General features: G+C 37.1%; 10 protein-coding genes and 1 long non-coding RNA gene across 28 annotated transcripts; 6 read left to right on the top strand and 5 right to left on the bottom strand.

Annotated features, from left to right (window-relative positions):
• The first annotated feature begins 5,396 nt into the window (after window positions 1–5,396).
• On the top strand, window positions 5,397–15,915 carry SUVR2 (SET-domain containing protein lysine methyltransferase family protein). Of its 6 annotated transcripts, none has more exons than XM_022301806.2 (11): window positions 5,397–5,525; window positions 5,770–5,860; window positions 7,574–7,928; window positions 8,017–8,049; window positions 8,140–8,581; window positions 9,353–10,605; window positions 10,976–11,241; window positions 12,607–12,673; window positions 12,782–12,832; window positions 14,907–15,003; window positions 15,586–15,915. In XM_022301806.2, exons 3-11 carry the CDS (start codon window positions 7,746–7,748, stop codon window positions 15,600–15,602), a joined length of 2,409 nt encoding a protein of 802 aa, XP_022157498.1. In that variant the 5' UTR covers window positions 5,397–5,525; window positions 5,770–5,860; window positions 7,574–7,745; the 3' UTR covers window positions 15,603–15,915. The 6 variants fall into 6 exon arrangements, with proteins under 6 accessions (XP_022157498.1, XP_022157500.1, XP_022157499.1 ...); XM_022301807.2 differs by having other exon boundaries at window positions 5,423–5,860; window positions 7,574–7,630; window positions 7,716–7,928; XM_088117120.1 differs by adding an exon at window positions 7,372–7,466 and having other exon boundaries at window positions 5,423–5,860.
• Window positions 15,916–17,956: 2,041 nt separating this feature from the next.
• Window positions 17,957–20,919, top strand: LOC111024203 (large ribosomal subunit protein uL14x/uL14z/uL14y). Of its 2 annotated transcripts, XM_022301839.2 has the most exons (5): window positions 17,957–18,114; window positions 18,212–18,496; window positions 18,850–18,909; window positions 19,722–19,763; window positions 20,567–20,919. In XM_022301839.2, exons 1-5 carry the CDS (start codon window positions 18,102–18,104, stop codon window positions 20,647–20,649), a joined length of 483 nt encoding a protein of 160 aa, XP_022157531.1. In that variant the 5' UTR covers window positions 17,957–18,101; the 3' UTR covers window positions 20,650–20,919. The 2 variants fall into 2 exon arrangements, with proteins under 2 accessions (XP_022157531.1, XP_022157532.1); XM_022301840.2 differs by lacking the exon at window positions 18,850–18,909 and having other exon boundaries at window positions 17,958–18,114.
• A 688-nt stretch (window positions 20,920–21,607) lies between these two features.
• CESA4 (cellulose synthase A4) lies at window positions 21,608–26,490 on the top strand. Its single transcript, XM_022301834.2, has 12 exons — window positions 21,608–21,754; window positions 21,848–22,043; window positions 22,137–22,252; window positions 22,745–22,814; window positions 22,919–23,075; window positions 23,173–23,785; window positions 23,849–23,986; window positions 24,098–24,223; window positions 24,330–24,542; window positions 24,649–25,161; window positions 25,278–25,628; window positions 25,723–26,490. The coding sequence occupies exons 1-12, from the start codon at window positions 21,698–21,700 to the stop codon at window positions 26,302–26,304; spliced, it is 3,132 nt and encodes a 1,043-aa protein (XP_022157526.1). The 5' UTR covers window positions 21,608–21,697; the 3' UTR covers window positions 26,305–26,490.
• On the bottom strand, window positions 22,597–23,215 carry LOC148208804 (uncharacterized). The gene is made up of 2 exons (XR_015787106.1): window positions 23,074–23,215; window positions 22,597–22,963 (listed from the first exon to the last, which is right to left on the bottom strand). It is a non-coding gene; the product is annotated as an uncharacterized LOC148208804 (long non-coding RNA).
• A 292-nt stretch (window positions 26,491–26,782) lies between the features above and the next one.
• LOC111024204 (uncharacterized) lies at window positions 26,783–28,667 on the bottom strand. 2 transcript variants are annotated; one of them, XM_022301843.2, is made up of 4 exons: window positions 28,332–28,667; window positions 28,199–28,236; window positions 27,101–27,878; window positions 26,783–27,015 (listed from the first exon to the last, which is right to left on the bottom strand). In XM_022301843.2, the coding sequence occupies exons 1-4, from the start codon at window positions 28,422–28,424 to the stop codon at window positions 26,932–26,934; spliced, it is 993 nt and encodes a 330-aa protein (XP_022157535.1). In that variant the 5' UTR covers window positions 28,425–28,667; the 3' UTR covers window positions 26,783–26,931. The 2 variants fall into 2 exon arrangements, with proteins under 2 accessions (XP_022157535.1, XP_022157534.1); XM_022301842.2 differs by having other exon boundaries at window positions 27,101–27,884; window positions 28,332–28,665.
• Window positions 28,668–31,248: 2,581 nt separating this feature from the next.
• On the top strand, window positions 31,249–44,412 carry LOC111024197 (ATP citrate lyase (ACL) family protein). 2 transcript variants are annotated; one of them, XM_022301832.2, is made up of 12 exons: window positions 31,250–31,500; window positions 31,688–31,798; window positions 32,024–32,135; window positions 32,416–32,480; window positions 33,553–33,630; window positions 33,814–33,888; window positions 34,006–34,158; window positions 34,258–34,392; window positions 37,041–37,205; window positions 38,500–38,622; window positions 43,973–44,044; window positions 44,167–44,412. In XM_022301832.2, exons 1-12 carry the CDS (start codon window positions 31,399–31,401, stop codon window positions 44,239–44,241), a joined length of 1,266 nt encoding a protein of 421 aa, XP_022157524.1. In that variant the 5' UTR covers window positions 31,250–31,398; the 3' UTR covers window positions 44,242–44,412. The 2 variants fall into 2 exon arrangements, with proteins under 2 accessions (XP_022157525.1, XP_022157524.1); XM_022301833.2 differs by lacking the exon at window positions 44,167–44,412 and having other exon boundaries at window positions 31,249–31,500; window positions 43,916–44,044.
• Window positions 44,413–46,674: 2,262 nt separating this feature from the next.
• On the bottom strand, window positions 46,675–51,953 carry LOC111024196 (glutathione gamma-glutamylcysteinyltransferase 3). Of its 2 annotated transcripts, none has more exons than XM_022301830.2 (8): window positions 51,783–51,953; window positions 51,524–51,680; window positions 50,687–50,925; window positions 50,239–50,402; window positions 50,102–50,153; window positions 47,721–47,948; window positions 47,032–47,532; window positions 46,675–46,955 (listed from the first exon to the last, which is right to left on the bottom strand). In XM_022301830.2, the coding sequence occupies exons 1-8, from the start codon at window positions 51,855–51,857 to the stop codon at window positions 46,905–46,907; spliced, it is 1,467 nt and encodes a 488-aa protein (XP_022157522.1). In that variant the 5' UTR covers window positions 51,858–51,953; the 3' UTR covers window positions 46,675–46,904. The 2 variants fall into 2 exon arrangements, with proteins under 2 accessions (XP_022157522.1, XP_022157523.1); XM_022301831.2 differs by having other exon boundaries at window positions 51,524–51,697; window positions 51,783–51,940.
• A 2,783-nt stretch (window positions 51,954–54,736) lies between these two features.
• On the top strand, window positions 54,737–56,922 carry LOC111024179 (uncharacterized). Its single transcript, XM_022301792.2, has 4 exons — window positions 54,737–54,922; window positions 55,028–55,132; window positions 55,990–56,111; window positions 56,432–56,922. Exons 1-4 carry the CDS (start codon window positions 54,804–54,806, stop codon window positions 56,671–56,673), a joined length of 588 nt encoding a protein of 195 aa, XP_022157484.1. The 5' UTR covers window positions 54,737–54,803; the 3' UTR covers window positions 56,674–56,922.
• A 3,488-nt stretch (window positions 56,923–60,410) lies between these two features.
• LOC111024177 (isomultiflorenol synthase) lies at window positions 60,411–69,146 on the bottom strand. Its single transcript, XM_022301789.2, has 17 exons — window positions 68,996–69,146; window positions 68,388–68,603; window positions 64,350–64,535; window positions 64,157–64,246; window positions 63,872–64,060; window positions 63,714–63,798; window positions 63,449–63,615; window positions 62,978–63,169; window positions 62,639–62,872; window positions 62,406–62,528; window positions 62,057–62,212; window positions 61,899–61,945; window positions 61,651–61,794; window positions 61,366–61,543; window positions 61,027–61,107; window positions 60,750–60,833; window positions 60,411–60,665 (listed from the first exon to the last, which is right to left on the bottom strand). The coding sequence occupies exons 2-17, from the start codon at window positions 68,586–68,588 to the stop codon at window positions 60,522–60,524; spliced, it is 2,301 nt and encodes a 766-aa protein (XP_022157481.1). The 5' UTR covers window positions 68,589–68,603; window positions 68,996–69,146; the 3' UTR covers window positions 60,411–60,521.
• A 7,809-nt stretch (window positions 69,147–76,955) lies between these two features.
• LOC111024187 (eukaryotic translation initiation factor 2 subunit beta) lies at window positions 76,956–103,202 on the bottom strand. 9 transcript variants are annotated; one of them, XR_002603285.1, is made up of 12 exons: window positions 102,804–102,982; window positions 102,628–102,677; window positions 101,820–101,928; window positions 101,691–101,746; window positions 101,565–101,619; window positions 100,306–100,397; window positions 98,800–98,945; window positions 80,528–80,670; window positions 79,784–79,869; window positions 78,934–79,051; window positions 78,105–78,677; window positions 76,956–77,489 (listed from the first exon to the last, which is right to left on the bottom strand). XR_002603285.1 is itself a non-coding variant. In XM_022301812.2 (11 exons), exons 1-10 carry the CDS (start codon window positions 102,817–102,819, stop codon window positions 78,974–78,976), a joined length of 831 nt encoding a protein of 276 aa, XP_022157504.1. In that variant the 5' UTR covers window positions 102,820–102,982; the 3' UTR covers window positions 76,956–77,489; window positions 78,934–78,973. The 9 variants fall into 9 exon arrangements, 5 of the variants coding, with proteins under 5 accessions (XP_022157504.1, XP_022157507.1, XP_022157506.1 ...); XR_002603287.1 differs by having other exon boundaries at window positions 78,623–78,677; XR_002603286.1 differs by having other exon boundaries at window positions 78,627–78,677.
• A 935-nt stretch (window positions 103,203–104,137) lies between these two features.
• On the top strand, window positions 104,138–106,467 carry LOC148208803 (glutamine--tRNA ligase, cytoplasmic-like). The gene is made up of 6 exons (XM_088117879.1): window positions 104,138–104,910; window positions 105,107–105,259; window positions 105,369–105,424; window positions 105,617–105,707; window positions 105,783–105,869; window positions 106,104–106,467. Exons 1-6 carry the CDS (start codon window positions 104,896–104,898, stop codon window positions 106,314–106,316), a joined length of 615 nt encoding a protein of 204 aa, XP_087974005.1. The 5' UTR covers window positions 104,138–104,895; the 3' UTR covers window positions 106,317–106,467.
• Window positions 106,468–109,196: the final 2,729 nt, after the last annotated feature.

The following is a 109,196-nucleotide window of genomic DNA, read 5'->3' as shown; positions in this document are numbered from 1 at the left end:
GACAATCAGAGAGGCCCTGTCGGAGTTCTCGATCGGCGCTGAGCCCAAGTCAACTCTAGTCGATCTGGTCCACTCGACTTCATCTAGCTTTGTTTGTATATTTGGGCCTTCTTCTCATTCGAGCCAATTTTGGCTTCTTATTGTTTTGTCGAGCCTCGTTTGATATGCGTGTAACACTACTTAAAATCACTTTTTAAAACTTGTTGGGATAAAAGATGGAGAACAGCGCACAACCAAACGACGGGACAAACTAGCCCGATGCACGACCTGTAGACAAGACTCGTCATCGCTCCACATAACAAGCACTCAAGTCACTACAGCTCGACCATCGGGGCCGAGTTTGCTAAAGAAAGGCTCGATGAAGAAGTTCAACCTCACGCATCTCGGCCTCGTCACCTTGCCAGTCATCTAAACCATCAGTAGGACCTTGTCAAGTATCAAATACACAATTTATGTCCTTCGTCTCTGCTAACATTAACTTAAGCATCTTAAGGTGGTAGGTTGGCACCACGTAGTGTCTCTTCGCTCTCCATTTGTGTAGGTCGCCATACTTCCCGATTTCCAAAACCAAAATCTTGTCTTTCCTCTGTTCACTATATCCGTTAGGTCAATTTTTATTCGTTCAGTTCAATTCGTCTCCAAATTTACGCTTCAACAAAGCTCTTTATAATAAAGATTAGTTTGAGAAGTTCTAAATAAGGCAACGTATGACACTTTTAGTTTAACTTTTTTTTTCCTCACAATACTTCCAAAATAAATGTTTCACTTGCTACCATTCTAAAAGTTAATTACTCTAATTCATATACCTTTGATCGTTGAACTCAAAACACATTAAAGAAGGAAAAGAAAAGGATGTGAATAACTAGTGGCTACCACATCGTGAACTTTTTATTGATAGTAAAAAAATTTCAAATTCTAACCTCACAATTGTAATATTAATATTGTCCCAATAAAATAAAGTACAGTTTAAACATCAGTAAATGTACCTTTCAACTTTGTTTTCACATCTAAGTGTGAGTATGACGTGTTTTATAAAAACCTGTTCTGAAGTGAAGTACTTGTAAAATAAAATTAATTAAATGGTTGAAAGTAATTATATACTAACCATGCTCGTTTATGCGTTTTGGCGAAAATATATGTTTATTTGAAGCTATATTTTTTTATTAAAAAAAACTTTGACCTAAGCGAATTTCTACCTTAATAACATAACCTCTAAAGTTCGAGTCCATATTATTGCCTTTGTAATCTTGTATTGTAAAAATGAATAAATAAATGGTATAAAAATAGTTTTAGTATTGTTTTTTTTTCTCTAACCAAATAGTTTTAGTATTGCGATTAAATTTTTTAAAAGCTCATAAACTAATGTTGAAAATTTTAATAATTGCCAAAACGAGCATAGCTCAATGATAATTAACATATATCTCAAACCAATAAGTTGTTAGTTAAGTACTTGATGTGGCATCAAATATTTGTCAATCCAAAATTAATGATAAAGGAAACCTCAACATAAAATATATCATCTAAATTTTATTTTTTCCATTATTATTTTCTTTGTAAGCTTTTCATATATGTTAATATTTGTTGATGCAGAATGTTGACTTACGAGATCTCACCAAATTCGCACTAGTCTTTAACAATAAGAAGGGATGTGACATCAACCTGCAAAACAAATAAATATGAACACCGATGTGGTGCCACATAGGCTCCAATACTTGTGTTATAATTTGAAGTTGACGAAGGTAAATAGTAGAGTTATTCAACGTACCTTTAGGGTTTAGCCTATCATTCTATTTATAGAGGTTGAATCCTTTTAAGAAACATAGTCTTTTGGGCTTGAGCACCTTGTTATGGGGTGGATGTCGGATCGCGGAGTTGTTGGCCTGTTATAGGATTTTACCGAGACGAAACAAGTTAGGCCTACCTTTACCAAACCATTGGAGAGCCTTTGCCAGAGTTCCCAACCGGTAGTCAAGAACTGGACGGCTTCGGATCTTAGTTGTTCGCATGAAAATTCTCGTAGAATCGATAATGAAGTTTCCATTATGTGTTGGGTCTTGGCTTTCCTGCTGGGTTCCTACACTTGGGTCTTTTCACCTCGATCCCAATTTGAGTTTCTTGTAGTTTTGTTAGATTCAACTTGATCTTCCCATAACAATTGTCCCCACTCTCCGAGTTGTGATTTACTAGAAATGTACTGACTACTTTTAGAGTATATTTATTCAATCGGGCCTTGGATGTATATTTTCTAATAGTTGGAGTAGAAATCCACTAGCCCATTTCGGATGCTCAAATAGGTAACATAGGGGAATTTTTTCAAAAGTTGGAGGGAATTGTGATTCGTGTGGTTGGACCCTCGTGAATCACATGAAACCACTTAATTGTGGCTCGGTCAGACCTAAAATTGACCAGGGATTCCCCTAACCTAGTCGAATCCAGTTCCTTTTTCGGACAAGTGTGTTTATGCAAAAAAAAGTGACGGGGTATGATTTGGTCAAGATCGGCCACATGGAAGAGCTCGACTTGCTCCAGGTATGACAGTCGAGAGAGCATGACCTGCTTCAGGAATGACCGCGGGAAGAGCTTGGATATCCTTGGAAAGGGATGACCAGCTTAAAGGGTCAAGGTCGGCTGAATAGGAAGAACTGTGTCAGGAATGAGCTGAAAGGCCACTTGGCGAGGAAAGACTTGCACAAGGAACAAACACTCCGATGCTCAAGTCAGTTTTGAGTCTGACCTTAGTATGGAGGCCGAGCTAGAATACGATACCTGACTGAAGGCCGAGCTAGAATATGATACCTGACTGAAGAGTGAAGTGCCCTATTTATAGGCTGAGGTACCCGACAAGGACTTCGACCAACGGTTGAGCATGTCGGGACCAAGGTCGGCCTATCGAGAGTAGCTATTCCAATTCATACTTTGTCATCTGGAATTTGGCTCTAAGTATGGAAGGTCGTTCCTCCTTTGAATGATCTCCAGGGAAGACCTTCAGATCAGTCTTTAGATAATGCCTCAGGTTGGCCATTAGGCAAGACTTCAGGTCGGCCCTCAGGGGAGCTCTTCAGGTCGGCCATCAGGTAAGGCCTTCAGGTCGGTCCTTAGAGGAGCTCTTCAGGTCGGCCACCAAAAGGAAGATCTTCAGGTTGGCCACTTCAGGTCGGCCACCAAAGGGAAGACTTCCAAAGTTGACCCTTTTCTGTCCTCCATGTGGCAGTACGATTTTCAACCCCCAAACAAAGTGGTTTATTGGTTTAGGACCATTGATTCGAGACCTTCTCGAATTTCTTTTTTTTTTCCACCTAAATCCTTCACATTTCCTTTATTGACACACTTTCTTGTTCATTTCTTCTATCTTTTTGTCTTCCGAAAGGTTATTTGCTATGTTCTTTCTTTCGTCATTGACTCCTATGGAGTCCTATGGTAGCTTGCACATTTGATGAACCACTTCAAATGATTAGTTTTTCTTCGATCCATCGTATGAGGCCAAACATTAATGTTAATTATTTAATTTAAAATTGAATTTGAATTAATAATAATAATAATAATAAATATGAAAATGGACCAATTGATCATTGAAATATAATTGAATAATTTGGTCATCTTTAGGTCAAGTTCCTTTTGGAAATCTAATGGGATACTTTGGTTGGTCTCATGTAATAGTCCCAAACCAAATCCATAAGATGTAAGCTAAACATTAATTAAGAAATTAATATATTCTTAATGTCAATAATTAATAATTGGCCCATTAGATTTTGTCCATTGATGAGCCAAACCCCTGGTAGAAAAGTCATGAGAAACTCACTTTTCTCCCCATAGTCATTATCTCCCAAATAGTGTCCACACATTCTTGTAGATCGAGGATATCAGGAAGATCAGTTCAGTCCAAATATTTTGTCATATGAAGAGGTAAGAGATTCGATCCCATATTATGTTGTTTTAATTAAACTTTACCACTGGATCTACTAAAACCGATTTCTAGCACGTGCTTCCGATGTGTTTGGCGGCCAGTTCTGTTCCGATTCCAACAAAATCTTCACTGGACTCGCAAAGATCCATATATATATAACCCACACTATTTATCATAACTCATTTCAATAAATCTTTTATGGTACGAAAGTTTAGACAACTAAAATAACATAAATTAAAAGAATTTTACAACTACAAATAAACACAATAATCTATAATCTATGTGAAAACTACAAACCAAATAAAAACAATGACCACGAACGGAATATTCAAATGTGAAAATTTATTACAATTACACAAAATTTTATCATTGGCCGCACACAAAACACTCTTATCAAAATTGTATACCACTTATAGTTAGTATACAATTACAATTACACAATTACAAAATTTATTACAATTACACAAAATTTTATCATTGGCGCACACAAAATACTCTTATCAAAATTGTATACCACTTATAGTTAGTATACAACCTTGTTTCAATCGGAACGAATAAAACTCAAAGTCATGAACCATTTATATAGAACTTGGAGCGTACCTAGTCACTATGTCTTTTGATGCGAGATAAATACTCTTCTAGTATTCTGCTAAACACCTTACATAAATATGTTAATAAAAAAACCATTTAACCACACATAACTCTGTATTAACAAAATCTAACAACAAAATCTAATTGAGAATTTTTAGTTTAAGAAATCTTTAAAAGTTTAAAACATGAATTTGAGAAGGGTACATAATATTATAAATATATTTAGTTAATATTATTAGTCAACTTTGAGTATAATAAACTCAGTTTGTATTGCCACGAACATAACTCAGCAGAACATCTTATTTAGTTTGTTGGCGTCAGATGTTGAAATATCTCACACTCAATGTACTAAGGAAATTAAATTGTACCAAGCCACGGGTACAATTTAGTAGATGAGACCTTGCTCATTTTCTTAGGTCAAAAGTTCAAATTCTATATTTATATTTAATTAATCTTCAACTCTTTTAATCGAAGATATTTTAATTAATTTATGTTGATAGATATATGTCTTAGCTTTGTACTAAAAAAACTTAATTGTATTGGATTGCACTGTTCTAAATATCCGTCGACATTTCCATCAACATATCCATGTTTTTATGGGTTCGATATTGACATGAGAGGTGAATCGACATTTCTATCATAGTATAAGAAAATTGACAAAATACGAAAAATATCAACAAAATGTCATTAATATATATAATATTAATATTAGTTATTTTTAACTGAAAGTGTTTATTTGATAATTTAAATATTTTTTACGATTTTTTAATGTTACCATTTTTTACAGAAATATCATCAACATCCATATTTGTATGAAACCGAGGCCTCCGCATTTCCGTCAACGTTTGGACACGTAGTAGAATCGTTTTGGTGGTGCTGTAAGGATTTTAAATGAAGTAAGTATACTTCTTAACTTACCGACTCCTGTTCCGGTGGCTTCACTTCCAGTGTTTCAAAGGCGGGCGATTTTAACGCAGTGAACGTGAAACAAAGGCCTCCCTCCGTATTCTTTCACATTTTTGTTTCACTGGTCTGTAAATTTTCCATTTTATTCTCCTCCTCGTTTTTCTCCACCAGGCCGCTCAATTTCAAAATTTTCTCTCCCTTTTCCTTCTCGCCCGCTTACTGAATGCGCTGTTTCCTGTAGTCCATTTCCCCATTTTCGCTTCTTTCTTGCTGTTGCTTCCCCTACCAAATGTGGGAAGAAACAACAAACCTTGGGACTCAATTTCAAACTACTACTCATTTTAATCCCTCCTGCATTTATTTTTCAGCTCTTGCTCGTTTCTTGCCTTTTCTTTTGCTGTGTTCGCCTTCGCCCGAATCAATCTCCAACGTTTCGCGTCCCTCATTTCAGTTTTCTTGGTAAGTTCTTCGCCCCCGATTCTTTTACCTACTTGGGGTTTAGGGTTTTTGCGCTTCTGGGATTTCATTGACAAATTTCTGCTTCTCATTTCAACCCGCGCGGGTAACGATCAGGATACTGCCACTTAATTTTTTGCATGCATTCTTACATTTCATGTTCTTTCACTGTCTGGTTATGTATATCTACTTTCTACTTCTTGCCCTCCCCCCTTTTAGCTAACTGGCGTGTGCCGAAGAATTTGGTTTTGCTGAAAAAGTCAAAGGAGAGATATGAGCTGGGGGATGATGAGAAAATAGAAAATCTTTGATGCAAATTGTAATAATTATCTCACACTAACAAGAAATAAAAATTATTTGGAGTTTCATATTGCCGAGAACAGATTGCGTCTCTAGCTGTTGATTTATAAAATAATCGTCTACTTGCTATCGATCCAGAAATACAATTTCTCTCACTACTAGTATCTTTGTCTCCCCAGGAACCATTAATGTATGTTTGGCAATACTGCATTCAAAATTATAAAACTGTTTTTGATAAGAGTCCTTACTATCTGGCATAAAAAGTAGTAGTTGTTGGTAACCTACTTAGAATTTAACATCATGGGAGTTACCTTGACAACCGTATATAGTAGGGTCAGGCGGTTGTCCTGTGAGATTAGTCGAGGTGGGTGCAAACTGGCTCGGACACTCACGGATATAAAATAAAAAAAGTAGTAGTTGTTGATATTTATTTATTTACTGTTTTCAACTTATTTTGCCGTAGATCATTGGTTTTAGTTTCTTTTATTTAACAGACTCGATGAATAATGTTTATGGATACAACTGGGGCACTCGACTGGCCTGGAGAAAAATTTCAATTAGTCTCACCCCATACTTAAGTTATGCCCCAGACTGTATAGTTAATTGGAAGTTTAACTTATTCAGTTATTCTTAGACTTTCTATGTTTTCTCAACCCTCCGCCTTTAGGTCGTTCTCTTTTGGACCCTTTGACTTTTTGAATATGTAGTTTCCATTTCTTATCCCAAAAAAAAAAGTTTAAATATTTAAATATTTAAAAATTTTGAACATTACATTACTATGACATCATGGCCAAACTTTCTCTTTTCGGTAATTTGGTGCTGGGATACTCATCAAATAGTTCTAAGCAGTCCTTTGAAACTTTTGAGCCTATGACCTCAAAAACATTTGCATTTGGCGGCTTGCTTAACCAGGGGGACTACTGGTTGTTGATAGTGTGGCCAAACAAAGTTTCGAAATAAAATTATGTTTTTGTTGTTTTTCTTATTATAATAAATTAGTAATATTTATGAATTATAAATAAAAAAGGCTTCTAGTATCCGTTACCTTAGAATCGTAGTTCTCTTCTTTTTGTTCCTAATGTTGAAAAGTTGCTTATAGACGTGTTTATATTGCTATCCAGGAGTGTTTTTGATATTTTGTTTGATGTTTGGAAAAATGGATAACAATTCCTACTATTACATAAACTAAGTCTTACTGAATAATCTTGTTACAGTATCTTTCAATAGTTCTGTGTCCACGTATTGTTGCTGTCCGGCTCCTAGTCTAACATGCAATGAAAGGGAGTAGAGAACATTTCAGTTTTAACAAGTAAAGTTTATGATAGAATAATATCTTTTTCTTCGTAAGTATTGAAAATAGGAATTTAATTGGTTGCTATGGAAATTTGCATTGGGTTTGATGTTTTAATATTGCAGATTGGCAGTTCTAGCAAATTTTCAAGAAGTATCTGGAAGGAGATATGATACATACTGGTAGGATGGAAGGAAACTTATAAATACTCTATTGAAGAACGCAAGAGTCTTTTGTGGTCAGGGGCCTTATTTGCTTTAAATGTAGGCAGTTTTGTCTTCTAGGAGTGGACAAAATATGGCACCGAATCCTAAGATTTCAAAGGCTTTTCGTGCAATGAAGGATATTGGGATCAGTGAAGATAAGACAAAACCAGTCTTAAAGAAACTTCTAAAATTGTATGACAGAAACTGGGAGCTTATTGAAGAAGAGAACTATAGAGTTCTTGCAGATGCTATATTTGACGAGGAAGATAGTAAGGTACATTCTTTCTCTACTGTACTTCTTGAACTGAATCTTTTTCTCTTTTTGCTGTGTTTCTTATCCTCTCATATGCATCATCTTACAGGTTATGGAGGAAAAGAAATGTCAGAATACTCAGGTATGTAACTCATTATCTTTCTTTGTTATTCTGACACTCTTTGTTATTGTGCTTATATTTGCTGTCTTCCTTTGTTTTTCTTAACAATAGGTGGAGGATTTTGGGGAAGATGTTCAGGCGGCTGATGAGCCAGAACGCCCTCTGAAAAGGTTGCGCTTAAGGGGCCAAGAAGCCCAATTGGATGGGATGGCCTTAAAAAAGCCCAAATTGGAAGAGGATGGGCTTCCGGAAGCTTGTCCCCAACAGCACATGCAGTTAAGTGTGCCTAAGAGATCTGAGACTGATCCAAGTCCTTCTCGCCGTGTAGATAAAGGAAAGGAGCCTGTATCACCAAACATGGTTGCAAGAGTGAAAAATTCTAACGTAGATAGACCATCCACTGCTGTGCGTATTAAGGAACCAGCAGCTGAGTCATGTGTTAAAAATTCCAAAGTGAGGGCATCTGGGGCTCTTTCATTGCTCAAACCTAAAGATGAGCCATTTACGGATGACATATTTACCAATGAGTTGCCAATTGCTGCGATTCATCCAGGTCAACAGACACTTTCTTTAGATGTAGATTATTGTTATTTGGCTTCAAAATTGCAGTATCTTGTCGTTTGATGGTTTTAAGGGAGTCTCGTTCTGATTTGAGCCAAAGATTGGTATTTGATAATGTAATTAGAGTTTAATTGAAATGAAAATTAATTAGAATGCAATATGTGATAATGAAGACTACAAAGCTTTAAAACTAGACATTGGGATTAGAATATATAAAATTTCATTGCTGTTACTACTCACCTCAGGAAAGAGAGTAAAGTATAAGTTAAATATTGCAATACCTTACATGGTACACGTTTTACTTCAATCTATTGTAGTTATTTCGTGTGCTCTATCCAATTGGTCCAAATGAAGGATTGGAATTCAACTTGAGTTTAAATGGAAGACAAAAACAATTTGATTATTCAAGAAATACATTCAAATATTCGGATCAGTGATGTATTGTTGTAATCAATATATGTTATGGTAAAACCCTACTATAAAAATAAAATTATGAATTTAGGTATTATGTAAAAAAAAAAAAAAACAGTTGAATAAATGGTAGAAGATACTCGTAATGCAAGAGTGAAATTAATTGAAACTACAGGGAGTAAGAGATTGCTAAAAATGTTGAAATCAATGTTTATCAGTTTCGAGTCCCTATAAGAATGAGAAGAACATTTTGCTAATGAAGGCAAGCATGTAAGAGTGATGTACCGTGAACTCTGCAAGTGCACATTATTTCTGACTACTGGATTATTTTCCTGTGTGATAATTTTAACAGATTCTTCAAGAAAAGAAGATTGTTCTATTGCAAACGTTTCAGTTAGGAAGCCAGATGGTCAAGTTGCTCAAGTGTCGAATCCTTTAGATGGAAGTAACAAAGGTGATGGTACGGGAACCTTATCATGTAATACAGGCAGTGAGCTTGCAATGGTCACGGAAGAATTACATCCTAACTTAGAGATTGCATCATCACCCCTAGGAGAGGTAAAAATTTCTTTGTGCTGCGACTCCACTTTTGGACGACCAGATTTCCGTATGCCTAGTCGTGATGCAGTTATTAAATATATGGAGGAAAAATGTCTGCAGTCATATAAAATCATTGACCCCACGTTTTCTGTTATGAAACTGTTGAGTGATATGTGTGAGTGCTTCTTGGAATTGGGAACTGATTCTCCTGATGACCAACAGGAAGGATCAATAAATAGAATACCACTTCTAGATGTTATGAAGAATTCAGACCCAATGGATTCTTCAGGGACTGTTGCCAATGAAGGAAATTTGAATCCATCCACTTCCGTGAATGAACCAGTCAGTATAATCTCTGATAGAGTACTTCCGCAAGATTCTAGTGTTTTACAATCATCAAGTATTTCCAATGACCAGACTATCCACGAAACCTCTAAAAGCAGCAAGGAAATTTCAAATGGTCATTCTGAAGATGAAGCCAGGAAGGAATTTGATAATCTTGAGGCTGCAGATCCACAGAATTTGATGGTTGTTTCACAGTGTCAACAAGCTTCTGATGAATTAAGCTTCTCTCACGATGTGGATGATATAACCAAGGGAGAAGAAAGGGTTCAAGTCTCTTGGGTGAATGAAATTAGTAAAGAGCATCCACCATTATTTCACTATATACCTTGCAGTCTTATTTTCCAAAGTGCTTTTGTAAATTTCTCTCTCTCTATGATTGGTAATGATAATTGTTGCCAATCTTGTTTTGGAAATTGCCTTACATCGTCTGTCCCTTGTGTTTGTGCACGGGAAACTGGGTCCAAGTATGCATACACATCAGAAGGTCTTGTTAAGGAAGATTTTTTGGAAGAGTGGATCTCTCTTACTCGTGACCTTCGAGGAAACCATCAGTTCTATTGTAAAGAATGTCCTCTTGAAAGGTCAAAGAATGATGATTGTTTAGAACCTTGTAAAGGCCACTTAAAGAGGAAGCTAATAAAAGAATGTTGGAGTAAGTGTGGCTGCAATAAGCATTGTGGAAATAGAGTGGTGCAGCGAGGCATAACTTGCAAGTTGCAGGTATGGTTCAATTTTTTTTATTATTATTATTTTTTTGTTTAGTTTAGTATTTTGTGTTGTTCAGTTTTTTGCTTCTTCGTCTTCTTGCGCTTCATATGAATGTATAGTTCATACTATTGTATAGTTCATAATATAATTTCATTATGTCGTGCACAAGATCCATGAAATTTTCTTCTACGTGCTCTTCTGGTTAGTTGTTGATATTTACTTATTTGGTAACTTAAAGGACTGCCTAACTGCATTTTTACTTTCAATATGTCGCCTTCACTTTCTAGATATTCTGGTTTTCTATTAAAAGATTAAGAAACAGATTATCAATATCAACACAATTTGGTTGTAGCATATGTTTGAAGGCATTTCTCTGTTTCAGGTATTTTTTACTTCTGAAGGAAAAGGATGGGGCCTTCGAACCCTTGAAGACTTACCTAAAGGCTCTTTTGTTTGTGAATATGCTGGAGAGATATTAACCATCTCAGAGATGTATCATAGAAAGGTGCAAAGCGCCAATAATGGGGAGCATACCGACCCAGTTTTATTAGATGCTTTTTGGAATTCAGAAGGGCCTTTAAAGGATGAAAAAGCTCTCTGTTTGGATGCAAAAAACTTTGGGAATGTTGCCAGATTTATTAATCACAGGTATTTGTTTAAACTTTATACAGTTTGAGCTTCCTTTATCCCTTACTTTCCCCCTTTTGCCCATGTTTCTACTCTTTGCTGGTGATTTCATTGCTATACTCCTTGTACTAATTTCTTTTTCAAATTTAAATGGGAACAATAGTTTCTTACTTTATGGCTCCCTTTGTCATTACTCTCAAAATCATTTTCTATTTTCAGATTTTCTTTTTCTTTTTGATTTCTGGAAGTTGTTCTTATTGTAAATGTTTTTTTTTCCGATAAGAAACATTTCATTTATGAGATGAAATTACAAAATGATGTGGGAATGAAGCTCCTATCCAAAGGAAATCACATAAAACTTTTCTAATAGTATTCCAATGGGCTATGAGAGGAGAAAGGCAATAGTTACAAAAATAAGGAGACAATTTATTCCATGTTAGAGCCAAGAAAGATAATGGTTTGAAAAAACTATGAAAGCATCACTCTTTTTCTTTAAAGATACGAGCATTTCTTTCATGCCAATGGATTAGAAAAAAAGCTCTTTGAGAAATTGAGCCAAAGGATCTTCTTTTCTTCTTGAATTTGGTGACCCGGGAGGTAAGGGATGGGAAATGGTAGGAATCCTCTGGGAGCACTAGAGACCGAAGTAGATGCGATGAATCTCCAATAGGTAGTTGCATAAGTACATGTGGTGAAAAGGTGCCTTTGTGTTTCTATGTTGCCTTTCCAAATGGAACAGCAGTTGGGGGAAATGTACAGCCAAAGAGATCTTTTTGCAGCAGCTTAGTTTTGGGGTTTAAATATCTCCTGGTAAAAAAATTCATGGGATATTTAGGATCTATGACTATGAACCATCATGGTTTGATTTAATGGTCAATAAGGGTCAATGTAAATAGTAAATAGCTTGGAGTGAATGAGTTCAAACCACAGTGGTCACATACCTAGAATTTAATATCCTACGAGTTACCTTGACAATGAAATGTAGTAGTGTCAGACATTGTCCCATGAGATTAGTCGAGGTATGTGTAAGTTGACCCAGATACTCACAGATATAAAAAAAAGAAAAAGATGATCTATGATTACGTGGTTTGCTCTAGTTTAGAACCTGGTGAACATTTAGTGGTCATTGCATCTCTAGGTTTAAAAAGAATCATGTTTAATGGGTGCCAGAAGAAAACTTGAATTTCTCTCTTAGTGAACATTGTGTATGAGCTGGTTGAGTGAAAAAGGTTTCCCAGAAGTGCCACTAGTAAGTTGAAACAATTATGTTGTCCGTATATCTGTAAATTTTGCTGTAACTCAAGCAAAAACTTGCTAGACAAGTGTTTGTACATTTGTTGATCTAGTTATGTGAAATCTAATTGCTTGTCTTTTCAAATTTATCAGATGCTTCGATGCAAACTTGGTTGACGTTGCAGTTGAGATAGAGACTCCAATTCATCATTATTATCATGTAGCGACTTTTACAAGTTTCACCTTTCTCTTAATCATCATTTTTGGATACAGTTGTTCTTTCTCTACCATAGTGATACAACTTATTCAGTTCTTTTCCTCTTTGCAGCTTGCCTTATTCACTACAAGAAAAATAGATGCCATGGAAGAGCTAACTTGGGTTAGTGAATATTGTTTTTTCAGAATTGTGGTTTGGGATTGTTTGAATAAATTTTTATGACTTGGTAAAATTTTACCTGTTCTTTCCTCATAAGTTATAACTAAGGGTAAAGGTCACAATGAGAGAAATCTCATTCTATCCTTTATGTATGCCTATTAGGTTTATAGATGTAAAGTAATGAGGTAATATAATGCGTATTAGCTGTAAGAGTTTCTGCAGTAGTTGTTAAATTACCGTACTCCAATGGTTCTGGCTGTATAGAATAATGTACCTGTTCCTCCTGTTGCTTCCCTGGGCATTATTCTTTATCAGGTTTGTACTTTTGATCTCAAGTATTTTTAAGTGGTGATGATGCATCCATTTTTGTTGCCTTTTGGGCCAGTTCTAAATTATTAATTCTAAAACATGGTTCCTCATTGTACTTTCTGGTAAATTTGTGATTTATGCCCTAAAATATTGTTCCTTGTAAAGGGATGGTGCACAGTAGGACCTTTCCAATTCAAATTTGATCATTAGGAAGTTGATAAATTTAACAACTGTTAGGTTGTTTCGTCTTCTAGGAGATGGATTAAAGTCAAATCTTGCTTTTAGATTAATAATATCGAGTTGTTCAAATTCATAGGAGGTGTTGGGAAGCCTTAATAAGGAGTCAAGGGACCAATGGTCGAGAGGGCTATGTTCAAGGGGTAGTATCATGAATTCTTATTTGGAGGAAGGCTAGAGTAATTAGGACTAAGGAAGGTGATAGTAACCATTTCTTTTGTACGACAGAATTGCTGGTTCTAAGAATGGGAGGAATTTAATTGGAATTTTTTTTTCTTTTTTTTTTTGTTTCTCTTCTTCTTTCTTCTTCTTCAAATCCTCTTATTAGACTGTTATTTTTCAAGTATATTCTTCCATTTTTCTCGATGAAATCTCAGTTATTTCATAAAATAAAAGTTTAGTTATGTAGAGAGAGTTCCTATTGCTATTCTCTTTTCCTTACAAGGCTCCCCAAGATCCTTTGCTGTTATTGGACGGTATTGGAAACTCATTAGAATTAGGGTTAGGGAGTTTGAAGGCCCCTTTAACTTTGGGAAAGATCTAGAGGGCGGTCTTTAGTTTTGAGGGTTTTAAAGCTCTAGGAAGAAACATAAGCCTCCTTGCTAAAAGGCGCTGGAGATTCGTGAATGAGAAAGAAGCTTTATGGAGGCTGATCATTGCAAGTATATACAGCCTTTCAAATGAATGATGGGTCCCTACCCTTAAAGGTTCCATGCATTTCAAAGGCCCCTGGAGATCTATTGTCAAATGCTGTAGCCTTGTAGCCTAGTGGATAATGGGTACAAGTTGAGACTTGGCAGGGGAGACAAAATTCGGTTTTGGGAGGATTATTGGATTGGTGATGCTACGCTCAATCCTCATTTTAAGACTCTACAACGTGGTTAATTCTAAGGGAGTTAGTATGAGCCAATGTTGCTAATAGGCTCCAAATGGCTGGAACTTGTTCTATGGAAAGAACCTCACCAACTTAGAAAGCAGAGGATTAGGGGATTAGGTTGCTTGATATCATAAGTCCTACAGGCCTTCTACCGAGGAGGATACTGAAGGGTGAACCCTCAGTATAGGTGAAGGTTTTTCTTTGGGTATTTCATTCAAGGAAAGTTGATTATGAGATCATCTGGAAGGTTGATATCATCCAGAAGCTCAATCCTCATCCATTTTTGTTGCCTTTTGAGATCATCTGGAAGGTTGATATCCCCAAAATAGGTGAAGGTTTTTCTTTGGGTATTTCATTCAAGGAAAGTTGATTACTTGCAATTTGTTGCAAAGGAAAAGCCCAATCCTTCTACAATTTTTGTCACTCACTCTCTAAAAGTGTGTAACCAAACCAAACGTTTAAGATAACTATATAAAAATCACTTTCACAAAATCAATTACCATTAAATCTCTTTTGCTGAAATCACTCATTCTAAGATTGTACACAAACAGCCCCTAAATGCTGCTTGAAGTGATTCTTTAGAATTTTTATTACCATGTGATAATTCTTTGGACCGTTAAAGAATCTTTACTGATATGGTTGCTCTACCTGTAGGATTATGGCATCGATTTTGATGACCTTGATCATCCTGTTAAGCCATTTCTCTGTCAATGTGGCAGCAAGTTCTGCAGAAATATGAAACGATCTTCTAGTAGGTTCTTTCTCTTCTTTTCCATTTTCCCCTCTTATATTGATAGAACTGGCCCGTCCTGGTTTATTACTGTGTGAACCTTGTGTTTGATGTTTGCTGCTGCCGATCTTGTCTATTTAGTATGTACTGCTTCTTTGGTTCTGGAGTCAAAATTTATGCTTCCCTACCCTTTCCATCAATCAGAGAAGTATAAACCCAAAATAAGTGTGATATAAGTTCCTCCATAAAATCAGTACAATTGTACCATTCAGTAACGTACGTATCCTTTTGAGGTGCTACTGTACTGACATGAATACAAATCGAACTGCCTGTTCTTAGAAAATTTAGTAGGTTCATGTGCAATTACTGTGTTTTCTGCTGGCCACACGTTATCCTCTCTCTCCACGCCTGGTGTTAATTTGTTCTGTTATTTCCTTGTGTCTTTGTATGATATCCTTCAAGATCTCCTGTGTTTTTGTAATTTGTTCTGTTCATTTCATTGGGAAAGCTTATTGGCATTCACAAATCAATGGACGCTTACCAGTCTTGCTTGTAGTTTCACACAAACTTTTTGTGACATGCTCTTGTTCTTATTTGACTCAGGATCTAAATCAAGATGAAGTGGGATTCGGGACTAATATCTACTTTTTGATGTCATGGCCTTTTCTTGCAAGATGAAGTTATTAGGAAATATTGAAACCACAATGAATTTGCTTCAGCTCCTGGCTAATGTCTAATTTTGTTGTAACTGTACTTCAGCTGGCTCATGCTTTTTGGCTGCTAGTTTATACGTATTACCTCAATGATGGATCTCTCATCTCTGACCGTTCTATTTCTATCTAGTGTTGTGTTGCAAGTTTTGAAGATTGTAATTTATCTGATGTGGTTACTTTTGTTGGGAAGGGGAATCAAGTTTTTGTATGTTCTGCCTAATATCGTTTAATTGCCAATGGCCAATGAGGTGAAAAAAGAAACCTATGGATAGAGAAATAACCGCTACTTTGATTAAATATCTGATGAGTTATTTTAGCAACCAAATGTAGTAGAGTGAGATGGTTGTTTTGTGAGAATAGTCTTGGCATACAAGCTAACTTAAACACTTGTGGATATAGAAGAAATATCACAAACGTAAACTTAAACACTTATGGATATAGAAGAAATATCACAAACGTAAATATTATTCTACATCCTGGTCTTGAGAGAGATTAAGAATTCTTGTTGAATGCCAAAAACTATGACCATTGCATTTCACTTTGAGCAACATTAGAGAAAGCATACAATTTTTACATTAATCTTAGATGGTAAGATTAGTGTCCACTTATCTATTAAATAGAATAGAAGTGGTATTATTTATGTATAAGCAAGTATTTTTTTCTACAAAAAGCAAGTATTGTTTGAGAGGGAATGATTTTATTTTATTTTATTTATTTATTTTAAAGAAAAATAATGGTTTAAATCGATTCATTCAAAGACGGCTCTTTGAAACAAAACAGACTCTTTTTTTTTCCTTTAAAAAAATAAACGATTTATTTTTGTCTCGAATGAAATTACCATATTTTGATGAGTATTTTGAAATTGCATTATTTATAAAAAAAATACATTATTAAAAAAAGATTAAGATACACGTTTGGTCCCTGAACTTTGAACAAAGTAACAATTTAGTCCCTAAATTTTCAAAAGTAACAATTTAGTCTATGTACTTTAAAATTGGTTACAATTTAGTCCCTACCGTTAAAAATTAAGTTATATTTAACAAAATTGTGACATGACAAATCCATGTGTACAATAAATTGTCCGGTCGTCGGTTCAATATTGGGTTGGTTTAAAATTAAACCGGTTTAAGATTAAAAACAGAATAATCGTAAAAAGAAATACTTCCTCCACCTCGACTTTCTCAAAGCCTCCCACCAAACCCACTCCACCGCCGACGTCGTCGTCTCCGACACCGCCTCCATCTCCGACGAAAACGTCGTGGTTTCCCTCTCCTCAGATTTGAGCTCTCTAAGCCATGGATATGGAGAATTCAACTTAGGCGAAATAGACATCATAGTGAAGAACTGGAGAGGAGAGGAAGTTACAGAGGGTGTGCTTTCGTCTTGAAACATTGTTAAGTGCAGCAAACCGAGGAACAATTTTTGGAACAGAGGAGCAAAAAAAAAAAAAAAAAACAACAGAGCGAGTTAAATCCTCAGTTTCCCTCATCATTTCCTAGAGAACTCATGGAAGATCGTACAATATGAGGATTAAAGGGCAAAAGACAAAATGGATTTGCTATTGGGAATAATTACACAGACTAGTGAGAGAGGGGAAAAAACCCCAAAAAATAAACACAGAATATACTGAAATGGGTGAGAGAGGAAACTGAAGATTTCAATCAAAAGATGAATATAAACAAACTTGTTAAGCTACAAGAATCAGGAGACAACCAGGAAAGAAATACTTGGAATCTGGGTTGCGAGCGTTTGTGGGTTTGCTCTGTTTGTATCATTGAGTCTGAGTCTGAGCTTGGTTTTTTCAATTAAAGTTGTGTTTTGAAAATGCTCCGGATGAAATGTCGATGGAACAACGAAGTTTTTGTCGGAGATGGAGGCGGTGTCGGAGACGGCGACGTCTGCGTTGGAGTTGGCTTGGACGACTCAGAAGGCAGTCGGTGGAGGGAGGATGTGAAAAGGTCGAGGTGGAGGAGGTACTTTTTTTATACAATTATTTTTGTTTTTAATCTTAGGTTTAATTTTGAACCAATCCAATATTGAATCGTACGACTGGACAATTGATTGTACACGTGAATTTGTCGCATCACAATTCAGTTAAATCTAATCTAATTTTTAATGGTAAAGACTAAATTATAATTAATTTTAAATTAAAATTGTTACTTTTTCAAAGTTTAAACACGAAAGGTGTATTTTAACCTAAAAAAAATATGTTTTGACGTGATTATGCTGAGAGGGGTATTTGTGAAAAGTAGGTATGGTATGTGGGGGTATTTCCGTAAAAAGACGCAGCTTCCGTCCTTCACAAAAAGCAAAACCCTAGAGTCTGAAAGTGGCGTCATGCATATAAAAGTAACGGTAGTGCATCTGTTGTAGCCGCCGCAAGGGAGACGCCAAAGTCCATCAACAATGTCGAAGCGAGGTACTCTTCTCCTTCATCACTCTTACTTCTGACATGGCGTCTCATCGATCAAACTGAAACTGAGTTTAATCTGCTGTTCTTCTGATTGCTGTCACAGGGAGGGGAGGATCTGCGGGGAACAAGTTTCGGATGTCGCTGGGTCTTCCAGTGGCTGCTACTGTCAACTGTGCGGATAACACAGGAGCCAAGAATCTCTACATCATTTCAGTGAAAGGGATCAAAGGCCGCCTTAATAGGTTGCCATCCGCATGTGTCGGTGACATGGTCATGGCCACCGTCAAGAAGGGCAAGCCTGATCTCAGGAAGAAGGTCTTGCCTGCTGTTATTGTTAGGCAACGCAAGCCATGGCGCCGAAAGGATGGCGTCTTCATGTATTTCGAAGGTTTTCCTTGTTTCCGTCCTTGTTCTACTTGTACTTTTTTGGCGATTTTAGTTTTTTTCCTCCAATAGTAAGTTAAATGCATGGTGGGAAGTCTTGTATATATTGAAAATAAAAGTATTGGGAGTCAGAATTATTTTGATGATATTAATTATTGGGTTATCGGCTTAATTTTTAGGTTTAACTTGCAACTTCTTTTAATTTTTATCTTTCTCTATGATGTCGGGAAGGTCGCTAATTTTTGTTGTCTGATGTTGAGTGACTTTTTTGACGTAGGCATGTTCTTCTATATCGTTGTCGTTTGCTTCTTACATTGTAATCAGTTGCCTTTTCGATATATATTTTTGACTGTCCAGTTACTGAGAAGCGTATGGCTAGTAAAGAGTGCTATTTTACTACTACGTCGTGTTCTTCTGGTAAATACTGCATGAACCTGCTCTATTAATATCTATCTTGTAGAATCTATAAATTTACTAAGTTGGAACTTCTAAGGTTGGAGAAAGTGTTTACTAATTTGTTTTAATGTACGAGAGAAAGTTACTAATGGGTTTCATTCTGTGATTTAACTATCAGTTTGATTGGGTATGGTGTGGAAGTAATTATGAAGTCTTCTGTTCTTTGTTCTGTGTTCAGCAACAATTTTTGTTTTTGGATTTTCAGACTTGATTCAGAGTTTAAAGTACTTCGTGGCTATAACACGAAATTTTCTTTGAAACTCTTATGATTTATGAACTGGCCTACGTTTGAAAACAGGATCTGAATTGAAGTAATCTAGGCGACTAAATTTTATTTTTCAGTGATTTTGGCTTTTTAACTGTTTTGCTTCAACTTTAAGGATTCTTCAAATGAGATTGTTCCCCTGTAATTTGGGCTCTTCAGTTTTTGATCTCTGGTAAATGAGATTACTCCCTTGTTTTTGGACCCTTCGTTTTTTATGACTTTTAAATTTGACTGAGAGTTCTCGTTCTCCCCGGTAGTTGGGACTCTCTGTTGTCATGTCTTTTAAATGAGATTTTCATCTCTAGAATGTTGGCGTAAGAAGCAAATGATTCGTGCTAATCTTGTGAGGGAAAAAGGGAATGTCAGTCTACAGATAGTGAATATGATGACTACAATGCATATATATATGAAATGTTATTTTTGTTGCTAATGTTTGTTTTTTATTACCACAACAATTTGTAGACGTGTTTTCTTATACGTATGTATTCTATTTTGTCTATTTTGTCAGATAATGCCGGTGTAATTGTCAACCCCAAGGGAGAGATGAAAGGTAACGTCCTTTTGGTCTGTTAGTATAGAATGTTATAACTTAAGAATATGCGACATAGTAGATGGTAATTTTGGAAGTTTTGCAAGAAGTTTACTTTTTTCCCTTTGGAGAAGGCAATATGGTGTGAGGGATTAGAACCATGTGAGTTGTTTGCACCGACTAATCTTGGCTGATTGTCACATTACTGATTCATATTTTATTTTGACAGCCAATTGGTTGGGTAGATGAGATAATAAGAAATAGTTATAATGGAATAAATGGAAAGGAGACCAAAGAACTCAAGTGCTTCTAAGGCGTAATTATTTATAATGCCAAAGGAGGCTGGAGAAATATCTACTCCTAATTATTTGCAGACTTGACATTGTTATACCAAAAAGTGAGCAAAAAAAGAGGTTGTCCAGGTGAGCCACCAAATGTAGTAGGGTTAAGCCAGTTATCCCAGGAGATTAGTCAAGGTGTGTGCAAGCTAGTTTGGACACTCACCGATATAAAAAAAGTGAGCAAGAAAAAAAGAGGTTTTATTAAATTTGACTTGACATTGTTATACCAAAAAAAGGAAAAAAAGGCTTCGTTAACCTTGAACGACTATTTTTCATTCTGTAATATAATTAATTTGATACATCCTCAAGTTTTGAGGTTGATGCATTTGGGGATAAGGGAAAATTATCTTTCATGAAATATGATTGCTCTTCTTGATGAACCTTGAATGTGCTTCGGTTGGATAGCACCCCTTCCCCTGCAGTACAGCATTGGCAGTTGGCAGTAGTCAAATGGAATTTTAAGTTTGGTGCTCTTAATTACAGGTTCGGCTATTACTGGCCCCATCGGGAAGGAATGTGCTGATCTCTGGCCGAGAATTGCTAGTGCTGCTAATGCCATTGTGTGAGGACAGAAAGCTGAAGCTGTTAGTTCTTGGCATGTTTTAGTAATCAAATTTGCGTTCCAAGTGTTTTTTTTTTTTGCCTCTGGCTTTGTTAGAGACAGTTGCAGGCTAATTTTTGAGGTTTTCTTAATCTGTTGGATTGCTTCGGTTTAAATATCTGTTGCTTTACTTTGCTCTTTTCTACTTTGTTAACTTTTGCTATAGATACGAAGGACTAATGTTCTATAACTTTAATATTTGGAGAAATTTTAGAAAGTTTTGGCTGTTATTGTACGCTCATCTTTTTAACCGTGTTGGTTCAATCTGTATTGAATAGTTCAATTTATAATTGAACCCATGAAAATCATATTGTTGATGAAATGTGAAATATTTGAAAATGGAAGTTTATTGGTGAAGCATGGTTGGAGGGTAGTTTAGGTGACGTTTTCGTAAGGTGCTTTGTCTCGCTCCCTTGTTGTGATTGTTACATGCCGGCCGCAAAGGGTAAAAATTCAACATCTAAAAATAATTGCAATGTATGTTTTTTAGTGATTTCCAACTAGTATTTTTAGGTATAGCATTTTTGTTCCTTATACTACAAATAAAACTACTTTCCGAGTGTTTTCAAACTAGAACTAAATGCCATTAAACATTAAAAAGGTGTTCTATTGGTTTATCTTATTTCTTTCTCATATCCTTAGAAGCTCAATTCATAAAAGTTTGAGACTAAATTTGTAGAACTCAACTATTTTAACGACAATTTAAAACTAGTTGAGCGAATGTTTTACAATTTGGCATTGGTCTGTAATATTGAGATAGAGAGAGGAGAGGCGGCTTTGAGTTGAAGTAAGGAAGTCTGAAAGGCAAGCAATTACCAACCATCCCTCTCTGAAACTCTCATGGCTCACCTGACCTGAGCTTCCGTGGTTTGGACTCAAACCCAAACCCCATGACTTCCCAACTCACGGTTTGGTGTACCTTTCTGATCTCTCTTTCTTTTATTACAACACATTATTCCATTTCCAACACTCCATTCTTCCCTTCCTTCATTCCTCGTGCTCTCTCTACTCGCATGGCCGGCGCCGGCTTCGTCACTGGTTCCCAACACCATCCCTTCCCTCCCCACCAGGTCACTTCCTTCATCCTATTCCTATTCCTATTCCTATTCCTATTCCCACACTATGTTTTCAAAACCTCTCTAATAATTATTAACAATATGCAGAATAGTAATGTTGATCCGCCATCCTCCAAAACATGTCGAGTTTGCGGGGACGAAATCGGAGTCGACCAAGATGGCAAAGTGTTCGTGGCGTGTGTGGTGTGCAGTTTCCCCGTTTGCCGCCCTTGTTACGAATACGAAAGGAGCGAAGGCAACAAGTGCTGCCCCCAATGCAACACCCGCTATAAGCGCCACAAAGGTGGTCTTCTTCTTCTCCTTCTCCTCCTTCTCCTCCTTCTTCCACACATCACACATCAATTAACACACGCGCCTTCATTAATTTCCTCTGTAGGTTCTCCCAGAGTCATTGGGGATGATGAAGAAACTTACGATGTTGATGATTTTGATGATGAGTTCCCCGTTAACCATCCCCATCACCACTCTCAAACAAAACATCCTAACCATTCGGTAACAATCGCACTTAATTCTCTTATTAACCTTTCTAACCTGGTTTTATGCTTAAACTACAACTTTGGCCTACTGGTCTCTTCTAAATTTTTTAAAAATTCCTAGTATTATATCTGTGTTGTCCTTAACTGTTGCTCAACACTAATCTATACGACACAATCATGTCATGTGAATGTTAAATTAAAGTAGATAATAATAGATACTTGATGATTGATGATATATAAAATTATAAAGGCTCAAGGAGTTTTTATTGTTTAATAAAAAAAATAGAATTGTTTGACTCAAACACATGGATTCAAGGATGATAAAACAAAATCTTTATTTATGTTGGAACAAAACAAAAATGCACCAAATGGGTCTTAAATATCTCAAACTTAGAGATGAAACTTGTAACTTCACATGATTTAATTTATACATACTTGCTGACTTTTTTGTTGTTGAGAGAAACAGAATAACTTAAACCAATTGCAATTGGGTTTTTGGGTGTCTCAGGAAAACGAAAACCACAATCAGCAGAATTGGCATCAAAACGTCCAGACTTCCTTCTCTGTTGCAGGCAGTGGTATATCTCATGCTTTTAATTGATTTTGTCATGAACAACAGAGTGTTTGTGTTTTTGTTATCTGGGTGTTGGGTAGTTGTCATTTTCCGTTGTGGAATTGGTAGTGAATGGCAAGGATTTTGAAGCGGAGAAGGAGGGTTACAGCAACGCTGAATGGAAGGAGAGAATAGATAAGTGGAAAGTCAGACAAGAGAAGAGAGGTTTGGTGAACAAAGACGATGGAAATAACAATAATGATCAAGGCGACGAAGACGACTACCTGTAAGCATTTTTTTTTTCGCCTTTTTGCTTTCTAATGTCACGGTTGCATGAATGATCTGGATTCACCCTCCAATTACTGTTACTTACAACGCCGCAGATTGGCTGAAGCCCGGCAACCCTTATGGCGGAAACTTCCAATATCTTCCAGCAAAATCAGTCCGTATCGCATAGTCATAGTTCTCCGCCTCGTAATTCTTGCCTTCTTCTTCCGTTTTCGGATCCTAACTCCGGCCTACGACGCATTCCCATTGTGGCTCATCTCTGTGATCTGCGAAATCTGGTTCGGTTTTTCATGGATACTGGATCAGTTCCCCAAATGGGCTCCCATCAACCGGGAAACCTACTTGGACCGCCTCTCCATGAGGTTCGAGCGCGAAGGCGAACCCAACCGCTTGTCCCCAGTTGATTTCTTCGTCAGTACTGTGGACCCTCTGAAGGAGCCCCCCATCATCACCGCCAACACTGTGCTCTCCATCCTCTCTGTGGACTATCCGGTGGACAAAGTGAGCTGCTATGTCTCCGACGATGGTGCTTCCATGTTGCTCTTCGATACTCTCTCCGAAACCGCGGAGTTTGCCCGGAGATGGGTGCCGTTTTGCAAGAAGTTCAGTGTTGAGCCCAGGGCTCCCGAGTTTTACTTCTCCCAGAAGATCGATTACTTGAAGGACAAAGTGCTGCCCAGCTTTGTGAAGGAGAGGAGAGCAATGAAGGTAAACTACTCTTAATTCTTATGTCAAGAATGATTGAATTTGTAATGAACCAATTCTTTGCAGAGAGAATACGAAGAGTTCAAGGTGCGGATCAACGCGTTGGTGGCAAAGGCTCAGAAGAAACCTGAGGAAGGATGGGTTATGCAGGATGGCACTCCATGGCCAGGAAACATCACCCGTGATCATCCTGGCATGATACAGGTATCAAATCAAAACTTACAACAGTAAACGCTCTAAACGCAAGTGAAATATGGGTAGAGAGAGTGACTTTTTTCTCAAAAATTTCACTGGGGGTTTCTTCTTGCCTTGTAGGTGTATCTGGGCAGTGAAGGTGCACTGGATGTAGAAGGTAAAGAATTGCCTCGTCTTGTATATGTTTCTCGTGAGAAACGCCCTGGATATCAGCACCACAAGAAAGCTGGTGCTATGAATGCTCTTGTAAGTATCTCTTCTCCTGATTCAAATGATTTAACCCTCAGTGATTGGAGTGAGGCTGTGAAAATGAAAATGGACCTGAAAGTTCTCATTGTGTCCGGTTTTACAGGTTCGAGTCTCTGCAGTCCTCACAAATGCACCATTCATATTGAATCTGGATTGTGATCACTACGTCAACAACAGCAAAGCTGTAAGGGAGGCCATGTGCTTTCTAATGGATCCTCAGCTTGGCAAGAAGCTATGCTATGTTCAGTTTCCTCAAAGATTTGATGGTATTGATCGTCACGATAGATATGCTAATCGGAATATTGTGTTCTTCGATGTAAGTCATATGAGTTTTTTGGTCATTTCTTTCTTTGAGCAACATTGTTGACTTGTAAACAACTCAGTTTACTAACTATTATTATTGAATGGATACTGTAATATAGATCAACATGCGAGGACTAGATGGAATCCAAGGCCCAGTTTATGTTGGCACAGGATGTGTCTTCAATAGGCCAGCTTTATATGGATATGAGCCACCAGTCTCCGAGAAAAGGCCGAAGATGACATGTGATTGCTGGCCTTCATGGTGTTGCTTCTGTTGTGGTGGTTCAAGGAAGTCGAAGTCCAAGAAGAAAGGAGAAAGAGGTTTGTTTGGAAGTCTGTTCACAAAGAAGAAGAAGATGATGGGGAAGAGTTACGTTAGGAAAGTGTCGGGGCCAGTTTTTGATCTTGAAGAGATTGAAGAAGGGTTTGAAGGTTATGATGAGTTGGAGAAGTCATCACTCATGTCGCAAAAGAATTTCGAGAAAAGATTTGGGCAGTCTCCTGTTTTCATTGCTTCCACCCTTAAGGAAGATGGTGGGCTCCCAGAAGGAACTAATAGCACATCACTTATTAAAGAAGCCATCCATGTGATAAGTTGTGGTTATGAAGAAAAAACAGAATGGGGAAAAGAGGTTGGTGGCATTGGCTTTTTATATTGTTTTGTTTGGAATCTTGGATATCCTGTTTTGAAACATCCTCCTGAATCTAGTGGTTAACAGTAACAGACTATTATATGTTTGTTTTGCAGATAGGTTGGATTTATGGTTCGGTTACAGAAGATATCTTGACAGGATTCAAGATGCATTGTAGAGGATGGAAGTCAGTGTACTGCATGCCACACAGACCAGCTTTCAAGGGGTCCGCTCCGATAAATCTCTCGGATCGTTTGCACCAAGTTCTGAGATGGGCTTTAGGTTCTGTTGAAATCTTCCTCAGTCGTCACTGCCCGCTGTGGTATGCTTATGGGGGAAAGCTAAAATGGCTTGAGAGGCTTGCCTACATCAACACTATTGTTTACCCTTTTACTTCCATTCCATTACTTGCATACTGCACCATTCCTGCTGTCTGTCTTCTCACTGGAAAATTCATCATCCCCACTGTAAGTGATTCTATTCTATTCTACACTGCTTTCTGTTTATTCATCTCAGTTCAATCAATACAAAGTTACTAAAATATGCGCAAATTCTCTACAGTTGACAAACTTAGCTAGTGTCTGGTTCATGGCCCTGTTTATCTCCATCATTGCTACTGCCGTGCTGGAGCTTCGATGGAGTGAGGTGAGTATTGAGGACTTGTGGCGTAACGAGCAATTCTGGGTCATTGGTGGCGTCTCTGCGCATCTTTTTGCAGTGTTCCAAGGCCTGCTCAAGGTCCTTGGTGGAGTAGACACCAACTTCACAGTTACAGCAAAAGCAGCCGAGGATACCGAGTTTGGAGAGCTCTACCTTTTCAAGTGGACGACCCTCCTCATCCCGCCGACCACTCTTATAATCTTGAACATGGTGGGAGTGGTTGCTGGGGTTTCTGATGCAATCAACAATGGCTACGGGTCATGGGGTCCTCTATTTGGAAAGCTGTTTTTTGCTTTCTGGGTCATTGTTCATCTCTATCCTTTCCTCAAGGGTCTCATGGGAAGACAAAACAGAACCCCCACCATTGTAGTGCTCTGGTCCGTGCTCCTTGCATCCATATTTTCACTGGTTTGGGTGCGAATTGATCCATTCCTGCCCAAGCAAACTGGCCCCGTCCTCAAACAATGTGGAGTCGATTGCTAGTCATGCTCTGATGCTCCGCTTTCACTTCTTTTTGTTGTTGGGTTGCCTCAGTTGTGTTCAATTGTTTGAAGTTTTGAGATATCTTTGTAGCTTTTATTGTTTGAAATGAATATACATACAAAAATATAATATCAATCTACAAAGGATAGTAACGTAATAAATAATCTCGCTAGCTTTTCTATTGCATTCTTAAAGACTGAAAACCTTTAAAGGGGGTGTGTACGTATAGCCTCCCCTTGGCAACGACTCATAAACAATGTCGAGATACAAAATGGGAAAAACGAAAAATGAATTTTGTTTAGTTCTTAGCTAATTTGGACATCAATGACTCAAATACAACCTACAATTTTAGTTTCAGAGTCAGATACTCAGATTAAAGCTGAATAAATTAGGAAAGTCCAGAATTGATTGATTCCATAATAATAACTTTAAATGTAAAGTTGTAGCAAGATTTGGCAAGATGTTCTTAAGAAGGGAATGATTACGACGATTTGTGGTAGCTATTCCATTGAGATACAGGCAGCAGGTTAAACAAACAGTGCACATTTAATTTACAGACAAATCAAAAAAATATAAGCAGGTCTTACACAATCAAATGCATCACAGTCCTGATCTAACTTCATCACCTCAAGCTTTAGCAACTCCTCTATTATTCAAAGCTCTTTCCAACCTCGTCTCAAATGGTGTAGAGTGCCAATTCACTGTCTTATCCTGCACAGTGCACCCACAAAACAAAACAACAACTTAGTCCCCTCCCATTGCCACCGTCAAAATTTCAACACGTCTTACTCCTTACCTCTCTATACTTGCTGGTTGTATTTGGTATTCCTTTAAAAGAAGAGGCTGAATCATGATCCTCATCACTCGCTTCAGGCATCTCGTTGCGGCTACTTCTTCCTGGTGAGCTTGATCCTTGCAATGTGCTGCTTTTCACTGGAGGAGTAACTGTGTCTTCTAAAGCCATTGTTGTAGTGATCGGACCGACTGGTGTTGATTCTGATGAAGCCAACCAGTTAGAAAGGCTGGCATCGACACTTGGTTCTTTACTCGACTTGAAAGCTTTCGACTTGGAACTGGTTGATTCTTGTTCCAACTTCAGATTCTCTTTCTGAGGTGTCGGTGGCAATGCCCCCTTTGATTTCACCACATTCCATTGAGAAAGATTTTCAACTGGATTCCGTACAGGGCAAATATAAGCAGTCCTATGCCTGGCCTTTTTTCGGTTTGACCCGCAAACATACGCGGAACTATTGGCCACGGAAGAAATTGATTCAACCATTTCATTTTCATCATGACTATCAAAAACCTCATCCTCATCATCACTGTCCTTACAGTTCCTGTATCGATGAGTTGGAGGGCAAGATGATGTGAAGCTGGGACTGAGAGAAACAGCAATATCTTCAGATGAAGATTCAGGTTTGCTTGCTTTTGCTGCACTTGCTTCCATCTCCCTCTTGTCCTGTTTCTTCCCATGAACTGAATCGGCTTCTTCATAGGATAAAACAACATACTGATCATGGGGTTTCACACAATTCACTTCCTCCATGGGACTAATGTCCAGTGATCCATCACGCCTATTCCTATGACCAAAAGCCGCATTATTCTCATTTCTAACTAAAAAACAGAAGCTAAACTGCAAAACAAAGTTTAAATTATATGTTCTGGTCCTAAACTGTGTGTATTAATTTTTGTAATTTGAGGCATTAGTTGGAGTCTTATCCTTGTATAAAAAGGAAAAAGTGTGTTAAAGAAAGTTAATAAATGATTGAGAGTTGTTAGGAAAAAAAAAAAGAGAGGGAGTCGTTAGAATGTTTTCATAACTGAGGTCCTGTTAGAAATTTTATAGCCAAAATGAAAATTGAAAAGTGAAGTAGTGATAGAATACAATACTGACCCAGCTTCCAGAAGCGGATGCGAAGGAATGGGATTGGTCTGCAGGAAAGCAAAGCGGAAGCAGAGCAACATTGAAGATAGATAAAAAGAGAAGAGGAGAAAGTAGAAAACAGTTTGTAAAGAAAGAGAATGACCTGAAATTGGATGGTGGATTGTTGGTCCCTGTTGCGCTGTTTGCCATTTTTGGATGAACAAAAACCAAAGCACGAAGCAAAAAGACGACCCATCGCTTCGCTTCACAAATTACTTGCAGTTCCAAGTTCGATCGAACAGCAAAATTTGGTTTCTAGGTTTTCAATTTGCTTGCCAGGAAAGAAACAGCCGAGGGAGCGGGCATTGGTATTGGGAAAGATTCTGGTTGGAAAGGGAGAGGAAAGCAAAAAAACGGTCTCCAAATTTGAACTTTGTTTGGACTGGACAGCCAGAGCCTATGGTTTTAAATTAATTGGAAAAGTTACCATCATTGAATCCCTTATAAAAATTCCACTCACCATTTCAGCTCTATTTTCTTTTATTTCTTTTTGAGTCTTCGAAATCATGTTTTAAAAAAAAGGTCCTCGTGATCTTGAAAGTCAAGTAAAGATGCTGTGTGACATTAATAATACCAAATTGGATAAATATATCTTAAAAATGAAAAAGGATATCAATGATAAATTTTGCAATGGGATGAGAGAGGTTTGAACCCTCGAACTTAGAATAACTTAGAAGCTATGAGACCTACCCCTTACCAACTGCTCCACCACCCCTTGGATGATTAAATATATTTTGTTTATTATCACTTGATTTTGTTTTGTTCGTAATTCCCACAAAATGGTCTTGTAGAATGCCCAATCTCAGATTCATCTTTCTTCGGTGATCGATAGGCTTCATCATTGTTGTAAGTAAAGTATAACCTTCCCCCTCACCCCGAAACCACACCACATAGACTTACTACATACTCAGGCATCCAAGTTGATTTGTTTGATTTCTGAAAACATCCACATAAGATTAATCATGAAGCCCACAACCTGGTATCTTTGGCATCCCTGAATTTTCTTGCATTAAACATCCTATAATTTCGTTGGTTTCCCGTTCCAGATTGCACAAAGAATAACGACCAATTCCTCCATTTCACCCCAACCCAATGCTATATTTACAATCTCTCAACACATTCAATACACCAGCTTCCAAGTCGTACGTTTCAGAGGGAAAACCAAAAAGCCGTTAATCTTAATTCTGAATTGACGGAGTGGGGCAGTTTGGTAATTTAACCCTATGTTGGCATTTTCGTAGTTTCCGTAAGAAATGAGGGCAGTTACATAGCTCAGCTTCTATAAATACAAGCTTCCCTTTGCCTCCTTGCGCTTAAAGTTTCCCTCCTTCTCTCCTTCCCATTTGCATCTCCTCGTTTTCTTCCGCTTTCTCAATTCTCTTAAAATTGTTTAGGTCGTCTTATTTTCTTTTCTTCCGCTCTGGCCTGAGGCATTATTCTTCTGAGCGTGCCAATTTGGAAATATATTTTTGGGAGGTGGGGGTGATGTGGCATTGCATTCTATTGTATTGTATTGTAGACTTGTACTAGGTTTGGGTTTAGGTAAGATTAGAGATAGAAGAGATGAATACCACCAAAAGGATGCGTTTGCCACCGCGTCGATTCGGATTAATTATGCCCCACGGGCCCAATAAGGGGCGAGAGGCCCAGGCCCACAAAGAGTTCCTCACCAGCGGCACTCTTTTGGGCCAGCCACCGGCTCACCACGGCTACGTGGAGGTAGCTAATTTGATCAAACATGGTGGGGCCCATTTCGAAGGTATTGTAGATCCCAGCCAGCTACCTCTCTTGCAGCAGTTGCGCCTTCTCTCTTTCGACTAGGTGGAACTGGAAGAGTACATGTGGTGTGCAGGGGACCACTTATACATTTTAAAATAATAATTCTATCCATATTTTAATCATGGACGGAAAGTCTTCTTGTCTCAATTCTACTGATAAAAATTAAATCACGCTATACTTTTAGTCCTTCATATATCTTTGAAATTGCACGATTAATATAGTCACCTTTTTTTAGCTAGTGGGTTTGGATTTCTAATGAACTGTTATTACCACAAATTAATTGCCACGTAAGGATCCAAAATGCGGTGGTTTTGGGAAGATTTAGGCTCATAGTATTTGGAGGAACTTTTTTTAGGGCGTTTTGCTCCACGAGTTTGGGTTATGTAGCCTGGATTTTGGTAGCATGTATTTCGAGTGCCTAGGCCTACGGCATATAATTTAATTAAATTTGTAGACAATTCTTTTAAGGCAATTAATCTATCTATTTTAAAATTTACATTTCTTAATTTATATATTTTTCAACCATAATTTGAATTTCTACCTTCTATATCCTATAGATGGACGTGAGATTTTTATTTATTGATATTACCTTTTACATTATTTGTTGTTTTAAAGTTAATAATTTAAACAAATTCTTTCAAATTTTTATATTTATTTTTTTTAATTACTATATTATATATTCAAATATTTTCACTCATATACTTATACTAAAATTATTTATCGAATAAAAAATTTAAATGATTTATAAAATTATAGAATTATTTCATTTTTTTATAATTTAAAAAATATCAACATCACTTAAATTTAAAAATGTTGACATTGAAATGGTTGAGTTTTAGTATAATTAAGCTACAATTAAAGTTTCATTCGTTAACTAAACAATTTGTATAAATTTTCGTTAAATTATGCTGGGTTGGCATCAAAATTGTAATAATTTTTGTTGAAGTTATAAGCCTTACGACTATATAAAAGATATAAAAATTACACCCAATTGTAATGTCGAACCTGAGTTATACTTATGATTGAGTAAAGAATATAAAAAAAGGTAGAGTTTTTATAGGTAAAATATAATTTAGGGACCAATTTACAAGTTTAATGGAAATTAATTTGATTTTTAAACACTAAATTAAAAGTTTTTATTTTAGTATAACATATAAAATAGGAGATTCAAAGCGGACAAGGTGGATTTATTTATTTTTGAAATATACAGGTTGAAATTATACAAAAATCAAAAGGAAAGAAATTGTAATTTAAAACATTGTAAACCTAGGGGTCTCTGAAACGATATTCTCCGGCCGACCTTAGAGCTGCTTGCTTCCAGTGTCCGCTTCTGAAGGTTGATCTGCAGGGCGTATCGAACATTCTATTTCTCATACACGTCTCAAGAAAGCATGGTGAGAGGGTTGCTCAATAAGCTCGTCTCTCGATCTCTTTCCGTCGCAGGCAAATGGCAGCAACAACAGCTGCGACGTCTCAACATCCATGAGTATCAGGTTCTTTTTGCTCATAATTTCTTTTACTATTAGCATGTCTTGGATTCTGATTCCTGGGGTGTGTTTAGCCATCGGAAAATTTATGGAATTCTTCATTTCGCCTGCTTCTTGGATTCCATTTAAATCTTGTGGAAGGATTTTCATTTTTTTGTCACACCTAATTTTTTACTCTTCCTGTGGTGATCAGGGGTCTGAGCTGATGAGTAAATATGGGATCAATGTACCCAAGGGCGTTGCCGTTTCTTCTGTTGATGAAGCTAAAAACGCAGTGCGGACTGCTTTTCCTGATGCGAAAGAGGTATTCATGGGTCGTCATGGTTCTCTTCTTCATCTCACGATGCAACGTTCTTTTTTTTGGATGTCTTAAAATTCTGAAATTCACGAAGAGAAATCATTATGGTTCTAGCATGACTTCGCATGAAATTTTTATTTAGAATTGAAATAGAGCTTGGACGCCGCATTATATATTACCAAAATCTCAACCAGTTAAGAGAAGCATTGTACAAAATTTGATATCGTGCAGTTGGTCGTTAAAAGTCAAATTTTAGCTGGTGGAAGAGGTTTGGGAACGTTCAAAAGCGGCTTAAAGGGTGGAGTTCACATTGTGAAGGTGGACCAGGTTGAAGAGTTTGCTGGTAGGACGACCTTTTGTGTTTTCATCTTTCTAAATCGTTAAAAAGGTTCTCAGTTTCTAACCATTTGAAGATTCTAGTTCTACTTACGTGGTTGCTGAATCTCATATTAGATCTGGGGAGCATTTCTCAAAGCCAATTTGTCTATTGTACTTTATGGAATTAAGTACTACTTTTCCGCTTCTGCTTTAGTTTGCTTAAATGTGGAGCGGACGAATTTTATAGAATATTTCAATGAAATCCTTTTTTCCTCAGTTTTGGCCTTTTCCTATTTTCTGTGCAGGAAAGATGCTAGGGCAGATACTCGTCACTAAACAAACTGGTCCCCAGGGCAAAGTAGTCAGCAAGGTATCATATGTCTTCAGTCTGCATAGTCCCTTTAGTTCCTTTATGCATAATCTTCCTGAATAATGCAAATTTGTAGCTGTTATTTTCCTTTTTGTAGATTCTGTTCTTCTGCCTAGGAATCTGTCTGGTTACTTATAATCAATGTGAATTTTTTTTGGTGAGATTTGACAAGTTTTCCTATGGCTAGTACCGTGGCTTTAGCTCCTTACAATACAATTTTCTTACACAACAAGTGGGCTTAACCAAATATAGCCAAAAGACCTTAACCTTGTTGATGAAAGAATGAGTCAATGACTAATGAGTTGAAAAACAGAGTATTTTTTGTTACCATGTCTGCACCATCCAAGATCAAAAAGCTTAAACACCACCTGGTACAATTAGAATGCTGACAAATGGAGAACTACTATTTGGCTTTCTCCATCTTGCAAAAGAGCCCCAGTAGGAGGAAGACCATGATTCAGATTTCCATTTTGAACTGTCACCAGTGTTAATCTTGCCAAGAGCTATTGACTAAAACAGTAAGAAAATGGTTAAAGTGCGATCTGCAAGTATACACTAAAGAGCTGTTAAGTTTGGTACCGTAGTGTAGGGAGGGTGAGAAATGCAGAAACCATCACCTTTTAGTGAAGTAAAACCCATTCATTAGTCTACCTCTCATATATGGGCCCTGTTAAACTTCAACTTCCTGCAAGAATTATCGATCTTTTGCAGGCTTTTAGATGTATCTAGAGTGAGAATGAGGCAAGGCAATTCAGTATGGGAATAATATTGCATAACTTGAGGCAATTTTATGGGAAGGGAACTAATGAAGTAATGATTGATTCGGGATCGCTTACAAATTAGCTTTCACTTATTATGCATAAACCAGTGTGTCAAATATGTTGTATATTTATTAGAAGGAATATGTTGTATTCTATTGAAAAGCATATTATTGCGTTTCTTTCTTACTTTTCATCATCTCCTTTGTGTCTGCTATATGGTTTGTTTGTCAATGCCCGACAGTAAAGATCTGAGTGTTTTAACAGGACCAATTTTTAATTTTAATTTATTCCTTCTCTTTGTTTCAATACAGGTTTATCTGTGCGAGAAGTTGTCACTTACCAATGAAATGTACTTTGCTATCACTCTGGATCGTAAAACTGCCGGTCCAGTATGTTCCATTACCCATGTGTGCCTACTTCGTTTATTTAAAATAAAACAAAAGTGTGGCTACTTTGTTTTTTCTGTCAATTCTCGGTCTTGTTATTTCTGTTTTTTTAATTTAGGTATCCTAAGGAGGATTTTGGTTACGTATGTGTTAAATAAAATAAATTTTAACTTGCTTTGTTTTCAGCTTATCATTGCCTGTAGAAAAGGTGGAACTAGCATTGAAGATCTTGCTGAAAACTTCCCAGATATGATTATAAAGGTTGTTGTTGCGTCTTTGCTTTCTTGGCTGGCAGTGTTGCCAACCGAGCTTTTATTCTTTTGAGATTTGTGCAACTTAATGTTTCCTAACTCAACCATATCTTTCTTCCTTGGAAAGGTACCTATTGATGTTTTCCAAGGAATTACGGATGAAGATGCTGCCAAGGTTGTGGATGGTTTGGCTCCCAAGGCTGCTGATAGAAATGATTCAATTGAACAAGTGAAGAAATTGTATCAACTCTTCTGTGAGTGTGACTGCACATTACTGGAAGTAAGCATGACTTTGTTAACTTTATTTTTTGCAATTTTGCATGACTTGTTCCGCACTAGAGTGTTAATCTGATGATTCTTATTACCTTATTCGTTGCAGGTAAATCCAATTGCAGAGACTTCTGAAAAGCAGCTGGTGGCTGCTGATGCTAAGCTAAACTTTGATGATAATGCTGCATTTCGTCAAAAAGCAATATTTGCTCTTCGTGATCCAACACAAGAGGATCCTCGAGAGGTCCAGTTTTCCCTCTTTATATGGAGGAGAATAATTTCTTGATTCTATTGCAACAGTTATACCATAAAATTTTTAATTTGATCCACCAAACCTTTTTTTCTTTCTTTCTTTTTTTTTTTTTGGGGATGAAATCCCGAGCTTTCATTGAGAAAAATTGAAAGAATACAAAATGAAATATAGAAAACAGCCCAACAAAAGGAGCTAAACTTAAAGAACGGGCTCCAATCTAGCTAGATCAAATCTAAGGAGTAATTACAAAAAAACTTAGATACTGATGCCGAACGGGAAACGTGAAACCAGATAGGGCCCCCACTTCCTCCCAAGATCTCTCCACCCCTCAAAAAATCCTGTTTTTTTCTCTCGTTCCACCAAATCGAGTAGAATAGCAAAGAATCCCATATCGGCCCCATCCCTAAACGAAGGGTGATGGAGAGCCCCATCTAACATCAATTTGTATTCTATAGCGTGAGTAAGGCACCCCAAAAGTATGTAACAAACAATCCCACATCGACAAGGCAAACTGGCCAATCCAAAGGAGTGATTGAGATACTCAACTGCTCCCCTACAAGACAAAGAATAACACTGAGGCCCACTCAGAAAAGAAGAGTGCCTCATGATGCGGTTCAAAGTATTACCCCGCCATGTAAGATCTGCCAGACAAAAAATATAGTCGCCTTTGGAATCTCAACCTTCCAAAGTGAAAAAAAATGGAGAAGCGAGAGGGGAGGGGGTCATCTAGACACGAGAATAAAGGTTTGCAAAAAAACCTTTCGGGAGGATTAGGTGACCAAAGATGAGAATCCCTCCTCTCTGGGCTAAGAAGAAAGTCTCCCAACAAGGACAAGAAGGCCATGAGATTTGCCGTCTCCCTATCAAACAAAGGACGACAAAAACCAATAACCAAAGAAGAATCATTGCTTAATGAAGGCAAGACTGAAGCCACTATTTCCAAAGGCTTATACAACAACTCTCACTTGTCTAAATGAACCTCTTTTCCTTCATCAACCCCTTCCCCAAAAATGTCTCTCATAACTTTCTCTATGGTTTTCCTAGTGGACACAGGAGTTCTAAACAAAGATAGGAAGTAGTTCAAAATTCCGCTTAAAATGGACTGAATGAGGGTTAATCCCCCCGGAAAAGAAATATATTTTCCACGAATAGAGATGGTTTTGTACTTTTTCCCACAATAGGTGCCCTAGAATTACGAAGTTTAATTATGTGTCTTAGGGAGGACCTGAATTTGTATGCATAGCTACTTCAATCATGCTCGTCGTTTCTCGAAAGTATCTTTTTTCTGGGAACAACGAAGGGAAGGACCCTACCTCACATCCCACCAAAGTAGTCCACTTAGCCAACTTCGAGGGATCACAGTTAATGGCTAGGAGAGAATTTATTATGTTAATCGGACCTGATATCATCTCAAAGAAATACAAGAGGTGGTTAAGATTAATGAAAGACTCTTCCTTACAGAAACCGGAAAAAATCACATCGTCGGAAAATTGAAGGTGAGACAAATCAACCTACAAGTATGAATTTGTTGAGAGCTGCCGCATCAATTCTGAAATTAAGCAACGCTGTATTTCTCATGGTTGTTACTGGAAGCTCCAATTTCTAAATCACCTCTTCAAATGAAGTTAGGGTTGCACCACTATCTACTTCTAGCCCCACCACGTCCTACTCACCAATTCTTCCCTGAAACTGCATTTTCTTTGTAGTTGTGTCGGCTCACTACTAAATTCAATGTCACGTCAGTGTCTTCTATTGGCTCTCTATGGTTTCAATTAGTTGTTGGAACAATTAGAGCAGCACTCTTGGAAGGAAATTGTTTTGATGATGGGGTAAAAGCACCATGTATCGCCGCTCAAAGCGTTATATGCCAACTTTGAAGGGGTTTCTATTTGGGGAAGCTCAGGTACAAAAAAGAATATGAGCTTTTACAAGTCATTCAATCATAATTTTTTAAAATAGACATTGTTTGTGAAAAGCTGTCATATTTACTATTGGGGCAATCTTTGTATTTGGAAGACACTTTTTTCCTCCAAATTTGAAGTTCATTATCAATAAACCTTTTGACGCTTATTCATTATTTGCCCACAACACCACGTGTAGGCCGTTGATAGAAGACCTATGTCTATATCCAGGAAGACTGTAGGGTGCTAAGCCTACTAAAGTTCTCAAGTTAAGATGAAATTCTGATAAGAAATAATATTCCAATAAAATATATTATCATCCTAAAATTCCAAGGAGGGTGGGTTGAAATGCAATAATCTTTTACTGCGTCAAAATTATGTCAAGGGACATCATTTTATAGAGGCCTCACCACATATGGTTGCATGGAGACATGTCCTTTTTCTTCTTAAAAATTAAGTAGGGAAGGGCCATAAATTGTTTGAACTGTCCACCTAGACATTTGGAAGTTTAAGAAATCAAAATAAGAGGATTAGAACATTTCTTCATGCCTCCTCGCCTCTTTCTCTTTATATATCTCTACTTCTGGTATGTTATATTTGTCCTCATTTCACTTTCAGCTTCCCCCTTTATTCAACTTTCTCCTAACATGAGTGAGTTTTTGTGCGTGAATATCATAGTCATGAAGCAAACAACTTTGAAATATGTCTCTTTTGATTTTCTTTATTTTTTTCCAACAGGTTGATGCTGCCAAAGCAGATCTAAATTACATTGGGTTAGATGGAGAAATTGGTTGCATGGTCAATGGTGCAGGATTAGCAATGGCTACAATGGATATAATTAAGCTTCATGGGGGAACTCCTGCCAATTTCCTTGATGTAGGTGGAAATGCTTCTGAAGGCCAGGTAAATAATTCAAGCAAAGTGATCTTCTCTTTTGAAGCCCTAAACTTTAAACCCACTCAAGGGGATCCAAATTTTATATTAGAGGGCGCTCAAATTCAATGAAATATAATTTTAATTGCATTTGATGTGAAATAGGCTTTTCTGATGTATAATATTATCAAACTGAAGTCTACCAGCCCATGTTTGATATTAGTCTGTTGAGTAAAACCATAAGACTTTTTGTAGTTTAGTACTAGTTTATTTAAGAGAGTATAATTTAATTCCATACGGAATACGGATAGAAGTGTGGAACTTGAAACATTTAATGGAGATAATTTTCTTTTAATAATCATAGGTTATTTTGTTGCTATTATATAAAATTTAAGTTTCTTGAAAAATTTATTTCCACCTATATTTCATATCAAGAAGATTTTTTTTTTAATAATAAGAAATAATTTCATTAACGTATGAAATTTACTAAAATGGGAGGGAGGAAGCCCAAAACCAAAAGAGTTTCAAGAAACTTCTCCAATTGGTCAAAGATGTTGTTGCATAACTATAAGAACAAAAAAGAGGTGACAATTTACACCAAGTGACAACATGATTGGTAATATTATAAAGAATTCAATCAAAACTATGCTCCTTTCTAGGAGAAGTTTTTGGTTCCTTTCAATCCAAATGACCCAATAGAAAGCTCTAACCATGTGCAACCAAAGGATCTTCTTTTCATTCTTGAACGGCTGACCCGAAAGAGTGAGTGAAAGGAGACTTTTTTGGTCAAGGGGAAGGATGACTGTGGGGGAGATGGATAAGAAAGACGTTCACTACTGGAGCAAATCTTGAGTGTTGATGGCTCGGTAAAATAGCTCCCGTAGAAAGAATTTAATCTTCGGTAAAATAACCATGTGCAAAATTGAAACAAAAATTATAAAACTAATTAACATGATCTACTAATTAAATAATTAATTTACTATATATTTGTTATTTTGACAAGTTTAAATTTAAATGTGTAAGAGGTAAAAGAGTCTAATTATTTACTTCTAATTAATTTTTTTTAGCAAGAATGAAAAAAAATCAATCATAAAATTTTCTAAAAAAATGAAAAATATACTTTAAAATGATGAGGGTAGGCTCACAATTCCCACCGTGTCCACCTGCTGTTGAGGATGTTTTACATAGTACCCATGGGTGTATGCATGAAATGGGTGAGGAGGCCTTCAAAACTCTATTGCTATTTATTTATTCATAGTTCATTCATTTTTTACTCGATAGTCATAATCTTGCGATGGTTTAATAACTAAATTGTGTAAAGCAGGTGGTGGAGGCATTCAAGATATTGACTTCTGACGATAAAGTTAAAGCAATTTTGGTGAACATTTTTGGTGGAATAATGAAATGTGATGTCATAGCTAGTGGAATTGTCAACGCTGCCAAACAGGTAAAATATGCATATTTCTGGTTTCCATCAGTAGTATGTTGTAGAACACTTCCCATACTGTTTTTGGCGTTTTAGCTTTCAATTATACACACGGACGTCAAGGAAAGCTTTTATTAAGAGATGGAGATTGCATCCTTGAACACTTGTATTGTCTTTTCATTATTTCAATGAGAAGTTGTATCTTTGTTCAAAAAAGAGATGGAGATTGCATGGCATAAGATGATATGATATCCGTTTTAATCAAGAAGCTTGTAATGTATCATAATTACCCTTCATCCATGCTAAAGTGACAAACTCGTCATCATACTTGATGACACCCCCTTGATGTACAATCCACATGTACCTCATGTGATTGTAACATACAACATAAAACCTCTGATTGGAGTGTTCTTCACAATAATTTTTTAACACCTCCTTTTCTCAACACTTTATAATGGAGGCCTTCCATATAGATCCTTGTCTAGGTAGGGATTCCTCAACCCGAAGGCCTCTAGGTTATTTTCCTAGTTTTGTTGGATCTATATATCTTCTTTGTTTCATATATATTAAAAAAAAACTGAGTGAGATTTCTTGCTTCTTTGACAGAAATTTTTTTTTCTTCTCTTCTGATGAGTGACAAGGGTGGTTCACCACCTAGGATTTTGTGGTCTACAAACTTAAATGGGCGTAGTCCTTCTCAAGGTCCCAAGTGTCGAAGGGCCATATGCTAAAACCTCCTATTGGATTTATGTACTTCCCCCTACTAGTAGATCCTCATCCATTATGTGAGTCATTGATATAAGTTAATTTAATTTGAACTCTTTAAATTAGGTCTCTTCTAATAAACTAACAAACTAAGTCTTTTAATGTGAGTTTTTCAGCAATTAATTTACTAACTTTTATTCATTAACCCATGGTTATATTACTAAAGGTTAGTAATTGGAACACTCTCATGCATGGTAGACAATGTTAGACAAAGTTATAGGAAGAATCAATCCTTCAGCCACCTTGGTGCCCCCACTTGGGTCACAAGCTTGCATTACCAAGCTCAACAATGTTGGACAAAGTTATAATCACAGATATAATCACTACTACATGAGTATCTTTCATGAGCAATCCATAATTAGCTGATAAATTTACAATTTCATCTCTATAATTGTTTCTTGTTGCTTGAGTCCCACTACTTCTCCAATGAATATGTTCCCCCTTTAGCCACCAAGAACGGTAGCTTTGTTGTTTCCACTAATAGAAAGGAGTGAGTTTCATCTTGGAATGTCGTATTTTTAGCTTCCTTAGAACTCAAGACACAGATGTACAACCTATAGACCTATCTAGCAATTTCCTTAAAATAGCAAGTTTATTGAGTGAATGTTTCTCTCACTATATCAATAAGAAATTAGCTTAGTTAACCACTATATCACATGCAGAAAAATGCTCTCTCGTTGCATCTTGCTCCTTCGTCCCTCACCACACAAGCGCTCGTCGACAATCAGTGGGGTGTCCTTGCCTAAGTTCTGATCAATTTTTAGTGTGAATGGGTTCAAACAAGATCTCAGTCAAGATTGAAAACAAGGTTTTCGCATGCGACCATATATATATTCTTTTGGTAAGAAACAATTTCATTGTTGTGTGAAACTACAAAAGGGAGGGATGAAAAGACCTTCGTGAACCAAAGGAGTTACAAGAAACTTCTCCAATTGGTCTGAATCAATAGTATAATAATGAAAAAGGGGAGATATTTACACCAAGAATAGCAAGGGAAATGATGATGTGAAATATTCTAGCAAAGGGTAGTTCCTTATTGGTGAAGATCCTATGATTTCTTTCATTCCATGTGATCCATAAAAAGATTCTTAGAATCTCGTTTTCTTTCTTGAAGGGATGACCCGCAAAAGCATAAGAGAGTAAGGTCTTGGTGTCATAAGGAAGAGCCACTTTCCAATCAAAAGCTACAAGAATCTTGTCCCAAAACATAGATGCAAATGAGCATGTGTGGAAGATAGATGTTGAGATTCCCTTTCGTCTTTACAAAGGACACACCAATGAGGAGATATTGTAAGGTATGGGAGCCGACGCTGGGATTATATGACCATGAGAAACAAGGGAGCTGGTATATTGAAACAACCAATACATTCGACTCAAGTTTGGTTCAACCTAAATTAATTTTAGGTAAACCCACAAAACAACCCAACTCATAAAGTTTTCGTTTTCTTTTTAACCCAACCTTACCCAACAAGGGAGATGGTATAGGATTACAGAAAGACATTTCAAGTGTGTGCTTTCAATTGAAGAAATAGTGGCGAGAAAGACATTTCAAGCATTTGTGCTTTCAATTGAAGAAATAGTGGCGATGTGGATAGTTGATGTCCTTGAATACCTTCTTGCTCCCCAATCATAGAAATTCGTTAGGAAGATGAATTTTGATGATGAATTTATTTGGATTTATAAAGTGATGGGACGAATAGATAGGAAATTTTCTAGAAATTATGAAGGTTAAGAGTGGAGGGGGTATAAGGAATATCGTGGTTCCCTCCAATGTAGATTTCAAGGGATAGACGACCTTCCGTGGTTTTCTTTTAGACTTTTAAAAGGCTGGAAAAATGGAAGTATTTGACTTTGTCCAAAGGGGGACGACTCACCTTGGCACAGGCAGTCTTGAACAGCATTCCTATCTACTTCTTTTCAATGTTAAAGGCCCCCAAGTCCGTGATCTCCTCGATGTAGAAGCTCATGAGGGACTTCATCTGGAATGGTGGAAAACATAGGCCTATCGGGAACTTAGTAAGGTGGTCGTGGACTGCATTACCAACCCAACAGGGAGGTTTAGGAGTGGGCTCCCTTGAAAAGAGAAATACGGCCCTTCTCATGAAATGGTTGTGGCGCTTTGCTAACGAAAAAAACTGCCTATGGAGGAAGGTCATAGCAGCCATTTATGGCGAAGAACCTTTTGGATGGAGGTCGAAGCCCTCTAAGAACTCTTCCATAGGTAGACCGTGGATCGATATCCAAAGAACATCGGATTTTTGTAAGTTCTCCTTTTTCAAAGTGGAATCGGGGGAAACAGTGAGATTTTGGGAAGACCCTTGGATCGATTCTTCTCCTCTGGCAGTTTCTTTTCCTGACTTGTACAGTATCTCCACCAAGAAAGAGAAGTCTATTGCTGATTGCTGGATTACAGAGGCCATGACATGGGATGTGGGCATGAGAAGGAACCTTTTTGATAGAGAAATGGAGAGATGGGCAGTTTTCACTAGCAAGCTTGAAGGAGTGGTTATTGGCCAAGGTAGAGATTCACTCGGGTACCCGAAGGCAGATAGCAGAGGCACCTTTACAGTAAAATCTGCTTTTCTAGCCATCTCTTCCCCCCTCCCCTAAGTTGAATTCTGCCACTGCATCTTTTATTTGGAATTTCAAGGTTCCTAAAAAGGTGAAGGTCTTCCTTTGGACTCTCTTCTATAGGGGAACTAATACTGCTGATAAAATCCAAAGAAAGCTTCCTCATTGGACCCTTTCTCCTTCAGTTTGTACTATGTGCATTAATAGCGCGGAAACAGTGGATCATCTCTTCCTTCATTGTGCTCTTGCTACTAAGGCGTGGAACTACTTAGCTTCTCTCTTTGACCTCGCTATCAGTGTTCCTAGGAAGATTGACGATTTTGTAGCGGAAGGTTTTGGAGGCTTCAGACTCAAAGGAAAAGCGTATGTTCTTTGGAATTGTGCAGCTAGAGCTCTTCTGTGGTTGCTTTGGAAGGAACGAAACCATAGACTTTTTGAAGAGAAAGAGGCCTCTTTTGACTCTTTTATTGTGAATATTAAGCATATAGCTTCTTGGTGTGCTTCGACTCATAAGAATGTTTTTTGTAACTATGGTTTCTTATTGATTTATCAAAATTGGAACTCCTTGATTGTATAGTTTCTTCGGGGAGGGTCCCCTCGACCCTCTGCCTCTAGGCTGTTCTGTTTGCCTTCGGGCTTCTTTTGATCTTGAATACAAGACTCTTTGTTTCTTATCAAAAAAGAGTAAAAGAGGCCCTCCCTTTGCAGAGATTGTGAAATCCGAAGGGGTAAGAAGGACACTCCTTTTCTGCTTTAAGGGATAGGACACAAAGTAGTTAGAGCTCTGAAATGGAATGACACGGTTGTTGTGACTAGGAGAGATTTTCATGACAATTGGGGGAAAGTCCTCCATACGACATTGAGCCACTTGAGGAGAATTTTATCATTAATTTCTTTCAACCAAATATGCTCTCTTGAAGTGTCCCTCGATTGAGTGCACATAATAAAGGTTGGGTGACTTTCAAACCTATTATACTTGAGATGGAGTTGTTGGACTCACAGAAACATGGCAAAACTTGTGTGTTGACATCATATGGGGGGTGGGTCAGATTAAACAACATACCCATCCAGATCCATTACACTTTTGTTAGAAAGGGATGCTCATTCCTTTTTAAAGAATTTGGGATGGTGTTCTGTTCGCCGAATCAAGTAGATATATGGCTTCTGGAGGCGAACAATGGGTGGTCTCTGAAAAGGGAAAGTAAATATCTTATGGTGCTCTGCAGTGCAAGCTCTTTTGTGGAGATGTTGGTCGGAGATAACTTATAGAATATTTGATTGAGGACGGGGAAGTTCGGTTTGATTCGCTTTGTATCGGTGTGCAGATCATCCCTTCACCACAGTCCTTCATAGTTGGAAGACTTGCGTGTAATTAGATCTTCTGGGAGGGGGTTCCCTCTTCCTCTGCCCAAACATTTTTTTTTTTGGAATGAATTCAACTTCAAGTTTATTACATATAAAAAAAGAAAAAAATTCAATTGCATACCAAGAGTTAGTAATTCACTTACTATTGAGATCAGATGATATATGATCATGGTTTTTTGCTCAAGCCTTAAAAGTATGAGGGGATGTTTGTGTGGTTTGTATAAAGGGTAACGATAATGGGTTAGTGTACAGCTGAAGGGACAGGTTCTTTCTTTTCCATTGGGCTTTTACTGTTTCTTTTAAATCCATGTTCTTTTGACACCTTTGTTTCTTCTGTATTTGAGGGGATGTTTGTGTGGTTTTGTACAGATGGAAATGGTAGAATGGGGTGAGTGTAGAGCTGAAAAGTGATGGGTTCTTAGTTTTCCGGATACTTTTGGGCTTTTAATGTTTCTTTTGAATTCTTGTACACTGTAACTTTTACCTATATTAGCGCAAAGTTGTTTCTTTTTGAAGATTAGCATAATTTCAATCCCAAGAAACGATAATGGAAATAGACCTTTTTAGTCCATAAATCACATGTTTAGGTAACTGTTGGCTTCTCTTTGTTCAGCAAGATTTACGGTTATGAGGATGCTATTCTAAGATTGTGTATGACCTTGTGTTGAAGGTCTCCCTGAAAGTGCCCGTTGTTGTTCGGCTTGAAGGCACGAATGTTGACCAAGGAAAAAGGATTCTGAAGGTAAACAATCAACTACTATATTTTTGTTTCTATCCCCACAACAAAATCCAAAAGGTTTATTAACTGAGAGAGAGGAGGGAGTAAAAAGTAAATTATTGTGATCACTGATGATGGGTGTGCAGGAAAGTGGGATGACATTGATAACAGCAGAAGATCTGGATGATGCTGCAGAGAAAGCAGTTAAAGCAGCATATTGAGTTAAAAATTTAAATTCTTTTTTATGTATTTATTACTCGTTTCCTAGTGATTGTTGTTTTTCATGGAATCAGTGCGATTCTGATTGTTGTTTGCCGCGAAATGAATGCGCGCACGTCTAACATTTGATGAAAACAAGTGCAAATTTTAATAACGAGTAGCTTTTTTGCTGAGATTATGGAGTGGAGGTTCCTTTCCTTATAGTTTCAACTTTTCTTGCTTTATGGATATAGGTTTTAGTGGTTGAATTGATAATCTCCCATAAAATTTTGCCAGGTTCCATCTAAAGAAAAATAAAAAGTTGAAGTAGCTTAGAACCTTCCATATACATCAACCTATATCATTCGGCTAGGTTAAATGCTCATGACACTATTTGGGTTAGATCAGCTCGACCTTCAATAACTAGGCTCATGGGGTTAAAAAATTTTCTTTGATGGACCAAAAAAAAAAAGAAGGAAAGAGCCCTGATAGAAATAAATAAATCAAGCTATAAATGGTGTGTATCGGAATTCCAAAGACTGATAACTGATTCCATTTCCAATCAATCAACAAAAACAGAGGGGGTTCTCTTAGCTTCTTCAATTCCACGTAAGGAAAGAGCACTGATAAATGACATGTATGGGAATCAGAGCACTCATAAACGACATGTATTGGAATTCCACTTTGATTCGCATAGTCGAAGAATGAGCGTAAAAACGTTTGAATTTCATTTGAGGTTTTGTATTTGTTATGGTTAATTTCGTTTTTCCGAAATTTGTAGGGAAATTTTCCTCTAGTATGCACCTTTTATTATTATTATTATTATTTTTTAATTTTATTTATTTTTAAAGATGATCCTTACTTTAGACATCTTTAAAATTTTGATTTCAAGATATTTTCCCCAATTTTTGGGATTATACAAAAGTCGTTATTTCTAGATTAAATTTTTTACGAAATATATTGGTGTAGGTACCAACTGTATTTGGATTTTAGATTACTAATTTGTAATAGTAGTTTATTCTATATGTTGATGCTAAATTTCAGTTTGCAGACGTGGCCGGAGAGTGGTGACTTGTGATATCCTTTGTATGAACATATAACCTATAAGGTCGAACTCAGTATTGATGTGATATTCTGTCGAATGCACTACGAAACTTAAGTTAGAAGTTAGTTCAGAGGAGCTAAGGAGAGCCATAATGTTGTGCAAAACTGTCGAAATTTAGGCCGTAGGATCGGGCAGAGTTCTTAGATGACTCTAAGGATGCTCGAACATGCAAAACTGTTATATTTTTTACAAATAATTTGATATTGTGTTATATCTTAGATGCTTAGGTGTTGCTGATTCAGGTCAAGGGAATTTAATCCAGCTCAGACTCTTCTAATTTCTCGTCTTTATTAGCTCCGGTTTGGGTCTTCCCTTTTATGGGTTATGACCTGAAATGTTGGGTTAATTTTCTGCTGAATTTGTTTAGAGCAATTCGTGGCCAGTAAGGGAGAGTGAGTGAAGGAAGCTAAGTGTGCTCTTGTATTGAGAGAAGAAAACATTCTTCGTCTCTGGGTTATTTTCTCTTTCGATTCTTTGGTAGAGAGGAAAATGAGAGCGGAAAAGATAAATCTGTATAATTAAATACCTATCATTTTAATGTGCCGGTTTTTTAAATCCAACCAATCTTTAATTGTTATAAAAATTATAAAACTTAAAATTAGGATTAGGAGAAAAAAGAAAAAGAAATTTGAGGTTTTTAAAATTGATAAAATATTTATTAAATTTAATATATTATTATATATATAATAATTAACATTTATTAAAATATTAAATGGGGTGAGGTTGGGAACGAGGACAGGTGGAGATACCCTTCCCCGTCTCTGTCCCCAAGGACTCGATTAAAATTCTCAGTTTGGCCCCATCCCCAATCAAATTGAAGATTTCCCGACCCTATTGGGGCAGTTACCCACGGGGATTGGGTCTTATGAGTTTTGCCATCCTTAATTTCTAAAAATTTCTAGAAAGTATGTTGGATAGATGCAGCATATATTCCTAAAAATAATACTATAATGGTACTGTTTTATATAAAGTTTTATATTTTTGATATATGCTGCACAGATGTTTGCAAAACAAAGACCTAACATCGAGGAGAGCCGAACCTGAGGGTACCGTATGAGACTGAGCATTGTTCTTACAACTTTAACTTCACCTAAGGCCAGAAGAAGAATTTGAATTTTTTGCACAAGTTGCAAAATTTAGTCCAGCTAGACGAAGAATTAATTGTCAATTTATAGACGTGACTTGGAAGATGGGGTCCACAAATCTGTGCTAGTCAATGATGGAGGAGATGTTTTGCCTACCTTTTCTTCCCAAAATGATTTGAGCCCTCGTTTATGCAACAGTTATATCTAGTTAGTTTTCTGTGCTAACTTTTCTCTAATTGAATTAAAAATAATATAGGTACAAGATATAATATGACAGAGCTGCCAAACTCATAAAAGATTATTTACTAATGATCATCATACGGTCTTTATAAATATGAGACTAAATTTCAGTGAGGAACAAGTTATTACGAGACATGTAGACTGGATATTTCCACTGAAATGCCAATACCATTGCTATAAATTCTCTAAACTACCGCAACAAAATGAAATATGAACTGGTCATTCTACAATTTTGTGAAGAATACGAGGAAGAATATTAGCTGAGATCAGTCATAAGAAAGTGCATTTGTTGTCTCAAGTGCAAAACCTGTCATGAACCCAGTAAAAAAGATTAGAAATAAGAACAGAAGGAAAAAAAAAGCTGAAGCTTAAAGCTGGATTACCTCCTCCCGAAGCATAGCAGGAAGGTAGTCTTCTGCAACAAGTCTCTTAATGTCTCCCAACAACTTCTCTTCTTTAATGGTGGACCAAATATGTTGAGGCAGTGAGAGCAAGAGTATGGTTAGCACATCAATCACAGATGGCCAATCACAACAACACTCATCTGAAATCTGACTCTGGCTCGATTCTGTTTTACATAAAGGTACTAACATATCTACTCCTTGTTTAGTAACCTTACTAACAACAGTCCCTGACACCACCACAGCTGGCTTTTCATTTTCACCATTCAAAAGGTGGATATCAGTTTTGCAGAAAGTTCGATCAGCTGAACAAGATTTCCCGGCCAGAGTTTCTGCCCCCTGACAACAAACAGTTGCAGCAATTTCAGGTAATTCATCTTTGTTAAACAAAGATGCCAAGCCCTTGCATAGTGTCCCAGATGCCAACCACTGTTTGATATGTTTGAAGAGTTCAGTCTCTCGTAGTTGTTCCAATATCTCTTCCTGAGATTTCCAAACTTAAACCTCAGAAAATTAAAAAAAAAAAATCTATACTTGAATCTCGATCATTTCACATATCACTTTAAACAAGAGTGAAAGAGGAAATTATACAAGGAGCCAATAGCCTGAAAAGAAAAAGTTATCCGCAAATAGTTAAACGAGAAAAATAACATAAAGAAGTTCAAGAGAACCTTGACAGCTAGTCTTCCCCTCTCCTCTACACTTAATTTTACGTTCCCATCCTCTTGCTCCCGAACTTCTGCAACCCACTTAATAAATTGTCTGAGATTTGGAGGTGGCAATTTAAATACTACAGTAAGTAATTCCTGTACATCTTTCACATCTTCTGTTTTCAAAAGTAGAGGAACCTCTTCTGTTAAGTATTTTATAACGTTGTTCCAACCTTCATGCTGACAACTCTGCACAAAACAAATTTACAACAAGTGTGTAATATAAATTCTTAACATAAGAAGTGCGTCCAAGAAAAGACCAAAAAACATATACCATTGGTAATATCAAAACTGAACTACAAACAAGATTGTGGTTTCCTAAGAGTTGGGAATCCAAGGGAAAACAACACTAGAATTTCCCACTTTCTTATTTTAGTGTCACCAACGCAAAGATCAAAGTGATAGACCTCCAATAGTGAAAGTATACAAAAGGAGAAACAGTGGTGGAGAAAATCGATAATTAGGTAATGGGAAATTGTTGTATTCATTAATAGATGGTGGGAAATTGTGGAAAGATAGTCCTTAGTCATTTAGTAAGAATATGAAGGGTCAGGTAGGCATTGAGTATAAATACTAGTAGGAACAGTGGTTGGGTATCCTTCTTTCCGGTCTTTAAAACTAAAAGTGTTAGTTGTAAGGGAGAGATAGAGGACTCTTAAACTTCCCTTAGTTTATCACAGTTTCAATAAATTCTACTCAAAAGACCTTCAATTCTCAATTCCTGCCAGCCAAACTCGTGCAAGTGGAAAACACTACTTGATCAATAAAGCAAAGAGAAGCAAAATGCTTAGGGAAGATGTCTGATCAGGATAAGGCCCTAGCAGAAAATAAGAATGGTGCTGCTTAGTGCTATATCTGAAAGCCCAATTAGCTTTTACGAATGGAAGACTGAAAGTAATGTTAATTGCAAATGAAGTTGTGGATGAAAGAAGAATCAAGAAGGGTAAAAGCTGGGTTCTTAGTATTGATCTAAAAAAGGTCTATAACAGGGTGGACTAGCAGTTGCTATGTACTATTCACAGAAAGATAGTTTTGACAGAAAAACCAGAGGTAGCATTATTCTTCAGGAGGTTTAAGATAGAGGAACCCTCTCTCTCCTCTCCCTTTTCATCCTTATTTTCAACGTGCTAAGCAGAGTCCAAGATAGAGCTTGAAGACATGGAATTCTGGAAGGGTTTAATTAAAGACAGCAGAGAAGGAATCATTAAATCATCCACAATTTGCACATGACACTTTGGTTGTAAACAAGGATAAGTAGAAGAAACTTAGAAATGTGTTTCTTAATATAAATTTGTTTGGAAAGATTTCGGGTTGGATATTAACCTCACCAAAATAGTTCTAGACATAATCTACATTTCCTTTCCAAATAGTACTACACGTGGCTAAGGGGCACAAATACAATACAATATGGATATGGCAACATGTAAATTTCTAAAAAGGTAAAACGATGGACACACTAGGGACACATTTTTATTCAATTAGAATATGAGTATATATTGATATATTTGATGCTGACAAGAGGAGAGAGAGAAGTTGAAAGCTGGGTTGGCCCATTAGCCGTCCCATACTTTGCTCCACAATTTGTCAAATGGGTCTCTCTTACCTCACCCAATATTTCTAAAAAAAAATATTGATATATTTGATACTTAAAAAGGAAACAAAATAAATATCCTAAGAAAGTGAAGATCATTATTTGGCTTTTATCTAGTACCATTATATATGGGGCGATTCGGTTTGAAAGGGATTGACACATTTTTTCTCACTTGGAATGTCCTATAAACAAACTCTGGGAAGATGTTAATCACTATATGACATTGTGGGTCCTCCTTCCTCATGTTGTCAATATGAGCATAGCTAAGTGAAAAAGACACCTACTACCATCTCAAAGATCGATGGTTCAATCCTCCACCTAGCCATTGTTGAACTCAAAAAATATGAATATACATATACATCCCCTTCTTATGTTATTAACCTACTAGCAAGCATTCTTATGAGCTCCCATCATTTGTGTCTTCTTTTCTTATCAATATATTACCAATTTTTTAACTAAAGAAAACAAGGGAATAAAAGAAAACCAAGAACAAAAACAAAAATACCCGAAAAGAAAACAAAAAATCAAAATGGTTATCAAATGTGGCCTTATCCATCAATTTTCTTTCTTTTTTCCTTGTGTATATGTTGATTAAACTTCAGTTTTCATCCTAGACTAATCTAATAACACCCCTAGTATGTAGCAGTGTATAAGACAACATCTAAAATTGTAGATAAATGACAAAACATAATCAGTTAAGCAGGGAAATGGGGGGTGGGAGGAGCACAATATCTCCAAGAAAATGATGTACCAGAGTGTAAAGAATAGACGGCCCCCTGGGAAGCCTAGATAAAATCATGTACCTGAGAAAGAAAAAATTCAGAACATGGAACTGCAGCACTGAGCCCACTCCACAAATTAACATGAGAAATTAGAATAAGAAGTTACCCTCTAGGTAGTCCTGTTGCACCATCAATTGTGTTCATGGCATCCCACAGTAGGGTAAGAGGAACCCAGTGAGGAGGATACTTGAAGCGTGCAACATCCAATATGAGAACCATATCTTTTCCAGCATGATAGCCTCCAATTGGTGAAAAATGGCCAGTTCCAGTCTGAAACCAATTATAGTGTTAACAACAAACCTCAAATTAATTTCTATAACAAGTGATCAAATGTGCCATAACTTCCTCAGAATGTATTAAGTTGTTACTCAAACACCCATTCACCTGTAACACTCATGATTAGAGCCCAATCTTTATTAATATTTTATTGAGTTTTTTTTTTCTTTTCGTTCATTGGGTTAGACTTATAAAAATATACAAATCTTTCAGTCACTGTAGCTAATTTAGAAGACATAAGGTAAGACTATTGATGAAAGGTATTAATTTGGATATACCTGCTTAAAAACTCCCCTATGGTAGGAAGTGATCACATGACAGTCCTCAGAAGAAGAACATGACACCACATACTTGCGAAAATCATCAATGGTGCTTTCATTTGTCCTAAAAGCTACCACTTTAGCACCATTGCAACGAGCCAAACATGCAACCTTTCCAAATGTGATACCTTCAGTTTTGATCTTTGCCAAAGGTTCACAGCAGTCAAGCATAGAGTCATCAAACCATCTCCATGGACCTGAAGGAAACAAGAAACATCAGTTCCTCGAACTTACATGAGATTTGTTGCTATGAAGGTAGTTTTATGAAATAAATGGTACTAGTAGTTTCTGCACCTAGTTCTTTTTGGTTCTTTTTCTTTCGTTAAATATTACTTGTTAGGATATATGCATGCAAGAACGCTGGTGAACCCAATTTACAGTTTCCATCAGTGCGAGCATTGAAGATTTGGAGACTACATGGCCACACCTTAATCGAAATAAATGGCCTATTACAATTAGCTAAAATAGTAAAAATAGCTAGTAATAAGGGAGGGCACCAAATCATCCTGTTTGGAAATGAAAATGCGAAGGCTCGATAACGTATGATCTCCAAACTGGTCAAAGAGATGAACTAAATACAATGAAACATACAGTTGGCGTTGGTTGATGTTTGCAGACAAGATAATGAAACGGAAACAGCTATCCGAAAGTTGATTCATAATGATTCCATACACTATACTCATTCTTTCACGTATGAGGACTATGAGGGATAAGGGTTGCAATTCTTCGATTGTGAACATCGCCACTTGCTTGAACAATGCAAAGTGGGAAAACAAGTGGCGATGATCAATTTACCTTTCCATTTTCTACCAGGATCAATAGAAAGTGCGTTGAGGACAACGGCAAGGGTGCCGAGTCCACAATAAGCAGGTTCGGATTGCGTTTGATAGTAAGAAATCAACTTGAAAAACCCTTCCATGGTTCCATCTCCAAGCGCCTCAGTAAAGAGACGCTGCAAAATTCACACAGCTGAAGCCAGTCAGAAACTAATTAGGAGAGTGATAAAAGAAATTGCAAAGAGACAGATAGAGAAGGTGTGAGGTGTTTAAAGCACCTTTCCATGGGAAGAGGCAAATTCTATAGCTGGAGGAGAAGGAAGAACCCTGCGATAAAATCCCGCGACCGCCATTATGGGAGAGAAAGATCGTCAACTTTGGAAAGCAAATTCTATGGGTGGAGAAAGTGGAAGAGCCTTGCTCTAAATTTGGATTCTCATAAGTCCTCTTTTTTCCTTTTGTTTTACTTATTCCCAATTCTTTGCTCCCCATCGTGGAAAGAAGGAAAGGTACACGACCGATGTTGACCTTTTCTTTTCCAAGCAAATTTTTATGGGCGCCTTGAAAAAAATAAAATAAAATAAAATCTTGTGACGGATAAAATCGAAGCCTACCACCTTACCTTACTCTTAATTTAAGTACCGATGAGTCCCACGTCGATGCATGGTTCTTTCTACAGGTCCTCAGTTCGATTGATAAAAAATCTATCTTATTTCAAATGTTGATCCAATACTTCGTTAATAATATTTAGAGTCAATTTGTGGGGAGAATATTTTTAACAAGTTCTCTACTTCTTAATAGCTGATGAAGATGTCCAAGAAAAAGTCAAGTTTCTAAGAAGGTTCCAACGGTCGCAACCGACACCACACTACTACTCTGCATGTCTCTACAAAGACTCTTAGTTTAATTTACTTCAATAAAAAAATCGCGATAGATGAGAGGTAAGATCGAGATTGAGGAATAAAATTGTGATAGACAATGGTAATGGCGAAATTAGAGATGAGTGAGGTTAGAAACAACGAGGCAAAGGGAAAGGAGATGTGAAGAGGTGGCTCAAACAAAAAGAAACTCTAAATGTATAAATATATAATAATAATATAATATAACATAATTCAGTTCGGGTTGAACTGATTTATTTTTGTTGAACCTGCCAACTGAATCAAACGGTTCGATTCACATAAAATTGGGGCTAATATTTTGAACCAATCACTAAAAGTCAGGTTGGATAGAAAAAATAGTTCTCTCCAAAAATGAAAAAAAAAAAAGAAGAGATAAGTACATTAATAGATCCTTTAGAGATACTAATTACACAAACGAATTTATTCTTAAAAATTTACACTTTTGTCTTAAAATACATAAATTCATTAACATTTTACCAATATATCTTTTTTTATATATGTGTAATTCAAAATAGAAAAATGGTTGATTTATACGATTTATGTTTTAAATCCCTAAATTACGCACTTTTTAACTTTCCTAAAAAAAACTTCACAATTTTTAGTTCTTTCTTCGTATTCTTCATTATTCTTCTTCATTGTCGCTTTTCATTGTTATTTTTGGCAGTCACCATCCTCGTCTTCTTAGTGTTCTTCGTTTTCTTCTATTTCCATTATCGTCAGCCGCTATCAGACTTGTTGTCAAACACCCACAACAACCGTCCACAGCCACCGCCATTGCCTCCTTCAACTTCTATTTAGTCATTCGGCGGTTAGATTTTAATATTTCATTATTTTGCTCATGATTTCGTTTTTTGTTTCAATTATTTGTTTATTTGATGTTTATTTCGACGTTTGGTTAAATTCTAGCACACATGCTAGTCATTTTTGGATGATTTTTGAGGTGCTTTGTGAGTGATTTTGGGATATTCATTAGATCAAAATTGGAGGAATTGTCACTGTCATTTTAAAAATTATTTTAAAAAATAGGTTGATTAATCTATGTTCAACTACTGTGATTATCGAGTCATACATATGCTAAGGCACGGAGAACGACCTGGGAGGTTGGTAGGCGTTACTTGGAACGAAGTCCCTCAGAGGTACCTGCAAAACAAATAGGCCACTCTGACGTCCAAGTCAGTCAAGAATTCAAGCTCAGACAAATTTTCATACATGGACTCGTTGGGTGGTGGTGTATTTATAATGGTCAATGTGGTAGCTACCTGTCCCATCTGGGTATTCTCCTGCTTGCACCGAGCTCCCTTAAGTGACCTTCGGTCCGTGCGTTTGACCGGTCCTTCATTTGCCTTCAACGACGAAGCCCTGGTGCTCCTGCTTTTTCCCTAAGTATTTGGTCTCGACCTGTTAGGTTGACCCTCTCGGAATTGCTCGAACAGGTCAGCTGTGCACAGTGGGTCCCTCAACATACTTGTATATAATTTTGTTGATATATATACGCGTATATATCCAATTTGCTAATTTGAAGCTTGATTTTGGTGAATCGATTCTTCATACTGCACTAAACACTTATAGTTTATAGCTGGATATAATTTATATTTTCATATAAGTGTATGTTAGAATGGTTGTTATTGGGATATAGCCGTATATAGTTTATATTTAACATATAGATCTATCTGAGAATGGTTATGGTAATTTCAATTGATCATATCTTCTGTTGTATATGTGTTAAGATTGATGCTTGGTTTAGGTTGTGGCTATATTGAGCATCTCATATGAATTATTTGATTATGGAGGTTATTTTATTTGGTTGTTTGTTTAATCTATTGGTTTATAGTCATATATATTTTATAATTGTTTTTGTTCGATGATGTAGGAAAGATATTGAAATTGAGCCAAAAATTGGAATGAAATGAAGTAAAATCCCGCGACTGATTCCAATGAATATTAGTGAGATGTAAAAAATATTTTGTAATAAAAATAAATTATTTAGTAGAATATTTTAAGAAGTAAATTAAGAGATGAGTAGAATAATTGATTTAGAGGTCACAATAATTTAATGATTGTAACATCAAATTTGAAAAATTAAATATTTTACAATTAAAATATGATAATTTATAATAAATATAAATCCCATAGATCAGGACAAAATGGATATTTAAAAAATCTTTTAAATAAATAAGTTTCTAAAATGGTTCGTCTAATACATTATCTAAAAATAAAAAATAAAAAAAAAATTCTCTTTCGATAGTTTGTGTAATTTAGTTTGGGCCGGGCTCAATTCATCTCGATTACATTCGAGATTTGAAGCCCACCCCACTGACCCAATCATCCGTCCCGCTTAATTTTAGATGTCCGCCGGCGAGCCTCGAACCAGAGTAAAAGTGAAGCAGAGACGGCGGTGCGATGGTGGAGAACGAAGGGGACGAAGGAGGTGAGCTTGCACAGCTTTGTGGTTCCCACATAAAGAAGAGAGCTCTCAGGAACAAAGCTCTTTCAGTGTCTTTCAATGAGAAAGACTTGCGGTAACCGTAAATTTGATAAATCGGTTAATTTGGAAATTTTTTTTTGGTATTGATTTCTAGTTAACTTTTGTTTTTGAATCTGATTTTGGCTTGGATTTTCCTTAGTGACTATGTAACTGGATTTCATAAGAGGAAGAAGAAGAGGAGAAAGGAAGCAGAGAAGCAGCAAGAGGAAGCGCATCAAATTACGCAAAAAGGTTTTAAAAAAAAGTGCTATTTTTCTTAAAAAAACTGATGAAACAGATTTCTTTTTTATTCTTGGGAAGTTAACTTTGGAGAGATATAAAAAGAAAAGGGAAGGAGAAACTACAATGATTGTTCTGCTCTTGAAAAATATGTCTCTGAGCAATACAACTTTTCTAGCCTTTACCGAACTTAGGATTGCACATGAAAATTCTTTTATGGTAGATTTTAGATTGTCCCAAGTTTAAGATTTCCTGGGGATTCTGGAGATCAGGCTAGTTATGAACTAAAGATACCAATTATGTGTAAGGTTAAAGAATTCATTTCAATCTTTAGTTTCATAGGTCACGTCGGGTGTTTAGGAGACTTGCACTTATCTCTCTTTCACAGATCTGCAAGCAATGATGTCTGAACTTAATTCTACGTTCATTGGTATGACAAAATTAGAAGGCATACTTATGCAATTAAGTTTGGGCACCTCTTGAAATGTGGAAACGTCAGATCGTTCCTTTGAGAAAAATTCAAATGGCCTTATGATTTTGACAATAATATCGCCACAAATGACCATAGTTAGGGAGGGTTAGGGAGGTGATTTATGTTATGAGAGACTGCCTAGTAGATTTTCTGTTACTTTTAATTGTGAACCCCTAAACGTTTCTTTTTCTTTTCATCCGGGATTTTTTTCTCTCTTTCGCTTTTATGCATATATCAAATCATTTTTCAACTGAAATGGTCCTATATAGTCATGTATATATTGTATTTTTATCACATAAGTTGTGTAAAATATTATTGACAGAGGAAACAAGAAAGAAAACTGCCTTTTATATTTTTTTTCTGTAGCATATGGGAACTATTATCTGAATGTCTCAAATTATCTCGCAGAGAAAGGAAGAAAAAGAGCTGGTGCTATATGGTGGTGTTCTACCAGCTGATTGGCCGGTTGACAAGCAGAATGATGATCATGAGGATGAGGACGAGGAAGAGAAGTCATTTGCCCCAATTTCTGGTGTTTTACAAAAAAATTCATATTAAACACAAGTCTCTTCAACTAAGCATGATGAAATAAAAGTAATTACAAGTTCGGCTGTCATTATACTATGGGAAGAAAGAAATGTCCATCTTAGAGAATCAGATCAGACATTATTTTTGTTCATAGGGAAGCTAAAAGTGACATTAACAACATTGTCTTCAAGCCTTCAAAATTTTCTTTGTAAAAACTTTGGAACCTGGAGAGTATTTTGCTATTAAACATGAGATTGTTATCTATGTTACAGAGCTACACATCATGTAGTTTTGATCCGAAGGTGTTTGTGGTTTTCTTTGTAGAGATGACGACGTATGACAGTGGTAACATTAAAGTCACGGTGACAACTAGTGAGGTATCTCGTGATGAAAAAATATATCCCATTGACAAGCCACAGACAACAACAAGCCAATTGGTTTCAAAGGATAAGAAGCACAATCTGCCAATTACCAAGAAGAAGCCATTAAATAAAGTTGCAAAACAGAAGTCAAGGCTGAAGCCCCGAAGTAAACGAGAGAAAAAGAAGGGAAGAAGAAAGAAATAGGTAACTAAACCAGCACTTTTCTAATTTTTTACTTAATGTTTGAAATGATGTGATTAATATGTTATCTCATGAGAATATGCCGAGGAGCAATCTTGAGTATGGGCTTATAAGGAATTTGAGGGTTTTGCATAACTTTGTTTTATTGTCTTCGATCTTCACTACTTTCATGAGGGAATGTCTTGAAAGAAATATTTTTCCCTACTAAAATTTGAAAAAGTATCAAGTAGTGTAAAATTATTTTTTAAAGTCTCTTGAAGTGTACTTTTCCTATTTCTACCATGATATTTATTTGTATCAAATTTGACTAATTCTTTCAAACAACAATGAATCTAGCCAACGTGAATTTAACTTAGTAGTAATTGACATCTAGATCTATATAGAATTGGTCCGAGAGCTCAATCACTTCATTATTAAATTATTTTAGAGGGAGTGGAGTAAATGTACAGTTGATGAATTGTAGGAAATAAGAAGAGAGATTTTGGTTGGGTGTAAAACTAGTTTAGAATCCCTACCCAGACCACGCCGTCTAGAAACACATACACTGGCATGGTACGGGAATGTAAATCCGTTGAATTTGAATTTGAATTTTAAGGCGTCTGACAAAAACCAGTGGCAGTGTGGTTGGATACATATATGGATCCGGATCCGGTCCCAGAGGTGGAGGTGGAGCCAGGATCTGAAAATGGTGACTTGTATGTTTCTGCAACTTCGGCTTGGGCCTTGGTTCTGGTTGATGCTTTCTTCCGTCGGCCGTGTCTAGGAATGTCTGGCACGGTGGGCTCGCCTCGTCGGGTGCGGTGTTTTTGATCGGAACAGCGTCTTGGCTTGGTGGTTGGAGACGGAGACTGCAGGGAGTCCACTGGAGCAGCGGCATTTCCAGTTGAACTTGAGGATTGGCGTGATTTCACAGAAACCTCCTTCTCTTTCACCTTCACCTTCACATGATCTCCAGGGGCAGGAAGACACAAAGGGGCAGATGAAGAAAACGATGGTGGCGTTTTAAATTCATTCATCTGCATGCCCATCCAAAAATTAGTCACCAATTCCAATTCCAATTCCAATTCCAATTACACAACTCTCTCTCTCTCTTACCAACAAAAATCTTACCCAGCTTGGAGAATTGATTGAAGGACCGTCCCAACCAATATGGGCAACATGCTTTACATCCGTCGGAAGCCCAATTTGCATCTCCGCCTGTTTCTCATTTTCTGTAAAAGCCAACAATCTCAAGTATTGGCATTCTGCTTTCTAATTTGCTAACATCCCATCCTACATAACACTCTTATTGACAAAACAAAAAATAAATTAGATATATAAAACAAAAATTATATTGTCAACTTGCCGAATATTTGAGATATATATCTTAGGCCCTTTAGAAGCCCCTTCACTTTGTTGGATGACATTCAGAATGTGATTATTGATATTTGGGACGTCTGAGCTGCCTATGAATATTATTATGCAGCTTTTCGACCTTTGTTTTGGAACATGTAGAATGAATCCAGTCTCTTCCAGCTGCTTCAAAGCTGAATGATTATCGAGAAACAAAAAAAGTTGTGTCATACAATTAAAATTAAATTTACGCAAAGAACAGAAATTTACCTTTTGAGAAATAAAAAGCAGTGAATTTTGTGAAAACAATGGGAGAAAGAGGTTCAAAAGGTACTGCAAGTTTTTGAGAAATGGGTGATGGAGTCATGAAGAAGAAGGTGGGGAGGTTGCCAAAAGGGAGAGGATTTAGACCAATTAACCATTTCTGTTCCAGAGAAAGCTTATCGATAATTGAATGGCAACTGGCAACCCCATTATTGTTTCTTTCTTTTTACCTCCACCCATCAACACCAGTAGTTGAAATCGAAATTTCAGCTGTTTTAAGATTTTAACCTTTAAATTCTAAAATTAGGAAAATTTTACAGCTTTCCTACTCGTGATTACAGGGTGTTTAACTCAACAGAATTTTTAGATTTAACGTGTCAGTGGGTAATAATTTGAATTGGGGAGGGGATTCGAAATGGAGGTATATGTCAATGGCAATTTCATAAGGAATGATAACTAGACAATGAACTCCCATGATAACAATGTTATTTCTTTGTTTTCTGCTTTTGAAAATTTTACTTCTTTTGCTTACCATTCCTTTATATATTTTCACAATTGTTTTAAATACATTTAAATTTATTTAAAAAAAAAACAAAAATTTGAATTTTTTTTCACTCTTTAAAAATTGTTTCTTTCTTTCTCTGGGTAGTGTGAGAGTAAGGTGTCTTCCAACTCTTCCCTATTTCCAACCCTGCAGGGAATTTCAATCCTCACCCTTGTCTTGATTTCGTCCACTTTAGGCCACGTTTACTTATCTGCAATTGTAATGAAAATGAATCGTGGAATGAAATCAATAATAATGAGAATGTCATTTCTTTGATGTTGTTTCCTATAAATTTTCTGAAATCGTAATCAGAATTCCTTTGATATTGTTTACTAGAACTATCTAGAATCGGAATCTGAATCAGTATTGCAATTACTAGTATACCCTTCATTTCTCTTTTTAATAGACGAGAGAGAAATGGTAAAAGTTGTAAATATTATATAATAAATATGTGGGGCCTACCGAATAAAATGAGATTGATGAGGTTATAGGAGTGTAATGAGATTAATGAGATTACAAAGAGGTGTGTCCCACCATCAAAGGTAACGAAAAATTTTATTACAGTTGATTACAATTGCGGATAAGTAAAAGGAGTCTCAATGAGTTCCTCATTCATTTTTGTATTTAGTTAAATATTTATAAATATATTACTTTTATTATATATATATATATATATATATATATATATATATATTCGAAATTATGTCTAGCGGAAAGTCAGCCTCATCATTCGAAATTATATTCGAAAATTTTGTATTAAAAAATTTTAAAAATTACAACCTAAATATTAGATATGTTTAAAACAATTTTAAATTTTGAATTTGGGAAGTTGGAGAGTTTCCTCGTTTCAAAACAATTATTTAAATGAGATATTGGGAGGTGGTAGTCTCTTTGTAATATGTACGAGGAGAAATAAAAGATCTAGCCTATTATATCTAATTTATTTTTTATAATAAATAAATAATAAAAGAATACATTAATATTATATAATATAAATATTAATAAATATTGGATCGGACTCAGGACTAGCACAAATTAAAAAATGAATATCCATATCCAATCCAATTAATAGAAGGTTAAATGGGCATGGCCGGTCAAACGTTGACCTTAGATAGAGCTTGGATCGGGCTTGGGCTGGACCTGGATCGGCCTTTAGGCCTCGAGCCCGATGATGAGGCTGAACGGAAAGTATGTCACATTAGCTCATACGTTTACATGACAACATAGTACGTACATCACCCTTTTTCTCAATTAACTTTTTGTTTACTCAAAATAATCCAATATAATAATTGTATTATATCTCAGCGCAGTAGTTGGGTCAATATAATAATTTTACCGTCTTTTAGTTTTTACTTGATATTTTACAGCACATAACCTAACTTTATCTTAGTTGTAAAGTTTATTTAACTAGGATGTTAGTCAGTTAGGTGGTTATTTGTTGGTCATAGTAGCTTTCATTATATTTTGTATCAATTATTCTATGAATCAGTAAAACTCTCTTCACTTGAATACATCACATATCATTTAATTTTGGCATAAATTCTGTGGTATCATATTCATCCAAGTTGTAAGATCAGAAACATAATGCGGCATCACTAAATTACCAAAAGTTGTGCTCAAGTACAATTAGCATCGCAACTTTTTTAGGTTATCATGAGACCGTTTAAACACGATTGAATAGTAAAAGTTTACATACTCTCCATTTGTAGGGTTAATTTAAAGCTGAATTTATTGTTTTTTTCTTGGAAGGCAAGGGAACCTTGTTACGGTATTCTCCTAGGGCCATCACAGGAAAAACTTCCCTAAATGCTGCAAAGTGTAAGGTGCAATTTTTGAAGAATTCGCCAGTAATTTCCTGCACATATACAAAGACATAATTAAGTGTATTGATTAGCGTAGGATTTTAGAAGCAAAAAGAATAATGGCGGTGGGCAATTACCTCTTGTGGAAAATCACCATCTTCAGTTTGAGAATTGATCAGCAACTTGGCAGCACGATGGATAGGAGTGGGGTCAACATCCGCCTGTTATGAAATTAATTATTGTTATTAAAGTGAGAAATATGTGAGTTTTAGATATCTTTTTCGCCCCCAATCCGCCCGTCCAACCAGCAGTAGCGGCCGGCGGCGCGCATGAGAGAGTGTCATGGGCTTGCCCCAAACATTCTTTATGTGAGTTTAGGGATGAAAAAAAGTAGTAGAGAGAGAGAGCACTTGCCTGCCCAGCACATATCAAACCCATCATACCCCATGCCGTCTGCACCAGATTTGATCGTTTCCCGTCTAGCGGTATATATCTCTATTTGGTGTGTCATGTATACAACAATTCAATTAATATAAACAATAATAAAAGGAAAATACTTGCCTCAGTAAGAATCAAATCTTATCTGACTCATTATTTAAAAAAAAAATGTTTGTTTTTGCATTTCTCTCTCTTAATTGATAAATATTTAACATTATTCAAGATTCCTTTAAATATTTTCCATAATATAATACACCTAGATTTAGGTAGCTAGGAGTAAACAACAAGATGATATACACGCATGTCTCAATTTACCTTATAAGGACATGACAAGTAGCTCTCTCCAAACCCTCCTTCTGGATTCTGTATTTTGAGTAGAAAATTGGCACCTTTACGAAGTGCCTCGCAATTCTGGTAAGTCTTCCCCGCCATTGACAATGCCTTGAGTGCAAACCATGTTCCATAAGTGTAGCATATTCCCCAATTTCCATACCTTTATATTCCATAAGTTAACTTGTGATCTTTAAGCTAAGATATATGACGATATAATTTGTTATATATGTTAAAATTAAACAAGAAAATTGTTTGTGATGTGTATACCAAGAACCATCAGGCAATTGTATGTCCTGAAGAAACTGAACGGCCTTGTTGATGAAATTATTTATCTCTTTCCTCCTGTGGCCGGGGTATTGTTTCCTGAACAAGAGTATGGCCTGCAACGCAGATGAGGTGCACTCCACATGCCTGAAATCACATTCATTAATTTTAATATAAAGTTTCCACGACAACTGTAATATATATATCCAAGGGGAAACAAAAAGTTCATTTCTGATAATTCTATATCATACTGGTGCTCAATTATTAGGTCTTCAAGAAATTCCACTGGATTCAGCCACTGATATCATGAGATGAATACAACAATTAGACAAAGGTGAGCGGAAATCATTATAATTAATTAAACGTATATAATAATAGTAGTCGAATGGTTAGCTTTATCAAAGTATACCTCCATCCAATAGTAAGTAGAGGCTGGTTCCCAAGCTGGTAGGCCCCCATTTTTGCTCTGCATGTTCAGTATCACATTAACAGCATCGTAGAAACGTTCGGGTTCCATCTTCTCGCCTACTATTTCAGGCGGCAGTGACGACAAAAGTAGGCAACACTGCAAAGTTCATTATATATTATTAATTAATGGTATACGTAGAAAGATCCAAATCAATGAAAGTGAGATATACAAGGGACTGGATACTCATTTATTTGCCAATTAGTTTTAAGATGTAACCCACAAATGGTATCAGAACTCAAAACACGAGTGAGATTAAGGGAAAAAGAAAAAAGAAGCTAGGTAGCTACACCTTCAAGTTCTCGGCAGTGCAATCAGAAACTTGCCATCCATGGTCACAGTCTGAGAAGGTCCAGGATCCTTTAGACATGTAGCGGAACATACTTCTGTAGTCACCAGGAGGATTGTTTCTAACCTTTTAAATTTGAAATAAACATATTGCAAAAGTAATTAAGGTGGGAAGTAGTATAAGGGAATTTTGGGATTTTATTGAATTGAATATATAGGTAAAGTAGGATTAATTACCTGAGAGTTGTTGATGAATTGATGGCCATTATTGAGGGTAGGCCCAATTTCATGGGTGATGTTACAAGAAAGTAGAGCTTGCATGGCGAGAGCAGCATCCCATGACTGGCTACCAAAACTTTGCATTTTCATGCCATCTTCGGCCATCCATAAATAATCAGGAATTCGAGCAAGATGTTTCTTCACATACTCACTATTGGGATCTTCCACCCAGCAAGCAAGCATGCACAAGGGCTGTGTGTGTAACACCATGTGTTCATATATATATATATTACTTAGAGCTGGAATTGATTAAAAATAGAGATGAATAATAATAATTAAGGTGGAAGGAAGGATAACCTTTTCGACACAGCCAATGGTAATATAGCGACTGTTTTCATCCTCGTAGTGAATATGTCTCATAGTTTCGTTGAGGGCTTTTTGGCGGATCAATTTGTTAAAAGGCCAACGGGTCATCAGTGGTTCACTCAGTAAGTAGAGAGTGTCCCACATCAGGTCTTGGACAAAGGGGTGTGGAAAGTACAGGTCTTCCTGCAACAACAACAATAATAAATTATTATTATTATAGAGAGATGATTAATAAGGGAAAATATATACTTAGCTCTCGTGAGCAATGTTTTCTGTTTTCTTACCATAGTTGAATATTTGACGGATAAAAATGAAAAATAGAGACTTTTTAAAAAAGTTAATGAGTGGTCAATCTTTTTTTTAATGATAAAATGATGGTGAAGACAAGATTCAATACTCTCTTTTTCAATTAATAAAATAGTGGGGTAGGTAATGGGATGTAAAATAAGGTAGCGAGTGTACCGTAGCGCACATATGACGAACTTTCCTCCAGTTAATTTGGTGGTAGCGCTGGGTGTGAAGTTCGTCTCTTAATTGCAAAATAAGAGGCGTTAGAGGTGCTTGAAACCTTTTGCCATACAAGTAAGACATGGGCATGTAGGTGATTCGCGTGTAGCACATCATGTTTGCTGTGAGCAGCATGCAAAGTAGCATGTAGTATTATATCATAAGTACTCAACGTGTAAGGCATGTATATACGAATAATAATTTGTAGGAGATGACTTACAGGGGTGAATGGGAACCCAAGTGGGAAACATCCAATATTCAGGGGGCATAGGGTTGCTGGCAGACCACTCGAACACGTTTAATATCTTCGATTGATCAAGTAAAAACAATTAATACAATACAAGAGGTAGGTGAAAAGATTAATAATTTAATATATACCGAGAGCCAAGTCTTGCCCCATGAAAGTATGGAGGTGACACCGCCGTGGTCACGGATCCAGTTTCTGCCTCTACAAACAGCCTCAACATCAGCTCCCTCGCCAAGTAAGCGTAAGGAAATGTAATTGAAGGTAGTGCAAAACATGTTGCTGTGACCACCTACGTGCAACCCCCATCCCCCGTCTTCATTCTGAAAACATCATCATCTCTTCATCTTATTAAAATTATAATTAAATTATACTACCAGCTCCTCCGATCCAATCATTTACTTTTACTTTTTAATTACCTGATGGTTGTATATGTAACGCATGATTTCTTTCTTGTGCTCTGAGCTGAATACTGTGTCCATAAAACCCATGATGTACATGCAAATTATCTGCCACAACCCCAAAGAATCATTAAATACTTTATTACAGGATAAAAAATAAGGGATTTAACAAAAATTTATAATAGAGATTTTAAGAGTCGAGAGTTCTCACCAAAGGGCACAGGTAAAATAAAGGGCCGGATGTTTCGCTGGGCCAATGTCCATCACTCGCCTGTATGGCTGCTAGGAAATATGCCCCTCTCCTCATTGCATCTGAAGCTATTTCGTAACTCAGTTCTTCTCCATCTTCAACCTTCACTGGTGGGATACTTTGTTTGAAATTTTTCTCTCTTAGAAGCTGCACCCAAATTACTATTTTTCTTCAAATCAATTCATTATAAACTAATTAACGCTCACCTCCTCCTTTACTATCCCTCTACGTACCTTTTTTTAAATGAATTTGTATATCATATATATCTTCAAAAAAAAAAAAAAGTTGTATACCATCTTCTTCACAACCTAAAACTATCCAAACAAATTAGTATATATTTGAATTTTGAAATAAGTCTTTTAAAAAGAAAATATATATTACAAACGAGTTTGGCAATTTCTTTAGCATTAGTCGTCTAAGTTAAGCATATCTAGTATATTTCAATTTTCGCCGCAGGTTGAAATAATTTGGCTGAAAAATTATAAAAGTTTGCAATTATAGAGGGTATGGACATATCACTAAAATAGTTAAAGAAAACGAAAAACAAAAAACTACAACGTATTTTCATTATTATAATTATAGATTAACTTATTAAAAAATCAAAAGGTTTATATATTTATTTGAGGAAAAACAAAAAGAGTTTATTTAGTTTTAGAAGCTAAAAGGTAGATATTAAATACTTAAAAGAAGTAGAGAAATATAAATTTTTAGGATTTAAAATATCAAATGACATACATTATGTGGAGAATTTTGTTTTTCTACCCATATTGACCACATGCCGATAAAACCTAGAAATATCAAGATATTCGACATATCAATACCTCTGGATATCATTTAATAAAAAAAAAAATCAAACCTTAGGCTCCTATGATGTCCAAGAAGGCCCAACTTCTTTAACATGTATTTACTAAAAAAGAAAAGAAAAGAAAAAAAACTTCTTTTAACATGTAGTGAAGGAAAGGTATTCATAGCAAATCTAACCCTTGATTTTCACAATCAACTCAATCCACGTGGGATAGTTCCAATCCCTAATTCCTAACACCTTTAGACCATATTTGCTTATCAGGAAGATTGAGAATCAACCAAAATGAAAATGAAACGGAATGAGAATGTTATTGTGCTGTTTATCAAAAATTTTTTAGAATCGGAATCAAAATTATTTGATGTTGTTTGCTAAAATTTTTTAAATATGAATTAGATATATGACAATTACTAGTATATATCATTTTCTTATTTCAAATTAATTATAATTAATAATTTTTTAATTATAATAATAATAAATTTTAATTTATTTTATTACTATATTATTGATAGTAAATATTTTTTTATCATAACAATTTATTTAATATTAATAAATAATGAATAATGAAAATAAAATTACATCCATTAAAATACCTTTTTTATTAGAACCATCGTCATTTGATCTAAAATATTATTAAGTTTTATTATTATAATATTTTAATAATAATGAATTCTATTTCTAAAAAATCTATTGATTTAATTATAATAACAAAATAAAATTAAAAAATAAATATAAATTCCTAATATTTTATATAATGAAATCACATCAACTAATGAAAGATGTATAAATTTTTATTAGAAGAAAAAAATTATTAGTAGTATAATGAAAATGAAGTAAAAAAATATATAAAACAATTAAATAAAAAGTGATGGTCTTATTAATACATGAGAGAGAAATAATAAAAATATAAAAGTAAATGTAATAAATGTGTGGGGTCCATAAAATAAGTAATGAGTATAAAATTGATTATGGTGTAAGAAAACAATGAGAATGCCCCATTTGAGGGAATGACAATGAAAAATTGCATGGGTTCCACCATTTGATTCAAATTTCAATAGTAAACACAATAAAAGAATTGATTCCTATTTCTTCATTCTCGTTCTTTTGAAGTAAACATAACCTTAAACTTCAATTCAGCATATCACCAATTTCAATGGTTGAAAAACGTTACAAAATTTTTATTCAGGGGACTCTATATAAAATTGAAGGATACCAAATTTTTGTCCAGAGAAATTTTTGATTGACTATTATATATATATTTTTAGTACACTACATTTTCAAAATAATCTCAAATTCATAGTATATATGGAGTATGTTAAAGAAAAAAAAGGTAATTTAGACAATTAATCTCTAAATTGCCGATTTTTTTTAGAATTTGTAAAACTCAAATTAAAAATTATATATGATAAAAACAATTGAATTAAATTTTTTTTGATGATTTATAAAGAAAAAAGAAAAGATGTAGATACTATAGTTTATAGAAAAAAAATATCTTATATATATGACAACAAATAAATTAAAAAGAAAAGTAAGTTTTGAAATTTCTGGGGAAAGGATTGGAAGTAATTTACTTAAATTCAAAATAATTGAAAATAATTTAGAAGTGTGGAAGAAATTTTTTTTTAAATGACATATTTATATAAAAAACTTATATATATATATATATATATATATATATTAAACGAATAAAATCAATACCTATATACATAGTAAATTGGAAAATTTTCATTTTCTATATTTTTTGAAAACGAAATAAGAAAATTCTTTCAATAAACATAGGAAGAAATTTTGTAATAAAAATTGCAACAATGAGGGGCTCGAACCTGCACCAGTAAGAAGGCTTTGGCCCACCTTCCACTGTGCCAATGAGTTATATCCATTATTATAGTCTATTATTTAATACATGTTTTAAAATTGAGGGACCAAAAGTTCATAAATTCAAATCCATACTTCCTCGTGTTATATTGGGAAAGAAAAAAAAAAACCCACAGCCCTTTGGCGTTCTCTCTCAACCCTTTCCCTCTCTCTCATATCTCACGTCACACTAAGTATAATATTAAAATATTATAATCGTTTACCTTTTTTTATTTTTTATTTTCTTTAATTTTAAAAATATTATTTTGATGTATATACTTTGTAATGAATTTTGTAATTGTGGAAATTTGAAAACAAAGAACATTTCAATAATTTAATTGATACTGACATATTTTCATTATCTTTTCACAATAATCATTAACATTGATATTTACAAATTAATCCTACTCATAAAAAAATAGTTAAATATAACATAATTAAGTGAACAATCAATATCTTATTTACTATATTTCACACAAATTCTATCTATTTCTATTAAATTTCATGATCTTTCCCAAAAATTTTCCCAAAATTTTTATAGACATCGATATTAAAATATATAAACATTATTTATATTTTTTTAGATATTATAGTTAGAAATTGGTCCGTAACTAATTATAATTTATGTCTTATTTATTAGTTGAAACAATTTTGATCAATATTCATATTCCATGGCTTTCATAATTTTTTTTTTAAGATTTTCATCGACATTAATATTTAAATATAAATATTACCTATGTTATTTATATGTAAATATATTAAAAGTGGTCCATTATAGAATAATTAAACCATAATCAAATTCAAAATCTTATTTATTAAGTCAAATAATTTACCATAATTTCAATGATTTTCATGATTTTTCCGAACTTTCCGTCCCTTTTGCGATGATGAGCGACGTGGAGCGATGGCGAGGGAGGGGAAGAATCAGCGATTTCTGGAGGTTGAAAGTTGAAACTTGGAATTGAGAAGGATTAGATAAAGAATTGATGAGAAGCGATTGGACTCCCGTAGAACTGAGACTCCGAAATTACTTAGGTGTTGCAGTTGCAGATCAAACGGCGCGGGTTTGGAGGGAATTAAAGATAGCCAGCTCAGCCGTGAGGAGCGCAATTAAGAATATTAATGGCCACCCGCATTAGTGGCGACGATGTGGATTCATCCACAATGAACAAGCAGAAGGCCGCGGATTGATCGCAGAAATTAAATTTGGGGATTTTAAAAATATAATGAGGTTGAAGAAAAGTTATTCGAAGGAGGGAGTATTTTTGGCATGTTTTTCTTTATTTTTTTAGAGGAAAAAAAATAATATGAAAAATGAAGAGCAAGTGAGCGATATAATATACCTGGGTTCGCCATAGGAGGTCGGCGCTGGGAAAACCCCTTAGGCGGTTTTTGGTGAAATCATTGCGGAGGCGTTCGACCTCGGCACGTTCCTCAGGCGTGCCAGCAGTTGGGTCAAATTCCCATATTTGCCTTCCCACGAAGTTGTTCATGCTGTAGATGTATGGGTCATTCCCACCATCTGCTACCTTCAGCTTCCACATGATCGATCACCTCAACTTTTTGCCAAATAATTAATAATCACACCATAAGTACTAGTGAATTAATGAATTTATCGAGTATCGACTTTGCAAGCTAAGGTGTTTTAATTTAAAACTTGTATTGTATCTCTGACTCTGTCTCTCTCTCTCTATTTAGACAAACACATCCCGCCGAATCTAGCTATGCACTGCACACACGAATAAAGTATGAAGACAATACGTCAAATTAACCAACTACCCTGCTGGCCTGCAACTCTAATACCATCAACATGATATATGCATGCCATCATAATTCATACACCTTCCTCTGCTACGCCTATTCTCTTCTCTTGGACAACAAAACAAACAACAAAAATCCCCCAAGGCCGGAGGTATATAGACAGCGGAGACAGGAATTTTTATATATATACCTGACAAGTAGCGACACCCGCTATGCTTCGCCTTCGCTACCTCAGCCTCAACAGTGACCGATATGGACGCACCACAACCCTCTTAGTCTTCCTTACTTTATATATACACAATGCATGCGCCTCCGGCTCAGCCTCACGCGCGTACAAAATATTCTTATAATTGTCTGGCATCTCTCAACTCAAATATTTACTCATTTCTGCCTAATTAACAAATTCCAGGAGTAAAAGAAATTGTAGGGGTGACAAAAATATTTAGTAAAATTAGTTAAATAGTAATAATATTTAGTTTTTTTTCAAATATAGCATCTTTTTATAGAAGAAAGAACAGATGTCCAATTTTACCAAAATGATATAGTAATATATCTAATTAATGATATATGTATGTGATATATATCTGATATGAGTATCTGATATACTTGCAATATGCATGTGATATACACCTGATATTCTACGAATACGAGTGTCTGTGCAATATGTATGTGACCTACATCTGATATGAGTGTTTGATATACTACATCTGATATATTGATATAAGTAAAAATTTGTGTTATATTTAAAATTTTAAAAAAATAGATGACGTATTTTGATCAAATACATAAAAATTTTTTGCTTCCCACCCCCATTTAAAAAAAAAAATCCGCAAATCAAACAATTTGTCAATCATTACATCACATTAATTAAATTACAAGATTTTTTTTTATTTTCCCTTCCAAAGTTTTATACCCTCAATTTTCAATTCATACACTTAAGCCATAAATTTTATATTTATTTAGCCTAGCAGCAAGGTAACATTAAAATAAGTTAATTTACAAAGAATATATAAATATACATATGTGTGTATCTGTCTAGTAATTAGCATGCAATGCAATGGTTTCAAAAGAAAAAAAAAATACAGTTATTTTGTTTTGGACGCGTTCAAAGATGATGATGAAATAGGTTGGTGGCAACATTTTGAATTTCCTAATTAATTAACTCCTATACACCTCACCATCTATATAATTCCAAACATTTCAACTTGATCGTATCAGGTATGATAGTGTTTGGTCAACACAGCTACCAAATTTTTTTATCAATTTTTTTATTATAATTTTTTTTTATCGGTGGTGACTTGGACCTTTTCTTTTCCTTCTGCCCATTTGACGTGCACCCCCACCACCACCAACATCAACATCTCTATACTTCCATTAAAAAATTATATTTTCTTCTTCTTTCATGTACAACCATCCCACTCTTGATTAATTTCCCATCAACATCAACATCTCCCATTTTAGTTTCAATTTCAATTCCATTATACTATTATTGTTATTTTTTGAAGGCAAACTCCATTACCTTTAATTTCCTTCAACTTCATTGATTTTCTATCCTAATGTACAAAAAAGTGGAGGTAAAATTTTCCAAAAAGTGGAACTACAAAATTTCCTACGGGAAAAATCTTATATTCTCGTATTGAAAATTTTAGAAGGTAAGTTAGAGGATTTTTTAAAAATATTTCTATATAACTTTTTGAATATAAAGACAGTTAAGAGGGGCAACTCCCTTCATCCTCAGTCCTCCCTCGTTAATACCACCTATCCACCCAATCATACCCCCTAACCCATCTATGTGCTATCTAAAATCTACGTGGTATACTTTTGTTAAATTCATTCTTACTTGAATTTTAAGTTTCAATTATATTTTTATTATTTAAAAATTTTCATTTTTACCATTCACCTTTAAAATTGTTTCAAAATAATTCGCTTTTTTACAAATTTTCTGTAATGGAGATAGAAACATGATTGTGACAATAATTGTTAAAATTAAAGGTACCCATGGTGGATATATGTGACAAGTTTTAATTATGCTCTTATTAAGGTAAGTTTCAATTATATGTTCGTATTGTTTCAAAAATTTCATTTTAATTTTTACATTTTAAAATTGTTTCAAAACTATCAGCTCCATAGATTAAGATATGAAAATATATGATGGGAGTGATGAGTTCTAAATCATGTAAGTTACACATGACATTGGGCGCACAATGGTAACTGAGCTGTAAAGGAAAAAAAAAGGTTTTAGCGATCAATTAGGGGAAATCATTTGGGAGAGTTTTAGTCAAAATGATGTTATTTAGGGGAGCCGCACATTATGAAAAATAAAATAAAGTGGCGCATTAGAAAAAATCAACGGCCTGATTATTCAACTATTAAAAATATTATATGGAAAAGGTGGACGAGAGTAGAGTCAAGGGAGAAAGGTTATGGAAATGAATACATTCGTGAGAGAAAAAACGTGGGGAGGGGTTGGTCTCTTGGGAGAGTACAGTGACAAATCGCTTAGAGTCTTGAAATACCACTTGTTGATACTTGGATTCTGGTACATCAACTTACTTCATTCCACACACAAGATTTGGATATTACGGGATCGGATACCTGCAAAACCAAACAAAATCTAATCCGGTGTGACTTTAGTCACACTGGCTCTGATGCCTATGTTAGCAAAAGGAGAGATTACTAAACAAGTAAGATACTTGAAAGTGTAGTTCTGACTTACCTTCAAGGGTTGACCCCCTCCTATTTAGTTGATTCGCCTCCCTAGGGTTTCTCAGGATGCCAACCCTAGGTTTGATATTCGTGGGCTTTGGGTCGGGATGCCTCCAGCATCGGTAGAGGAACGGGTATAAGGCTCGGCTTTGGGGCCCGAACGCCACACACTTGAAACAGGGACCGAGAGGAAAAAAGGAGAGCACTGAGGGCGACCTTCTCAACCTAAGGCCGAGAAGGGTTCGGTGCCTCGGCATGGAGGTGGGGTCGACCCTTTGTTGGGCCGACCTCCGTGCCTTGGACCGACTCTGCCTGTCGATAGTCTCGGTTGTCCCTCTTGATGTAGTCATATTGCTCTGTACATAACACCACCTATCTTGAGTTCTAAAATTCGAGTCTTGTGCTGGTTGTTTAGTTCAAGCAACAAACTCCAGTTATTGGTATCCACTAACATAAATCACACGATATAGATTGTAGAAAATAAGAAAACAAAAAAATACTCAGGATTGTTTGAAAGTATTGGTTTGCCTTCACCCAACGACTTGTCAAAACGGGCAAAGGATTACAATTTGAATCCAAGTACTAAATGCCTTGGTGGGCGAAGGTGACCTCTCCCAACCGTTTTTCCTAACCGTCAGATGAGGTCTTATTTTAAAACACGCATATTAAAAAATAGGACAAAATAAATTTTTGGTCCCAGGTTTGAGGTAGGTGTCTATTTGGTCGCTGAAGTTTCAAAATGAACACGTTTTGTCCTTGAGGTTTGAGTAGGTGTCTACTTGGTCTCTGAAGTTTCAAAATTAACATGTTGGTCCTTAAGGTTTAAATTAGGTGTCAACTTGGTCCCTAAAGCTTTCAAATGAACACTTTTGGTCCCTGAAATTTGAGAAATAATTCTAAATGGTCCCTGATTTTTTTTTACTGTTAATTAACTAATAAATGGCGTGGCAAATTGCAATTAAATTATTTATTGTAGTTGCTGACATGACAATTTATATTAATTAAATAATATATGTGTCGGTGATGGTACTTTGTCTCTCCTCTCCTCATCTCTTCCTCTCTCTTTCTCCTACCTCTTTCGGCGACCACCACGTCTTTTCCGTCGTCGTCCACCATTCATACCAGACACATATTATTTTTAGAGACCATTTAGAACTATTTCTCAAACTTCAGGGACCAAAAAGTGTTCATTTTAAAACCTCAGGGACCAAATTGACACCTAATTTAAATCTCAAGAACCAAAAGTGTACATTCTGAAACTTCAGGGATGAATTAGACACCTACCTTAAGCCTCAGGGTAAAAAAGTATTCATTTTAAAACTTTAGGGACTAAGTAGACACCTACCTCAAACTTCAGGGACCAAAAATGTATTTTGCCCTAAAAAATACATGGGAAAATTGACAAAATAAGCTTCCTGAGAGGCCCTCTTAAGTTTTTTAATCGCTCCTCTCAAAACACAAGTTTTCTAGTCATTGCTGACATCACCTACTTTGCCAAATGACCTCCCATGCCTCTCCTTACTCTACTACTAAAGTTTTTAGTTTCCGTCCCTTTTAGGTTTTCTCTCTTATTTCTCTTTTTATTTATTTCTTCTATATACCTCCATCTTCCTCCTTTTCCAGATTTTTTTCTTCTCTCTTTCTCTTTTCCATGTCTTCCGCAAGCATGAGTTTTTTCTTGTTTACTCTACCAAATCTCTCACCATTTTTTAAATAGCAGCCTCCATAATTCCCGTGACCTTCAACAATCACCGGCGACGGATGCATCAAAGCCGACGAGGGAGGTCGTTCGTCAAAGAAAGAGGCTCAGGAGAGGAAGAAAGTTACGATGGGATGGGGAAGGAGATAGAGAGAGAGAGAGTTGAATAAGAGAAATTTGAGAGAGAGAGAATTGAGCGAGAGAGACAATTGAGCGAGAGAGAGAAAACGAGAGATGAGTGAGCGAGAGCGAGATTGAGCGAGAAACGATTTTAAAAATTGGAATGGAGAAAAACGAAATCTCAAATTTAAAATACTAAGCATTGAAGATTTTTTATCTAAAATTTAAAATTATAATTGATTAATTTTAGTATATTCAAATTTGAAATTTAATTTAGATTTGTTTTCTTAATTGTTTTTTTCCCTCTTTAATTATTTAAACCAATCATTTGAAAAATTAACATAAATCTCTCCTTTAATATCTCCCCTAATTTTGATTAGGATTAGAATTTAAATTTGTAATTTAATTAGGTAGTCCTCCTTTAATCGTAGAAGTATAACAAAAAATCTTGTTTTTTCCTTAATCTCTTCCTCATGACTCTGCTCCTTTAGTCCTAAATTTAAAATTTAATTTAACTCAATTTGGTGGAGTAAAGAAAAAAAAAGAAAAAGAAAACAATCCCTTTTTTTTTCCTAACCATCCCATTTTTTTCGTTATTATCACCACTTCTTCACCTCTCTCTCGATCTCGCTCTCTCCTTCTCGATCTCGTCTTTCTCGATCTCGCTCTGTCCTTCTCGATCTCACTCTATCGATGACGTCGCTCTCGTTCTCTCGTTCTCGCTTTGTCCCTCTCTCTTCTCTCCCCTCTCTCCTCTCCCCTCCCTCCTCGACACATTTGGTTTTGGTTTCATGGAGAAGAAGATAGTCCGTATAGGGACGTGCAAGAGATATAGAAGGAAAGTTTTTAAAATCTTGAAAATTTGATTTTAGAAGAGAGGGGGAAAGAGTTGGGAAAAATAATAAGGAAATTTTTATCTTATTTCATATGCAAATTATTCTCTCCCTCTTTCTCGCCGCCGGCAATGTTGTCATCGTTCAACAATGTTGCCGGAGAGGCCACCAGGGAGGCGCAAGAGCTCGGGATGGAAGCAGCGGACGACAACCGAACGGGACCTCCACTCGTTGAATTCCTAGCAAAGACGCCAAAAACTGGTGTGTGTTGTGTAGAAATCATGGAGAATATCAAGCAAATCTAATAAATGGAGGAAAGAGGAGGAGAGAGAGAAGAGATGGAGTCTGGAAGAGAAAAAAAAAGTAAGGAGGGGCATGAAATGTCATTTGACAAAGTATGTGATGTTAGCAGTGACTAGAAAACTTGTGTTTTGAAGAGGGTGATTAGAAAACTTAACAGGCACCGCTTATTTTGTCAATTTTTCCTATATCGACCATTTTGCATAAACCTTCGGGAGGAATTCAGTTCGCCGGATGTTGTTTGAAAACCTTTGGGCCAAGTTGGCTTCTCCTGTTAGTGTGTGACAACTGTCGAGAGAGGTTTTATTTATTTTTTAAAAAATTGTTTGGATGTAACAATTATCCCGATTGTCTTTATGAAATGTCGAGCGAAGATGACCTCTTCCAACAGTTTTTGACAAATGTCGGGCGAAGTCTTATTTAACCCGAACTTGTTTATGTGGTCGGGAGAAAGAGCTTCAACCGACGGTTTCAAATGCATCGGCAAAAACACGGTCGAAAAAGCCATAAATAATACTTGTAGTGAGATTTTATTTAATTATATAAATAAAAGTACCTTGGTCAAACTCCTGGACCTAAATTTTAAATGTTCTTCATGTTAGGTTTGTAAGGTGAAGGCAAACAAAATCCCTCGTTGACTAAGGAAATAGGTGATTATGGGTATATAGAAAAGGACAATTACCTCATGAGGACTTTTGGGTAAAATCAAAAGAAAGAGTTATACGTAAAGCAGACAATATCATATTACTATGTACCTTGATACCGCTGACATCCTCATGTCAAGATATCGTGCAAATTATTTTAATTTTGTAATTCAAAATCTTGCTAACAAAATCCTTAGGAGAGATTTTTTAACTTGTTGATTCAACACTGGTTTTAGTTTGTCAAGATTCAAGGTAAGGAAACTTGGTCAATAAATGGATGCGTAGGAGGTAATTAATCAATATAATATTAATATACAACTCATATTTGACGTAGTCATACAATGAATTATGAATCATAGGTTTACAATAACTACAAGATTAGTCATTGGTTGCGTGAAGGGCATGATATGAATAGGAAAAACAGAAATGAACTTAAAAGATGCCTATATTTATTATTATTAATTTTTTAAAGTAAAGATGCATATATTTAGTAATTATTAAAAAGCGGAAAGACGCCGTATTATACTTTTTTTAGTACATTAAGTGAGGTGGAGGATCAAACTCACAACATCGTATTGTGCTTTGACTTAGATGTATGTTAATATTGATGCACTGGCCACGCCAATTTTTTTATTTATTTAACAACCCCACAATATTATTTTCTTAGTTATATTTCAAATTCTTATATTTTCATATTATTTGTTAGAGTATAAAAAATATTATATTTCCAAAATTTTGTTGGTAAATTGTATCAAGAAAATTTTAATGGATAGTATTTAAAAAAATATTTGCAAACATGTGATTTTCTAAAACTAATTGTGAATGTGTCATTTAAAAAAATAATTGCAAGTATACCATTCTTTTAAAATTAGTAAATCAACATATGTGAATCAATGATTATCCATATTAACCAAGATATTGATTAACACTGCAATCTTAGTATATCATTATTAACAATTTAACATATATTGATCAACCATTGTCTCAATATATACATTTTTTTTAAAAGAAAATTGACTTATATATTGATTAACTATTATCATCCTCTATATATATATATTAAATTGGAAAAGAGTATACAAGCACACAACTGAGGCTCCATCTAATTAACCCATATATCCCCCAATCACTGATATACATCCGGCGTCTTGGTACGGAGTTGGATCATCGGCCCGAGTGATGACTCCCCTTATTAGGGATGAAGAGAAATATAGATCAATCAATCATTCTGTAGTTTCTTCAAACATGAATTATTTTATTTCCCCCTTCTATAGATTAAAAGTTAATAAGTAACAACAATAAAGAGTAAGAGATATAGATAGGATCTCGTTTATACTGTCAAAAGAAAAGGTTCTACAAGAATCTCGTTTTTTCCTTCCCAAATTCCAAAAGCCGGTTCCCACAAATCCGGTCCTCGCTGGAGTCATAGCAAGTAGATCGAGTGGTGGTGTCCTTTTGTTTTTTGCAGGAAGAAAAGCTTCGAAGGTAAAGTTTTCCCTCTATATTGCGTGTTTCGAATTTCAAAAAGAAAATTCATGAAAACGTTCTATCGCTTCTGCTCGAGATTCACATCCAATCATTAGCAAGCTCAAAATACTGAATTCCCAAATAGACATGGTTATTTCCCGATATACCAAAACATGTTTTTTCCCTACTCCCGCTGTAAAACAAACAAGCATAGAACGTAGTTTATAGACACACGATAGGGTGAGCCTCATTCCTAAGTACTTACCATTTTCTACTTCAAAGAGAGGAATCTAACGCAAATAGAGGTAAACATGCATCAAGAAGACTTTTCCAAGTCACAAACAAGCTAACAAACCAACAATGCTAGCCAAGCAAAATCAGTAAGACGAAAGAATTGAAACACCTCTATTATATAAGCAAATATGAGTTCCCCCGAAGATGAGGTATAGTTTATGATAAAAGAAAATAAAAAAGTAGGTAGAAGAGAAATAAGACCTATAGAGAACCTAAAAGACCTAATCCTCAGAATGTGCAAAACCGACCTCATAATGACAAAAGTAAGTAAAGATCGGTGGTGGAAAATCCCTCAACTTGGTGATGATGCAAGGTTAAGCTCCTCCTTCGTCAACTTCTTCCTCGAAATGGGTAAGAAATATCTCTATTTGCAATCCCAAAATTGATTCCTCTGTTCTGTCTACTTTTTTGCTACCGAACATTGTTTTCCTTATATACTGGGCCCTGGTTCTTAGGACAACACTTGGAAGCTGTATGGACTCAATTAAAAACTAGTTACAAAGTTATTGTGCAGTTAGTAGATGCAAGAACATCAAGCAAGCTCCAACAATCTCGAATTTTTCCCAAGCTTTAGTATTGCCACAGCAGCCTTCCTAGCTCCCCGCTTAGGCATCCTTAATTCTGCAAAATACACCGAAATAATGAGATTATCAGATCAACTTTATTCAAATCAAGGATATTAATGATTTTAAACAGCTTAAGTATCTACTTCACTAAATGCTTCTCTTTTCTTGCTAATTGACCAAGGATCCTTACGTTTACACACCAAATTTGTCCAATTTATACCACAAAATACTCTCTTATGGAGAGTTATCAATGACCGGAAGGCTCTCCTTCTCCGAGCCATTGTGGGTTGGGACTCGAGGCCTCAACCCACATGTCCCTCAGAGTTTTGCCCATGTATAATGTCACATATAAACCCATAACAAATATAAAAATAGACAACCAAACATAATTGTACCATTGTGCTCATTGTTTAGTAAAATCTTTTAAGTCATTTGAAAATTATCAAATCAAATGAAACATTAAATAAAACAAGTATTGTTGATGCCAAAATCTGGTTCGCTGACTTGTTTGATGGGACGGTTCTCGGATGGGGTTTTCCAATAGGAATGGACTGCACACTAGTAAGATGCCTGGCAAACATCCTCTGACATCCTCCAACGTTCAAGTTAGAGAATTAAATAGGGAGGAAAACAAGGAGAGCTTAATGTGGTTTTCATTGTGAATACTTACCTCTCGTGGATGGGGTATTCCTCCTGTAGTGCTACTCGAGGAGGTAGCTCAGTGCAGGACATGGTGGGCCCCACTCCCAAACATCCCCTAGCAAGCTAACTGTTGAGAAAATTGAGCTAAACCAAGAAAAAAAATCTTTTATTATAATTAAAAGGTGTTTTCAAATTTTTACCTATCTTATTTAATTTGAGCTAGGCCGATTGATTTCATTCTTAACCATTTTCATTATGATTCCTGGCCTTAAAAGAAACCATTCTGCCTCGTGATATCCCATATCCCATATAAAATCTGATTAGTTGCCATAATTGATAGGACCTGGTCCGACAGACACCTTCAATGTCTTACTAGACAAATTTTCAAGTACACGACAAATTTTCAAGTACACAAGGGAGATTAAGGATCACGTAATGCAATATATTTCATTAGTTAGCATTACGATACATATTTCATTAGTTAGCATTACGATACGGCTGCAGCTTTACATTCAGTAAGCCAAGTAGTGAATAAATAAAGGGTACCTACTCTCTGTTTCTTCATCGCTTTTTTCCCATCTCAATCCAAATCCTCTGTTGCCTAAAATAAGCAATCCACTGTTATTACGGTAGAGGTTCATTTTATCCACAATTATATCATGGGGGAACTAAACAAATAATTCCCAAAAAGTGAAATATTTATAAGTGTGCCACATGGATAAAGAGGAGAGTAAAAAACATCATAATTCGGTCATGAACTTGACATTATAGAACCGCCAATTAAAATATCGCATTCACTTCAAAATTCACTTGCGATCATTCAAATAGTAAACCAAGTTTTAAAAAGAGGTTATTACTCAAAAACGACGAGCTTCAACATAGAGGACAAAGTAAAAATCATGTTCCAGTGTTCCTCCGCCCAACACGAGCAACAAAACCAGCTTTAATTGGAGCAACCGATCGTCCAGAACCACACTGTTAATCACATGCGAAACAAATAAAGGCTCGAGTTAAAACAAGGGAAAGATGATGCAAAGAAACTAGTCAGAAAACCATGAGCACATGAACGAATGAGAAAACTTGTAAAACAGACTAGAATAACGAAAGCCTCCAGTTAAATCATATTTCTGAATATGAAAATAAACTACATAATTAAACAGCGACCTTTGCGGCACATGGAAAGGTCAAATCTTCAGCCTCTTTCTAGTAGGAAGAGGCGCAGGGCAAATAAAAAACAATCTATTCAAATATCAAAGCTTAGATGAGAAATCCAGGATATAAAATAAATTTAAAAATGAAGGTAGTACATAATTGTAACAACGAAAAAATTTAAAAATGAAGGTAGTACATAATTGTAACAATGAAAATTCATACTGATTGCAACAAAAAGAAATGTGGTAAGTTTATAAAAAGGTAGCACATAATTGTGCCCCTAGCTGTCTTAATACTGGGAATGTCATACAAAGTGAAAAGAGAGAAGCCATAAAGGCATCTTGAAAACCACAAAAATCAGCCTGCCAAGAAGGGAAAAGGCATAATATTGAGAGTTTCATACGCAAAGAACTACATTGTGTTTGGTCATTGCAGTGATTTGTAAGTGCCAAACAAACATTATACACAAATCACAACTTTGCAATAGCCAATAACATGCATCGCCTTCTCCAGCATACAATTTCCAGGACTAGAAAAGACGCATAAAAACCTTACCTTCTCACATCTGAGAAAGAAGAGTCGATTTTCCTTTGAAAGGATAGTGTCTGGACTCTTGCACCCAATACAAATCACATATTCATCTGAAAGAGAAAAATTAATAAGGAGAAGAAAAGGAAGAAAAAAGGGAAAAGAAATCTTAATTTTAATTTTATGAAAAGATGAGCTTTCATAAAGAGGGAAAATAGCAAGGAAGATAGAAATTATAAGTGAATAAATCAGTCGGTAACAAGATGTATCCAGCAGAGACACCACCAGTAATTAAGCTTTAAGCAAACATCAAACATGTTCAACTGTTTGAATTGAAACAAGTACATTTTTTATAAATGGACTCCCACCCCCTCCCCCTTATAAAGACTGACCAGGACTTTGTACAACACCATGCACGGACTTTCACAATGCTATAGTTTTGTACGTGCACTGACTTTCTCATTCACAGTTTTTCACCCATCCCATCTCGAAAAAAGTTCATGAATTACTCTCTTATATTTATCACAGAATAGTACTGCGCTCCGATGCTAGCAATGGAAAGAGTAAACAGATCAAGTTAAATGTCATAGATGAAAACAACAAAATATGGAAATAAGGCAAAATCAATGGACATATTCATTATCCATCAATTCCGGATCTCCCTAACCTGCTAGTAAAACAAATTAGCAAAAGAGAAACAGCCAGACTGCTGAATTTAGGTCACATTTGGCAGACAAAGCTCATGAACTAAATCAATGTGAGGCCACTTACTGACATATCGACGCAGAATTCCTTCAAAGTTCTTTGGTGCAAACCTTCCTTTAACAACTAATCTCTGCTGTCCATCAAGAGATCCACTGGTTCCCAGTTCAGCCAATAAGAAAGCCATGACATGGTCTGGCTGCCGATGCATCCTATTTTATTTTTATTTTTAGGGACAGACAAGTTCTAAAGATCAGCATATAATTCAATTAAACCATCAAGCATCTACCATAGAAATAGAAAAAGAAATAGAAAGAGAAAAGGGCGAGGGAGGCTAAAAGAAATGCATGTTGCTGCTATTTTGATAGGGATACTAAATACTAACTTTTTTTAATAAGAAACTTATACAAAAGATAACCCAAATCTAGACCTTCCAGTTTGTCAAGAGATCATTGAGACTACAATTTCTAGAAGGGGATAAAAATATTTACACCAACCAAAAGCTATAAACAACGTGCTAAAGTCAAAGATAAATAGTGGAACTTGTGACAAGCTCTAAAACTTATGAAGACAAACACCAACAACAGACTGCAAGAAACTATACAACAATTGATGCCAGCTACATTTATACTATCTTTCATGCAGAAAATAATATAATTTTATAAGAAAAAATCCCTCAACTTTTGCAGTAGCAACCCCTACATTCTTTTTAATACCCATAAATGTTGACTATCACAGGATCTAAAACTAGAAATTACAGATGAACTGTTAGGGTAATCCACAGCCTTTCGTGAATAGTGAATGATAATTGAGAAGAAAATCATGGTGCATAGAGCAAATCTCACTACTGGATACAAATATGATGATCATAGAGATGGAATCCTAAACAAATAAATTCACTTTTCATAATGATAAACAAATAAATTTACTTTTCATAATGATAAACAAGCAAGTTCCCTCTCCAAATGGCAATCAGCATTGTTATTTTTTAAAAACACTTATGAACTAATTATAAATTCTTTAGGCCCCTAGGAGATGGCACAAAGGCAAAGACATGGAACGTTGTGGTATCACCTGCCATGAGGTCTTGTATTCGAGCCTTACACTAGTCATAGCATTGCTCAACCCAAGCAACGAGCCCCAATTATAGGGATCCACTAGCATATTTTGTTTTGAAGCAAGGAACAAACTTTTCATTAAGTTATATGAAAAGAAGTAGAGGCGTTCAAAGATAGGATCTACTAGCTTAAGCCACCCAACATCGATTCTGAGAAATCAAGGAAAAAAAGAATAAAAAAACTAATTATAAATTCTTTAAAAGATTCTCGCATCATTGAATGTGAAAAAAGTGCTTCTAAAACTAAAAGCACATGAACAGCCCAAACTCACTCTTACTAGATTCATATAGATCACAAGTTATCGTAAATCAACGTGACTTACAACTAGCATGATAGGGACACATTGTCTTATACTACCGAGACAAATTCTAGAGAACAAAATCTACCCATGAATATAATAAATACGTATTTTCATGTAGTTCATTATTCAAAAGTTTGAAGAAAAAAGAAACATTTTGAATGAGAAAAAATCCATCAAGAATGGGACGGTAGGGAGTCCCTCCCCTTCGGAGACTCGCCCAAGGGTAATGAAGCAGAAGTCTTTTGCCGATGTTCTAAGAGCAGAAGTGCAGAAAGCAGATAAGCAGGCCATGTCCTTTAGTTTGTCGTGGAACGATATAAGTACTGCGGGTGAAACAGAGGTTCGCAGCCTAAACTGGGAAGACACAATCGTGGTGACGTGCAGAGACTTTCATGATGATTGGGAGAGAATATGGGGAATAATCCAGAGCAGACTGAAAGCAAGCTGATCATCAATGCATTCCAACCGGATAAGGCCCTGCTCAAATGCTCAACCTCAGAACTTGCTTGTCTTCTCCTAAAAAACAGAGGATGGGTTACTTTTGGGCCTTTAACTCTAAAATTGGAAGTCTGGAATCCGCATCTACACGGGCGCTCTTTCGTGGTGCCTTCATACGGGGATTGGTTAAAAGCGAGAAACATTCCCCTGCATTTATGGAGTTTGGCAACCTTTAAGGCAATAGGAAATGTTTTGGGAGGTTTTCTGGACTACGCCAGCTTTAATTCCTGCCTTATTAATTGCTTGGAGGTGGCTTTAAAGGTCAAAGGTAATTATTGCAGGTTCATTCCAGCAAAAATAACTCTTGTGGATGGTTTACAATTGTTTCAGGCGCAGGTGGTCTCTTTCGAAAATGCAGATTTCTTGGCCGAAAAAGTCATCGGAATTCATGGAGGATTCTCGCCGGAACAGCAAGAGCGTTTTACCAAGCTGAAATTAACGACTCAGGGCCTAGTACAGCGGATGCTTGGAGAATTCAGGATGGACAGCATCACCCAGTGGTGAAAATTTGGTACCCTCCCTGTGTGGTCGGTCAATTAGGCAACCCCTCTGATGCCCTTAGTACGACAGATTTGACAGGAGCCTGCCCCCCACAGGCTCACAGACCAAAGCAAAGGACAAAGAAAGGCCCAAGCCTTTAGACGATAAGGCAGATGACCCTTATCGGGATTTTAAAATGCTAAAAGGCAAAAGTAAGGCTGTTTCCTTTTCAAACAAAAATCAGACCCGGTTTTTTCACAAAAAAGGAAAGATACACTCTACAGATGACAAAGGAAAAGACAAAGGAAGAGGCAGAGATTCAGAAAAGGAAAAAAAAGGGGAAACAGATTATGAGACTTCAGCGAAGAGTTTCAGTAGTGAGGATTTAGAATGTGTTGAAGCAACCCCCTTGATTGTAGAACAGGAAGAATTACCAGAAGGTTTTTCTGATTGTTTCAAGGAGGTGGTTGATCTGCAGCTTTCAGATAAGATTGTAGAAAGGGACCCGCCCATTTGTGAGGATTCCCAAGTAGATATGATAGATTCCTCAAAGATTCAAAGGGAAAATCAAGTAGTTGTAGTCAAGAAAAAAGAGGGTAAACGAGAGAAGGAGGTCACAGACTCCTCTGAGGATGAAGGGGATGATAAAACCAGACATTCGTTCTAAAAAAAATGGTTAGAGAATTGAAAAAATGGCACATGTGCATTAGACCCATCTCCAACAAAGGAAGCGCATCGGTTAAAAAAAAGACGGGGGAGATTACTAATTATCTTAGATCTATAGAGAAGGAGATTGAAGCTGAAGAGATGAAAGTAGATGAGGGCCTTTCAGTGTGCCCATGAAAATTGTCTCCTGGAATGTCAGAGGGCTTGGCGCTCCCCCCAAAAGAGTGCTTATCAAAGCTCTGTTGTCAAAAGCGGGGCCGGATATAGTCCTCCAAGAAACTAAGATAGCTTTCTTCGATAGAAGGTTGGTCAAAGCCATTTGGAGCTCGAGACATGTTGGGTGGTCTATGCTAGATGCAGAAGGCTCTTCGGGTGGAGTTATTGTCATGTGGAATCAGCGCACAATCCAGGTGATGGATTCCATTCTTGGTATTTATTCGGTTTCTATTCAAAGTAAATTATAAAGATTGCTTTAACGGCTAGGTGACAGGGGTTTACGGGCCTTCAACTCCCAAAGGAAGAGACGATTTTTGGCAAGAAATCATCGACCTCAACGGCTTGTGCTCAGACTTATGGTGTGTAGGCGGAGATTTTAATGTTGTTAGAAGAATAGGGGAGAAGTCAAACGGGGAAGAATGACAAGAAGCATGAAGAATTTCAACAAGGTCATTGAGGAGCTTGACCTTTTTGATGTTCCCATTAAGAATGGATTGTTCACTTGGTCTAACTTTAGGGACCAACCGATCGCCACCCGCATCAGCAGGTTCCTTCTCTCGAGAGGTTGGATGGATGCCTTTAAGGAGGTCGAAATGGTGAGACTGACGAGAACTGCTTCAGACCATTTCCCTTTGCAGCTTAAACTAGGTAACCAAAAATGGGGCCCTTCCCCCTTCCGTTTTGAAAATATGTGGTTGGACTCATGGCTAATGTAGAGGATTGGTGGAGTTCGTTAAAGTATGAGGGCTGGCTGGGTTACACTTTCATGTCAAAGCTAAGGGGCTTAAAACAGAAACTTATTACTTGGAACAAAGAGGTCAATGGTACGGTTGAAAACCAGATGAGACAGATTCAAAGGTAGATTGACGAGCTTGATAGCTTAGAAGAACAAGGGGGTCTCAACGCTAATTTGCATACAGAGAGAAATGAGCTAAAGGCTATCTTTATGGATTTAACCATGAAGGAGCAGAGGCAATGGGCCCAGAAATGTAAGCTCAGGTGGCTTAAGGAAGGGGATGAGAACTCCAATTTTTTCCATAGATGGGCTTCTGTTAGAAAATCAAAAGCTATTATCTCTACCATGGAAAAAGAGGATGGTTCTCTCCTGACTTCAGAAGTAGAAATTGAGCAAGAATTGTTGGTTTTTTTGAAAAGTTATATGGAAGCATTATGGGTGATAGATTTTTGGTGGATGGCATACAATGGGAGTGCCTAAGCATGAGTTGGAAGCTTTGGTTGGAAAGACCGTTTGAAGAGGAGGAGATTCACAAGGCTGTTTGCAACCTTGGAAACCTGAAATCCCCCGGTCCAGATGGCTTCACTAATGAGTTTTTAAAAAAAACTTGGAACATTCTTAAAGACGATCTTCCAAGAGTGTTCCATGATTTTTTTCAAAACGCCATCATAAACCAACGCACCAATGAAACTTACATTTGTTTGATTCCTAAGAAGATGAAAGCTTTGAGAATTGGGGATTTTAGACCAATTAGTCTTGTGACCTCTTTATATAAAATCATCTCCAAGGTCCTGGCTGAAAGACTTAAAAGGGTTCTGCCTTTTATCATTCATGATGCCCAAGCTGCTTTCATTGAAGGACGACATATTCTAGATGCCATTTTGGTTGCAGCTGAATTAGTGGGTGATTGGAAAGTCAATAACAAATCTGGCTTCATCCTAAAGGTAGACTATGAAAAGGCCTATGACAAGGTGGATTGGCTTTACCTTGACGCTATCCTTGAGCAGAAAGGCTTCGGGCAAAACTGGAAGGAGCTGGATCAAAGAGTGTTTGACAACTGCCAATTTCTCAATTATGATCAACGGGCGGCCTCGTGGAAAGATTCTTGCTAAGAGAGGCCTAAGACAAGGTGACCCTTTGTCCCCTTTCCTCTTCACTTTGATTGGCGATTCTTTTAGTAGAATGGTCCATGTTTGCTGTCAAAGGAAGTTCATCAAGGGGTTTGAGGTAGGCAGTAGAGAAGTGGAGATTTCCCACTTGCAATATGCAGACGATACGATCATCTTCTGCCTAAACCAAGAAGGTATGCTTTCAAATTGGTGGATGGTTATAAATATTTTCCTGCTTGGTTCCGGTCTTTCCCTAAACCTGAAGAAAACAGCCCTTATTGGCATAAATGTGGAGGAGAGTTTAAGATTTGCTGCAACTGTTTATGGGTTCAAAGTGGAAGAGTTTCCTTTTTCCTATTTGGGCATTCCGGGGGGGGGGGGGGGGGGGGGGGGGGGGGGCGGTGGGCAATCACAAAAGACTCTTATTTTGGGAGCCCGTGGTGGACAAGGTGAGAAAGAAGATAGAGAAATGGAGGAATTTAACCCTATCCAAGGATGGTCGTCTTACTTTGGCTCAATCGGTGATCACTAGTATTCCACTTTACTATTTTTCTATTCTTAAAGCTTTGGTGGGTGTTGTTAGGGATACAGAAAAGATTACAAGAAATTTCCTATGGAATGGTAATACACGGAAGGGCACTTACAATCACTTGGTTAATTGGGGGAAAACATCCCTCCCTCTGCAGTACGGGGTTCTTGGAATTGGAGGACTTCAACAAAAAAAAACAATAGTCTTCTTCTAAAGTGGCTGTGGAGGTTTTCACAGGAGACAAATGCTCTATGGAGGGTGATAGCCAGCATCTATGGTGAGTCCGTTCACGGGTGGTCTACTAATCCCCCAAAAGGGAAAGCTCAAGGGAGACCGTGGTTTGATATTGCGAAAAATAGCACGTTCTTTCACAAGTTTTTGAATTTCAAAGCTAAAAACGGGGAAAGAATTAGTTTTTGGAATGACAAATGGATAGACGAAAGCACCCTTCGAGATTCTTTCCCACTCATTTTTAATATATCCATGAAAAAGAAGGCCTCAATTGCTGATTGTTGGAGGGAGGAGGAGCAAGATTGCGACTTAGGTCTTCGCAGAGGGCTCTTTGACTGGGAGATTGATAGCTGGTTGGACCTTATCCAAAGGTTGGAAGCCGTTCAGATAGGAGAAGGGGAAGATAAGGCTCTCTGGATGCTGGAAAAAGAGCAAAATTTTACCACCAGATCAGCCTTTTTGAAATTAACAGAGTGCACCCCCTTGCTGAAGGTCCCCCTCATTGCTTCCATCTTGAAGTTCAAAATTCCAAAGAAAATGAAGGTTTTTCTTTGGTTAATGACTTATAAAGCTTAATTACTCACGAGATTATCCAAAAGAAAAACACAAGCTGGGCACTCTCCCCTTCGGTGTGTAGTCTTTGCCTTTGTGGGGAGGAGAACATTGACCACCTTTTCATTCATTGTACCTTTGCAACAAGATGTCGGTCTTTTATTTTGGATTCCTGTGGCATTTCTCTATGCTTTCCTCAGCAGATTGATGGGTGGCTTCATGAATTGCTAACGGGCTGGTTTCTTCCCAAAAAAGCAAGGGTTATATGGAATTGCGCTACAAAGGCTCTTCTTTGGCATTTATGGGGAGAACAAAATCGTCGTATTTTTTAAGACAAGAGGTTTACTTTTGAATTTTTTTTGTAGATGTGTTCAGCACACTACTTCTTGGTGGTGCCGTAGCAATAGCAAATTTTTTTGTAATTATGATCTTCCTACTTTCTTACAGAATTGGAAAGCTTTTGTATAGCTTGCTTCTCTGGGTGGGGTTGACTCTGACCCAGCCCTTAGGCTGTTCCTCTTTTGAGTTGTTCTAATATAAGGTTTCTTATCCCAAAAAAAAAAACCTCTTCGAGAGAAAAATACTAAATATTACATCAAGGTTTCTTATCAAAAAAAAAACCTCTTTGAGAGAAAAATACTAAATATTACATCAAACTAGAGATCGCATTCATGCAGCAAACAATTGTTTAATTAACATGAGGCATATTATATAATAATCATATAAACTTATTCATTAAATTGAATAACACAAAACAATGGATAAAGAATGGATACAAAATGCTTCTAAAGTGCAAACAGGCAAAAATATATGATCATGATGTGATTTTTTTTCTAATAAGAAACTACGCTTTCATTGAGAATAATGAAAAAAGATACAAAAACAAGAAGGGCATTAAAAAAAATCAGGCAAGAGGAAACCCTTAAAGAAAAGGGCTCCCATCCAAAAGAATGATGCCTAACTGATAATTACAAAAGACCTTAGTGACCGAACCCCATAAATAAGTATTAAACCTAATGAGATCCCGAACATAATCCACAGTTTTTCCACCCCTAAACAATCTATTGTTCCTTTCCAACCAAATACCCCATATAGTAACCAGAAAACACGCCTGCCACAGAAAACGACCCCTGTCACGAAAAGGGGGAAATAACAGCACTTTCTCCATCATCGCCCTACACTCTCTTAGAATGGACCCTCGAAGTCATAAATCCTACATGAACTGACAGGTCCATAACAAATGCTCGAGGTCCTCCGAGGCACTCCTACAGAGAACACACCACTGCAGGCCTAGACAAAAGCAAGACTTGCCACCCAACGAACTAAATCTTCTTTAGAATTTTAATGTTACAAAGAGAGGTGAACCAAGGGGTTGATGGGGAAGAAGAATAAGACGGGGAGTTCAGGATATGGAAGAAAAAGCTACAAGAAAAACCTTTCGAAGGGTTGGGGGTCCACAACCCCACATCCTCCCTCCCAACATAGAACGAAACTATCAAGTAATGCGGAAACCTCTAAAGTTTCACAATCCGACAGGGAATGAGTAAGCCCCAAAGAAATAGACGGAACCACCCCCCCCCCCCCCAAGGGAACGCAATGTACAAAGGTTTATCTCCTACCTAAGTGTCCTCCCATAAGTAAGTATTAAGACCCTCCCCCACAACAGAACGTAAGGATTGAGAGAAAACAGGAAAACACAAAGCAATAGCCTTCCAAGAATTGTAGTTTCTCACCTTAGACCCACCTGCTAGAACCCAATCAAATGGATGCAACCCATACTTGCTCACGATAATCTTTCGCCACAAGGCGTTAGGTTAATGTGGTGTAAAACCAATAGGAATGGATTCAATAACAAGCTACCGAACTAGAAAACAATGTTCTAGGCTAAATTGCTTGGTTCGCCTACGAGCATCTGCTGCTGTTTTGTAGGAGTTTGTAGCTTGTAGTAAATTCTCGGTCACCTCCTTATGCAGCTCCACAATCTTTTCTGCCATATGCTCGACTTCCTCGTTAAAATCTACAGCAGATGGAAGATTAGTAAGATCTACCGTAAGTCTAGGAAGCCTTGTATACACAATGTCAAAGGGGGACTTCCCTGTGGATCGGTTCTTCATATGATTATAAGCAAATTCGGCTTATGCAAGCGTAAGATCCCATTGCTTTGGTCTGTTTCCTCCAACACAGCGTATTAGGTTGCCCAACGTTGTATTAGTGACCTCTGTTTGTCCTTCTGTCTATGGATGGCTAGTTGTGCTAAACTTCAAACTTGTATCGAACTTTTTCCACAACGTTTTCTAGAAATTACTTAAAAATTTGACATCCCTATCTGAAACTATGGTTTGAGGAACGCCATGTAGATGGCGCTCGTCTTACATGTTAGCTATGTAGATGGCATCCGAAGTCTTCTTACATGGCAAAAAATGAGACATTTTACTAAAACGGTCAACAACAACTAACACGGAATCATAGCCTCTTTGAGGTTTTTGGTAGACCAAGTATAAAGTCCATCGAAAGGTCTTCCCAAATAGATTTAGGAATTGGCAAGGGAGAGTATAAACCTGTGTTTTGTGACTGTCCTTTAGCTTTTTGGCATATGAGACAATGGCTGACAAAGTTATAGATGTCCTTATGTAATTGGGGCAAAAGAAAAAAAAAACGATTTGTGACAAGATCAAGGGTCTTATCACGTCCTAAATGGCCGACCAAACCGCCACTGTGTAGGTCTTGAATCAATGTTTCCCGAAGAGATGTATGGGGAATACACAAACGATCCCCTTTGAAAAGAAAGTCATCCACAAGGTGGAAATCCTTGCAATTGACATGCTGGTTGCATTGTGTCCAGATGCTATGAAAGTTGCTGTCATGCTCATAAGATGTTGGCAGGTGATCAAATGCTACTATTTGGCCTGCAGAGTTAGAAGGCTAGCTTTTCTACTTAAAGCATTAGCCATTTTGTTATGCCTGCTTGATGCTTTATTACAAAATCAAACTTTTGCATAAAGACGAGCATGCATCCGATTAATTGTTTTTTGAGTTTGTATATATTTAAGAGAGAAATGATCTGTATATAGGATAAATTCTTTGCCAATTAAATAACGTTGCCATTGTTTTAAGGTTCGGATTAACGCATATAATTCTTGTTCGTATGTGCACCATTTTTGCCTTGAAGGGGTGAGTTTTTCACTAAAATACTCTATAGGGTGTCCTTTTTGTGACAAGACAACTCCTATTCCAATTCTGGATGCATCCACAGGTACTGCAAAGGATTGGGAGAAATCAGGTAGGCCGAGGACGGGGGTGGAGGTAAGTCTATCCTTTAGGTCCCTAAAGCTAGTATCTTGGTCTGAACCCCAATAAAATTTGTTCCTTTTTAACCATTCTATCAAAGGAGCAACTATGGTACTAAAATGTCAGATAAACTTTCGATAGAATGATGCTAATCCTAAAAAACACAGAACATCACAGACGGTCGTGGGAGTAGGCCATTATTGAATTGCTTGTATTTTAGAAGGATCAACTGAGATACCCCTTTCATTGATAAAAAATCCTAAGAATGCTATGTCTGATGTCATAGAGCATTTAGCCAAGTTTACATAAAGTTGATTCTGTTCTAAAGTTTGAAAAAGAGCATAGAGGTGCTGCAAATGTTCATATTCTGACTTACTATAAACAAGTATATCATCAAAGTAAACGACAATAAAATTATTAAGAAAAGGATGTAAAACCTGGTTCATTAGCCACATGAACGAACCTGGTGCGTTTGATAAACCGAATGGCATGACCAGCCATTCAAAAAGTCTCTCATTGGTTTTAAACGCCGTTTTCCACTCGTCTCCGGGTCTAATTATGATTTGATGACATCCGCTTTTAAGATCAACCTTTGAAAATACTTGAGCCCCACTAAGTTGGTCTAAAAGATCAGATAATTTGGGTATGGGAAAACGGTATTTGATAGTACTTGTTGATAGCACGGCTATCAACACACATCCGCCAAGACCCATCCTTCTTAGGAACTAGTAAAACGGGGACAACGCAAGGGCTAAGACTCGACTGAATATGCCCTTTACGAAGGAGATCCCGAATTTGATCATGTAAAATTTGATACTCCTTTGGACTCATTCGATAGTAAGGTAAGTGTGGTAGAGAGGCCCCTAGAACAAGGTCGATGCAATGCTGGATGTCCCGTAAAGGTGGTAGACCCGAAGGGTCTTCTGTAAGTGAGGAAAATTCAGACAGTAACTGTTGTACCTCTGAGTGGGTAGTAGGTGGTTGTAGCTAAGCCATGCCTCCCTTATTAACCAAATCCACCACCTGAGGATCATCTCTTTGCAAGAAGGTTTTGCCACTAATAAGTGTAAATAACTGTGTGGTGATGTAGAAGGGTCCTTTCGTAGTTTAGGATCCGAGGAGGATGGTAAGAGTACAATTTTTCTACCCATCCAATGAAATTCATACGTATTTTCTCATCCTTTATGAATAGCCTGAAGATCAAATTGCCAAGCACATCCAAGAAGGATATGACAAGCATACATGTCTAAGACGTCCCAAACAATTTGATCTTTGTAGTGGTTCCCAATGCTTAAAGGCACGATACAAACTGAATTGATAGGTGTTTCACCACCTTTTCGAAACCATGAAACCTTGTGGGGTTGGGGATGGGCATCCAGTTTAAGATTGAGGGCTGAAACAAGCTTTTGGGATACCATGTTTTCGCTGCTGCCACTGTCGATTATTATGTTACATATTTTTCCATTAATAGTGCAGCGTGTGCGGAACAGAGCATGGCGCTGAGTAGGAGTGTCTATCTTGGGGGCCAAAAGAACTCGTTGAACAACACAATTAACACCTCCATCGTCCGGTTCTACATAAGTAGGTTCTTCATCCACAGGAAGATCAAGATCAAGACCCTCATTGGACAAATCATCTTCTTCCATCATAGATAAAGTACAACAGTGGGGACACTCATTGGACAGATGTCCTTGTTGACCACAACGAAAACATTTGCCCAAATTCGATCGAGCATAAGTGGCAGGACCCTTCCGTATGGTCGAATCACTAGTCTAACCAAGAACAGTAGTCGTAGTTGTGTTGTCCACTGGTTTGAAGTCAGAAGAAGTAGAAGCACCCACCGTGGTAGATGAGGAAGAAGGTTCGGAAGAAGAAAGTTTAGTACCTGGTGATTTGTCCCATACTGGATGACATTGAGTCGTGCGACTATGCTTGCGTTCAATCTTCTCTTCCACCTTGGTTGCGATGGATATGGCTTCAATCAACAGTCCAATTGGTTGAGTATCCATTTGATCTTGGATGTCGTCACGTAACCCATCCAAGAAACGAGCAATCTTGTAATCTTCTGATTCCGACAGATTTGTACGAGCTCCTAAACGATGGAATTCTTCGGCGTAGTCGGCAATAGACTTAGTCCCTTGGCGGCAGCGTTGGTATTGTTGGTAGAGGAGTTGCTCAAAGTTGGAAGGTAAAAAACGCTCACACATCAGTCAGAGCATACGAGGCCAGCTCCAGATGGGTCGTTTACCCAATCGCTGCCGGTTGATTTCGAGCTAATCCCACCATGCCGATGCACCGGACTGATGCTTAAATGCCACCAATCTTACCTTTTTATCCACTGGTGTATTGGTGTAGTCAAAGAAGTTCTCGACATTCTTGACCGAGTCCAAGAATGCCTCCACTCCCATCTTCCCATTGAAGGTAGGGAGATCAATCTTCATCTTATAATCGGTCTGCACACCTCCCCTGTTGTGAAAATCAAATCGGTCGACACGTTGATTTCCCCGAAGAAAGACTTCTTCCTCGTAAGATGAGTCCGAATCTTGATTTCGAAATTGAAGTTCTTGATGTCTTCGACCATGCCAATCTACGTTTCGAATCAAAACAGGGGACGGTGATCAATTTCTTGGCTGCCAAACCCGTTCTTGTTCGAGCTGTCTACCTTGATTTCCCAAGTCGTCACGCAATCGTTCTTGTTCGATCGCGATATTTTCCAAGTGTTTAGAAAGGTTCTCCATCAGACCATGAATTGTCTAAACACTGGAATGAACCTCGCCCAACGAATCTTCCACCAACAGCAAGCGTTCGGGGGCAGATTTTGGAGACAGAGGTTGAGAAGGATTCGCCACGGGTCCTTTGCCGGAAGTCACTGTGTTTCTTCCCGCCATCAGGTCCTAATTTCAGAAAAGGCCTCTTATACCAATTTGGTGTAAAACAAATAGGAATGGATTCAATAACAAGCTACCGAACTAGAAACAATGTTAGCTTTAAATAAGAAGCCAAATAACTAACTCTAACTTCCTAACTCAAACAATACCGAACGGCTATAAGGCATTAATGGCAATAAAACAAACAAGCCTTTATAAGCTACATATTTATGGAAGAAACTCCACAACCATTTAGCCAAGAAAGCCTTATTCCTAAGCCTCAAGTTCCCAACGCCCAGACCACCCGCTTCCAGACGCTTAGACACCTCTTTCCAGTTAACGAGATGAGCCCCACCCCCTCCTTCACACCTTCCCAAAGAAAGTCCCTCGTAATCTTTTCTAACCCCTCACTAACAGCCACCAAGATCCTGAAAAGGGAAAGAAAGTAAGTTGGAATACACCTAAAGGAAGTCCGAGGACGGAAACTCACCAACTTCACACCAGTATTTTCGAGGCGCAAGATGCACCTCAAGGCGACAAGCCCTTTGATCGCCTTGAGACGAGAGGCGATACAAAGGCAACGTCCGAGTGAAGCGAGGCGCACCTTAATAAATAAATAAAAATTATATATATAGTGCATAAATTTATATAGTAAACATAGTTTCAAAAATCAATATCAAAATAGTGTCATAGTAAATGTCAACAAGATACATAAAACAGCCAAAATTCAATAAGTTTAGTCGGAGACGGGAGTGGTGACGGCGATGGTCGGAGACAGGAGCAGCAACGGCGATGGTCGGAGACGAGAGCGGGCGATGGCCGGAGATTGAGGGTGGTGAAGGTGAATGTCAAGAGGCAGAGAGAATGGTTAGGGTTTGTGGACTGAGGTATCTCACAAGGGAGAAAAGTTCTTTAAAAAAAACACATTAAAAATTTTAAAAAAATAAATAAAATAAGGCAGATCGCCTCAGATGAGAGGCGAGCGCCTTCAATCAGGCGCTCGCCTGGGCACCTACAAGGTGCACCTGGGCGAAATCGCCTCGCCTCTCGCCTGAGGCGAGCACCCGAGTGCGCCTCAATAACACTGCTTCACACCCAACAAGGGATGCCCACTCGCTAAGCTTACCTTCATCGCAATTAACACCCAATAAAGAACTTTTGCCCCTATTTATCTTAAGGCCTAAAATCGCTTCAAAGAAGCTAAGGATGCAATTCAAGTTATTAAACGCACTAACCTTGCAGGAACAAAAGAAGATGGTACCATCAACAAATTGAAGATGTGACCGGCGAACTTTCTCCCTTCCCACTTCAAAAGGTTCCAAAGCCCCTTTCTCCACTCCAACAGAGATTAGCGTACTAAGAATATCCACCACTAGGAGAAACAGGAAAGGGGAAAGAGGATCGCCTTGACAAAGGTCTCTCGAGGCGAGAATTTTACCCCTAGGTCTCCCTAACCAAGATAGAGTAATTAACTGACCTAATGCAATTCCAAATCCAAGCTCTCCATTTATAACCAAAGCCTTTCTTCCATATAACCTTATCTAAAAAGTCCCAATCAACGTGGTCGTAAGCCTTTTCAAAATCAATCTTAAAAATCACGCCCTCTCTTTTGCTCTCTTTGTAATCCTCAATCACCATATTAGTTATCAACACTTGATCCAAAATTTGTCTTCCAACGACAAAAGCCTCTTGCGTCCCCGAAATATTAGAAGGCATAACCTTTCTAAGCCTGTTAGCGAGGGTTTTGGCAATTATTTTATAGAGGCTCGTTACCAAACTAAAAGGTCTAACACACATGTCTTGTTCGTAGAAGCATCAATCACACCCCTCTTATGAAACTCTCGAAACACTTTCATCAAGTCGTCCTTAACTCCATCTCAGTTATCTTGATAGAATGCCATGGTGAAACCATCTGGACTAGGGGATTTATCTCTATCAAACCCAAACACAACCCGACGAACTTCTTCTAACGAGAAGGGAGCTTCAAGATTATCATTTTCCGTCATCGAAATAGGACTCCAATCCAAAACTTCCAAGAAAGGCCTAGAACACGGCACTGGGGAGTACAGATTCTTAAAAAACGAAATCACATCCTTCTCAATCTTCTGGTCCTCATGCAGCACCTCCCCAGACTCATTAACCAAAGAAGAAATGACGTTCTTATTTCTTCTTCCGTTAGCCAAATTATGAAAAACCTTGGAATTACAGTCTCCTTCCTTGGCCCATTTGAACGTAGCTTTCTGTCTCCAACTTTGATCCTCCTTACAAAGCACCTTTCCAAACAGCCTTTCAATCTAACACCTTTCCTTCAACTGCTCCGGAGAAAGAGTCCCCTCCACTTCGAGATTATCTAGGACTTTTAGCTTCTCAAGAATCTCCACCTTTTCCAACCTAATATCTCCAAAAGTAGCAGCATTCCAGGCTTTAAAAGAAGCTTTAAGGGCTTTTAACCTTTTAATAAAGCGGAAACCTTCCCACCTCCCCTGAACTTCTGAATTCCACCATAATGGAAAGGAAGCTTTAAAAGAAGGGTGAGAGAGCCACATATTTCCAAACCTAAACAGGCAGGGACCCCATTTTATCGCTCCTGAATCTAAACTGACAGGCCAATGGTCAATGGTCAGAAGTAATCTTGGGACTCAAAGATTGCTTCACATTCAAAAAATCGTCTAACCAACCTTTAGACAAAAGGAATCTATCCAGCCTACAACCAACCCCTTGACGAGACCACATAAACCTACTATTGACGAAGGTAGGGTCCAACAACCTAAAATCTTCAACGATGCCGTTGAACTCCCTTGTAGACCTCAAAAATCTACCGGCCGAAGACTTCTCAAAGGGGAATCCAACAACATTGAAATCTACTACTAAACACCAGCGCTCACCACAGAGACCAAAAAGACTACCAATCTCCTCCCAAAACTCCTTACGACCTTTAGGAGACGGTGGACCGTACACCCCTGAAACCCAACCCATCCCCACTGAAGGGGAGTTAAAGGCAACCGATAGGGAATACGATCCCTACACTTCCTCCAATTACTTAAGAACCTTACTATTCCACAACAAGAGGATCCCTCCCGAAGCCCCCGATGACCCTAACCCTACCCACTCGACATGACGATCATTCCACAAACTTTTAACAAACTCTCCACAATAACTTTCCTTTTTCATTTCCACCAGAATCACTAAATCGGGATGCTCTAATCTAAGAAGCTCTTTGACCAACCTTCTTTTCTCCTTACCCCCCAATCCCCTCACATTCCAAGCCAACAACTTCATTGGATACATTTTTTGCCCTTGGTTTCTGAAGAAGCCTTCTTTCTATCATAATTAATAGAACACATCAAAATTTTCAATTCCCTCTTTCCTTTAGAAACCGAAGCCACCCTTGATCTTCCACCCACCTTCCTTCCCTTAGGAGGCACTTCAACCAAAGGACTAGACTCCTCCATGGGGACTATTTGAAGGCCCACACTTGAAAGAAGGGAGCACCACCCAAACCAATCACTAAGAAGGTGAGACTGGAAATTGAAATTGGAAGAGGCAGCATTGGGAGCTCGAAGAATTAAGAGGCTTGCAGCTAAACTGTTATGGCCTTCCACCACTCTACTAACATCAACGGCCAACGGATTCAGAGCCGGAATAGCCTCACCCGAACAGAAAACCTGGGGTTTTGCGGCAACTAAGGTACAACCAGCCCCCGGAAGGCTATTGGAATTTACCTGAACTCCCGACTTGACAACATCAACCCCGCCCAGCTCAGACGGCAAGGAACACCCCCCATCAAACCCTTGGTTGCACCCAGCATCAAAGGATTAAAAATTAAAGAAGAAGAAGAACATACCTGGCCTTCTTACCTGGGGTAACTCACGACAGAAAGAACCAGAGGGATCTTCCTTAGAAAGGACCGAAGAGGTAGACTCCTTAAAAATGCCTAACAAACCACCCGCTTTCTCAGTTTGCACCGGAGAGGGCCGTGCACCGCCCTCCACAACATCCTCAACATCAAACAACCCGTCCAGACCACTAACGCATGAATCACCTTCCAAAAGACTCGCAATTGAAGGATCCAGAGACGACAAAGGATGCCGATATTCAAAAATAGGAGAAAACAAACCAGAATCACCCATATCATCGCAACGAACCGAGTCTGGATCGACCAAGCTCTCCCCCTTGCCAAACGAGCCTCCACAACAAACCGTCGGCCCACCTTCCCCATTATTTTCTGGATCTTCACCCACTCTAACCTCTAGCCATTAAACTTAGAAGATTTCTCATGTACTAAAGGAGATGAATACAGCCTACTTTGCTTTCAGGCCCAGCTGCAAAAGGGCGGCCCATTCCGTCCAATGACCCATCACGATTTGAAAAATTACCTGAAATGGCAACGAAATTGAAGGCTTAGGAGCAGCCACGTCACTCCCTGACGGCCTCCCTTCTACTTTGTTCTAAAAACCTACGGCCTTTGGAAAACCCTCAACTTCGTCTTCCCCTTCAACGTCCACAAGAAACATCGGCAAGAAGCTGATTGGAAATTTCACGTTCTCACAGGTCAGAAAGCAACCTTTCGGGATGAAGCCATTTTCTCTTCCGGAAGCTTCAAACCAAACATCTTCCTCCCACAAACTCTCAAATAAGATACCTTCCTTTTGCTCTGCAAGCCCTCCTCAAAGGGAAGCAAGCTTCCTAACAATTTCCACGGTACGAAGATGCGGAGGAAGATCCCAAATCTTCACCCAAACATTGTAGAATATTTGACATCTATTATCCGCTACAAACTTCGCACTCCACTGAGTTAGATTAACCGCACAACCTCCTAACACCCCTCGACCAAAATTCCTCAACAGGGAGAACTTCTTTTGATCTTCACACAGAATCACCGCCAAATTGCAACACATCTTGTTTATTTGTAAACTTTCACCTACAAAGTTTCGAACTGCCCGCTCGATGTTAGCCCAAGAGTCGATCGCTCTCTCCCTTATCAGCATCAAACATTTAGAAGTATCGAAAAGGTAGCTAACATTCTCATCAAGAGACTCCGAAGGAACCGACTCCTGCTTCCTACCCGACACCGCTTGCGTAAACGAGGTGTCCTCTCGACGGACACAACAAGAAATTCCAACCTTTTCTCCCCGATTTCTTTTAGGGGACCTGTGAGATAGAAACAAACCCAACGTTTCCCCGAACGATCGCCAACCCTGACCCTTCAAACCTTCTGGGACAAACAACTTTGCACGTTTTCCTTTTTTCGCCTCCAAAACTACTACACAACATCTTCTTGAGTTAACCACCAATTGAACCCAAATCAAACCTGCTGGTGAGCTCCATCTCCTGAAAAACCGCTCCACTATCGCCATTGACCCAATCACATGAAAACAGTCCCTAACCCATGCTACCCAACCCAACGGGAGACACAAGGACGAAGCTCTACCCCTGCTGAACTCCTCTATCACTACCTCCTTATCACTTCCAACTCACCGAAAAGAGAACCTTTTCCTTTCTACCTTCATCGATCGAGAAGAGTCGGTGCCAACTCTCATCTTGGGGAGACTGGTTTGTACTAAAAGGTCCAGCTAAGATTGAAAGCCTCAAAATGCTTGAACTACAGAAAGCCATTGCTGGGCAGAAACAGACTAGAAGAAACAATGTCCTCAGTCCTCTTGGTTGCTTTTACACTAGGACTATGATCATGACGTGATAAAAATTCACGAAAGAAAAAACATGGTCATATAAGGCTAATGAACACATACGTTTTACATAAATCCATGAAGTTGACAAAAACAGTTTTCTTTGTGCCTTCACGAAGAACTTGTGGAGGCCTCATGACTGTTCTACGCCTATCCCCGGCAAGTTCTGGATTATTTTCTCTAAGAATGTTGAATACCCGTCCAAGAAGCTGCACAGCAAGACAACAAAAAAGCATCAGTTATCTACTGTAGCCAAGGTCCACAACAAACCTGCAGCAAACAGATTTAAAAATTAAAAAAAAGGAAAAGAAATAAAATAAGAAAGCCAGAAGATCCTTAAACAATTAATTAGTGTTAGTAATACAAGATTATATTAATACAACATTTATAATAAATATCACGTTTATAAGACTATATTTTTCTATAAGAACAATAGAAATCTTATATCTTAACTCATTTGAGATGCAGCAGTAAAAAACAAATTCCATTACGAGTGTTTTTGAGGATCTAAACTATTTTCAAGACTTCAATTCAGTTCAAATCCAAAAGCAATTAAAATTGTTCTTGCAGCTTTTTAGTTTTTACTTACCAGAGAACAAGTACATTGTAACAACTAACAAGCTTATGTCCGTCTTTTTTTTCCATAAAGGAACCAACTTTTATAAGATAAATGAAAATAAAATATGCACACACAAAACACGCCCTGGCCAACATAGGGACAACAAAAATTAAAGAAAAAATTCTCCTTTCTTTCTAAGCATAATTGTCCACAACCACAAAAAAAAAAAAAAAAAACACACACACACACACACACACACACACAAACAAAAAAACACAAAAAAAAAAAACATTTTTCCACAATAAACAGCCTTTTATCTTGTAAAGGAGAACACAACACAACAACATAGCTCACAAACCTGAGTAATCAATCATAGAGATATCTAAAGCAACTCCACACCTTTGAAAGAGTGCAACACCAATTGATTCAAATCCTCCAAAACAATCCATATTTGTCGAAATGTTTTATTTGAAGACATTAAATAAAAAAGAAATACAAAATAGAAGACAAAATCTCAAAGACGCTTACACTGCTGACTGCACAGCAAGAGCCAATAATTTGAATTGCATGTACCTTAAATTTGATTACTATAATATGTGCCATGAGAAGCATTCAAACATAGCATACTACCCTTAATACCTTCATAACTCAAATAGCAGAATATAGTATATATTATAGACTCTGTAATAATTAACATTAGAATTCCAGTTGTTCTTAATGGCACATATTATTCAACTTACATCAAACCTGAATGGTTGGAAGCACCCCAAATTCTAAATGCACAACCTAACAACAAACCCCCCTTATGCCCAATGGGTCCTAGATGTTCTAAGTAGTAATCTAGAATAGACTGACTGCAAAATAACAGGAAGGGTAGCAGCGCACCAACTGTAAGAATGACTGAATAAGAAACGTAGAAAAAAAATCAATTTCCAATAAAACACAACTCATAACAAATTGCATTAGAAGATTATATGAAAAAATCTCACAATTTTAAAATATAGCAATACCTCCTCATATTCATAATCGCGATCACTTCCCTCCCAAGGAAAACGATATTGTAGAACAACCCCCTCTCGTTCTTCATTCTCCCCCGCTTGATCTGAAATGATAATCACTTTGTTGAAGAAAAATGTCTACAGATGAAGAAACTGAATAATATGGTGAGAAGAGATGTTGAACACAAAAGTGTATGTCCTAGACCTATTGCAGATTATATACACGCTTTTTTTCAATAAAAAACTTTGTTCAATATATGTGCACAGTGCACTTACATAGAAACTATACACCTTCAATCTACAAGACTAGCACTAAGAATCACAAATTCTGTCATTTGCATAGCATAAAACTAGACATCAACGTTTTTCTTTTCTTTCAAAAATATTAATTATTCATTTTTTTTTTTTTATCAAACAACACTTTCATTGAGAGAAATGAAAATAGGTACAAGAAGAACAAAAAGGGCCTACAAAAAACCAGCCCTGAAGGAGGAAGCCCCCTAAAGAAAAGGACTCCAATCCAAAAGAATAAGACCTAGCAGATAATTACAAAAGGGGTTAGAAATGGAGCCTCATAACGAAGTATTAAATCTAATGATATCCCAAACATAATCTAAAGACTTCTCCACCCCTAAACAGTCTATGATTCCTATCCAACCAAATACCCCATAAGGTAGCCAAAAAACAAGTCTGTCACAAAAAATGACCCCTATCACAAAAAGGGGGGTATAAGAGCACCTCCTCCATCATAGCCCTACAATCCCTAGCACGGACCCAAGACAAACCAAAACACATAAAGAAACGGTGCCATAAATCCTGCGCAAACTGGCAAGTCCACAACAAGTGATCGAGGTCTTCTGAGGCACTCTTACCGAGAACGCACCACTGCAGACTCAGACAAAAGGAGGAAACCCTTTGGATACGATCCAAGGTATTGACTTTCTCAAGTAAAACTTGCCACCCAAAGAACTTGATCTTCTTCGGTATTTTAGAAAAACCTTTCAAAGGGTTTGGAGGTGAACCAAGGGGTCGAAGAGTGAGAAGAAGAAAAGGAGCTCAAGATATGGTAATAAGAGCTACAAGAAAAACCTTTCGAAGGGTTGGGGTCCAAATCCTTCGAAAGGATTTTATTTTCTATCCGTTAACTCAGCAAAAAGAACATCGTGTAGAGATAGATAGAGAGATTCTAAAATTAAAAACCATAATAAGAAAATGAATATGAAAAAGATAAGACATAATAAATTAGTTCAGATATGCAATCCTTTGCTTACCATCCAAATCCTCCGTGCCATCTACACCATCGTCATTCAAGGAGCTGGCCTCTACCTAGAATTAGAACAAACCAAATAAGTCACCAAATAAAGCTTAATTTAGACCAAATAAAAATAAAAACTTACTGGTTTTTTCTTCTTTTTAAGTCCAGAAAAGGTCGTAGTCTCAAGTCCTTCAGAAACTGCAGGCCAAAATAAAGTCACCAACAAAATAAAAATATCATGAAACAACCATGCAAGGTCAAATTTTCATACCTGCCAAGCTTTCGGTTTTCTCTGCTAACTTGTCAACAGACTCATCAGCCGGATCCTGAAGCACAACCTTCTTCTTCTTCTTCTTCTTAGTTGGATCAAAGGGGGCAATCTGCATAGAATAAACCATACGTATACATCACGGTGTTGCACCAATGCTTGCACATGAATAGATAACTATAATATAAAGGTCTGCATAAATAAAAACACATTAAGAAAATAGTTGCAACTTTTATGCTTAACACCCGTAAAAATCAAAGAGAAAAATCATCGTAGCGTGTGTTATACAAAAAAGACCATAAGACTCCTAGCATACCACTAAAGTAAACTGGACTAATCATTGATGGCTATAACGTAAGGACAATAAGCAATAACCTAATCCAAACCTATAAAACTCTTTTTCAGATGTATATTATTTAGTTGGGAAAGATTTGGAGTCAGTCAAATTACCTTACAAAGGCATTGCTGAAGCTGAACAGAGCTATTATTGTGACATTTTGATGATGAATTCGAGTGGTTTTCTGACTGCTTGATTTATAGCTATGTTTGGATATAAATGTGACTATTTTGGGATTTTTGTTTATTGGATTTTGTGTACTTCATTAGTTGGTTCAACATTTTCTAATTTTAAATCTGAGTACTTAATTTCAACACTCTCCGCTCCGCCAATTTACAACTCAAAGATTTAGGTTCCCTTAGGTAAGTACTTACAAGTTGCAAGGGAAAAAAAATGGAAAAATCTGCAATATTTGCAAAACTTGAATGCAAATATATTTTCTGGAGATAACAGATAAGTAGAAGAAAAACTCACATCTGCCACCTGTTCGTTCACGTCATTCTGAACTTCGTCTGCCATTATTACTGCAAGAAGGCAGAAGAATATTTATTTAACTAAGTTAAAACATAAACACCAACAAGCAAACAATAAATCAGCAGTTAACAAATTAAAACTGGGGTCATGGACAAATGATCGGAAAATAAACCCACATGAAAACTCACTCATTGGAGACTCAAAATTGAAAAACGAACGAAGAACATTTAATCAAAGAGAGGGGGAAAATATAGGAGGGTAAACACGTTTTCTATCATCACAAGAAAGGCTTGCATAAGAGAGCTGAGACAGAAAACTAAGCCGGACGGTATAAAAGACAGTACAAAACCCTAGACCCTACCGAACAAACAATCGAAATAAAAAGGGCCACGATTAGAACCAGTGCTTAAAAAGGAATTCGAAAAAGATCAGCAATCAAATTGGTTCCCCCAAAGCTTCAAGTATTGTTTTCCGATTGCCAGCGAGCTTTGCTACTCTAACTTCAAAGCATCTTCAACACAGCACGTAGTCTTTGTCGCAACCTGACGTCATTCCAAATGTTCTCGGAAAATTGGGATTTTTTGCTATTTCCATAATTTTGTTTGGATTTTTGACCCATAGTCTAGAAACACTTGTGACTTCTCTAGCTTATTTTTTTTTCTTTTAATTTTTACCATGGTAAAATTATCAAAATATTCATGTTTTTCAAACGAGTAAAATACTCTATCAATCTCTTAAAAACTCACTCATTTCTTTTTAATTTGAAAAATGAAAATCTAATATAGAAAAAAATTCTGAAGAATCAATTTGAAAGAAGAAAACTTTTACCTACTGATAGTTATTTAAAAAAATATATAGAAACCCAAGATATTTTTTTAGGGTTTTAGGATTAGCGGTTTAGGGTTTTGGGGTTCTGGGATTTAAGGGTTTAGGAGTTACGGGTTTGGGGTTTGGGGTTCGAGGTTCAGAGTTGAGGGCTCGGGGTTCGGAGTTTCGAGTTGGCATTGTAAACTGGCATGGAACATAGATCGTTTCATGTTTATGGTCTTTCTCGGTCTCCTCTCCATCACCATGTCATGGACTTTTTAGGGTTTGGGGTTTGGGGTTTTGGGGGTTTGGGTTTAGGGGTTTCGGGTTTAGGGTTTTAGGGTTTTAGGGTTTAGGGTTTAGGTACCTTATTTGTTGTAACTACACTTATGCAGGTGAAAACTGTTGCCACTATTTCACCGGAACATATTTAATATTCTCTCAGCCACAAGATAATTATAAGGTAAAATGTATATATATTTTTTTGTTAAGAAACAATTTCATTGATGGGTAAAATTACAAAAGAGGGATGGTAAAGCATCCATAAAGGAAAGGGTTACAAGAAACTTCTCCCATTGGTAAAAATTGTGGTAATGTTATAATGATGAAAGAGGGGAGAATTTTTACGCCAAGACATAGCGAGAAAAATGAAAGAGGGGAGGTCCTTATCTGCAAAGATCCTATGATTTCATTCATTTCATGTGATCCATAAAAAAGCTTGAATAATGTGTTTCCAAAGGACCTCTGTTTCTTTCTTGAATGGGTGGCCCACAAAAACAAAAAGAGTAAGGTCTTGATGTCATAAGGGAGAGCCACTGTCCAATCGAGAGATGCGAGGATCTTGTCCCAAAACATAGTTGCAAAGGAGCAGGTGTGGAAGACGTGATGTGATGTGGAGATTCCCTGTCTTCTTTACAAAGGACACACCAATGAGGAGACAATGTGTAGTAGGGGAGCCGACGCTGCAGTCTATCGTGGGTGTTTATGGTGCGGCGGGTAAGTTACCAAATGAAGAATTTTATCTTCTTTGGGTAATGATCGTCCCAAATGACCTTCGCTAATGTAACACTCCTTTAAGGCCAAATCATTAAGGAGTGTTTTGGTGGTGTAAAGGCCGTGACTGTCTAGGGGCCAAATCCATGAGTCATTGGCGCAAATAAGGTGGATGGAAGCAAGATGATTGGATAGAGAGGCCCATTCAACAATCTCTACATCCTTGAGATGAGGCCGGAACCCGAAGTCCCAAAAACCACTCTGTATTCCATAAATTAGAAACTGATGCCTCCTTGAATTTGGATAAAGCATGGAGATGAGGGAAATGCATAGCCAAGGGGGAACCAAGAATCCATGGACCGATCTAGAATGATGTAGATGTCCTGTTTCGTACCTGTGAGGAGATATGATCGAAGATAATGTGCCGATGCTTGTGAATGTCTCTCCAGGGGCCATGAGCTGTCTTTAATGATTTTCAAAATGGTATTTAGTTTCTTATAATGGATCGCGTCTCTTCCTTTTCTAAATATTTCCCCATACTTCTCACTTAGATACATTTCAGCTGTATTCTCTCTACGAAAGAGATTGGATGCATTAAACTAGTAGATAGTGGTAATGAAGTACTTTCTGTCAACTAATACAATATTTAACACAAGTTTATATGTTTGAAAATTGAAAGGTTCACACGGAGGTATTTTTCAGTAATGGAACTATCCTAAGATGTTGCAACACCAAAGAGCTGCTTGAAAAACACCTAAAAGCAACGGGAGGAAGAGTTTTGACTCGATTTCCAGCTGAACCAAATGGTTATCTCCACATTGGTCATGCCAAGGTAGTGATCAGCTATTTAAATTTTTTTTTTTTAACTTTTTAATTTCAATGACATCTCGTCTCTTACCAGAAGTTTCCCTGCACTTCGTGTTATCATTATGATTGGTCAGGCAATGTTTGTGGATTTTGGCCTGGCAAGAGAGCGAGGTGGAAGCTGCTATTTAAGGTTAAATTTCCCTTCTTTTATTTTCTTACAATCTCTGTTTATCCATTCCATTTGTAACTATGTTTAAATTCTTCCATATTAAATCTTGGCTGGGTTCAAGTTTGTAACCGTTGCCAATCAACTTCACGACAGTTTGAATAATATAGCTGGCCACCTTTATTTTTACTGTTATTTCAAAACGTGTGCTTGTAGGTATGATGACACGAACCCTGAAGCTGAGAAGAAGGAATATATTGATCATATAGAAGAAATTGTCAAGTGGATGGGCTGGGAGCCTTTCAAGGTGTAATTTTAGTGTACTTTGCTTAACTATCTGTTTTAACCCCTAAACCATTTGGTGTGGTGTTGTTTTCTCCAGATCACCTATACTAGTAATTATTTCCAAGATCTGTATGAATTGGCTGTGAAGCTCATAATTACGGGTCAAGCTTATGTCGATCACCAGGTCATTATGTAAAATATGGTACTTTTTATATGTTTGTAATTCATAGTGGGGCTGTTTGGCTGCTTTTGAAATGCCATTTGTTGGGCCTCTATGATCCATTGATTATTTCCATGACTTTATCTGTTACCTTTTTTTTGGCTTTGTTTTTTTAAATTAATTAGTTCTATACTTTTGTAATCCTTGTTAATTTTTGCATCCGTATGACGCAAAGTACATTTTCAATTATTTTTTTAGACTCCTGAAGAAATAAAGGAGTACAGAGAAAAAAAGATGAATAGTCCCTGGAGGGATAGGCCTGTAGTTGAATCATTGAAATTGTTTGACGAAATGAAGCAAGGTCTTATTGAGGACGGCAAGGCAACTCTTAGAATGAAGCAAGACATGCAGAGTGATAATTTTAATATGTATGACCTTATTGCATATCGCATTAAGGTGGCCACCTTTTAACTCGTTGACACACTCCCAGAACTCTTTAAATACTGATATTTTATGTTGCAATTTTCTCATCCAATTTACTCCTCATCCACATGCTGGAGACAAGTGGTGTATTTATCCAAATTATGACTATTGCACACTGCATTGTTGATTCTCTTGAGAATATAACACATTTGGTACGTTTTCCTCCTTTATATGCTTGTTTCTCATGCATATTTCATGGAATTTTTTTTGGTGACTATGAGTTGTCGAGCTGTATGAAAGAAGCAAATAGAGGCTATTGCCTTGTAACGTATCCAGTATAATGTATGTTTTCTAGAAGGATAATGCACATTTTAAAATCACATAGGAATAATTACATTATTGTATACCTCGGAGAATGTGGTCTGGTAGTTGCCCTTGTTATTAATGGAGGGCCTTTTAACGAGTGTGTTGAATTGTTTTAAGGGTAAAATGCACTTTTAGTCTTGAGTTTGAGCATAAGTTTCCATTTGGTCCCTAAATTTCAAAAGCGACAATTTAGTCCCTAACTTTTAGAAAATAGTTATAATAGGTAAACTTTCGTTAGTGTCACTAATGGAATCCTGACCGACATTAGTCGGTTGACAATGTTTTGATGACTTGTCAATTTTTAATATCTTTATAAATATTTTTAATTTAGGTGGCATTTCTTTTTAATGTTTCCCATTTCTATTTCTCTCCCTTCGCTCCTTCTCCACCATTCTTCCTGTGCTTTTGGTTATTTCGGAATGTATTTCGCAATGCGTTCTCAAATTTGGCAACTGAGAATACAAACCGAGTACCCAAGATTGGAATTAAAAGCACTAAAAGTGTCTTCCATCGCTCCTCATCCCCACCAAATGGGAAATTGGGGTTTTTGACCCCACCAATAGTTCAAATTGGATAAATGAACCCCTCTAAAAAAAACCTAATTTTTGACCCCACCTCTACTTAATTTTGAACCTCTCCCCAAGCCAATTTACCATAGTACCCTCATGTTTAAAAATGAAGGGAACTCCCTCAAGTAAATAAGTAAAATCCTAAACCCCATCTCGGACGTTTCCTGGCCCAACGAAAATTTTCACCCTTTCTCGAACGTTTCATTTGTCCTAAAACCCTAAAACTCATCTCGAACGTTATCTCGGACAAAGGACGTTGGACGATTCATCCATCCCGGACCTTACGAAGTTATCTCGGACGTTTCTCTTCCATTGTTTCGCCCTACGAAGTCATCGATCGCAAGGTTAGTGGTCGGGTAGATTATAACAAAATTTTTAGAAACGTTTGTTGTTCTGATTTCATTATCGGCGCTATCTGAAGCAGCCATGTAGATCTAGGGTCATTTTCATGTTGTGCTTGCAGGACTGAGAAATTTGGGGAAAAACTCAATCTCTGATTCAATCCCGTATTCAATCCCGTATGATTTTGGTCCGGGATAGAGTAGGGATTGAATCCGGGATCCAATTCGAACTGGCTACATAAGCTTCCATCCCAGACCTTATCCCGGACCATTTCGCCTCTGAGATGAAAGGTAGAAAATGGGGTTTCATTCTCTGCCTTTCATCCCGGAACGAAACGGTCCGGGATAAGGTCCGAGATGGAAGTTGAATGCATTATGTTGGGAAAGCCTTCCATCCCGGACCATTCCGCCTCCGGGATGAAAGGCAGAAAATGAAACTCCATTCATCCTGGAACGAAACGGTCCAGGATAAGGTCCGGGATGGAAGGCTTTCACAACATAATGCATTCTGCCTTCCATCCCGGACCGTTTCGTTTCGGGATGAAAGGCAGAGAATGAAACCCCATTTTTTGCCTTTCATCCCGGAGGCGAAATGGTCCGGGATACGGTCTGGGATGGAAGGCAGAATGCAGACACTTCGAATTTTTTTTTTTTTAAGTTGGTCTGCACTGAACGTTTTTTTTTAATTTCCTTGCTACTTTATGTAATTTTTTTTACCTTTGTATAGGACATATAATGGATTTGAGACTAATTCTAAACCGTGATGACTGGTTTCCGGCCACGTTGACCAACCTTGCCCATGTAGATAAAACCACTTCTAGGCTGAAGGGTAGGTTAACCCCAACCCAGTTAGACATGTTTAGGCAAACGTGTTTCGGTCCCATTTTGGACATGGACGTAGTTTTTAACGGTCCATTAATACATCATCTATTGTTGAGAGAGGTTGAAGAGCCTAGGCAGGACATCATTAGTTTCGACCTGTTTGGGAAAAGGGTCTCCTTTGGTAAGCGGGAGTTTGACCTAATCACCGGCCTCAGTCATAGGATGATTAGGGTAGATAACGATATTCCTGGCCGACGACTTCGAGCACGTTACTTTAAGGATAGTGTCAGGGTTAAGTGTAGTGAGTTAGAGAAGATTTTTATGGAGGCAATTTTTGACGATGATGAGGATGCTGTCAAGGTTGGCATAGTTTACTTCGTCGAGCTTGCCATGATGGGGAAGGAGATGAAGCAGTTTATAGATACGACCCTTTTAGGAGTTGTGGATAGGTGGGAGCTGTTCTGCAATCACGACTGGAGTTCGTTGATTTTCGAAAGAACACTTTGGAGCCTGAAGAATGCCCTGAAGGATAAACTACCGGCGTACCAACAGAAGGTGAGAAATGACCCCACACACCAAGAGACTTATAGTCTCTACGGGTTTCCGTACGCATTTCAGGTTAGCGAGCTTTAAATCAACTATATAATCGTATATATTATTTAAATGCATTATTTATTTGACTTCACTGGATTCTAGGTATGGGCTTACGAGACGATATCGACGTTGAGTCTGCGCGTAGCCACGAGGCTGAGCGACGACGCCATTCCTCGACTCCTTAGGTGGTCGTGCACTTATTCTCGTGGGTTTCTTACTCTGCAGAGAGACGTGTT

This window comes from Momordica charantia, assembly GCF_013281855.1.
Source record: "Momordica charantia cultivar OHB3-1 chromosome 9 unlocalized genomic scaffold, Mcharantia_2.0 BLBB01000009.1, whole genome shotgun sequence".
Lineage (NCBI taxonomy): Eukaryota > Viridiplantae > Streptophyta > Magnoliopsida > Cucurbitales > Cucurbitaceae > Momordica > Momordica charantia.
This window is presented reverse-complemented; position numbering and strand designations above follow the sequence as displayed.

Excerpts from the sequence above, each read along its gene's own strand:
- LOC111024177 (XM_022301789.2), bottom strand. The coding sequence starts at position 68,588 with ATGTGGAAGCTGAAGGTAGCAGATGGTGGGAATGACCCATACATCTAC. Across the intron at positions 61,946-62,056 it reads CTACTTACTATTGGATGGAG|TGGCTGAATCCAGTGGAATT; the intron begins GTATACTTTGAT and ends TCATGATATCAG. Across the intron at positions 60,834-61,026 it reads GTTTGATATGTGCTGGGCAG|GCGGATGTTGACCCCACTCC; the intron begins GCAAGTGCTCTC and ends ATTTCATAACAG.
- SUVR2 (XM_022301806.2), top strand. The coding sequence starts at position 7,746 with ATGGCACCGAATCCTAAGATTTCAAAGGCTTTTCGTGCAATGAAGGAT. Across the intron at positions 11,242-12,606 it reads GCCAGATTTATTAATCACAG|ATGCTTCGATGCAAACTTGG; the intron begins GTATTTGTTTAA and ends CAAATTTATCAG. Across the intron at positions 12,674-12,781 it reads CAATTCATCATTATTATCAT|CTTGCCTTATTCACTACAAG; the intron begins GTAGCGACTTTT and ends TCCTCTTTGCAG.
- LOC111024203 (XM_022301839.2), top strand. Across the intron at positions 18,910-19,721 it reads TACTACGTCGTGTTCTTCTG|ATAATGCCGGTGTAATTGTC; the intron begins GTAAATACTGCA and ends CTATTTTGTCAG. Across the intron at positions 19,764-20,566 it reads CCCCAAGGGAGAGATGAAAG|GTTCGGCTATTACTGGCCCC; the intron begins GTAACGTCCTTT and ends TCTTAATTACAG.
- LOC111024179 (XM_022301792.2), top strand. The coding sequence starts at position 54,804 with ATGGTGGAGAACGAAGGGGACGAAGGAGGTGAGCTTGCACAGCTTTGT. Across the intron at positions 54,923-55,027 it reads TTCAATGAGAAAGACTTGCG|TGACTATGTAACTGGATTTC; the intron begins GTAACCGTAAAT and ends GATTTTCCTTAG. Across the intron at positions 55,133-55,989 it reads CAAAAAGGTTTTAAAAAAAA|AAAGGAAGAAAAAGAGCTGG; the intron begins GTGCTATTTTTC and ends TATCTCGCAGAG.
- CESA4 (XM_022301834.2), top strand. The coding sequence starts at position 21,698 with ATGGCCGGCGCCGGCTTCGTCACTGGTTCCCAACACCATCCCTTCCCT. Across the intron at positions 24,224-24,329 it reads CTGGTGCTATGAATGCTCTT|GTTCGAGTCTCTGCAGTCCT; the intron begins GTAAGTATCTCT and ends CCGGTTTTACAG. Across the intron at positions 25,162-25,277 it reads AAACAGAATGGGGAAAAGAG|ATAGGTTGGATTTATGGTTC; the intron begins GTTGGTGGCATT and ends TTTGTTTTGCAG.
- LOC111024197 (XM_022301832.2), top strand. The coding sequence starts at position 31,399 with ATGGTGAGAGGGTTGCTCAATAAGCTCGTCTCTCGATCTCTTTCCGTC. Across the intron at positions 31,501-31,687 it reads TCAACATCCATGAGTATCAG|GGGTCTGAGCTGATGAGTAA; the intron begins GTTCTTTTTGCT and ends TGTGGTGATCAG. Across the intron at positions 32,136-32,415 it reads CCAGGTTGAAGAGTTTGCTG|GAAAGATGCTAGGGCAGATA; the intron begins GTAGGACGACCT and ends TTTTCTGTGCAG.
- LOC111024187 (XM_022301812.2), bottom strand. Across the intron at positions 101,929-102,627 it reads TGAACGAACAGGTGGCAGAT|ATTGCCCCCTTTGATCCAAC; the intron begins GTGAGTTTTTCT and ends TATTCTATGCAG. Across the intron at positions 101,620-101,690 it reads TTAAAAAGAAGAAAAAACCA|GTAGAGGCCAGCTCCTTGAA; the intron begins GTAAGTTTTTAT and ends TTCTAATTCTAG.
- LOC111024196 (XM_022301830.2), bottom strand. The coding sequence starts at position 51,857 with ATGGCGGTCGCGGGATTTTATCGCAGGGTTCTTCCTTCTCCTCCAGCT. Across the intron at positions 50,926-51,523 it reads TCCTGGTAGAAAATGGAAAG|GTCCATGGAGATGGTTTGAT; the intron begins GTAAATTGATCA and ends TGTTTCCTTCAG. Across the intron at positions 50,403-50,686 it reads ATAGGGGAGTTTTTAAGCAG|ACTGGAACTGGCCATTTTTC; the intron begins GTATATCCAAAT and ends AATTGGTTTCAG.
- LOC111024204 (XM_022301842.2), bottom strand. The coding sequence starts at position 28,424 with ATGGGTCGTCTTTTTGCTTCGTGCTTTGGTTTTTGTTCATCCAAAAAT. Across the intron at positions 28,237-28,331 it reads AATCCACCATCCAATTTCAG|ACCAATCCCATTCCTTCGCA; the intron begins GTCATTCTCTTT and ends GCTTTCCTGCAG. Across the intron at positions 27,016-27,100 it reads CAACCAGCAAGTATAGAGAG|GATAAGACAGTGAATTGGCA; the intron begins GTAAGGAGTAAG and ends TGCACTGTGCAG.
- LOC148208803 (XM_088117879.1), top strand. Across the intron at positions 105,425-105,616 it reads GGTGGAAGCTGCTATTTAAG|GTATGATGACACGAACCCTG; the intron begins GTTAAATTTCCC and ends GTGTGCTTGTAG. Across the intron at positions 105,870-106,103 it reads AAGCTTATGTCGATCACCAG|ACTCCTGAAGAAATAAAGGA; the intron begins GTCATTATGTAA and ends TTATTTTTTTAG.